At 51.2% G+C, this 101,914-nt stretch overlaps 7 protein-coding genes across 20 annotated transcripts; 2 read left to right on the plus strand and 5 right to left on the minus strand.

The window, feature by feature from the left end:
- Nucleotides 1-311: 311 nt before the first annotated feature.
- SLC7A3 (solute carrier family 7 member 3) lies at nucleotides 312-10,423 on the minus strand. 2 transcript variants are annotated; one of them, XM_048318924.1, is made up of 13 exons: nucleotides 10,065-10,423; nucleotides 9,516-9,638; nucleotides 7,619-8,027; nucleotides 7,300-7,458; nucleotides 7,039-7,213; nucleotides 6,825-6,937; nucleotides 5,755-5,977; nucleotides 5,438-5,577; nucleotides 5,256-5,358; nucleotides 4,761-4,972; nucleotides 3,943-4,109; nucleotides 3,561-3,669; nucleotides 312-3,454 (listed from the first exon to the last, which is right to left on the minus strand). In XM_048318924.1, the coding sequence occupies exons 1-13, from the start codon at nucleotides 10,266-10,268 to the stop codon at nucleotides 3,321-3,323; spliced, it is 2,271 nt and encodes a 756-aa protein (XP_048174881.1). In that variant the 5' UTR covers nucleotides 10,269-10,423; the 3' UTR covers nucleotides 312-3,320. The 2 variants fall into 2 exon arrangements, with proteins under 2 accessions (XP_048174881.1, XP_048174883.1); XM_048318926.1 differs by lacking the exons at nucleotides 9,516-9,638; nucleotides 10,065-10,423 and adding an exon at nucleotides 9,138-9,473.
- Nucleotides 10,424-12,150: 1,727 nt separating this feature from the next.
- LOC125333186 (translation initiation factor IF-2-like) lies at nucleotides 12,151-17,216 on the minus strand. 6 transcript variants are annotated; one of them, XM_048318929.1, is made up of 8 exons: nucleotides 16,557-17,216; nucleotides 16,361-16,479; nucleotides 15,841-15,972; nucleotides 14,140-14,241; nucleotides 13,516-13,616; nucleotides 12,806-12,878; nucleotides 12,517-12,588; nucleotides 12,151-12,336 (listed from the first exon to the last, which is right to left on the minus strand). In XM_048318929.1, exons 1-8 carry the CDS (start codon nucleotides 17,135-17,137, stop codon nucleotides 12,281-12,283), a joined length of 1,236 nt encoding a protein of 411 aa, XP_048174886.1. In that variant the 5' UTR covers nucleotides 17,138-17,216; the 3' UTR covers nucleotides 12,151-12,280. The 6 variants fall into 6 exon arrangements, 4 of the variants coding, with proteins under 4 accessions (XP_048174886.1, XP_048174885.1, XP_048174887.1 ...); XM_048318928.1 differs by having other exon boundaries at nucleotides 12,151-12,391; nucleotides 12,516-12,588; XM_048318930.1 differs by having other exon boundaries at nucleotides 12,293-12,588; nucleotides 14,188-14,241.
- Nucleotides 17,217-17,364: 148 nt separating this feature from the next.
- SNX12 (sorting nexin 12) lies at nucleotides 17,365-22,485 on the minus strand. Its single transcript, XM_048318556.1, has 4 exons — nucleotides 22,293-22,485; nucleotides 20,674-20,769; nucleotides 19,616-19,740; nucleotides 17,365-19,152 (listed from the first exon to the last, which is right to left on the minus strand). Exons 1-4 carry the CDS (start codon nucleotides 22,455-22,457, stop codon nucleotides 19,050-19,052), a joined length of 489 nt encoding a protein of 162 aa, XP_048174513.1. The 5' UTR covers nucleotides 22,458-22,485; the 3' UTR covers nucleotides 17,365-19,049.
- Nucleotides 22,486-23,426: 941 nt separating this feature from the next.
- Nucleotides 23,427-44,865, plus strand: FOXO4 (forkhead box O4). Its single transcript, XM_048318554.1, has 3 exons — nucleotides 23,427-23,930; nucleotides 34,164-35,396; nucleotides 39,556-44,865. Exons 1-2 carry the CDS (start codon nucleotides 23,547-23,549, stop codon nucleotides 35,376-35,378), a joined length of 1,599 nt encoding a protein of 532 aa, XP_048174511.1. The 5' UTR covers nucleotides 23,427-23,546; the 3' UTR covers nucleotides 35,379-35,396; nucleotides 39,556-44,865.
- A 3,182-nt stretch (nucleotides 44,866-48,047) lies between these two features.
- Nucleotides 48,048-55,504, minus strand: LOC125332990 (sestrin-3-like). 5 transcript variants are annotated; one of them, XM_048318397.1, is made up of 10 exons: nucleotides 55,304-55,504; nucleotides 52,893-53,080; nucleotides 52,346-52,549; nucleotides 51,960-52,142; nucleotides 51,602-51,838; nucleotides 51,405-51,516; nucleotides 51,062-51,198; nucleotides 50,496-50,686; nucleotides 50,041-50,185; nucleotides 48,048-49,486 (listed from the first exon to the last, which is right to left on the minus strand). In XM_048318397.1, exons 1-10 carry the CDS (start codon nucleotides 55,323-55,325, stop codon nucleotides 49,397-49,399), a joined length of 1,509 nt encoding a protein of 502 aa, XP_048174354.1. In that variant the 5' UTR covers nucleotides 55,326-55,504; the 3' UTR covers nucleotides 48,048-49,396. The 5 variants fall into 5 exon arrangements, with proteins under 5 accessions (XP_048174354.1, XP_048174357.1, XP_048174356.1 ...); XM_048318400.1 differs by lacking the exon at nucleotides 52,893-53,080 and having other exon boundaries at nucleotides 51,062-51,180; nucleotides 55,304-55,482; XM_048318399.1 differs by lacking the exon at nucleotides 52,893-53,080 and having other exon boundaries at nucleotides 55,304-55,482.
- A 1,312-nt stretch (nucleotides 55,505-56,816) lies between these two features.
- Nucleotides 56,817-60,799, minus strand: IL2RG (interleukin 2 receptor subunit gamma). Of its 2 annotated transcripts, none has more exons than XM_048318401.1 (8): nucleotides 60,394-60,799; nucleotides 59,461-59,551; nucleotides 59,003-59,220; nucleotides 58,765-58,907; nucleotides 58,497-58,659; nucleotides 57,955-58,063; nucleotides 57,799-57,883; nucleotides 56,817-57,697 (listed from the first exon to the last, which is right to left on the minus strand). In XM_048318401.1, the coding sequence occupies exons 1-8, from the start codon at nucleotides 60,479-60,481 to the stop codon at nucleotides 57,494-57,496; spliced, it is 1,101 nt and encodes a 366-aa protein (XP_048174358.1). In that variant the 5' UTR covers nucleotides 60,482-60,799; the 3' UTR covers nucleotides 56,817-57,493. The 2 variants fall into 2 exon arrangements, with proteins under 2 accessions (XP_048174358.1, XP_048174359.1); XM_048318402.1 differs by having other exon boundaries at nucleotides 59,036-59,220; nucleotides 60,394-60,795.
- Nucleotides 60,800-61,633: 834 nt separating this feature from the next.
- Nucleotides 61,634-97,849, plus strand: MED12 (mediator complex subunit 12). 3 transcript variants are annotated; one of them, XM_048318392.1, is made up of 44 exons: nucleotides 61,634-61,778; nucleotides 62,117-62,221; nucleotides 63,029-63,220; nucleotides 64,901-65,060; nucleotides 65,630-65,805; nucleotides 66,088-66,198; nucleotides 66,755-67,009; nucleotides 68,888-69,034; nucleotides 69,322-69,421; nucleotides 71,390-71,526; nucleotides 72,275-72,406; nucleotides 72,799-72,925; nucleotides 73,542-73,771; nucleotides 74,199-74,279; nucleotides 75,155-75,328; nucleotides 75,572-75,716; nucleotides 76,620-76,738; nucleotides 76,890-77,033; nucleotides 77,767-77,930; nucleotides 78,065-78,196; nucleotides 79,944-80,171; nucleotides 80,372-80,516; nucleotides 80,797-80,917; nucleotides 81,594-81,695; nucleotides 82,413-82,526; nucleotides 82,798-82,961; nucleotides 85,676-85,855; nucleotides 86,019-86,090; nucleotides 86,377-86,537; nucleotides 86,628-86,789; nucleotides 86,874-86,985; nucleotides 87,227-87,316; nucleotides 87,745-87,854; nucleotides 88,348-88,483; nucleotides 88,757-88,918; nucleotides 89,460-89,837; nucleotides 90,172-90,322; nucleotides 90,511-90,716; nucleotides 91,146-91,226; nucleotides 91,429-91,646; nucleotides 92,226-92,382; nucleotides 94,979-95,155; nucleotides 95,320-95,401; nucleotides 97,418-97,849. In XM_048318392.1, the coding sequence occupies exons 1-44, from the start codon at nucleotides 61,680-61,682 to the stop codon at nucleotides 97,459-97,461; spliced, it is 6,483 nt and encodes a 2,160-aa protein (XP_048174349.1). In that variant the 5' UTR covers nucleotides 61,634-61,679; the 3' UTR covers nucleotides 97,462-97,849. The 3 variants fall into 3 exon arrangements, with proteins under 3 accessions (XP_048174349.1, XP_048174350.1, XP_048174351.1); XM_048318393.1 differs by having other exon boundaries at nucleotides 94,982-95,155; XM_048318394.1 differs by having other exon boundaries at nucleotides 94,994-95,155.
- The last annotated feature ends 4,065 nt before the right edge of the window (nucleotides 97,850-101,914 follow it).

Consider the following 101,914-nt stretch of genomic DNA (forward strand, 5'->3'; position numbering starts at 1 on the left):
TCAGCACAGGGCCTGCAAGGCAGGACCATGACAGACTGCTTATCCTGGCCCCCAGGTATCAGCAGCACTGGCTGGAGCTGGTTTGAAGCACTGTGTCAGCTCCTGGCTCACAGGCTCACTGTCCCAGGGGACACATGAGGACTGGTGGCTCCATCTGGCACGTTTTGGGCAGGGATGTCACCCAGCACAGCTGGCTGGGACCAAGCAGTTCGGCACTGGCACCAGCCTGGCACCCAGCCCAGTGGCCTGTAGGGCCCTGCCCTGGGGCCCATGACCACAGGGCATTAACACAAGATGCAGCAAGACCAATAGAAAAAAGCACTTAAAAAACCCTTTAATTTAATAGATTTAAAAACTGGCTTTAAAATTATAGAAAGGCAGATGAGGTTGGACACAAGTATAGCAACACTGAGGACATCTCAGAGACACTTGAGCAAGATGTTTACACCAAACAGCATGGTCAGGGCAGCACCAGTCTGCTGGCAGTGCCACGAATACCAGAACAAGTCATACTGAGCCCTCCTGCAGAGCTCCAGCCATGGCTGCCATGTACCTGTCTGACACCTGGAAAGCAGGGAGGAGGTGGTGAACACAGCCACATGACAGATGGAAGGAGTACAGCTGCACCATCACTTGGGGCCTCCTGTGCACAGGAAAAGCAACTTTCATGGTGGGAGGGCTGTGCTGGTGTCACTGCACCTCTGCAGGACTGGAGGAGGGCAGAGATCAACCCTGGGCCACCAGTGCTCCCAGCCAGCCAGGGGACTTCCGTGTGAGGGGAAGGGAAGCCAGCTCTGTAGTCCCGTTTTGCCAGTGGGTAGGGTCAGAGACACAGACACCAACTTAAGGAACAGTGTAATACATACCCTATAATTTCCATACTGTTATAACTCCTCAGTTTCCTCTAACTGTACCCCCCAGTTCCCTGTCCACAGAGTTCCCAGTCATTTTCCCACATAATACACCCTGTGACTATAGTCACTCAAGCTTCACAATATCCGAACAGAGCTTGAGAATATTTCATGCTTTGGCACCACATGGATTGTCTACTATCAGTGGAGGTAGTTGGTAAGCTAATTGTTTCATAATCACCCACACCTTAACATACAATGCAATTATTAGAACAAAAATCAAAAGGATTAGCATCAATAAAATGACAACAGAGTGAAGCACTTGGTTGAGAATTCCAGTAGCTGTAGGCACCCATCCAGAGAGACTGTCCCACCATCAGTGTCCTCTGCCTTTCTTCGCCTGCTCCATCACACGATGTATTTCTGCCATGCCATGATGGACAATCAAAGTCTTTTGTCCATTCTCTTGTGCTTGTTTCAGCAAGTGCCTCAGGTCCGTGTGCTGTAACAGCTCCTTTACCAGTTCATAGCAATGGGAGTAGGCTGCAAGTCTTGAATCAGGGTAGAGTTAGATTCCAAAAATTGACAGGATATAACAGGAGGTAAAAAACTAAAAAACTTCATTTAAAAAATATAAACTAAAAATAAATAACTAAAATCCTGTTATTGTAATAAAGTTACAGGCACAAGTATTGGAGTGACTACTTACATTTTCAGTAACGTTATCTACAAATAAAAAAATCCCAAGAGGTTCTCATGCACCTCATTGTACACAATATTGCAAAGTTTACCTCTGACTTTCAGATCCTGGCCAATCCTTTTCTGTAGGGTATTTACTCTCGTGAATTTTATTCCGAAATGCATCCTGCACAAAAGAATCCAAGCTCAAAACTAAAAGCTGCTTAGAGCCCCCTGAGTCTAGGGTTATCCCTGATGCTCCCTGGTCATGCAAGCACACCATCCAAGAGGGGTTCCCCATATCTTTGCTTAAACTGTTCAAATATTTCATTTACTTCATGCTGAGTATAATCTTTTATGAGTATCCCTCCTGACCTGCTGACCATTAGCATCTAATTCCACCTTTCGTCTCCATGCTGGTCTCACATCTACAAATTCATCTGGGGAACCAATCTCATCAGAATCCACAGAATCCCAACTATCTCCATTCCATTTATTGGGATCCACCTGCCTCTGCAATCACTCCATGCATTTCCTTGTGATTTGCTTGCCCCCCTCCTTTCCTTATACTGAGCTACTCTAACTGCAGCCTTCACGGCTACAGTCTGGTAACTGTCCAACTTATCAGCAAGCGGCTTATTTTGGCGCTTTAGCATTACAATTTGATTCTGCAACTCACACATCTGTCACCATGTTAGTGCATTTCAACAACTGCTCCTTTTGTTGGTGTTTTGTTTGAAATACTGTTAACAAAATCCATCCTGGCCTTTCCAAACCCACAAGTTCTTTTCCTTTCTCAGTATGTGATTTTTGGATGCATTTCAATACATCCAGCAGTTCAGCTTCTTTTAATTGACTTCCCCATTGCTCACATGGTCCTCCAACCTTAGCCCACTTGAGGGCCAGTGAACTATAAGGAAGGCCTTCCCATCTGGGAATTTTGGACAGGACTGATTTCTTACATTTAGATTTAAAAAGCAACAGTTTGTTCTGACCCAGCTGATAATGCCAATTTTGTTTTGCTGGTGGCTAGGGTCAGAGACACAGACACCAACTTACGGAACAGTGGCATTTACTATGATGTAAAACTGCAAAGAATCACGAAAGGATAAGCTAAGCAATGCACCTAACCATTAGCAAAGAGTTACAAAGAGATAAGCTGAGCAATGCTAATCATTACTAGGAGAGAATGCCCACAGTGATTAAGAAAGATACATCACCACTTACCCCAATAAAATAAATCATCCAAGTGCGAGAGGCATCAGCTGTGGGGGGAAGCTGTCCCAGCCAAGGACTGGAGAACCATGCCCGGAACTGGGAACTCCTGCAGTGCCTCCCCCTTTGCAGCCACGAGGCTCCCCCACTTTGCTCTGACAGGGGCCCAGTTTTTACACTGCTCAACAAACAAGCTGACATAATTTCTAATTTCATTTTCCTGCTAGACTTCTCCCAAAGCCTGGCCAGGGCTCAAGGAAGATCCAAGGGAGTTGTCCTTGATCCTACACTCCCCTAATTAGGCCAGATGTGGCCTTATCCTGTTTCTAGATACGGAAAGGTGAACACATTTTGCCAATAAATAGACATATATAACAATACCTCGTTAACGAGTAGAAACATACATTTGGTCGCAATGTTCATCCTAGGTCAGCTTTGGCTCAGGGCCTGTTGTTCAGGCCTTAGTACTTCACTGTGGGACTCAGTCTCTACAGGAGAGGGGATGCATGTACTCTGTGGATCATGATCTTGAACAGAAGTGGCAAAGACGTCCATGGAGTGCTGGTGCTCAGCCCCTCAGACTGCAGCAGCCCCAGGGCTGAGGTCCAGTCCAGGCTGCTGCAGAGGCTTTTCTACTGCGGCACAGGCTCCTTCTGCGTTTTTCCCTTCCACACTGTTCCAAATCCCGTAGGTGAAGTAAATAACAAAACCTGCAGGACAGTTTCCATAATTAAATGTGCAATGGTGGGCTGTCAGCACTAACAGACCCCCAGGAGAGACCTGTGGGCACTGCACTCCCCACTGCAGGACACCTACCCCCAACCGTACAGACGGCAAACCGCGCCCAGGTGCCGGAACTCAGCTGTACCATCAGCAGGATGTTAATAAAGATGCTGAAGATTGGCAGGAGTGGTAGGAAAGGTACCTGCAAAGGACAAGAAGTGCTGTGTCAGCTGTGCCTTGAGGGACTAGGCTGGGCTCGAGGATGCTACCAGCCAGCGGAGGGACCACCTCCCTGCCACAGCCCAGAGCACCCGGGCACTTCCACACTGGGGATTGCACCTCAGAGAGACAGGTTGCAGGGCCCTGGGCTTTCCTGGTGACTGCCTGGCAGCAAGCCCTGGCACACCCTGCAATGCCCAGGTCCTGACGGAGTCCATGGGGGTGCAGACACCAAGATGCAGGGGGCTGCACTCACTTTGAAGTTTAACCGGGCGTTGCTCTGCGGCTGCCTCCAAATGATGACGGTGAGAATGAGCAGAGCCACGAGGAGCAGCACCAGAGCCACAACACAGCCCACGTTGGCATCCTTCAGCGCGGCCGTACTGAGGGTCAGGACCACGCAGATGACTGTGATCAGTGCGGCTGCAAGAGAGGGGGTAGTCAGGGGGCTGCACAGCACATGGCCTCCCTGGGGTCCTGAGCCTCACCAACAGCTGGGTTGAGGCACCCACTCCTCTTGGTCAGGTCCAGCACCCACTGTCTCTAACAGCCATCCCAAAGCCTCCACAAAGTGCTTTGCTGGAGGCACTTCCCAGACCAGCAAGCTACAGGGAGCCTGCACGTGGCTGGGTTTGGACCCAGCTCTGACACTTACCCAGACACCTGGCTGAGCCACCCCATTCTGGCTGTACAACAGAGCCACTGATAGACAGATCAAACCTCGCTGGCCAAGCCCAAGCACTCTCAAGGGGCTGGGGACTGCCCTTGCTGGTGGCCAGCATGTGTCAGGCTTATCACAGGGATCTCCCATGGCCACCTGCACATCCCTGGCTTAGCACCCAGGTCCTCCAACAACACCTATGCACCCCAAACCACAGCTGTACCCCACACCTGGCACCCTGTTCAGGATTCAGAGCCTGCTGGCACTGCCAACAGCGGCCGGCAACCTGTGCTGCCTGGCTCCTCTCCTCTGCCTGGCATTCTCTCCATCCTTTCCCAACTCTGCAGAGATGTGCCAAAACACTCCAGCCCCTGGCAGGAGTGGACCTCAGCCACCAGTTCCCTCTCACTCACCAATGACTGCCACACAGAAATAAACAATGCGCCCTGAGAGCACAGTGGGGGTGTCCCCAGGTGGGTTGAACAGCATCGCCAGGGAAAACGTCTCTTTGTGCTGGGCACTGGCAGCAGTGATGGTCGGGTTCATGATCACTCTCTCCTCCTCGTTCCCATTCAGCTCCAGCATTTCCATGGCCTGCGGGGAGTTCGGCTGTCTGGGCTGGTACCTGAGCAGGTAAGACAAGCTTGCAGCAGAGCCCAAGGAACTTCCTAGCCCAAGGGAACAGTGGGCAGCACCCTCATATCTCTGCTGCTCCAGCAGCGACCCCACGACAGCCACTCCAAAGATATGCCCAGAGACACACACAGGCTCTGGTCAGCAGCCTCCATCTTGAGGGCTTGACACTTCCCCAGGCTGCATGCCCCCGGAAAAAAACTGTGGCTACAAGCCCCCAGGACGACATAAGGAACATCCACCCTGGTCACCACCAAACACGAGGAGTCACCTACCGGAGGATGAGCACGCACACCGCCACCAGGGAGTAGGCCAGCAGTGTGCCGATCGACATGAGGTCCACCAGGTCCTTCAGGTCAAGCAGGAAGGCCAACACCGCTGCAATGAAGACACACAGCATGAGCACAGCTCCACACCACCATAGGGCTGGGTGTGAGGAAGTGGCCAGGAACTTTACCTGCAAAGAACCCTGAGATGATGGTGGCTATCAGAGGGGTCTTTGTGCGACCGTGGATCTGGGAGAGGAACCTGAAGAGCAGCCCGTCCTCTGCCATGGCATGGATCACTCGGGGCATGGGAAACATGGAGCCCAGCAAGCTGCCATGGAGAGAGATTAGGCAAGCTGTCCACATCTACCACCCAGAAGGGGAAGGGACCGGCTCTGTGCCAGGAGCAGGATAGCAGCTGGACAGAGCAAATCCCCAGCCCAGCCGGGATGAATGCTGCTGGTCCCTGTGCTGTGCCAAGCAGTGCCAGCAATAGAGCCAGTCCTACCTGGTGGAGAGGGCACAGAGTGACCCAACAGCAACGGCGTAGCGGGCAGGCTCCCAGCCTACCGCCTTGAAGGCCTCAGGCAGAGGGCTGTTCTTGTCCAGGAGGAAGTAGGGCACCATGAGAGTCAGGGATGCAGAGACCCCGCAATAAAACACAAAGCAGATGAAGAGGGACGCAATGATGCCAATGGGGATCGAGCGCTGTGGGTTCCTGGCTTCCTCCCCTGTGCAGACACAAGAAGCCACATGTGCCCCACTCCACCACACAGCATAGGGCAAGTACCCCCAGGGGATGAGCAAGAGTAGGGACTTTCCATGGCAGCACAGGACTGGGGAGCAGCAAACAGGGGCTGTTGGGAGTGGAGGGGTTCCTGGCCATGCTGCTGCACTGGCAGAAGGGATGAAGCTGCCTGGGCTTACAGCCCCTCTTGCCATGCCAGACCTTCCCCCCGACTGGCAGCTCCCTCTCCCTACAGAGCTTGTTGAATGGAGGTCCCCTGTGCACCTCAGCATTGCAAAGGTGTGCTGCACCACGCTCCCAGCAAGGGGCTTGGCAGCAGGAAAGGAGGAAGCTGCTGGGCAGCCCCTGGGGGCAGGGTGGCCAAAGCAGGGAGGTCAGGCAGAACAGCCTGTACCAGCCACCCACTAAGTAGATTTCTAGGGTAATGAGAGGAAATTAAGAGAACTGCCTGTGCTCCAGGAAGCAGCAGTTTTGCATGAACTCAGTCATTTAGAAAAAGACTGCTTGAGGCTGGGAAATAACTAGGAGGCACCAGCAATTCCCACTGTCACAGCCTCGACTCAGCAGCCAAAAGGCTCCCTGCTGCTCTGGGAGCTGCCTGCGCAGACAGGGTGCAGCCCTACTCCCACCATGTAGTATAATGAGCCACTTTTCCTGCAGCAGGGCAGGCTCTGAGCCCTTTTGTCTGGCCCAGCTGAAGACACAGACTCCACAGGGAAACCTCCCAGGAGAGGTGAGAACAGCTGTTTTCCCACACCACGGAGCATCCTCCCCATCAGCTCCCAGCTGTGCAGGGGAAATGCCCACACCACCCTCACCCAAGGCAGTACCTGTGGTGGCAATGCAGTCAAAGCCCACGAAGGCATAGAAACAGGTGGCAGCACCAGTCAGGGTCCCTTCCAGTCCAAAGGGGAAAAACCCACCAGAGCCAAAAGCTTTTTTCCTGGAAAAAAGGGAGGAGAGCAGTTGCCATGGGGTGCAGGGACAGCAGGGCCTATGCCTGCCCTCTGCCAGACCCTGGCCTGGCACAGTTGCTCTACTTACATGTCATCTGGTGAGTCTGACTGCGAGCAGTTGACACAGTTCTCTGAAAGCTGCCAGTTCTTGATGTCTCCCTTGATGAAGCCAGCAATGATGACAAAGCTCAGCACCAACAGGTTCACCGCCGTGAAGATTTTGTTCACGAGGGCAGATTCGCTGACACCAAAGGCCAGCAGTACTGTGGGGACAACACAGGTGAGTGGGGACCCATCAGGTTCCCATGGCATCACCCATGGTACCATAGAGCCCCTCCTGCACACTCACAAGTAAGCAGCAAAATCAGGATTACAGCAAAGAAGTCTGGACGCTCAGCCAGCACTCCTGGCAGGTGCATTGTGGTCTTGTTGGCGAAGAAGGTGGAGATGTGGTTGCCGATGATGTTGTCAAATGCTGCACTCCAGGCTCGAGCCACACTGGCCGTACCTGGTCGATGGCAGATCTGTGCATTAGTCCAAGCCCAGGGCAGACTGGCACCAGCCACCCGCACCTGAGCACCCACCTCCCTGCTGATCCCACGCCACACCCTGCCCCCACAGCACTGCACGCTGCCCCCAGAAACCCCCCATGCTGCCTGGCCTCGTACCTATGACATAGGAGAGAATGAGGTTCCAGCCGGCTATAAAAGCCCAGATCTCACCAACAGTAACGTAGCTGTAGAGGTAGGCAGAGCCGGCCTTGGGGACACGGGCCCCAAACTCTGCATAGCAGAGTCCAGCCAGTACCGATGAGAAAGCAGCCACCAGGAAGCAGAGGATGATTGAGGGACCAGCCATCTCCTTGGCTACCTCCCCGGCCAGCACATACACACCAGCCCCTAGCGTGCTGCCCACACCAAGGGATACAAGGTCCAATGTGGTGAGGCAGCGAGCAAAATGTGTGTCATTGGAGCTCAGGTCCACCATGCGCCGGCGGATCAGCTTCTTCCCAAAACTGGTCATTTTTTCCCCCAACATCTTGCCCTCTCCTTGGTGAAGCTCAGATGGCCAAAAGTCCTGCAAGAGAAGAGAAATGTGAAGCTCAGTGTCCTTCAGGCAGCAGGACTGACACTGCAAGGGGAAGCGCAGGCAATGACGCCCACAGGAGGCTGCTCCCAGCTCACCCATCGGCACCACATCCCTGCCACACCGGTTGGCCAGAGACCGCGGTTGTGGCATCCTCCAAGGCACTGTGGGGCTGCACATACCCTGCCCGCACAGCCTCTGCACCAGGACAGTGAGCCAGGGATGAACCCAGTTGGTCCATGGTGGGAAACGGTCATTGCTCAAGCCCTTTGTGGTCTCAACCATGGAGCCCAGAGCTTGCCCACTGTTTCCCAGGCTTGGCAATTTGGAACCCCTTCAGCCCAAACTTGACTGCTATGCACATCCCTCCAGCCTGACACATGGATATGCACAGCAGCACTGGGGCACAGGATTGCAGCAGGCTGACTCACTGGATGCAGAGTCCTGTTTTGCTTTCAGTATCTGCACCACCTTCTCTGTAGGGATGCATAACCAGACAAACACCACGGCATGGACCCCTGGTGCAAACCCTTTGCCTGCTAACAGTGCTTTCTGAGCAATCTGCAAGCTCTGCAGACTGTAATCACCCTGAACGTGTGACATCCCTAATCCTCTTGCTCACAGCAGCCACCCATCCCCAAAAAGCTCTGAAGATGAGGAACCTGTGAAGCAGGCATCTAGCACAGAGGAGCTCCAAGGAAAGGGGCTCCCAATGCCCATGGCGGTGGCTGGCACCTCTGCCCTGAAGCACCCACCCACCAGTGTCCTCTCCCTGCTGGCTTCTCCCTTCATTGGGAAAGGCAGCACACTCCATCCAGGTGCCCAGGACAGCACACCACACTACATGGATCAGCATAAATACACAAGGATAACTTTGTGACTCTTTTCCATAAAGCAGGATTATCAGGATCACAGTGGCAGCCACGAACCCGGCTGCTTTCCCATAACCAACAAACCATCCTGCTTCTTGATAAACCTCCTCCCGAGCTAGCACGTGTCACATTCGGCCTTGGCCCCAAGGAGTGGTCCCAGCCCAGGCAGCCTCTGGGCCAGGTTTCAAGGGAACAAGTCCCCAGCACTTGCACCCCCCTCAACGACTACCTGGACGAGCCTAGCTGCGCTACCAGACTCGGGCTCCCCAGCGGAATACCACAAGCAGCGTGCCTGGCGGCAGCTGGACTCTCCCGCTCCACGCCAGTGCCCACGGCAACCCGGCAGCCATCGGATCCCGCCGTGACCCGGGGCAGGCGCCGGACGCCGTTAGCTCGGGACCACCACCCCAGCCCCCGCGGGGGCATCTCCGGTCCCAAGGAGCGCCAGCCAGGCGCCGTCCCGCCGGGGAGTGCGGCGATGCCCTGGGTTATGGCACAAGCCGAGCGGGGAGTCGCGGCCACGTGTTGGCGAGAGGCAGCTGATGCAACCGCGCCACCGGTTGCGCCAAACCCTGCCGGTCCGGCGGCAGCGCCCACCACCACTCACCAGCAGTCTCGGTAGGGCTCGGCTGGCTCCGGTGATACCCCCTTCAGGTGAACTCAGTTCTGTTCGCCGCCGCCGCCGCCGCCGAGAGCGTGGAGAGGGACTCGCGTGGTGATGGAGTAGTGCCTGTAGGATCCGGAAATATACGTTCTCTCCATCCAGAACCGCCCCCGGCCAGGGGGCGGGAGAGCGGGAACAGGCGAGCGCGAATTGACGAGTAGGGAGCCCGCCCTCTCCCAGCCGCACCCATGCCGGGTTCCGCCGCTGTTTTTAGAAAACGTAAATTCGAGTAACCACTGGCACCGGGGCCAGCTGGCATTGCGGGTGCTGCGAGTGGCAGCTCCGAGACACGGCAAAACACCTTGCTCCCTCGGGAAAGGCCACGGAGGGGGCGGCTGAGGGTCCCCCGAGTCCAGATGCGCCATGGAGACAGAGCCTGTCCTGGCCTTGCCCCGCCCCGGCTGCGAGCGAGGCGAGGAGGTGAGGCCAGCCCTGCTGCGGGCGCTGCGAGCAGAGCTCAGACCGGGGCGTGTAGGGCGAGTCTATCCTCACCTGCGTGTGCTCCGCTACAGCCTCCTCAGTTCTGGGAGCAACAGGCAGCCCTAAGTCATGGGAAACGCCGGTCTTGAGAGAGCCGTTCGGCAGCCAGGAGAGAGGCGGGGGCCAGCACCCTCGTCTCCAGCACGCAGGCTGGCACCCGTGTCTGAGCAGGCCGAGCCTGATGCAATCCAGTGCTCGCGTGTCGTGAGGGCCCATTCAAAGTGGCAGCTCGCAGCGAGGTGAGCCAGCCCCTCGCCGGCATCACTGGCAACACCCTGCTCTGGCGCCACCATCGAGGCAAAAGGCTTTCGGGTTGCCTGCGGAGCGGAGGGGAAGCACAGCAGGCAGGAGCGCTAGGCAGCTACCCCCCCCCCCCGCCCCAGAGGGGGGCACACGCTGGGGAGATGCGGTGATGGAAACACCAACTCATGCTTCTAACAGGCAGTGACGAAGGCTCTGCCCCCGCTTCCCAGAATCGGTGAACTGCAGTTACGCAACGCCCCTTCTCTCCCTGACCCCACGAAGAAGTAAGGTCAGGATGCAAGCGGCAGGCAGCATGGCTGTTACTACTCAACTTCCCATTCCTTCCAGGGCTGTCAGCTGTAAGTAAGGCAAGGAACCAGCTGGGCAGCACCATTGCCAAGGGTGTTCTCGGACAGGGTAGGCAACACCACAGGCACAGCAGGGTCACCTGTCCCAGACAAGCAGATACAGGGTACCCAAAACCCCCATCTGAGGGGGCAGATGACATGATTTGCCTATTACCAGAAACCTCCTTGCAACATCAGGCGTTGGGAAGCAGTGTCCCAAAGAGAGCACCACCAGGACACCAGAACATGTCTCCAGCTCCCAGACCATATGTGTCTTCCCAGTGTCCCATCCTCACCTCCCAGTCTTAGTGCTCTCCACTCCCATCATTCAGGGCCCTGATCCAGCAGCACAGGCCAAGGGCTGGGAGCAGGCTGAGGCACGGAACGAGCCAAGTGCACGTCTCAACAAGAGCAGCAGGAAGGCAAACAGTGGCAAGGCACATGTAGCCAGCATCAAAGGAGGGTAGGAGATGGCTCCTGCCCATAAAGGGGGCCAGAAGCCCTGAAGAAACAGATCCACATCAGTCCTTAGATGCCCCCACCACCTTCCACAACTGAAGCACTACTTCACATTGGAAGGGACCCATAAAGACCATCGAGTCCAGCTTCACCCACGAGTGCCTCTCTGTTTACAAATAATAAATCTAGCAGGGCACCTTTTCTAGCCAGCTCCCTTAGTACCTGCACCAAGTAGTTACCTTCACCATGCATGTACAGGGAAGCCCTCACAGACCATGTTAGGGCTCTCTGCTGTGGATTGTGCTGGCACTGGAGCTGCCCCAGCAATCAAGTGCAAAGCAGGGCACAGAGCTTCCCTGTGCAGCCACCCCAGCACATAGTCTAGGGCAGCTGCCCCAGGAACGGGTGTGGGCTGTCTGTGAATGCGCATTCCAAGGCAGTCAGGAACACCAACCAGAAATAACAGCAGAGCAAAAACAGGCCAGCCTTCCCAGCCCAACCTCAGGGCACTGCCAGCACCAAACAGCGGGACTCTCCAGTGCCTCACCCAGACACAAGGCAGTGGAAGAAGGTGCCTGCATCAACCTACTGCAGAGAGAAGGCAGTGCAGCAGGGCTCCCAGCACCAGCATGCAGGAACAGTGAGGGACTGAGTCCCAAGTGCTGCTTCCCCACCCCCTGCCCCCAGTCACCGATAATAAAACAGTCATTAATAGCCAAAGATACAGAAGCCTGATGTGCCATCAGCCAGCATTGGCTTTTCCCGCATCCAGTGTGAAGGTGGTCTAAGGAAGAAACCTGTCTCTACAGCTGCCCACCACCACCACCTCACAGCCAAGCATCCCACTTGGAAGCACCAGAAATGCTTCCCCAGAGCCACACTGTTCCTCCATCCACCAGCATCCAGCTCCTCCTTGTAAGAGACCTCAAGTCTCTGGCTGAGCAAAACCAGCCACAGCCAAGAACAGACCTGCCCTGATTGCCCAGTACTTTGGAGATCAGTGGGCAGCACTGGGCACTACCTCTACTCAAGCAGACAGCAAGCACCACTGCAAAAGACACTTTTATTTTAAATACAAGGAGTTAGAAAATTAATTCACTCAAGAGCTCCACATATATCACTGGCCCAGAGGCTCATGCAGCTGGACAATGGCTGTTGTCTGTCCCCATGTCTCAGCTGTCAGTCTCTCCCCAGGTCACCACTATTGAACACTGCTCCATCTTTCAGACAGATTCCTGGGAAGAAACAGCAACATCAAAGCAGTAGTGCTTCTGGCACTCAGCACCTGACTCCTGGGAAAGGCCGTGAGCTGTATCCCTTCCACCTGGCAGCCCTCAGTTATAGCAGCAAGGGATCACTGGAGCCTCCCTGCAGCCTGCTCAGAGGTGAGGGCTCACCACAGTGAGGGAACATACCTGCTGCTCTGAGCTGAGCCTGCAAGGAGGAGATTGTCTGCTGATAGGCTTCACACTGGGCAGTCTTGTCAGCTGCAGATAGGAGGCAAGAAGGTGTGTGCTCAGCCCATCCTAAATACCTCACCCCCAGAGGTGAGGTATTAGCAGCTGAGATCCTGCTCTACCCCCTAAACAAGAAGCCAGCCCCATTCCCATGGAGCTGCAGGCCCTGGGCTCCAGGTACAAGCACAGGGAATGTCACCTGGATTGCAGGTGTCCTGCAGTCCTCAGAACAGCCAGCTCCACGTACCAAGCTCACCCTTCACTCGCTCCAGCTCTTTCTTCACATGCTCCAGTTCCCGGGACAGCTGATCACCTGCAGACTGGAAAGAGCAGGGTGTAAGTGTGATGCAGGGATTGGTCACCCCCACTGCAGCACAACCCATCCTCTGGAGGAGCACTGCAGCCCATCCAACACTCCAAGCCCAGCACCCTGGGGGCCACTGCCAGGGCACATCCATCACAGCAGCAGTGCTTGGTGAAGGAGCCACTGTAGCAAGCATCTGCCAGCACCCATGGGAAACAAGAATGCCTTTGGCTGGCTGCAGCCACAGAGTGAAGAGCCCGAAAACTGCACAAGTTTATTTTTCAGGTAGAAGATTTCCTAACTTGGAGCTTCATCTTGCTGCAGGCTCTGCTCACCCCATCCTGGGGCTATGTCCTACATGTCAGGACATATAAAAGTGACGACGCAAGCCACAGAAGGTTCGCATGTTTCAAAAGGCCCTTAGAAAATCTAACTGGACAGAAGCCTGCAGTCCCCTGAGCACGGAGAGGTGGTAAAGCCATGAAAAAAATGCACATGGTCTTGTGTAAACCCCAGGGAAAAGCTAAAACAGCTCAGGTGCCAGCCAGGAAACTGGCAGCTCCAGGTCTGATCATCTCCCACCTCTGGCATAGCTGGCCCAAGCCAGAGGCTGAACAGTTGCTCTATGGTGGCAGAAAACAGCTGGCCCTTACCTGCTCAGCAGGAACTGCATCTTCACACCCTGAAGTCAGGCCAGGGGCCAACTCACGGGACAAAGAGGACTCCGCACACACCCACGTCTGGTCAGTCTTACCTGTGAAGAGAGGTGTCAGCACTAGAAACCTGCCATCCTCGGCTGCTTTTCAACCTGGCCTCAGAGCTGCTCCAGACCAGGGAAGGGCAGAACCTGTCCAAGAGAGTCAGAAAGTCTCCCAGCACTTGCAGCCCAACAGCTGGTGCTGGCTTGGCCTGTATGGGTGCTTCGTGAAAGTGTTCCTGCGTGGCCTCACTCCCAGCAGCTCTGGCCTCCTGCTAGGAGTCTGCTCTCATAGGGAGGGCAGGCAGCTGCCCCGGGCAGGATAGGACAGGGCTGTCCCAGCAGAGTGGAGACAGCCTCTTCACTTCTCCTCCTTCTGTAGAGCTCAGGAGCGCAGGCTGCCCAGCTGCAGTTTCTGGGAAGGCAGCACCCCCTGCCTGCAGCACCGGCTGGAGCACCCTCAGCACTCCTGGTCAACCAGGGCTCAGCTGGGGAGTAGCGCTGCCCAACAAGCAGCTGCCCATGTTTCTCCACACTCCTCCCAACACAAGGCAAGAATCTACACCTCCATACCGCTCACCTGTTCCCAAGACAGTCCCTGCTGCAACCAACCCTTCTTTGCTCTCACCATTTTCCTTCAGCTCTTGGGTCCTATTGCACACCAGCTCCTGCATAGTTGATCCTAAGTGAGACCCAGGAAAGGAAAATAAAGAGCATCAACTCCTGCTAAGAGAGCTCCCTAACTGACCACGGCCACTCCCTCTCCTATGAATGAACTTGAGAACCAGATTTGTTCAGGCTCTTTGCTGGATGCCTCTCCAGCAAAAGAGGGAAGGCCTTCACCTCCCCTCCTCTGAACCCAAGCACATGCAGTCCCCCCTCAGTCCTTTTGCCAGGATCAGTTTTGACCCTGCAGCCAAGACCTGAACCGTTCTTCCCATGTGTGTTGGGTTGACCCTGAGTTGATGGACAGTCTTTAAGACCAATTACGCTTCTCACAATTTACATATTTAAACCGCACGGAAAGGCGGGACTTCTCTTTTTGGTCGGAGCTCGCCTGCTGGAAGGTGGGGGGGCTCCGAGCCTCCCGGCCCCGCTGGGCCGGGCCGGGGCCACTGCCCCTTTCCCCCTTTCCCATCGCTGCGGCACGGACCCTGGGTCACTGAGGGGGACTGTCCCAGAGCCGCAGGCAGCTAAAACCAGCCATGGACTGCTCACAGCTAAACCCATCCAGCGCGGCTTCTGGGGACAGGCGGGTCCCTCTCCTCTCCATGCGGAGCCGGCGGAGCCAGCGGGAGCCGGCAGAGCCTCCTGTCTGCAGCCAGCACACTCCGTGCTGAACTGAAGAGGACACCACGCAGCCAGCAGCACAGAGGGAGCGAGGCTTTCCCCACCGTAAAGCCTGAACAAGAACACTCTTCAACATGGCGGCTTCAGAGTCAGAGAGAAAGAGAAGTGAGTCCCGTGGGACGGAGCTGAGCATGGCGACAGGAGAAAAGAGGGCGGTGCCGCGATTCTGGCGCGCAGCTTAAAAGAAACCTTCTTGCATGCCGTGGTAAGAAGCTGTAATACCACAAACTGTTTGTCTCTTTAATCCATTTGAAGAACATGGGGGGGGGGGGGGGGGGGGGTGGAGAATCAACGTGTGCCTATGAAGTTTGTGAAGAGTGCCTATGCCAGGCTATACAGAAGTAGTAAGAGGCTGTTAGAGACTTGTGGCGAAGAAAAGCCTCTGTGTGCAGGCCAAAATAACTTATCCTTAAAAAGATGAATAACCCCATGTGATGGCCCATGTTCTGTAGTGTGAAAGAACTGTGAAATTCTTCATGGGAGAGATGTTCTACACACAGCAGACTGTTTGTTTCCGGGCGGGTCTGCTATTGGTGGCAGTTTGGGAACCACGTGCAACTGAAGGAAAACCCTTTTTTCCTTAAGCATAAGAGACTTTTCAAGAACTGCAACACTGACTAACAGCCCATGTTCTGTTATCCCTTGTGTGAGCTGGATAAAAGGAGAGAAGTGCTGGAAAGAGGGAGGGGGGGGAATTTACTTTAATTTAGTTTTGTTGTTTTCTCTTTACTTTTAATTCTGTTAGTAATAAAGCTCTTTCATTGTACTGCAACTGTTTAAGGTTTGTGCCTGCTTTGCTTTTCTCCTAATTCTTATCTCACAGAAGGAAAATAAGTAAATAATGAATATTTTGAATCAAAACCACTACACCATGGCAGCAGCTCCCCTCTCCCATGACTCTGCAGCCTCTGAGGCTTCTGCTAAGGCTCACCTTTACTGAGGCAAAAACGCTTGGACGAAACCACTTTTCCCGGAGGCCGCGGCAAGGAGCGGGAAGCCACGGTAGCAATTGCTGTAGAGAGCCTTGAAGACGGCTGTTTACGACTCCCAGCCTTGACAGCAGCTGTAGTGGACAGTGAGCACAGAGGCTGCTATTCCCAAGCAGTTCCATCGTACCCTCTTTAGGCAGCCCGGGGCTCAGCCAGGCTGCCTGCCCCAGGGCTACAGGCACCAGTACCCCGTGACCCCACAATGCCATGAAGTGAAGGCTCCAAAGCCAACAGGCTGCCAGCCTACACTGGGGGGAGGTCAGACAGTGTTAACACATCCCTTGGGGTATGAGAATACTTCCTAGGCTCCTACCTGTGCCGCTGCCATGGACTCGCCACTCCCTGTGTTCTCTCCCCAGCCCCGCTGCAGCTCAAGCCCTTCCCCTTCTCCCTTCTAGATGCAGCACCCTAACCCACGCGCTTCCCTGCTTCGCCTGAGGCAACTGGCAGGTGCAGAATTACTTTTCATCTCTCTGTCCCGGGGGGCGGGTGTGGGAAGCTTGGAAGGCTGTGCCTGCTGCGAAGCCCCGCTGGCATGCTGAAGCCTGGTCCTGGCAGGAGACGTCAGCTTCGGCCTGGTCCCTGGGGGAAGAGAGAGGGTTCTGCAGCGCCGGGTGGGCGGTGGCCGCGCCGGGCTCCCCGCAGTGGCCCCGCTTACCCTGGGGGCTGGAGGAGCCGCGTTTCCCAGGCGCCGCGCCCCGTGCCGGCCGCGGGGAGCTGCAGCCCCAGCGAGGCCCGTGCGCGGGGGAGAGCGAGCCGGGAGCGGCCGCGGCCCGGGGTGCGGCCAGGGCTGCCGGGGCGGCCGCCGAAGGCCTGCCCGGCACCGCGCCGCGCCCGCCGGGACTGGACGGGAGGGCGAGCGGGGCAGCCGCCGGGGCCACCAGTGGCCGTGGGCTGCGAGAGGCACCCGGGCTGCTTTCGGGCCGGGCCCGGGCTAGGAGCAGCAGCGGCCTCGCAGTCGCCCGCGCTCAAGTCCAGAACCCGCCCGTGGCTCGGGACGGACAGCGGCGTGGAGGTGACGGGTCCGGCGGGCTCGGGGTGCTGCGCGCTGACCTCCCTCGGGCCCGGCGAGGGCTCCGCGGCCGACCCGAGGCGCAGGCGGGCGGCGATGGCGCGACACTCCTCCTCGAAGAAGCTGAGGTAAAGCGGGGAGGGCGGCGAGCGCAACGCCTGGACGTGCTGCAGCAGGTCAGGGCAGCCCGGCGAGCCGGAGCCGGCCTGCGGCTCCGGCCGCCACATCGCGCCTCGGCACCGCCGGAGAGAACCAGGGAAAACCAGGGAGCCCCGCCTGCCTCCGCCCCGCCGGTGCCCGCTCTGTTCCGGCCGTTCTCTCGCCCCGCCCGTGTTCGTCCTCTCCCGGCCCCCGCCCCCGCCCCGCCGGTGCCCGCTCTCTCCCGGCAGCTCTCCCTCCCCCCTCTCTCCCGGCTGTTCCCCCGTGCCGGTAGCCCCCAGAACCAGGCAGACAATTGGCTTCACAGTGGTTTAATGCGAACGGCACCGAGACGTTACACTGGACAGGGTGCAGACAGCTGGATGGATGGCAGCCCCGCGCAAGGCAGAAGAAGGAACCGCCCCGAGCGCGGACTGGCGGCAGCAGGAGGCGGGGACCGAGCCCCTCCGAGGCCACGGCCGCCTCCACCGGCACCAGGCTCCACGCTGCCCCACGGCCCTTTCCGGGCTGAGCCAGCCCCCGGAGCAGTTCCCTCGCGCTTTCAGCGACTTCCCCCCCAAGAGCCACCTCTCGCCCAGCAGTGCCAGTTCCTCACCAGAAAACAGAGGAGACGTTGGGAAGGCCTCGGGGAACGTGCCTGGCAGGAACAGGAGGGCATCCACTGCAGGCCCGTGCTCCAAGAAAGGCTCGGCTGTGCCACAACAAAGTGACCACACTTACAAACCAGCCAGCCTTGATCCGAGGAGCCCCCAAACTGAGGCCCAACCTCACTCATCACAGCTGTGGCAGCTGCGGGAGCCTCCAAAGGACATTTCTGCTGCAGCAAGTCACAGCCTCATTGTCCCTTCAAGCTCTGAACACTTCCCTGACCAGTCGTGTGTTCTCACTTCAAGTGACTGCCCAGCTCACTGCAGAATAGGGAAGAACACACAAAGAGCCATTGCTACTTCTCCTGCTCTTTAAGCAAATGTCTAACCTAAGACTGACTGACCATTTTCTGCTGTCCTTTTCTGGAGCGGTGGCTTCAATCTGGGCCCCACTGCTGGACTCCTCCTGTGGCAGCCATCATGGATGCATCCTACAACTGCTCCCACCAGCTTTCTCTTGCTCCTCCTCAGCCAGACCGTCTGCTCCTCCCAGCAGCCAGGGCCCCAGATAAGGTCACCAGGCTCAGCCGAGCAGGGTGCTGCAGACAACACCAGCACACATGGCCCATGGCAGGGCAGGCTGTGGTGTTTCTTAAACTCTGGGCCAATGCATCCCAGCACACATGGCTACAGCCCAGACTACCCCATCTTCCACGTGCCAAATGGCCCACACAGAGCATCATGAGAGCACATGGGATGGAAACCCCTCGAGCTGCCAGCAGCACCTTAGAAAGGAGGGGGCACAAATACACCAAACAGGTCTGTAATGCAGGAGGCTGATAGCGGGGTTTGAGTAGGTGTTGGGTCTCAGCACTTCCAGACAGTGAAGAATGGGGGTTTCATGCAGGGTGAATGGGGTGGATGAGAGACTGACACACCCAGGCACCTACTCACTGGTTTGGATAAACCTTACTAAAACTCTAATACCTGATATAATCACTGACCAACATGACAACTGCTATTCTTCAAAGTCTCCTGCAGAGATGCTTGGGGCTGCACAGACAGGGGAGTGAAGGTCATCTCATACCTTCCTGTACAGGGAGAGAGGCAGCTCCTACACCAGAACACCATTAGCAAGTTCCTGCTCCACACCTATCCACATCTGCCCCTAGACGCGGGACAATGCACTCACTTGCATAAATCTTCACACCTTTAGGCCATGACCACAGCCCAGTAGAACAAACTGCTGCCAGTTAAAAAAGAGGAAAATACTGAACAAACTGGGAGGTTCAAGAGAGGAAAAGCTGGTTCAGAGAAGACAGATTTAGTGTAAAAATAAATGTCATTTTTGCAGGAGGGAGGGTGGAATGGAGGAAGACAGTGCCAGGTGCTCCTACTGGCGCACTTTCCCTGGGACGTAATTCCTATCAATAGTCTCCTCTTGCAGGAACATATGTAAGCAGCGCTCATTCTGTGCCAGTGGGTGTCCAGCAATTCTGGAAGAAAATCATACGTGGAGGTTAGCACAGCTGCCTCCAAGACCCCCACGCCTCTGATGTCTGTAGGAGGGAGTCAGGCAGCCAGCGCAGCACACCGCGCTCAGCCCAAGGTCATGCATCAGTCTGCAACAGGACCAGTAAGAGGTGCTTGAGCACAGGCTGTTCCCTTCCATGTCACGCTCTGAACCAACAGTGCTGTGTTGGTGAGTCCCTGTAGCACAGCTGTTCTGCTAATACTTACTACACTCTCAGGAGAGAGCACAAAGCACAACCCCCACTCACTCAGGGCAGGACTTGCTCCAGTTCCAGTTTCATTACGTGGCTGCAGCCACCACCCTCCAGCACTGGCACCTGCCAGCAGCAGGTCAAGATGCAGGACTGTCTCACAGTCAACCCACAGCCCAAGAACAGCTAAAGAAGCAGCACACAATAAACAGCAAAGCCAAGACATCAAGCTTACTTGTTAATAAACTGTTCTAGGCCCTGTCTCCGCTCCTCGATGAAAGACTCCTCAAAGATGCCTTCATCTCCCCGGAAGGGAAGCTGTCGTTTCAAAGCTTTTCCAGGCAGCGGTGGCACTACAATCTGAAAGCACAGAATCAGCCCGTGAGCAGAATGGCCACCTGCAAGCAGATATCCTTTGCTGTTTGATGCTCATCTCCAGTGCCATCACATGGACAGAGCCCCAGAAGGTGCCCACTGTCAGAGACTGGATAAGTTGCACGTCTCGAAACATTTTGGGATGCTTGGCAAATGCCTGTGTGTATTTCATGGGAGGGGCAGATCAGCTCTTGCAAAGGCGAGACAGTGAAATGCTCCACCCCCCAACCCAGAGCCAGCATCCCAACCCTGGCAGAGCTGTTCATCAATCACACACCCATGGGCGGTGCTAACCCAGCCCCTGAGTAGCCAAGTGACCAGAAGTAACACCGGGGGGGGGTGGGTCTAGAGGGCCACAAAGGCCCTGGGGCTTGAAAGCCCCCATAAGGGACCTACTTGTCTGGACCCTGCCTTCTCCAGGAGTTTTCATCTTGTCCACGCTGGAACCCGAGGAGTTGGTAGCTCTATGTGTGTTTTTCTGTATCTTTTCTGTCTTTCTCTCTCTTTCTTCTCCTTCTAATTCTCTTTTCATGGAACTTTTTGGGTAACATAGTATCTTAAGGTTTTAAAGGTTTCAAAGTTAAATGAGATAAGTTTATGCTAAGTTAATACTAAATTAATTCTAACTAATGTTATAGTAAGTGTTTTGTAAGTGTATTTACTCCCTGGCCAAAATTCCTTAATTTCCTTTATTTTTTCCAGTAAACTTTTGTGCATTTGTGACCTCTTGAGAATATCTGGTTGGGATTTCTCCTTGCACCAAACTAGAGTAAAGGAATCTCAATTTAACCCCTGGATTTAAGTGTCTGAGGTGCAACACCCACCATCACAGCCTCACTTCTGGGCATCTCAAGATTATTCCTGCAACTGTTCCCATGTCCTGGCTTAAGGAATAGGGAGGTCTGAGCCAGGCCTCACCTTACTGTCTCGTTCCAGCTCATTCTTCAGCCACTCAAAGTCGCTGTATCGTCTCCTCACACATGACTCCTTCAATTTGAAGATGGGGAGGTTTGTCTGTAAAAAAGCAAAGCAGTTAATTTGCAGGTTGCTCTGGAAGCCACACAGTATTTCAACATGTAACTGAAACCTGAAGCTGCAATGAGAAAATCAAACCCCCTGAGAAGGAGGCATGATGGGAACACTCAGCTTCCTTATCCAGGACAGCACAAACCCCAAAACCCTTCAGATCCAAGCAAGCCATTCTACTCAGTGTTAGCCATTCCCTCTCCCTTGAGTGACTACTTCAGGAACATGCCCCCTTCCCAGGGGCACACACTGGGAACCAGTGCTGACAATATGATTGTTAGGAGAATGATTCCCCGCCCTGCCCAAGTTTACTCCATTTTGAAGTGATCTACAAGAGAGCTTCGCAGCAGCCTGCAGAGCAAAAGAACATCTGACCTGACACTGGCATCTCCACTGAAGAACCACCAAAGGAAATCATGCCCCAACAACTGTTCAAGGCCAGACCTCATCTACAGTTTCTCCCAAAACAGATCACCTACCCCAACAGGCTTTTCATGCCCATCTTGTGTCACTGGAGAAACGTGCAGCAATTCCTCCCCTTTTTCCCCTGCCACTGGAGTCCAACAACTGACAGCTGCATTAACTTCACCTTTACCCCATCAACACAGCCTGAATCATTCCTGGAACTGAAGTAGCAAAACCTTCTGATGGGCAGCACTCATATATTACTGCAACACGATTAACTGTTTTCTTACATGAAGTAAACTGGTACGTGTTTTCTGTGAAATAAACCCAGCTGCTTTCAGAGCATCTCCGCTGGTTTCAGTGGGACTAAGAGGTTCCCATTGCCATCTGCAGGCTGATGGGAGCCAAGCACCGGAGCAGAAAAAAACAAACACCAATTCTTCTGAAACGCAGTGGACACTGAGCAGTTAAATCACGCTATAAGCAAGTCAAACCAGCATCACAACACATACTGAAGGGAGCTTGTTTTATGGGAAGCTTAATTTTACTTTCCCCATCTATCAGACACAGAGCTGTGAAGGGGTCCCCAGTTCAGCTCGTTTAAGGCCCAGGGAAGAGAACCCTGCTCAGCCTGCTATGCACACTCCTGGGTCATGGCCTCTTGGTAAAGCAGCCAGCCTGCAGTTTGAGCAGGTCCCAAGATACTGCTACCCAGCTCTCCCCTGCTCGAGATAACCAGCTACGTGCAGCCATGCCCTGCTCAGCAACCACCCAGCGGGGCTCTAGGGAGGGGACGGCCGCAGGAGCCTGCTGAGGCAGCACGTCCCTGTCCCTGTCCGCACCAGCCCCCGCTGGATGCCGAGCGCCCCGGCGAACCCATCAGCTCTGACCTTGAGCCCCGGAGCGCCGCAGGCGCGCTGCTCGCCCCAGCCCAGCGCTGCCCGGGGCTTCGCCTCCTCCGCTCCCCGCTGCTGAACAGCGGCACCACCGCGGCCCTACCCGTCCGCCTTCCCTCGGCCACCGCGTCCCGAGCGCTGCCGCCCCTCCCCGGGCCGCACACCCGCACACCGGGCAGCCCAGCCCCGCAGGCCCGACGGGGGCCGCACCCGCATGCGGAGCTCGTAGCTAGTGTATCTGGCGCGGCCCATGCCCACGGTCTGTGGGTTGAAGATGTCGATCTCGAGGAAGTTGCTGGGCGGCCCGTACGCGTCCGTGAGGTCCTGCGGCTTCGCGTTGAGGCGCCGGGTGTCCGCCACCGCCGCCTCCGACATGGTGGTGCCGCCGCCGCCCCGCCCGGCCCGCCCCGCCCGCTGCCGCAGCCCTCCCCTCCCGCGCATAGCCGCACGGCGCTCGCCCGCCGCCTACATAAACCGACAGTTATCCAGGGTTTGGGGCCCGTCAGCCGCCACCCCACCCGCGCACTGCAGCGCGGCGCCCGCGCAGCGTCTGCATAAAGCGGTAGTTATCCAGGGTTCGGGGCCGGTCAGCCACCTCTCTGACAGCGCCGCCGCGCGGCCGACTCCTGCATAAGCGCAGAGGGTATTCAGCCCGCGGGGCTCGCTTGGCCCGCCCCGGAACCTGCACGGCAGGCTTGTTCCCGGCGTTGCTCCGCGTCGCCTGAGCTGCCCCGGCCGGGCCCCCGCGGGACGGGGCAGAGCCCGAAGCTGAGGCGGTCGCACTGGGCGCTCGGCTGGAAACAGAGGCTCGGGGCCAAGAAACGCGCACAGGGAGTACACCAAACAGCGTCTGGGGTGTAGCCAGCCTCGGGCGCTGTACAGCGCGGGGAGTCTGAGGCCCCGGAACCTGGTTGCCGCGGCTTTGACAGACAGAACGGGACGCAGACCCATCATGCCTTACGCCAGGGCGTGTCCCGGAAATGGGCTCCCATCCGTGACGGGATGGCGGAGGGAGCGGCGCTCCCGGCCCGACCCGGAGTGCCGCGGCGCGCTCTGAGGCGGGTGGCTGAGCCGCAGAAGCCTCGGGGCTGCCACCACCATGCCGCCATCATCGCTCCGCCATCGCGGGGGCACTAGGCCCGCACCGGGCCCGGCGGGTTATGTAAGCGTAGCCGCCGCGGTGCCCGCTGGAAGCTGTAGTCACACCAACGCACCGCCTGCCACGCTCCCCCGTTGCGGGGCACGCCCCGCCTTCCGCCGCGGGGGGCGCTGGGTACCGTAGTCCGACGGCTGTGCCAGGCTGCTCGCTACCGGCCCGGCGGGACTACCTCTCCCGGCGTGCCCCGCGTGCGCAGGCGCGGGGAGTGGCGCTGCTCCGTGGTAAACAGAGCGGCGCGGCGGCGGGCCCGGGGCGCACAAAGGGGTGGCGGGCCCGGCACTCTCGGCGGGGCTGAGGCGGTGCCCATGGCGGAGCCGGGTGGGGCTGCGGCGTCGCCGGACATCGACCCTGACTTTGAGCCGCAGAGCCGCCCGCGCTCCTGCACCTGGCCGCTGCCGCGGCCCGAGGCGGAGACGGGCGGCGCGGCTGGCGCGGCGGAGGAGGGCGCAGGCGGCGCGGCGGCGGGGCCCGGCCGGGCCGAGGGGGCGCGGGCGGGCGGCGCGGCAGCGCGGAAGGGCGGCTCCCGGCGCAATGCCTGGGGCAACCAGTCCTACGCCGAGCTCATCAGCCAGGCTATCGAGAGCGCCCCCGAGAAGCGGCTCACGCTGGCGCAGATCTACGAGTGGATGGTGCGCTCCGTCCCCTACTTCAAGGACAAGGGTGACAGCAACAGCTCCGCTGGCTGGAAGGTGCGTGACTGGCCGGGGCGGGACGGACAGGCCTTGTGTGCCGGGGCTGGGCCGGGCCCGCTCCATCCTCACCTGCTGCTCGTCTGCAGGCACGGCGGCGGTGCCCACGCGTGGTGCCCACGCTGCGGAGCCTGGTCTTTAGCTCTGCTGAGAGCTCCTGGGTCTTCTCAGACCCAGCCCCAGCTTCGGCTGCGTGCAGCTAGAGCAGCTGCTGGGGATGGTTATGGCATGGCCCTGCGAGGCTGCTCTTTGCGTTTAGAAACTTTTCCAGGAGAGAAGGGAGAGTCATCTAACAGGCTATGTCCGAGTTGCCGTGCACGATAAAGCCTCGCTTGAAGGGTTTTTAATCTCAAGGCCGCAGTTCTTTGTCACGTGACTCTGCTAAGGCTCGGTATAAATAACTGTGTCACAGCAGGCGTGCTTGGCTTTCTAAAGGGTCCCGTGGAAAAGGGTGCTGTGTCCCAGGACAGTGCTGCGGGTACTCTGCTGGAGTTTGGAAAAGCTGTATTCTGCTCTAAAGGCTTAGCCGTGTCTTCTCCTCTCGCTCTAGAAAGAGGTGTGTGCAGAGCTCCGTTAAGAGAGCTCAAGACTGTTTCAGTCCTCTGCATGTGGAGACCTCGTGTTCCCTTATCTTTAGTCTAAAGAACCCCAGCAAAGAGAACGGGAAATGTGAGAGCTGGCTTGCAAAATAGCCCCTCAGCCTGTCCTAATGTATCAGGGTGGATGCCATGGAGACTGGATTCTAAGGAGTGTGATCTGTTGCTCTCACTACAGACTGGAATTACACTCTTTGTTTGCAGTATTTATTACCAGTTCATCCACGCTGCAGTTCTGCAGGAGGTTCAGCCAGCACGGTTTGGGGCTACTGTGACTACAGCCACGTGTTCTCTGCTTGTCTGACTGAGCAGTAGGTGAGGACAGAGAGTTAATTTCAGACAAATAAATAAATAAACGTCTGTTTCTGGTAGGTTGGCTTTCAGCTGGCTCAGCTCTCTGAAGTGGCACACCACGTGGTGGTGTGAGTGCAAACGTTTGCTCGAGAGGGTAGAGACATGGTGAGAGGGAAGCAGCTGTCACAGCTTAGGCTGGCACACATCAATACAAAACTTTTAACCTTTCCCATTTATCACTCACTGGCAGTTCCTAGAGAGTGCATTTAGTTTAACTAATATGGGTTATTTTCTGTTACTCCCATGTGTAGGTTGAATCCTGCTTATTAAGTTCAGATTTGGGACAGCACTTGGGTTTTGGTGTTCTTACTGGAAGGTAATTCTTGTTTCCTCAGGCTAGGGCTGCCCTCCTTGTCCTACTGCTCCTGCATACAGTCATGTTAATTTGACAGAACTGGTGTATTTTCTTGTCAGGAATATGTCTGTGTATCTGTCTGGTAGTAGTGCTTCAGATTAAAGTTCAGTGTGGCTTCCAAAATGTTCCCCCAATACCACGGTGAAGGTGGAATATAGTGAAGTGTCCTGCTGGACTAGATGCTGGAATAAGTACACTTCTGGCCTGATTCAGTACAGCTGTTCCTTAGTTATATCCATTCACGTGTAAAGGGACCATCAGTCTTCGGTTTTACTCTTTGTTTTAATCCTGTGTGACTTTTGGGACACGTGTAGGTAGATTTAAATTCCAGAAGTTCACTGTGAGAATTTGGGCACACACGCAAGTGAGAGATTCCTGCTCAGATGCTGTCATAGCTTTTCTGTGATTGACTTTTTAGTGTGAAGTTTGTTTCTGTTTTTTTTAGCCTGGGAACAGACTAATTCTGGCTTTAGACAGAGAAGAAAAAGAAACTTCTTGCCAAAAAAGATGAGGGCGGGCAGAACAACCGTGGTGGGAATCAGCCTGTCTTATGATTAGGGCACTTTAAAGCTTTTGACTTTAACCAACAAACAGAGAACCATGATAGAAATACAGTATGTTTTCTTTCCTGCTCACTCTCAAAATCCTGTTGGCAGAGCTTGGCAGGATGTGTGACCATGGAACTTACTTCTAGTCTTTCTTTCTATTAACACATAGTTACATAGGTTTGCAAGAGGTTTTGTTTGTTTTACTGACCTTAGCTGTTTGCATTCAGATGCCTTGGGTGAAGGGAGGTCAGACATTTACAGTTTTACAGATGTAGTCGGTCAAGTCAGTTCAAGTTGACTTTTGTGGACTTAAAGTAAAATTAATAGGTGCATATTTAAGACAAGCTGGATAAACAAAAGGCATGTCTTCACTTGAGGAGTGGACTTGTCTGGTTTTTTTGTTTTATTCTTCCTTCTTATTTTTAGAGCTATGAAGCTCTGCTTGCATGTTTTGGTTTTTTTTCTTTTTATTCTGTAAAATAAAAGAAAAACTTCTTGAGTTGTCTTAGCTTCAGTGATTTCTCAATTTTGAGGTGAATGATTCTGGATGAAGGAAATAAATGTGAAGCTGCTGTTAAAGGTAGTTGTAGCATTTTGATTCCTGTTAAGATGGTGGTACAACTCTAGAGTTCTGGCATTTGTGTCTCATTTAGATGAGCCAAACTGATAATACATTCTATTTGTATGTAGTGCAGTTTAATAGAGTATTTTGAATAAGTAATTAAAAGCAACGTGTCTTTAAAAACTCTTAATCTACTTTAGTTAATATAAACCCCATAAACTCATTGTTGTTTCATAATTAATTTAGAGCTGTCCTTCTCCACTGTACAATTGGGGGAAGTGCAGCTGTTACAGACTGCCAGGGTGTAACCTCCATGAATTCCGGAAGAAGCTGTGTTTTCGAGGAAGATGGTGTCTGCTGTTCTTGAAGTGCTTCAAGCACCTTGTAAAGGACAAATTTGCTGTGTGTGCAGTCTCTCCTTTCCCTGCAGGAATTCAACTGAAGTTAAGAATTAACCAGCCTGCAAGGCAGAAGTGTCCTTGCAGGGTTGTGTTGTGGGGCTTCTTCATAATCCTTCCCTTTGTGCTCTGCAGGATAGTCTGTGGATATCTATGGATAAGAGGATAATTCCTTTTGGTTTTGAGATTACTTGTGTTAAGGGTTTTGAGTAAAGAAGTGGATAAACCCTGCAGAAGCAGTTGGCACTGGTTGTTACATCCATGACTATGAGCAAATTCGGCACAGTGAGGAACAATATGAAGGACTCATCTTTCTTAGTGAAACAAACTGTGTATTCCCCCAAAGCTCTTGTCATTTCCTTTGTAGGAACAGAATAAACTCTAAAGCTGTCCTTTTCACCCTCCAAAAGTATGTCACTGAAACAAAAATCACGGGTCTCCTATGTATGCAACATAAAGAGCAAAAGATTCTGTGCTATTGCGTTAGTTATGGGAAACTGATGCCACACCTCTGCATCCTGGTACTCCCCATTCACTTCAAATGTTTGCATGGATATACACATACACAACATATGTACCCTCATACGTGTACATATGTCTGTATATATGTGCAACAGCTCAAGGAGCTGTATTGCAAATTAAGAACTACCAAGTGTTCCATTTGTCTAAAACAGAAGGTGTCATCCACCTGGAAACTTGTCTAGCTCTTAATCTTTGTTAGAGTGGGCAGCATTTTCCTGAAAAACCTTCAGTTCCAGCTGTGTTATGTGCGTATTGCATGTAGCTGATAATAACTGTTGACCAGATGGATCAGGAGCCCTGGCTGAGGGCTCAGTCACAGAGTCACTTCACTGGCTTTCAGTGCTTTAGTGCTGGCTCTGAAGGTCCCCAGCCTCTCGCAGAGCTGTGATATCTGATCTGGCAGAGCACGTGCAGAGCTCCCTCAGGTTGGAGCAGCTGCTCATCCTGTGGCACTCTGAAGCTCCTCCGTGAAAGAGAACAGGCCAGCAGACAAAAGCAAGCCTGTCCATCCTCTGGACTATTTCTGCTGTGCTGTGGCTGGTAGATTCTACCAGGCTGTCTTTATGCCTTGCAAATCAATTCCTGTTCAGTGGATACAAAATTATGTGAACACTCATTTTGGTAAAGTTGAGAAATGTATTGTTTATTTCTGTAATCAGATCTGCAAATAAGCAATGATAAGTTCCTAAAATAGGCACATTAGCTGTTTCTTTATAGCCGCTGGAGTGTCCCTGTATCCTTTAAGGGTTTTTTTTTTACTCAGATTGGTCAAAACCTTAGCTTCTTAACTTGTACAGGTAAGGGGCCAAATCACTATTAGGAGAACTTTCTCTAATTTCACTAAGAAACCCTTTACCTGGATGGGAACATTTGGTGGCAGTGCTGGGTTTACTTTGACTTTTGGTAATGATAATTTCAAGATACAGGATTACAGAATGGTTTGGGTTGGAAGAGACCTTAAAGATCATCTCATTCTACCTCCCTGCTGTGGGCAGGGATGCCTTGTAATAGACCAGGTTTGCTTCAAGCCACATCCAGCCTGGCCTTGAGCACTTCCAGAGTGGGGCAGCCACAGCTTCTCTGGGCAGCCTGTGCCAGGGTCTCACCACCCTCACAGGGAAGAATTTCTTAACATCCAATCTAAACCTACTCTCAGTTTGAAGCCCCCTTGTGCTATCACTCTGTGTGCTCTTGTAAACAGTTCCTCTCCTGATTCCTTGTAGGCCCCCTTTAGGTACTGAAAGGCTGCAGTGATTTGAAAAGATATTCAGAATATTTGCCTTCACTGAGGCAAAACTGAATGGATGCCATAAACCAAAAGGGAACATAAAACTTCAGCTCAGCATCTTGGCTCTGAGCAAAGCGTAATTCTGCCCAACCTTCAGCCTGGTGCAGGTTTGTGCATAGGTGAGGCACAGTGTGGAGTCGGGGGGTGTCTCTGCTGCACAGAGCCACTGACCTCAGTCTGTGAAGAAATGCTACTTTCTGTGACTGTGTTGAGAAAGCCTGTAGTGTTTTTTCCTAAGTTCACATGCCTGAAAGGATACGATTCCTCTTTAAATCTTCTGACATTAAAAATGAAGAAGTACATGTTCTAAACTGAATTGGAATAGTGATGTCATTGCTGTCATCGCTGGTACTTCATTTAAGTCCACTTACTCTTTAATGGTGTTGTAGGTGCTGCTCTCTGTTAGTTTTGGTTTATTTTGGTTTCTTGGAAGTTGCTGCCTTGCAAAGGGGAGGGAGGGTCGTTCTGGCTGTTTGAATCCAGTGTAGCTGAGGGTGGGTAGAAACTGCTGGACTCTTGCCATTACCTCATGTGGCCCAAATGCATTCATGTGGTGTTAGTGATGTGCTTAGTCCTGGCTGCAGGGAGATGTTCTCTGTCCCAGCTGCTGATAGCCTAACTGGGTTTCCTTAAAGCAGGGGGGAAATAATGAACAGAAGCTGAATGAGGGTTGCTCAGATGCTATACTGAGGAGTCCAACATGGAAACCTGGCAAACACAAGTGGATGTTGTCCATCATCTTTCTCTTAACAGAGTATTTTACCTTTTAATCCCATTAGTCCTTAAATGGTCCGGCCACAGCATGTAGTCTGGCCTAGGTGAGGAGGGAGGAAGGCAGCTGGGCATGGCAGGGTGTTGTGGATGGGAGAACGGCAGAGTGCTGGGTGTGGAAAATAAGGCTGGTGGCAGTGCATAGAAGTAGGACGGTAGTGCAAATGTGGGGTCACCAGGTGTCCTGTATTTTAGGTGGAAGAAAACTGATGAGTACTCAGCTCTGAAGAGGGCCCACCATCACGTTGGAGCAACATACACTCAGCCCTCCTTAAAGTGACACTAATAGGCCCTTCTTGTTGTAATGTCCTGAAAAAGTATGAAGTATGAGTTGTTTTGGTTTTTTTTCATTTGAAGCCTTGTTGAGCGTTGTTGTTCCCCTTAAAAGTCAGGGAAAGCTCGTCTTTTGGTGAACATTCATCTGCTTCATGCAATGCCAGTCAAATTACTTGAAGATTTTGCTGTCTTCCCTGCTCCCTGCCAGTTTTTTTCTGGAAAGCTGCTTCCAGGCAGTCCTCAGAGAAGGCTTTTCCTGGACTGCTGGTATTACTTGTTCCAACAAGTTTCTTTGCTCTATCTAATCCCGAACAGCTTTTGTTGTGTATGCCTGCCTGTCTTGTAAACCACCTCAGTCCCTGCTTTTTAGAGAGCTGTGATCATCTTCTTCTGGCCTCCCACTGAAAGATTACAGAAAGGAAAATGTTCTTCCTAAGATAGAGATCCCTGTCTGCTGAGCTTGACGTCTGTGCTCGTGTGTGCCTTCTGGAAGGGGATTGCAGGGGAAGTGTTTCACTCCCTGGCTCTGGAGCAGTTGTTTACTTGCTGGTGCAAAATCTCTACAAGGAAGACGTTTTCCTGAAGCCTTTGGAGCCAAGTGGCTGAGACAGGCACTGACAAATACAGCAGGCGGAGCGTTCTCTCCCCTTGCAACCTCCCAAGAATGCCATGGTAAATGATAATTCGGCACAATTATAGGCCTGGAACATGGGCCTGCACTGGGATGAGACCAAGTTCTTTGTATGCCTCCAAGGCAGTGAGAGTGTATTACAGGCAGCTGCAGTGATTGCATATATTTTCTTCTTCTTTTTTTTCTTTTTCTGTCACTCATCCTTTAGAGAGACTTTTTGTTAAGAAATCTGATGCCTCTGTGGTTTGTAGTTTAAGCTTGATGTTTCCTGGGAGAATGGCCAGGAAAGGAAAGAAGCCACTGTGTCTCCTGGAAGGATAGCTGCTGTGTCTTGTCTTTCTGAGCGTAGCTTGTGCTTGGCCCCAAGTGCTCTGCTAGGACAGGCCATGCACCACTGGTGCATGGATGAGCTCTGCTGGGCAGGGCACAAGAGCCTCCTTCTGCTCCTGTAAACCTCAGTTTTATGGTAGGTAACCTCAGCTGTACCTACAAAGCTATATAGGCCCCTGGAAAGGTTGTCACTGGCCTTCAGTCTTCTGTATTCACTTCACCTGAGCATTTTCCATGGTATCTGTGGCAGTTGCCCAGAAGGCTTGGTTGTGCTACCAGCTCCTGTGGCTAATTCCCTGACCTGAGACCAAAGCACTGTTTGGTGCTGGGCAGGATCCATAGCAGCACTAATGTAGGTGTAGGGGCAGGCCTGGTTTGATGGTGAGAAGTGTTGCTGTCCTTTAACTGTGGCTAGGAGATTTTATCAAAGAAGAAGACTTAATGTTCTGGTAACTAAGATTTAGAGAATAGTTTGCATAAGCTGCTAGCCACACTTCTGTGGCTAGTCCATATATCCTAGTTTGAACACACAGTGGTTGTGACCTAGGGAAGGGTCCACCCTTCAGCGTACAATAAATGTCTCTAGCCAAACTTGATTTTTTTTGCATACTATCTGTCCTTAATTTCAGACTGGTTTTGTCTGAATGTGGTTTGCAAGAATCATCTTTGATCTGTGACGGATTTACAGACACAGGCTGGCATTTTTTTATGGCAATGCTTAGCATGCAGCCATAAGTACCACTATAAGATACCTAAATAAATAGCAATAACCTCCCCTACCTAATGGTTGAAGATGTTCCTAAGGATTTGAAGGATTCCTGCCTGCACCTCTTCCTTCAGGTCATGCTTCTTTATGATCAAAGAGTTGCAGATTTTTGTGTCAAGATCTAAATCAAGATCTTGTGTGTTTTGCAGATGCTTAGACCAACTGGGAGCCTCCCACACTGCTGAAGTTGAGCATCTAAAAAGTTAATGTCATCTGTATGTTTCTGGTGTGGGTTGCTTAACATCGAGAAAGGAAATATGTCAGGGTTGCCCGGGTGACTGAACTCTGTCATTTCCTCTTCTGTCAGGTCTGTGATTATTTTAGCATAATTCATCTGTCCCTGGCTTTCTCAGTGAGATTTGAGGGTGCCCTCCATGTGTTAGGTGTATTGAACCACTCTAGCAGGTGCATTCTGGTGCTGTCCCACGGCACCCACGCTGGTGGGTGCGTGGGTTCAGTTGGAGCTTGGGACACCCTGGGCTCAAGCCTGCAGCTTGTGGCAAGCTTGGTCCTGCAGGTGAGTTAGGGCTCAGGGCACTGCGGTACAGTGGTGAGCTGCCTCCCACAGTCTGCAGGAGAGGTGTAAAAGCAATAGCTTAGGCATTGCAGTTTAGATAACAGTTAACCCTGTTGAAAGAACTATTCAGCTTTTTTTCCCTCTGCCTCCAACTACCCGTTCTGTTCTCTTGTTTAGTTTTCAGTGCTTGACCCCCACAGTGAGGTAGTTCAAAAAGCAGAGATAAAAGAGGCAGGAAAAGTAGTTTTCAAGGAAGGGTAAGGCTGCTTTTCAGTTTGGTTTGCTCTCTGAACTGGCTTATAGGGTCACAGATGCTTGTGTTACGGAAGGATGAGAGTTTGAAGATGAGGAAGGAAGGAGTGGTACAGCAATTATCTGTTTCTACAGCTTAGCCATTATGTCAGTTCAGCAGTAACATGTAAAATCACTTTGAGACTGTTTCATAAAAGGTACCAGGCTTCACTGTGCTCATGTGAATCCCAGTCTTATTCCAAGATGTCTTATTTCAAGCTGCTTTTCAGCCAAAACTTAGTTACTCAGATTGTCTCTTATGATACCTAGGATGCCATCATGAGTTCACAGGTTACTTTCAGGAGAATAAATAAAGAATTAGTGACAATCTAATGGTTTTATTGCTGAAGCAATGTGCATTCAAAGTTATGCACATTTACCTGGGAAAAGGGGTGGAATTATTTGGAAATAAAAGCAGCAGCCTTGCAGGAGACAGTGCACCAGTCTGAATTACTTGTTTCAACACGTGAAGGAAAGGAAAGCTTTGTTTAGGGAAGATGCCAGGCAGGAGTATTGTACAGCTATTACTGTGAACAGCTCAAATAATAAAACTGTGTAAGAGCCTTGACTGACACATATTCCATCAGGCTATGGCTCTGCAGTCATTCTCCAGTTAAGAACATGTGTATTCTTTGATGCCAGTTGCAGCAAGCAGCCAGTCTTCTCCAAATCCTCAACAGCCAAAGGTTAAAACAAGAGCTAAGCCAGGATGATTCTCAGATCTCCTTCTCTCTCCATGAAAACTTTCCACTTTGCCTGTATTGTTTATCTCTGTCTCCTTTTTTCTAGGATAGTACTTTTGGTGAGGTGGCCAAAATTAGCATGGTGAGGGCTTTTCCGAGAGGAAAAGGGTGGGGAGAGGGAAAGCAGCAGGCAGGAAAGAACTGTGTTGAGAGTTGGTGGAAAAAGATGATAAAAGCACAGTTAATTTGTTCAGAATTAAGAGAGTATGCATGAAAGCTGAAAGTTGTTATATAACTTCTAGGTTATATGAAAAAGATGTTGCTCATGGACCACTGTTGTGCTTCCAGCGCAGCACCTTTTAATGATCTGTAATTTAGCCATCTGAACAAATTAAGTGCAGATATCAAATAAATGCATAGGCCTCAAGGGGAGTTTATGGGGGATCTGTTCAAACAATGAGATGCTTGCTTCCTGATTCTAAAATACTGGCGAGTTTATCAGTTGCAGGATGAAAACTGAGTTTGATGATGGTGTACAAACATGTTAACCTGCAGTTTTCAGCAAAGCTAAACCAAAAGGAGGGAGCTGGGAGAGGCAAGGAACGTGTGTCTGACCCAGCAGAAAGATGGGAGAGGCTAAAACTGGCATGTGCTGTGTGGGAGTGCAGTATCCAGTGAACATCTTACCCTGTCAGGAACATGCACCAAGGAAAGCACACAGCCTCCTTGCAGAGGGAGCCTGGCAGTCTCCAGGATTCTAGGACTCTTGTTCCTCAGAGATGCGCCCTCATTTCTCCGGTTTTGGGGTGGAGATGTTAGTGGGTGCACTGAATAGAAGCGTTCTGCCATTTCTCTTCACGCAGTCTGTTGGCTTCACTGTTATGCTCTGCTTGAATCTAACTGAAAACTGGCCATATAAATATGAAAAAATCTAGCCAGGCTTATGCTGGTTAAAGAGGGTGACAAAAGGGTGGGAACAGCAATGGCTCAAATTCAGGTAGGCTTGTGTTGAAATTGCAGGTTGTATTTGAGAACTTGCTTACTTGCTCTGTGATGCGCCTAATGTTTTGCAGATTTTGTAGCATCTTTAAAGTTCTTTTGTGTTAGTATTTTGCTAGCTGAAAGCTGCTAGTTGTCATGGTAGTTTCACCCTTGATATTGCAGTGAAACATGGCACTGCTTGCTAGTGCTGCAAAGCATGTTCAGACAGAAATAGCACGTTTTTGTTATAACTTTCTTCTCTGGATACTGTCTGAATGCGTTTAAGCTTGTGAGGTTTCTAGGTGGGCGGTGTGTCAACTGTCAGGTCCTCACATTTTGTGGGTTTTATTTCTTTTTTTTCCAGAACTCTATTCGACATAACCTGTCCCTGCACAGCAAGTTTATTAAAGTCCATAATGAAGCCACAGGGAAGAGCTCTTGGTGGATGCTCAATCCTGAGGGTGGCAAAAGTGGAAAAGCACCAAGGAGAAGAGCTGCCTCCATGGACAACAGCAGCAAACTTGCAAAAGTCAGAGGTAAAGCATCCAGGAAGAAGCCTCCTCTCCAGTCTGCACCAGAATCCTCTGCTGACAGTCCTGGCTCCCAATTTCCTAAGTGGCCTGGGAGCCCGTCCTCAAGAAGCAATGAGGACTCTGATGTGTGGAACACCTTCCGGCCTCGAACCAGTTCCAATGCAAGCACCATTAGTGCCAGGCTTTCTCCGATCCTGACAGAGCAGGATGACCTCCATGATGAAGAGCTGCTTCCTTCTCTCGTGTACTCCAGTGCATCCAGCAATGTTCCACCAACTGTGACTGAGGAGCTTGAGCTCATCGATGGGTTAAATTTGATGTCTCCCAGCTCATCTGTGCTATCTACCCAGCAATCTGCCTCGAGTGGTCAGATCCAGAGAGATTCCAGCTTTTCCTTGCAGAGCCCAAATGCAGCTGGTCAGACTTTTGGCAACTCCCTGTTTAACCCTGTTGATATTTCACTGCAAAGTTCTGTCAGCCATTTCTCTGCCCCTCAGACCTTGGAAGCTCTTCTGACACCAGGCTCTCCGCCTCCAAGGGATGTTATGATGACTCAGGTGGATCCAGTTCTCCCACAGACTGGTAACAGGATGAGCAGCCGAACTCTCCTGCTTCTGGGTGGACAAGCTGCCCAGAGTAAGATGAGCTCAGGCAATCCACGAGGAAAGCCTGCAGAGCAGCAGGCAGAACCAGTCGGTGCCAGTGTTTTGCCATCAACGCTTCCCATAGTGACATCTCCTCAAAACACCGCCAGCATCACCAGTTTGAAGGCTCCAGTTTCTGCAACAACTGCCCAGTCAGTCCAGCTGGGCAGTCCAGTGCTCCTTTCATCTGCTAGCCCTGCTCCCTTGGGATTGAACCAGGACAGGCTGCCCACTGACCTGGACATTGACATGTATATGGAGAACCTTGAATGTGATATGGATTACATAATCAACAGTGAACTCATGGATGGAGGACTGGACTTCAATTTTGAACCTATTCTGCCTACTCCCAGCTATCCCAGCACCTCACAGGCCTCCAACCATACCTGGGTACCAAGTTAACTTCAGGAGCACAAAAAGGTAGGTGTAGTTACGTAAAATGCTACAGCTCAACAGAGGAAACAGCCCTGTCTGGGATGGTTCCTGTGTCCAACTCTGCAACAGTTAAAGGAACCTCTTTGAAAGGTTAGTAAAAAGCTTTTGGAAGAGTCATATTCCCTTTTAGAAGGAGAAAAAGTTGTGTAAAAGTCGGTGGATTTCACTTACCAGGTAGTCAACTCCTCTATGAAATATAACAGCAACTGGAATGAAAATCTTGCTGTCTCCTGTCACCCAAGATGACTCCATCACAGGACATCAGGCAGTGCCTACGGCTCTACAGCTGACATGAGAGCATGTGCTGATTCCATGAATAAAGACATCCACCAATACGTACAGAATGGTTGAACTGAGCCAAGCACATGCTGTGTTTCTATCCAGGTTATTACTATCCTTGCAGAATTCTCTAGTATGTGTAGTAGCAAAGCATGTCCATGTCATGACTGTCTGCTTTGGTCTGTGTGTAGCAGGTCACAGTCACTCTTATCACACCTTTCTGCCCTGCCCTTAACCTGGAATAGAGCTGAAAAGTCAGGTAAGCTGGTTCACCAGCATTAACTACTGAATTGCTTCCCATTATTGGAATGGGAAACAGGAATCTTCAGTGTGGATGGAGATGGAAGGAAGACAAGACTTAAAAATATCTTATTTTTTGAGGGTGTGACACCCTGATTTGAAATACTTAAACCAGAGGCAGTAGAAGAGTTAGGGAATTGGAGCTGAAGGCCTGCTTCACACTTGGAACTCAGATAGCTGATGGAAAATGGACAGACTGGAGCATAGGCTGGATATTGGTTGGAAAGTGGAAGCCTTGCCAAGAATATTGCCTTTTTAGGAGGTAGGTACGGTATTTGTTAGTGTTACAAATTTAACTGCTAATACTGTCCAGCTGTGCAGGCAGAAGTAAGGGCAAATTGCAGATACTGCTTCAGTTGTGGGAAGCCCTTGAGCTTCAAAATCATGGGGACAGAAATTATCATCTACTTGACCTCAATACTCTTTCCTAGGCACCTGAGTCACTTGGAGGTGGTTTGGACTAAGTGACCCCTGTCAGTGCAGCCATTCTTGACAAGTGTCTTGGGTGTAGACAGAGTAAAATGCTGTCTTGTGAGCTGGTGTTACTTAAACCGTGTGAACATATTGATGCACCACTATATATTGACATTTTAAACACAATTTAAGTCCCTCTTACTCCAAGTCACATCCCACTGCTTAGGATTTCAATTCTTGGTAGTGTTCTTCTGTCTGTACCTAACAGATCTCTTTATTGTAGGGAGAGGAGGATCATTCAAGCTTTTCTGTTTCCTTATGGGGCTTTTTATAGGGATGTGTGTTTGCTAACTGTGCATTTGCTGAATTACTGAGTGTCTTAAATTGAATATCTTCAGGTGAAATACAGAAACTCAGTCTTGATTTCAAAGACAAATTTGGTTGACAAAACAATGGTATCCTTCTGTGCTAGGACTTTGCAAGTTAGTGACAGAGGCTGTGGCTTCTTGAGCAGTGTTTCCACTGGATATTGTTCTGAGCTTTTGTGTTACGGGTTTTGTTTATTTATTAGGATTTGGTTTTTTTGTTTTTATGCCATGCTAGGGCAGGCCATTATATTTTTTTATTTTCAGGGATGAAATTTTTCATAGAAGTGTTTTCAAAACATGCACAAGCTGTCCTGCACTCCTGGCCAGGTAGTCAAGACCTCTGTTTACAGCATACCAGGTAGAGGTTATTTTTTTAAGAGTGTAAAGCAGAGAAACTGAGGAATTATTTATCAAAGGGTAGGGTCTTGTACTGTTGAAGATGTGGATATAATCAAGTGCTTAAGAGGGAGAACAGGAGTTCTTAAAAGCACAGTTATGTTCTTGTTCCATATTATATTCTGTGTGAATTGCTTAATCCAAGCAGAGCTACTGATGTTAAAACCCCTGGATTTGCTTTGTTCCACACATGAAGTTGTGGTGATACTTTCTGGGAAATGTGCTGGACATGAAGGAGTGAGATCTGGAACGAGTTCTGAGCCACTATTGTGTTTGAGTAGAAAGCGTAGGTCCCACGTGCCTCTCTGTGCTGTGGTCACAGCAGTGCTGCCCCGGGAGGAGAGGCCACACCCTGTCAGTGTGCTTTGCTTCAAGCCTTTTATTCTGTCCTTAGATTATGTTTGCCTTTTCTGAGTTTTACAAAGCTTTTCTGTTTTGCCTGTGTGCTGGAGTCCATGGAGTGGGATGAGGGGGAGCTTTTTCCCCAAAGGAGAGCAACTATTGTGCAAAAGGCTGCCAAGACAGAGAGGTGGATCAGGTTTCTAGCAAAGGGGGAGCAGGGCACTTGTGGAGAGAAATAGGAGTGTTCCTGGTAAAAGAAAGCAGAATGTTTTCTCAAATTAACGAGTTCCAAAACCAAGTGAGCTGCAGACATCAGTGTCTGTGAGGAGGTCAAGACTGTGGAGGTTCTCCCTTACTGCAGTGAGTTCCTAGGGTCCCTGTTTGGAAATCACTGTTCAGGGAAAGCTAAATATTGCTCTGGTGTGGCAGGCCTTTGTCCTTTCATTTCTTTTCTATTACTATGTTTTTCTCTATCTTAAATTCACATTGGCAAAAGCTACTCTTGAGTGATCACTAACGTAAAGTTGTCCTGAGTAGTTCCTGTGGGCTTAACTCATAGCCTTCTGGGTCAGTTATGGGTATAATGCTGAGCAAAAACTGTTTATCAGTTAATCACAGTGATCACAGTTTGATTTGAGCAGCCAGAACAAAATTGAACTGGGGAAATATTTGTCTTTGTAGGCAAGAGGAGATCTTCAGGAAAGAGTCCTTAGTCTTATCTGCAGCACTTAGGAAGATATGAGCTAGTTGGTGTTACTCATGGTGCTCAAAGCTCCCGTGATTTTGTGCTCTTCTTGCAAGTTAAGTGCCAAAGAGCTTGTCCACAGCTTCACCAGGAGTCTGTTTGAACCCTGCCTGTGTTTGTTTGCATGGAGATTAGAGATCATCCGTTGAAACAAACATGAAACTTTGTCTCTGCCCAGCAGCGATGCAGCACCCACAGACTGAGCTATTAGCCACAGAGGAAGACAGTCAGCATAGAAATAGAAATAGAATTGCACTTTTTTGTAAAGTGCTGTAGTTTGTGTCTCATCAGTGAGTGTAAAATTCATCCACTGTTTTGGTGGATATTAGTTAATTATTGTTAGTTGTTCAGTTAGACTCCCTATAGCTTAAGAGTCTGGAGAACTATTTATCCCTTGCCCAGTTTGGTCTGGATTCATGCTTTTCTTGCTCTATTTAATTCCCTTTGCTCCAAACATTGGATTTTTGTCTGACAGAACATAAATAAATACAACCCTCATAAACTTGTAATTTCCAAAAGCAGCCTATTGCTCTGGCTTCTGTTTTAACTTTCTGTCTTTTCTTGTTTGGGGCTGATTCCCTCTTGTGGTTTTTTTTTTTTCCTTTCCACAAGTCTGTTTCATGCTCACTGTTACTGAATGCAGCTGATGGGATGCCCTACATTTATCTCGCTATTTTGCCTTTAAAAGTGGATCATAGACCTACAGTGGTGGTTTTATGTCAGTGTCCTAAGTCTGCTTAGACTTATTCCAGGGCTTGTTTGAACGAGTTGTGACAGCTTTATTGAGGCGAGGCAGAAGACCTGAGATGAGATCTTTGGACTTCTGGGGGATTGAGATATCTAAAAATGTTTAATTAGTTGGAAGGTAGAGACAGGATTTCTTTAAGTGGGTGAACATAAACAGTTTGTGTGTGATCTCTACAAATCTCATTTTCAGTCTTTTCCCTAGCAATTGATACTTGTGGTTGTTTAAGATGAAGAGTAATTTTCCTTGCTGCTTACCTTCAGTGCCTCCGGTGTTAGCCAAGTCCTTCTTTAAACTTTCTTATCTTGCAGAGCCTTGTTGGTGCTGTCAGCTTACAGGAGGAATACTTACTTGTGACCTTTCTGTCTCAGTCATACTCTGAAGCTTGGAGCTGAGCAATTAATTGCGTCCTCCACTTGACTCTGTTGATTGAGGTGTCTTGTAGTCTGTTTGTTCTGTAGGGGCAGATTGGTAGTAATTAACTCCTTATCTATGCATCCAGGATTCCCACTGAAGCTGAGCTCTAACCAGTCACTCTATTTTTCTTCTTCCTAGTGTCCTTCAGGTTTTGAACATTGGGTTCTGACTTCACTTCCCACCCCAGCAGAGAAGAGAATGGAGCATGTTGGATTCAGTTTCCCTGCACATCATGCCTTGGGCAGAAGGGGCTGCCCATCTGGGAAGAAGGGGCAACCTGCATCTGGCTGCAACAGGAAGAGTTTAAAAATAATAATCCTGTTATGTGCCATGGCTCTTCCTACAAACCTGACCCTGCCTTGGACCATCTGGAGAAGCCCATGTCCAAAGAGGAGCCCTGGTAAAAACCTCGGCCAGAAGACTCTGTGCCAGGCAATAGTGTTTTCCCGTGTGATGAGTTGGGTTTGCTGGAGGAATCTCTCACTGGCTGTCCTCTCTCTGCTATGGCAGAAAGTCTCCCAGTGCCTCGGACTGGTGGAGGGCTGGCTCTGCTCTCGCTTGGCTTGCCTCATGGGGCAAAGTAGTTGGACTTTCTGATGAAGCCACCAGATGTGCACTTGGTATCCCACAGACTGGCAGAGGAATTGGAGGGAGTTTGTTGGTAGAAGCCCTGTGGGAGAAGGGTGTGCTGTTTCAGGGGTTGGTTTCAGTGTGCCCATCGCTGGAGCATCCATCATCGTTCTGCAGGGAAGGGTGGTTGTCGTGGTATAGAAGGCTTCCTGTTGTCCCCCTGGGTGGAACAGGAGGACACTGAGTTTTTCACTGTGCCAACTGAGCCCCATTGAATCAGAAGCATGTTTTGAGAAGTCCCTATGCTGTTCTCAGCACTTTCCTGATACACCAGGCTGCTGTAAAATAAGCACAGGTGCTAGTAGCTGCTTTCTGGGACATAAAAACATTGTTTTGGGTTTGTTTTTGATCTGTCTTGCTACAGCAGCAAAATGGAAAGCCTGGGTGTGGCCTTAACAGAGCCCTGGTTGCTTTTCAGAAGGGCATTTTCTATAGATGAAATATTTTTTTACTAATCTGGGAACTTTCTACAGTGAATATGAAGCCAATGTAATGTGCGTCCCTATTACGCCTCTCTCCGTCTGAGAAGGCAACAGTGACAGTCTCTTTTTCAGAGCTGTATTAGGAACAAACACATTTGATGTTTGATGATGTATATGATTGAGGGGAAGGAATTGGCAGGTCCCTGTGGTTTCAAACCACTGTGGGGAAGAGTTGTACATTATTGTAATCTATATGTAAAAGTAGGTGCAAATTACATAGAAGCTTTTCTAAACCTTTTTAAATATATATTATATATTTTAATTGAAAAATGAGATTATTGGATAAAAAGAAACAAAACACATTTGCTGCATCTGTCCCCTTCATACCAGATAACACTACAGTATGGGAGGGGGCAGGCCTAAGGCATTTTGGGCCAAGAAGATGAAAATGTTGTTGGAAAAGTGGGAAGGACGCTGCAGTGTAACTGGGGAATGGCTGCTCTCCCCAGAAGAGGCAGAGGGAAGGTGCCTGGCAGGGCATTCAGCCGCAGCTGCTCAGGCTGGGCATTCCTGCCAAGCCAAGAGCACAATGGAGGGAATGCTAATCATTAACAGCGCTGTTCTCAGCTAATCCCGTAAGTAGCTGGCCTGCAGCTGATCCACGGGACAGATTGCCTAGTCGTCGAAGGAGATGGTGTGGACTGGATCGTGCTAGATCTGCTGACACTCTGCGTAGCCCTTGTGGAGGGCATGATCAGTTGTATTTGGTAGCTCACTTTTTTGGTTTCTGAGGGTTTTTGTTTTCTTGCTGATGTTTCCGCTACTGCTGGGGAACTTGAAGCCTGTAGGCTCACCCTCAGAAGTCCACCTGGGATCCTGCTCTGTCTCTGTATTTTTGCAAGACAGAAATTAGGGGTCAGAAGATAAGTTCAGAGCATTAGTGGCATGTTCCTGTCACTGTTCTGGTGTTTGCAGTGGCAGGATCTGTGGGAGACATGGTGCTTTCATGGTATTCTGGTAAGCTTGGTCTGGCAGAAAGACTCTCCAGTCCTTTTTGAAGGTGGCTTCAGTTCAGAAAGTTTGTATCATGCAGTGCAATGAGCCATACTGTTCTACCAGCTTGTCTGCTCTGTTTTCATTTTCATTTGAGTGCAGATTGGAACAGGAGTGATTGCCTGGTTACCTCCAACAAGGAGTCTTCAAAAGTCTTATCTACAGCATGCTGTGCCATCAAAGCCTTTGCATAGTTTGATAACCTTTGCTTTGAAGGCTGCCTTCATGGCAGACCTCCCAGTAATGTTTCAGATTTACCCAGAATCTACATGTCTGGCCACACCTCATTGTAACAAACAAAAAGGTGGCTCCTACGATGGGATCCCAGGGTTTGCGGACTTGAGGCATGGATGAACATTCTCACTGGAGTTAGTTCATTACACAAGTGGATAGATACCCTTTCCACAAACACCTGATGGCACGTGCCACATGTAAGAATCAGCCATTCTGAGCTGCAGTGAACAGACTGGAAAGATTTATGTTATTTGGCACATAATATGCTACCTTGTTAGCTTGGGTCCTGAAGGGAACTTGATCCAATGATGTACAGAGCAAGTTGAATGGCTGCCCGTGATTCACAGCCATATATCAAAGGACAAGACACCGGTATGTGTGGTCATGTTAAATGTGAGTCTCTGGCTCATTTCCCATGAAAATGGAACCCAAAGCAATAGAAAAGACACTTCTAGTAACCAGTGCTTCAGACCAGAAATCCATGGTGAGCTGTTTCTGGCTGGGTTGGTCTGTGGGAAAGAAGTGCTGCCTTCAGGCTGTTACGAAGTGTCCCTCAACTGTGAGGGCACCGGGGAGCTGGCCTGATCTCTGTCTGCAGGGAGCCTGGCCCTGAACACTCAGGTAGCACCCCAGGGAGATCTGACACAATCTCAGCTGGTGCATGTCCTTGACCTGTTCCTGCTGAAGGAGGTGCAGCACCAGGGCTCATCATGGTTAGTGCCCTACAGTGTGAGCTCAGAAAAGACCCTGTCCTTTGAGTAAGGAGTACAGTGCATGCCTATTTTTTTTTTTTCCATATTCCCAGGCTGTACTTCTGGAGACAGCACTGGAGATAGGAGCACCTCTGGCTGGAGTCCTGCTGTACCAGGTTCCTGCCAGTGACATTTCTGCCTTGCAGTAGTCTGTGCAGGTGCTTTTTGTCTCCTCAACACAGCAGGAGCTGTCAGTGGTTGAAGAAGCTTGAGAGTGCACTCGTGCTGAGAATGGTGTTTGGAAGACTTGTGGAGTGCTCAATAAACGATGAATGTAATGTTGCAGGCTCAAGCAAGCAACTTACCTTCTTTTTTGTATGTTTAGCAGGATGGCTTGTATTGTGGGCACAGAGGGCAGGGATGCAGAGAATTTGGGAGTTCTACAGACACTTCATTATCATAAACCTTGACATTTTTTAGCCTGGGATATTTCCTCATAGGACACAGGAGACTCTGAAGTTCCTAAACTGCTGCTTGTGGAAAGGCTGTACCTGGCAGGGGGTTGCTCAATACTTGTCCATTTTTCTGTATTCTTGCCCAAAGCTTTTGCTACTTGCTGCTGCTGGAGCCCAGATAATGTCTTGGTGGCTCTTCATGCTGCATTAGCACCACGGGCCCCATACTTTGGGCTAGTTTTTGCTCTAATGAAGGATTGGGCTGGGATTTTGAGAGCAGCTGTGAGTGGGGTGAGACGGGAAGGGGCCAGTGACATGGGGAGTGATGCTCCTGGATAAGTGCCTGAGGGGAGTGGGCAGGGGACTCTTGGCATGAAGCATTACTTTATGCTGTGTTCCTTGTCCTCACTGAGCTCAGGCAACAAGTTTCTCCATCTTCAGAGGATCAAATGACATCTTACACAGTATTGAAGCCACCATGCAGTTCAGGGCCACAAAGGATTCAGGTAACTAGGCCCATGGATCTTGGTAGGAGGCAGACTTGTTGCTTTTATTTACACTTGGGTTTAGCAAATTGCTTGAACTTTCTTTATAATTTAAGCATATTTTACTTCCAAGCATATACTTCCAGCTTCATGTGCGAGCTTGGAAAATTGAAAGCTTCTTGGAGCCCTTAATTTTCCTTGCTGGTGTGTCTAAAACATGGTAGTCTCTGTGCTGCTTTAAAAACAGCAGTCAAATCATCCTGATGAGAGGAATGAAGCATTCCAGAGCTTGGGTGTATTCATAAACAAGAGTCATAATAGAAGCAAGTAGCACTAATCAGCTTTTCCAAAGGAAATGCCTAGAAAGCTTTTATTTAGATGATAATTTGTTAATTTTCTTGCTTAGTTGCTTATTTATAGCCACACTCAAATGCTCTGGGGCTAGGCTTGCTCCAGGATTGAGTAACCTGTGTCTGGTGCCATGGGTGGGAGTGCCTTGGGAGTGGTGTCCTGGACTGTCACCAAAATGTGAAAGTTTGGATCCATTATTAAAAAAAAAACAACAAACAAAAAAACCCAAAGAAAATCAATCAACTTTGGGACATGAGCATGAACAGGGAATAGCTTAGGGCTTGCCTCAGTTGCATGTCTAATGAAAAACGTGTTCTAATTAATGTGGGGAAAAGCAAGCAAGAGGTGACTTCTGAAGCCTGAAAGATCTGTCTGTGTGAAAGCTCGGAGTATGTGCTAACCCATCACCACACTTGCTCAGCCTGCAGGAAAGGGATCCCCTCTCTTCACTAGCCTTTATGTCTTTCCCTGCACCCTGACGTGTCTGTAGCTGATGGAAAGCAGTATCTGATGGAATCAAAATCACTCCTAATACTGTGGTGTAAAGCAGGGAGAAGAGGCAGCAGAAGCTGAAGGTGTTAAGAGCTGCCAGTGTTGCACTTAGGTTCTTTGGCTGAGGCAGTGTTACGGTGTGTGGTAGAAGGGGATGTTCTGGGACACAAAAACAGAGCCCTGGTTGCTTCTCAGAAGGGCAGTGTGGGACTGGTGGTGTGGGGTTCCCCAGGGTGTCTTGAGAGGTTTGGCTACATAGAAGATAGGTTACTTCTCCTGAAAGGAGCCGCCTTCCTATGGCAGTGGGGGTGGTTCTGTGAAATGGTGCTTCCAGCACAGTGGAGTCTTCACCTGGTGTGATCCCAGGAAAGGTTTCTGCATTGCTAGCACAGATGTCTGCTGCACACAGGGCAGGCACCACTACCTGACATAGTTTCCACCACATGCCCTATGCACTCTTCCACCCATTTCTCACAATAAATTTTTTTTAGAAAATAAACCTCTGCTTTTGTTTGCTCTCTGTAGCAGTGTAACTTCTGAACCATTACAGGCTTTGTTACCATCTGTGCTAGCAAGACTGTAGACTGTGCTAGACTAGGGGGAAATGTTTGAAAAATAAAAACCTGTAATCCTCTGCTCTGTGTCTCATCCAGTTTGTTCTGTTCTCATGGCAAGGGCCAGCTATTTTTCCTTGCCCTTGTCTTCTTTCCTCTGCCATCCTCACCTGTTGGGGCACCCCCCCAGTGGAATGCCCCTTAGGTGGCCAGAGGCAGAAGGGTTGCAGCGTGACCACCCACAAAGTCTCTGGTGTGCCCTGCAGTGTGTAGAGCCCCTTGCTACAACTTGCTGGCAGTGCATGGGGACCTATTGGGTGCCAAGCCCTAAAACTGACCCTGGGGAGTTTTAAATCCTGCAGGACTAGTCTGGAGTTGTTTTAGCCCCTTCATTCCTTACCTTTCTAGACCTGAGTGCCGAAGGTGACTCTGTTTTGTATAGCTACATTCAAATATCTTTTTGTGTCAGCAGCAGTGGTGGCAGGTAAGGAGAGCGGAGAAAAACAAGGGAAGGAGTGTAGAGTATGGATTCCACTGGCCTGGTTAGACACACAGAGGGCAAGTTGGGGATGTTCTAACACTGCTGGGGCTAAAGACTAATTTGTGAAATTACACAATATGTGTACAGCCAGGAAATATGCATTCAAAGCCTTGGATACTCAATATATTGTTTTTAAATTCTGTTCTTCACTACAGTTAATGTGAATAACTAAATAGCTCTCAGGGGGTCTTAAGGGTCCTGCTTCAAGATTTAATCCGATTTACAAAAATGGGGAATTAGGAGGACATCCTTAGGGGAGCTGTCTGCCTTTCATCTGTTCCTTGGGTACTTGGGGCTTCTTGCAGGCACATAATGATGGGTGCTGTTGGAGACATAAAATGCTGAAGATTTTGCAGTTGATTGGATCAAAGGGGATGTGTTCAAAACTTGCCACGCAGCGGGGACCATGCATTTGCCCAGTAGCCATTAACACTTCTTACACCTATTTGAGCATTGGCCTGTGCCATTTAAGCATTGCCAGGGAGAACAAAATGGGACCTGAATGCCTTGGCTCAGGGTTGCTTTTGATGGGTGTGACACTGTCTTCAGTAGTCACCAAGAGTTCTGCGGTGTTCTGTGAGTTCAGTGCACTGTGTTTGCACTTTTCTTTCAGTCTTGGAGACCTCATAGCTCTCCCAGGTTGTCACCATAAGTACTTTGGCTTATGGAGCAGTTGCCTGCAGAGCATCTGTACACGAAGCCAGTACAAAAACAGTTTTTCTGCTCAGCTGCGTTTCTGGCCACAGTCCTGCTTTGCCTCCAACCCCTGCTGGTTGATGAACACCTGCGTGCCACCAGTAATGGGCCCATGTGTGGAAGCGCAGTGGGGAAGGCTGCTGCCCTACTGCTTGTGTCCTTTGTGGTGGAGCTGGTGTGCGAGGAAGGAGGGCTGGGGCACAGGGAGATGGTGGGTGCACGCTGCCTTCTCCTGAGCTCTCCTCAGCTCCTGTGTGCTATTATTTCCCCTTCACAGCTGTGGTAGGAGCACCAGCCAGAGGCCTGACTTTGAATGGGTGGGTTGTAGGAGCTGTGGCAGTACAATTGCTGCAGTGTGACTTGATGTTGTCCATGGGCTAGGACACACCATTTCTCCCACCATGCAGCTTGGGAATGGCTCAGTTGTTACAAAAGCAGTCCTGGCTGCACCTGCCAGCACTTCTGCTACAGGCATTGCAAGAAACTCAGTTACTGCTCTGGGCGTGTGCCTGCATCCTCTCCTCGGTAATCCCCAGTACAGTCACAGTATTCCAGCTCCCACGTGCAGGATAGCCTGGAAGGTTCTTGCAAAGGTGAGGTACCCTGTGTTCTGTCAGTTCTTCCAGCCACAGAGCAATAGGGAAGAATATCCTGGCCCAAGCACATGAAGGATGCAAGGGGCACCAGGACAGGGACCCAGGCGTTGAAGTTGCCAGACTTGTTGCATGCGTGTGTGACTGCCTGCAGTCTCTCCTGGCCTTGCCAGCAGCTCTACTTGCTTCTAGTCAGGGTTGACAGAGCACGGAGCCCTTCATCTTACTGGTGTGGCTGGTGTTTGTCTGTGAGCTAGAGTGTGTGGCTGCTGCCCCAGTCCCTGCAAGGCCAGCCCTTAGTGCAGATGTAGAGATGAGGTAAAAGGGAGCCAGTGTCGCAGTGCAGATGTAGAGATGAGGTAAAAGGGAGCCAGTGTCGCATCACCTGGGACAGGCAGCCCCTCACCCCCAGCCCGAGCTGTGCTGTCACTGCCTTGTCCCTTTCCTGGCCAGCACTGGGTGGCAGTGGGAGGTGAGGATGCTGCTGCTGGCAGCAGGCTGTGGGAGCCAGCCCTGGGCTGCCCGGCGCTGCAGGCACGCTGCCGGTTTTGGGAGCAGTGAGCCCTGTGGGGAACTGGCTGCTGTGGCTCATCCCAGCCCTGCAGGGGACAGAGCTGCTGTTGCAGGGACAGCAGGGAGACTGGCAAGCTGGCTGGCACGCAGCGAGGCTGCTGTGGTTAACCAGTGCTAGCCCCTGACAGCGAGCAGTACACCCAGCTGCCTGATCCCTGCCCAGCCCTCGCTGGGACTAAATGATAGTGTAGCAGTGTCAGTCCCAGCACTGTCTAGCCAAGCCTGGTGGCAGCTGTCCCAGCACCAATCGTCCTTGCACTGGTGCCACTGTTCCAGCACCAGTACTGACTCAGCTGGTACTGCCCAGCACCAGCTGTCCTGGCATTTTACTGCCCAGGCACCAGCTTGGCCCAGTACAAGCTGGCCTAGCCCCAGCAGAGGGAAAGCAGCAGCAGCATGGATCAGGAAAGAGTTGGTCCTGGTTCCTGGATTTGCTCAATGAGCAGCTGTTTAGGAGTGTGAGCGAAATGCTTCTTCCTCAGCTGCAGAAGCAGCACCCACACCTTGGCCACCTGTGACCAGGTACTAACCTGCTCCTTCCTTTGGCACACTCCACTCCTCCTTACTGGAGCACCACAGCCCCTTGAAAAACTTCCCTCTTTTCCTATCAAACACAGTGCTGCAGCAGTTGCTCATCTGAGCAAGAGGAGGAGGACATAGCTGAGCTGAACAGGATAGGTGTAGCCAGCTGGCCATGGACCAGAGCTGTCAGTGCATGACCCCAACGTGGCTGAGAATGGGTTTCCTGGCACTTGGGCCATCTCAGAGCTGTGGTGTGCCAGACATTGCTGTCCTGTCTTCAGAGCAGCCACACAAGTTTGGATCCCACTCCCACCATCTGGCAGAAATAAAGCACACATCCATGTCAAACATAATATATTTATAGCAAAAATAGGCTTTTTCTGTAGCTTCCATACACAAGGTTTTCTCCCCGTACATTTACGCAGTAAACAGGTCGACTGAAGCAGTGTGTGCTGGCTGACTCGACAGCTGCCCTTGCTTCAGGCTCCCACTTACAATGGGTGGCTTCATTCCCCTTTTGTGGCTGCTCTCTGGAGCCTGTGCTGGTGCCCTTGTACCTCTCCAGCCAGGGGTTGTGGCACAGGCAGGGAGCAGCCCAGGGAGATGGGGGGAATGATGGTGCAGTTTCTGCCCCCCAGGCAGAGGGCACGGCTGGTGGACAGGCTGCCTCTGTTGAAATGGGGCAGTCCCAGCAGTGCCCCCAACCCACATTCAAGGAGAAGCTTCCTGTAGCTTACCTGTGCTGACCACAGGCTCCTCCACCATGCTGTTAAGCAAGTGACTGGGCACAGGACCTCAGCCCTCTCATGGTGGTAAGAAGATACAAACCACATTAACTCAAAACACATTAACAAGCCTCCCTTGTTCCTCCTGCCCCTCTGCTGATGGGAAGCAGAGGAGGGGCTTAGGACTGCCAAAGTCCCCTGCAGAAACCTCCAGTGCCTGCACACTGTCAAAGACCTTCTCACCCCGCTGTCGGAGAAAGCAAAGCATGAGGATGCTCTGCCAGCAAGAGCTTCACAGTTTGGAGTTCGCTGGGTCATCTCTTGTCCATCCCAGAAGGGTTTGGCACGTAGACCTAAAGGACATGACACGTAGGCAGCAAGTGCATCCCCTTGCTGTCCTGGACTGGGGAATGGCCCTTGCTAGGAGCCAGTGCTTCTTGCTGCCTAACCCTGCAACTGAGAACATTGCAACACACCCACAAGCTGCCTGCACTGTTCCCAAATGAGACACCACCCCGACGAGGACAGGTGCCCAAGGGTGGCTTTGCAAGCAGAGCAGCCACTGCAGCACAGGGAAGGAAGCCAGTTCTCCCCTCTGCCCTCCCTGCACCACTGAGACTCCCACAGCACCCAGGCAAGGAGCATCCCTCTAATCTGGCCCCAATCCCCTCCCACTTCCCTCTCCCCCCACGTTTTTGGCAGTCCTCCTTGGACATGTTCAAGTCTCCAGCATCTCAGCAGCACGGACTTGCCTCACAGTTTGGTAATTGCACGTAACAGGGCCACTCAGTGACCCCCACAAGGCGGGGGGGGGGGGGGAGGGGAACCAACAAAAAGGAACAAGACAGTCAAGTAAACTAAATCAAGAAATCCCTCGCTGTCGGTCCCAGCATGACAGGTCCCGCACGAGTTCAGGGAGAGAGGAGGCTGCCCGGCCCTGCCGCAGCGCAGCTCCCACCATCTAGGAGATCATGTACTGGGTGATGGCCTGCAACGCGTACAGCAGCTCTGCCTGCATCCGGGCTTCCAGGATCAGCAGGTTCACGTGCACCTGGGGGAACAACAAGAGAGGCTCAGGCAGCTGAAGTGTGCTGTGCTCAGCGGTGCAAGCAACTGTCCACCTGGGCAAGTGAGTCTTTTGTCATCAAAATGCCACCAATTTTTCCAGCTCAGGCAGCTCCCTTTTCCTTCTCCTCCCAGTCCTGTAGGCTGTGGCTGCTTCCCAGAGCTGCGTGCCAGGGAGTCCCCTGCATACTTGGCACCAGCATTCCAGGCTGGCAGCAGCAGAGTCCCTGACACCCACAGCAGCCGCTCCTGTGAGTTACAGCTCGACAGAGGGTTCACCAGAAAGCACTCACCACTGGGGTAATGACCTTGGAGATGCCTGTGCTGCTGGTGCCCCTTGGGCTCATCACAGTGGGCAGCCCCATGTCACACTAAGCCCAACTCCTTACAAAGAGCCAGTTTCCATTCCACTTCACCTGCCTCAGACTGGTTTGGTGGCTCAAAGATCTCCCATACACCCCCCAAAGCACCCCAGATTGCAGCCCCTGCCCACTCCCAGCTCCACCGCAGCCAGTCAGAGCCAGGGGCCAGCTATCCCACCTTTTCACTGTGCTTGAACTGCTTCCAGAACCTGTCAAACATTTCTGAGTTTGTCTTCTCTGGGTAGCAGGTTACAGTTTTAATGTAAACTTTGAGCATTCGCTCCAGGAGCTGATTCACTTCTGCATAGTCATAATCATCGTACCTGTGGGAAGCACAGGGGCGAGTCACAGCCAGCACCTTGCCTGTGGTCTGCCTGGGGCATGGCATAGCCACAGGGCAGGGGGACACATGGCAACAGCCACCAGGCACTGAAACCGTGTCCCCAAAGCTCCCCTGCCCTGGCCAGAGCAGCTCAGTATTTCTTCCCTGCCTGTCCCAACATCCAGGCAGGTGATTCACCTCTGTCCCTTCTCCATGCTCATCTGCATGACAGACCGAATGTCCCCCCTACCCTCCCTCCCACCTGGGTCAGCTCAGTTTTCTCCCCTGGACCATGAGGTTGGCTTCCCTACCTAATGCCAAACATGCAGTGGATGTAGTTCCAGATGCCCCGCTTGAAAACAGAGGGTTCACAGCCCTGCCGCTTGGCCATGGCACTGCTTTGCAGACCATCCACCATCCTAAACTTCTCATCCAGGAGATGCCCAATGTCAGAGTAGAGCCGGTTGACCAGTGAGAAGCCATGGTCTTCCCAGGAGTAATCCTGTTGAGCACAGGAAGAGGATTTTGCAATAGCAAAAAGGAGCTTGGAGCATGTTCCCAGGAAGAAGGGCTGGTGACTCAAGAAGCAGCAGAATTCAGTGAATATGCTCTGGGGGTGGCTTTGCCCAAACCACAGCATCCCTTATCAGGCAGCTTTTGAATGATTTTGACCCTTGCCTCCATGAGGGCCACGTGAAAAAAATCATCAACCCTTGGGGTAAGAAGTCACCTCCCTCTTCCCAACCCTAGTGGGGCAGGAACAGTCTGCATGGGCAATTCTGCAACTGTTTACTGCCCACGAGGAAGAGACAGGAGAGGAGTGGAGTGGAGAGGCAGCAGCTTGGGCCGCTGCCCACGAAGAGAGCCGGAGCCTTACCTGGACTCTGAATACCTGCGTCTGATCCTCGTCACGCCGGGCAAAGTCCTGGTAGCCAAAGTCAGGGTCCTGCATGTAGCATGCAAGGTTGGTAGCACCGGTGACTTCCCCATCAGTATCTGCAAAAGGGGAGAGCCCTGCAGACGGGTCAGAGCAGTGCTCAGCTGCCCTGTTCCCAGCCACATCAGGCATCAAAAGCCAGCCCTTGCTGTGCCCCAGCATGCATTCCATGAGGCCCTCTGAACCACACATCATGGAAAACGTAAGGCATGGAGGAGCAACAAACACCCAGGTGTGCCATATGAACTCCCACCCTGCAAACCCTCTGCTCTCTGCCCCTCACCTTCCTCTCGGTCCTGCTGCAGCAGCCTCATCTCGTCCCTGCCCTCAGTCTCCACATGGATCCGCTGCATGCGTTCCCGGAGGGAATCCAGCTCCATGCAGGAGTCCAGGGACTGCACAGACACAGGCTTGGGGGTGAGGGCAGTGGTCCCAGCGACACACCCCCATCCCCTGCAGACCCACCCTCGGGGGACTCACCCGCTTGCGGTTGATGCGCAGCAGCTCCTGGCTGCAGCTGTTACCAGCAGTGGCCTCACAGAAGCACTGGTTCCCAAGTGACAATGGCTTCAGCGAGCCTGGGCCGCCCAGCCCCTCATCCTGCTCACAGCCACAGCCGAAGACAAAGCTGGCGAGCGCATGGCAGTGTGCCAGGAGGACGACAGCATGCACCAGCTCCGCCAGCGACCAGCTCCACTCACTGATCTTCAGCAGCTTCTGCAGAACACGGACAGACCAGCAATGTGACACAGGCAGGTGGGCAGGGTGCTGGCAGCCCCTGTGGATGCTGCTGTCCCCACTGCCATCCTGGTCTCTGGCTGATAGCCTTTCCCAGTACCTCGATGTGCTCCTTGGTGATGAGCCATGGCCGGTGTGCCAGGATCTTGTTGATCTCGTTGAGGTTGCGGAGTTTGGGGGGGATGAATTCGAGGCCGCGCAGCCACTGGGGGTCACCCCCTGCCCGCAGGAACTGCAGCACATGCAGGTTCACCAGGTACCGGCACTGGTGCCGGGCGGCTGCCTGCAAGAGCAGCACATCAGCATCCATGCACTGCCCCAGAAGGACAGGCATCCACGCCCACCTCTCACTCAGCCTCCAGGACATCATGATTTTGGCCCCTGATGAGAAGCCTGGGGCATAGGCTGGCTGTTGGAGGTTGAGGAGAGCCTCACAGGGCTGAGCAGAGCCCCCTGTCCCCTCTGGCAGCTCCCAGCAGGGCTCACCATGATGGCGATGTAGTGCCGGCAGTCAAAGGGCAGTGGGCCATCCATGTGCATCAGGTAGTGCTGCGTCTTGAGGAAGCTGTCGAGGTACTGTGGGTGGTAGCCCATCTGCTGGGTCACCGCCTCCAGCCGCCCCCGGCTCGCCAGCACCTTCACAAAGAGGAACTGGGGGCAGTCAGGGTCGCTGCTGGACATCTTCACTACCTGCAAGACACACGCTCTGCTTAGCTCTCCCCGGAACAGCCCCCGCTGCAGCAGAACGCCCCAGCCAAGCCTGGGCTCTGCAAGGGGCAGAGATCCCCTCTTCCAGCGTGGTGCTGCTACAGGGGTAGTCTTGGCTATTAGGCAGAGCACTGCTAAGTGCCACAGGTAGCGGGAGGACAGGTAGCAAGACACACAGGTTGGTCTCTGTCTGGGAGAAGGCATTGTGTGGTGAGAGGAAGCAAAGGGCAAACTAGGAATGATGTTTCTTGTAGTGGTGCAAGGCCGGATCAGGAGAAGCACGACACAAAATACTTTCCAGAATGGAGCAGCCCATCTGCCTTACCACCAGCATGAAGCCCTCCTGCCCGGTACCAAGATGGGAGAGAGCTGTGGAGACAGCAGAGGGGCTCCCAGGCTCCTTTCCTGGCAAGCCAAGAGGCAAACCATGTCCTGGTACCTTCCTGGTACCTCCTGTGATCAGGAGCACACAGAAGAGCTCCCCACATGTTGCAGACAGCATGGGAGTCGGTCCTGCAGCACAGGGCACAGCTGTTACTGGGTGTACCCACCGGAGAAAACACAGATGGGCAACTCAGCAAGAGGGGCCCACACACCCCCAGCAATGCCCACCCCAGCCTTGCACCAGGGCCCCAGTCGAGCACAGCTCCAGCCCCTCCCAAGAGGGTGGTGGGAACAGAGGGCAGGGATGTTGGAAAGGTGCCCAGGCAGCTGCTGTGCTCCAACAACCGTGTTGCTACAATTCCCACCCAACAGCAGGGTCTGCACCTGCAGCTTGCCCACCCCAAGGTATGGGTAGAGCAGGTGCTAACCCTTGTCACACAGAAAGTCACAGCTCCTGCTCACATGTGGGAGCACAGGCAGCATCCTTGGGTACAAAGGATGCATCTCTTCTCCCAGGCTTGAACTGAAATCTCTCCTGGGAAATTCTGGCCCTGCTGACACCACTGTGTTGTTCCTTCCACCTGTCTCTCCAGTGCAGTCACCCAAAGGCTGGTGACTGGAGCATGGCAACAATGGTGGCATAGCAGAAAACCAGGAGCACTTCTGCAAACCACTAAAGCCACAGGATGCATGGCAGAACACCCCAGGGTGAGGGGGAGACAGAGCAGGGATGAGCTGTGTGGCAGCACAGAGCAGATTCACCCACACAGCCAGTGCAGGAAGCAGCTCTGGCTACTTTCCACAGTCCTGCACTTCTGGTGGAAACACCATCGCTCGGGTGTCAAGAGATTTACTCGATGACATTTGGAGTGTCCTCTTCACTTCCTCTGGTAAAAGAGGTCCACAAAACCCCAAAACTCAAATTAAAATGGAAAGAGATGAAAAGCACCAGCTTCTCTGTTCCACCGGAGAAGATGAAAGACAGAAGTGATCTGCAAAAGCCCCCTACAAAGTCCCTCTGCCTGGGGAAATGAGGTGCCCTGAGGACACCCAAAGGGCTACAGCCACTGGTATTCTCCTCCTGGTGGGCTGAGGTGGAGGAGCCAAGGGCCCTTCCGCTCCCTCCAGGGAAAGGTGGTCCCCAGTAAGGAGCTGTGCAACCAGCCCATGGCTCACCCTGGGGTGCTGCCAGCGCTCCTCACTCTGCTTGTCCAGGTGATGATGGAGCAAGCAACCAGGCAGAAACCAGGCAGGTATGTCTTGGAAGGAGAGGATTAAGGAAGGGGGGGGATGAAGGTGCAGAACAGCCACCTTCTTGGCTCTCAGCCCCTGGCCAGGCTATCCTGCCCACTCCCAAAAGCACCCGCTCAGCCCAGGATGTCTCCTACCGGCACCACCTGCCACATTCCCTCAGTTCTGCCTCCCCATCCTCTCGCATTGCCCCCAGTGCCACCTTCCTCACCCTCCTCGGCCACAGCCCTTCTCCTCCTCCCCTGCATCCACTCGGACTCCCGGGCTGTGGGAGCACCGCCTCCCTCCCCAGGGGAATTTTAGTGTGTCCGAGCCCCCTGATCTCTAACAGGCACCTCGACTGCGTACCCACCACCAACCTCGCCCCCTCCCCGCCCGGCGGAGCCGCCGGGAAAACGGTGCCCCGGTGCTCCCGGCCGGCAGCCGTGAGCACATAAAGAAAGCAGGAGGCTGAAGGAGCCCGAACAGCGCCGGGATGCGCGGGAGAGGGGCCGGCGGACCCCGCCGCGCTCCCCGCCCGGCCGGGGCTCCATCCCTTCGCCCGGCGAGACCGCTGCTCCGTCGGTACCGGTGGCTCCTCCGGTAACGCTCGCTGGAGACGGTGCCGCGGCGGCACCTCTCGCCCGGCCCCTGTGCCCGGCTTTTCGAGAGGAGGGGGGAAGTACGAGTGCCCGCGGCAGGGGCCCCTACGGCGGTGCCGGCGGCCGGTACCCGGGGCCGGTACCCGGGGCCCCATTGTGCGGGCGGCGGCGGCGGCAGCGCCCCCGGTGAGCGGCGCGGGCAGTGCAGGCGGAGAGAGAAAAACAAGTTTGATTGGCAGTGATGGAGCCACGGCGCCTCCCGCATCCCGCACAAAGGGGACGGGGACGGCGCCGCCGCACCGGCACCGGCACCAGCACCGGGAGCAGGACCAGGACCAAGACCAAGCCACCGGGCGCGGCATCGTCAGAGCGCAGCCTCGGCGGCCCCGCGCACCGCCAGCGGGCAGCGGGAATGTCCCGGCCTGCTGGTGCCGCAGCCGTGCCGGCCCGGTGGCGGCGAGCAGGGCGAAGCCCGGTGCTCCGATACGGGCTCCGGTGGTGGCGGCGGGGCGGGTCCTACCTGCCCCGGTAGCCGTTGGCATCGGCTTCCTCGGGGGTGCTCCACGCTCTGGGGACACACGATCATGGTGAGCCCGTGCCGTGCCGTGCCGTGCGAAGCCGAGCGCAGTCCCGGTGCCCGGTGCCGGTGCCCCCGCCCGGTGCGGCCGCCGGCAGCGCAGAGCCGGCACCGCGGCAGGCACGGGGGGCGGGCCCGCCTGCGCCAATCGCCGCCGCCAGGGGGCGGCCGCCGCCGTCCCACGTGGGCAGGGCTGGAACGTTACCGGTGTCAGGCAAGGAGGCCCCGCCCACCCCGGGCAGGGGCGGGGCCTGGCGTGCCCCCGCCGCTGGGGGGCGCTGCCGCCTCTCCCGGGTACCGCGGGACGCTGAGGGGAGCCGGGCCGGGGATCCGCGTCCTGAGCCCGGCTGTGCCTGCGCTCGGCCGTGCCAGGGCCCGGCTGTGCCAAGGCCAGGCTGTCTCAGGGCCTGGCTGTCCTAGGGCCCGGCTGTCCGAGGGCCCGACTGTCCGAGGGCCCGGCTGTCCGAGGGCCAGGCTGTCTCAGGATCTGGCTGTGCCAGGGCCCGACTGTGCCACGGCCCGGCTGTGCCAGGGCCCAGCTGTGCCAGGGCCAGGCTGTCTCAGGGTCTGGCTGTGCCAGCGCCCGGCTGTGCCAGCACCCGGCTGTCCGAGGGCCCAGCTTTCTCACGGTCCAGCTGTCCGAGGGCCAGGCTGTCTCAGGGCCCGGCTGAGGGTCCGACTCTTCTCCCAAGCAAGCAGCGATAGGATGGGAGGGTGTGGTCTTTTGTCCCTCTGCCAGGGGAGGTTGAGGTTGGACATGAGGAGGAATTTCTTCCTGGAAAGGGTGATTAGACATTGGATTAGACTGTCCAGGTAGGTGGTGGAGTCACTGTCCCTGGAGGTGTTTAAGGAAAGACTGGAGGTGTCACTCAGTGCCATGGTCTGTTTGACGTGGTGTTCAGACAGAGGTTGGACTCAATGATCTCCAATGTCTTCTGCAACATAATTGAATCTGGGATTCTGTAAGAGCAGCTGCAGAGTGCTGCAGTCAGTGTTGCCCAGAAAGGTCTGGTCATCTGCAGGGACAGCAGCAGTGGCTTGGGGCTGCAGATGGCTCTAGAAGTGGTTGAAGAGCCCAGAGCAGAGCCCACTGCCCAGCGAGGTCATAGCACATGGCCCCAGTGCACAGGGAGCCCTGTGAGACAGCCAGGAGGGGACTCATCCATGTGCTTGATGTTGATTGATGAACATGCTGCCTCTGTGAGCCTGGGACAGTGGGGCTGGCCCCTGCCTCACCATGTGTGAGAGGTCAGAGGTGTTCAGGAGCTGGGGCTCCACTGGTACTTTCCCCAGACCCTGCAGGACTAGCCTGGGCAAACCCCTGGTGGGCAGAGCTTTATTGCCACTGGGAACTGGGGACACAAAGCGAGGCTTTGGGGGAACTGCCAGGATGACACAGTGGCTTGCTGTCTGAGCCAGCACAGGCAGGACACAGGAACAACCACAAAACCATGGATGAAAGGCAAAGAGGAAATTTATTTTTATTACCTCACCAATTGGAGGATCCCCCAAGCAGCACCCAGGCAGAGGCACACAAGCAGGGATGCAGGCACTGTGGATCTTGTTCCACCCTAGAGGATCACCGAACCTGCTGTTTTTGCTTGTTTATCAAGGAATTGTGCAGTTGTGGTTTACCACTGTGATTTGATCTTTCCCACAGCAGGGCAGGAATTTCAAGCATGTTAAATAAGGTGCCACTAAGTCTATCACAGGCCTGTGTTATCTAAACACAGGAGTTCTACTTACTGAGCACACAAAACTAAACAACGATGAGTATGTTATATGTGTTTTTCTACATCAGCTGCAAGGCACTTGAGCATGTTTGCAATCTTCCTTGCCTATCTTCCATTATTTTTCCACACTTTGCCTCCCTGGGACTCCTTATCCCATCTGTCCCCATCAGTTGGCCAGTGGCCCCCGTCTGCTCAGCTGCAGCTGCCCATTCAGCAGGACACATCCCTGGGTGTGCTTGTGGACACCTTGGAGCAGGGAAGGGGACTTGGCAGGAAGCAAGACTGGCGATGCAGGGCCTTTGGCAGAGGCATGGCAGGAGCGGGGAGCAGGGCTTGTGGAGCGGTAAGGTTTGGGCAGCAAAGCTGTGGAGCAGGGCGGGTGCAGGGCTGCAGGAGTGTGTCACACTCTCCCATAGCTCTTCTGGTAGGGGCTGTGCTCGCTGGGGGCGGCTGGGGGCCCAGGCATTGGAGGTGGTGCGTGGTTGCTGCTGTCCCAGAGGGGCTCATGGCTGTCCTTGGGTGGCAGCTCAGTCACATAGCAGATGTTCTCACTGTAGTTGGGCTTGAAGCTCTCCACGACATCTTTGGGGACTCCAGCCCATTCCTCCAGGGAGCAGAGCAGGGTGAGAGGAGCTGCCACACAGCCCAGCCCCACCCCCACGCAGCAGGGGTGAACCCAGGGCAGGGCTGTTTGCACCACCTTACCTGGAAGTTGCCGTTGTGGGTGATGAACAGCTCATCAAAATTCTTGCTGGGGTTGGGAATTCGGGGCATCAGGATGACCCATACCCTGTGCAGGAGAGGTGTGTCAGAGGGGAAGAGTCCCAGTGCTGCTGCCCCCAATCAGCTCCCCACACTCACCTTTCTATGCGCATCAGGAGGATGACAAGGACCAGCAGGAGCAGGCAGGAGGCAATGGGGACCAAGATGGTGTGGATCTTGAACCAGTGCAGCTGTTCCTCCACTGTGCCTGGAAAAAGCCGGGGTGACACTGACCCCTAGACAGCACAGCCCCACAGCAGTGGGGTGGGCCTGCAGGCGGCCCTTCGTGGGTGGCCACGGCATTGCTCATGGCAGGGCTCAGCTGGGAACAGAGGATGGACAAGGGGCCTGTCCCCAACCCCTGCCATCCTATCACCGTAACTAGCTGGTGACCCTGTCCTGGCTCAGCCATGCCATCCAGTGCTAAGAAGCCCCTGGCAAAAGTCAGCAGGTCCCACTGGTGGGGTGTGTTTTGCTTCCAGAAGTACAAAGGATGCTGCTGCCTGCACCCCACATGCCCGGATGGGTCTTGCACCTGAGCTGCTGCCTCAGGCCATTCTCTACTTGCTTGGCCATCCCTCGCCTGCTGAGCCCTGCCATGCTCCAGTCCATCCTATCCCACTGCAGCCCTCAGAACATACCCTTGCTGGTGGACTTGCTGCCCCAGAAGACAGGAGCGCTCCACTCACTCCAGAACTGGGTGCTGCCACAGTATTTGTTGATCTTGCTGCGCACGTAGAAGGTGTAGTACTTCTCATAGTCCACACTGGGCAAGGAGAAGACATCTCCATTCACCGAGAGCTCCTGCAGAGACATGAGCCACATGCTGCTGGCTGGGACCACCTTGGAGGCTGGTGCACAGGTCACCCCCAGGCACAGCCACAAGAGTGCTGTGCCCAGGGCTCTCACCGTCCAGCTGGTGTCCTTGTTGCTCTTGTACTTGACAGCATGCTCCAGGCACCTGGCTTTGGGGTACGGGGTGGCCCAGGTCAGCTGCAGCTGATTGTTGCTCATGTTGCGGATGGTCAGGTTGACGGGCGCCTCTGGTTTCACTGCGAGGGACAGGTGACACCCAGTGAAGGCTGGCCCCATGCACCAGTGGCCCTGCCACCAGCTGGGAGCTGATAGGGCAGCTCTGAGGACGCACAGCTCTTCAGAGGAGAGGGGGTTCCCTCCGTACCCAGGTCCTGCAGCAACATGCGCTTGCTGGGGATCTCCAGGGTCTTGCCATCAATGCTGGCATTGATGAAAACATGGAAAGACTGGAACTGGATGAGCTCGTTCCGCTTGAAGTAGCAGCCGACCCTGACACCATGGTCCTGCAGGTAATGCTTGCACTCCACCTTGTCAGATGCGTTCTTGTACCTGTGTCACAGTAGGTTACCAGGACTCCCCAAAGCCTTGCATGCCCCAGCCCTCACTGGGACCCCTCTCCCCAGCACATCCCATCCTGCTTGCCCTGGAGACAGAGTCAGCCCCACCCTGGGCTCAGGGTGGAGGAGCAGCCTGATGCCAGGACCAGCAATGCTGGCAGTAGCTCCCCTGTGCAAGGACCCACCACTGGACATCCTCCTGTAGGACTGGCCATGGGGCAGAGGCACCTACCGGTAGTAGAGGGAGTAGTTGACGCTGAGTGTCTCTCTGGTCCCCCACTTGCAGGTCATGTACTCCTCGTTGAAGAGGACACACTCCACCCCTGCAAGCAACAGACACTGCTGGGCATTGTAGTGGTGGGTGGCTGTGCCAGGGCCCAGGGGTGCACCAGAGACACATGGCACACGCCAGGTCCCTGCATATCCCTATAAGCCTCCCTCCACAGGAACCAAACAAAGTCATCAGCCAGCACTGCAGGAGAAAGCCCCAGCCGAGCTTTCCCGGGTTGTAATGTAACACAACGGAGCAAAGGGCTGTTTCCACACATGGAGATGGAGGACACCTTCCAGCCAGCCCAGGAGGTCCAGGGATACAGAGGGGCTGCATTTCCACAGAAAGCTGTTGTTTTACTGACAGCCAGCCAAGGAGTGGGTTTTTTCTCAGAAAACAGATGCTGGAATGAGAGTGCCAGCTGGAAAGAGAAGCCTCTGTCTCCCATCCCCTTCCTGTGCGCAACAGTACCAAGGTGACCAGGAAGGAAAAGGCAGCTGGAGCAAATCCACTGACCATGCTGGCCAGCACCCACACAGAGCACGGACCAAGAGGATCTGCCAGTAGTGATGGGGCAGGACTGCTGCAGGACTAGTAGCCAGGGGGCTGGTGGGGTCAGAAATGCTCCAGCACTTCAGTGGCAGCAAGGACACCCCCCAGTAGGGCTCCCTGGTACAGTCTGACCCTCCTGGCAGCCCCACTGCGAGGGCCCATATAGGTGCCGCAGGTCCTGGGGCACATCGGGGGGTTGCAGGGTCCCTGGTGTGTGCCACAACAGTGCGCCAGCCCACGCAGCCTCACATCCTGTCCTCCTCGCCCGCCATCACTGGGGAGCTCCATCCCCCAGCCCCCACCCGCAGAAGGGGCCCGTGGCCTTCCCATGTGCCGTCTTACCTGGATGGCTTTGGGCAGCAGCAGGATAGGGACCTGGCCCACAGAGGAGAAGGAGGAGAGGCACGAGGAAGGTGCCAGGAACCGCCATGAGGGGGCCTGAGCAGGGACGCGTGTGAACAGCCTCACGCAGGGCTGCTGGCTTCCGCACCACACTGCTTCCTGCCCCACAGCACTGCCTGAACCAGGGGCCCACCCTATGTGCTGCCCCATGGGCCACCTTACGGGGACCACAGCTCACTCCAGTGGGGCCCCGTGGCTCATCCCAGTGAGGCCCCGTGGCTCATCCCACTGGGATCCCACAGCTCATCCCACTGGGACCCCATGGCTCATCCCAGTGGGATTCCATGGCTCATCCCACTGGGATCCCACAGCTAACCCACTGGGACCCCACAGCTCATCCCACTGGCACCCCATGGCTCATCCCACCGGGACTGCATCACCCTTCCTGCTCAGGTCCCACGCCTCACACCTTTTGGACCCCCCCCCCAGTTCATCCTGTCGTGTTCCCATGGCTCACACTGCCGTGCTGTAGGGATCACCGCCACTGGGCTGCCCCAGGAGCATGGCTGGGATGGGGATCCCAACGCCCAGCCCGCCTGGATCCCTGAGAGCACCACTGAGAGGCACTGAGGCAGTTGGAGGGAGCGGCTACAGGGAAAGAGTCGCAGCGGGGCTGTGTGTGTGTGACAGTACGGCCGGTGTCCGCGGGGAATGGTGTCGGTGCGGTGATCGCCGCACCGGGGGTGTTGGTGGCCGGGGTCCCGGGGGTGCCCCGGTGTCGGGGCCGGGGGGCCAGCCGGGGCTGGGGGCGACTGTAGTGGCGGGTGTGTCACGTGACCCTGACAGGACACGCCACTGGCGCGGTGCTTCCGCCGGGGGTCGCGCGCGCGCCCTTCGGGCTGCCCCGTCCCTCTTCGACACTTTCCGTCTTCGCTCGGCGTGGGCTCGGGCCCTCTCGGCACTGCTCGGGACTCTCCTGCGGCGCTCAGGTCTTTTTGTCCTCCCTCGTCCCTGCTTCGGGGACGCTCGGGTCTCTCCGTCCATTCTCGGCTATCTCCGGCTGCGCTCGGTGCTCTTCGTCTTTCCTCGGTCCAGCCTCAGCAGTGCTCGGGTATCTCCGTTAATTTTCGGCACTCTTCGGCAACACTCGGGCCTCTCCGGCAGCTCTCGGGACTCTCCGTTTTCCTTCGGACCGGCTTCGGCGGCGCCCAGCTGCCCCGGCGCAGCGCGCAGCGCGCAGGCGCGGGCGGCCCCGGCGGCCCTTGTTGTGGCCCGGCCGCCCCGCCATGGCGGCCTTCGGCGTCCTCAGCTACGAGCACCGCCCGCTCAAGCGCCCGCGCCTCGGCCCGCCCGACGTGTACCCGCAGGACCCCAAGCAGAAGGAGGTGCGGGGGCCGGGCGTGTTGGGGGGACCCGGGGTGCAAGACCGCCGTGCCGGGATCGGAGCTGAGGAAGCGCCGGGTTAGCGGCGCGGGGGTCGGGAGCTGGGCTAGGGAGCCCCGTCCCGCCGGGTCCCCCGAGGTTGAGGGGCGCTGGCCGGGCCGGGGGAGTCGCGGTCGCGGTGTCCCAGCGCTGCCCTGGGCGGTGCCTGGCAGTGGCGGCTGGGGGAGGTCGGGGGAGCAGCCGGGCCTCGCCTCCTTCAGCCCCCGCGGCGGGGACAGAGGCTGCGGCGGTGGGCGCGGAGGGGCCGTGCCGGGCCCTGCTGACCGTCCTTCCCCCGCAGGATGAGCTGACTGCGCTGAATGTCAAGCAAGGCTTCAATAACCAGCCGGCGGTCTCTGGGGACGAGCACGGCAGTGCCAAAAATGTCAATTTCAACCCGGCGAAGGTGAGAGGCGTCCCGACAGTCGAGGGGCAGGTTTGGCAGGGCAGGCTGCTGGATCCTGGACAGTCCTGGGTCTCGTTCTTTCCCTGTGTCGAGAACTAGATCTTTCCCTTTTTTATGGGTGTTTTTAAGACTTGACCCTCTGTTTCTGTAGAATCCAAGTTCTGCATTCGTTTAGAGCTGTGTCCCACCTCTGAGAGAGGAGGTTCTTCTCTTGCTGAGTGCGTTTTAGGGTCAGGTCTGTGTCTGCAGCCTTCGTTAAGCCAGCATCTAGGACTCCTTATATTCTGCAATTAAGGAAGAGGGCTATCATACTAGGAGAGGGAAGCTTCTTATTGGTTTGGTTACATGATGGCCATGGTAAAAGAAAAGTACGATTTCTTGAAACATCTGGAAGTTTTAAAATGGGTGTTATATAATAGGCTTCAACTCCATTTTTCCAGTGTCTGAAATCAAGATGTTGACTTCCTGACAAAACAACTAGTAATGACCTGGGTTGGAAGGCAATCAATAAGCACAGCATATTTGTTTTCTTTGGCTGACTTCTGTCTGAGGAGCCTTCTGTCTGGTTTGACAAGTATTTGTAAAGAGTTGCGTTCATCTCAGCTTGAGTCCCTGCTTGGTTATTGTATGAGTTATCTAAAAGCATTCATCTCTGCAAGTACAACAAGGAGTTATTGGCAGTGCTTTGTGTTTCAAAAGTTGATACTGGTGAGACTTCTAGTAGGAAAGGTAAATGAGACTTTAAGTACACTGAACAGGTCTTGACCTTTGAAATTTAATTAATCCTTTTTTTTTCTTCTCCTCTAGATCAGCTCAAATTTTAGCAGTATTATTGCAGAAAAGCTGCGGTGCAACACCCTGCCTGACACAGGGAGACGGAAACCCCAGGTCAATCAGAAGGATAACTTTTGGCTGGTGACAGCACGTTCTCAGAGTGCCATAAACAACTGGTTCACAGATCTGGCTGGAACTAAGCCCCTCACTCATCTTGCTAAGAAGGTATGTTACAGGAGAGGCAGCCTGGCAGGGCAGAGAGTTTAATCTGTGTTTGTTTCTGGAGGTTTTCTGAAGGTTTTTACTGTTTGGAGAAGTTTCTTGTCTATACATCTTGTGAAGCTTTCAGCTTGAAGAGTGGATGTAGGATTTGTAGTGCCCTGACTGTAGTCATCCACACTTAGAGAACTCGTCTCTTGTCTATTCTTTGGAGGTGTGTTCAGCTTTGCCTTCTGGCTTGTACGACATGACTGATTTATTTTAAAGTTCCTTTGTTTTTCAGAAGAGCTGCCACTGTTGCATTTGGTCTGTTGTTTAGATTAGGACATTTCTGTTGTGGAGGGTTTTTCAAGTCCTCAAAAGTCATAGTGAGAATTACTGAAAATAATCACCTAAATGACTTCCCAGACTTCTGTTTCAGTGAGGTGTTCCTGCTTTTTGGCAGAGGAGAGTATGTGTGCTAACACTTGGTCTTGGCCAGGCCTACAGTATTTTTATGCCCTGGAGTCTAGGGGTAGGTATTTTCCTTATAGCTGTGAATTCTGTAGGATATGAAAGAAGGGTCTTACTCTGGCATTTTATCAGGCCTGATAGCAAGGGAGATAACTCTCTCTCAGGGGAGGCCTACAAACAAGGTACTCGGGAATCTGGTGTGCATTGTGGAAAAACAACTTCCAGTTGCGAAATGGTCTGAGTCACTCCTGGGGGGGAAAATAAAGTAATCAGATTTTCCCAGAATCTGATTCTTTATAAACTTAGTCCTTCTTTGTGCTGTCAGTTTCCTGAGGTCATGGTGAAGGCTTGAACCTTTCAGGGTTTTCCCCTATTTTTTTGCAATGAGCTGCATCAATTTTCATGGACATAGATGTGAAAGAGCGACTGTCAGTAGCCAAGTGGTCTGACTTTGAGGCCACTTGGAAATTGGCCTCAATTGGGAAGAATGTAGGAAACATAACAGGTCAATGAACTGTCAGTAGTTCAGGGATTTGAAGATACCTGCCAAATGGGCCTGGTTTTGTGAATTTTTTTTCATTCCTCTGTGAAAACACACATACTTTTGCTCTCCAGAGTATTGTGTGGAAATGAGCCCCACAGCTGTACCTTTTCCTTCAATGTGTTATTGCTTCCTGGTTTATAGTCCTGCAGTCTGATGATTTCCTCCTATGTTGTTTCTTGAATTTTGAATCTTGGGCTAGTAAATTCCTTCCTACTATGGTACTCAGTTCTCTGTTTCTCACAGTCTTCTGTTAGGTATTCATGATATTCTGAGACTTCTGTAACCACTCGTTTTGTATACAAAATGAAACATCTTATCTTCACTTTTTATGTCAGATACTTCCTTACTGACTCAGTGCTTAGTCTGTATCTTTCATAGTTCTTTATGTGCTCTCTGGAGGATAACCTCCAAGATGTTTGCAGGATTCAGGGTGTGGATTTAGAGTGATGTAATTACATTTTCTGTCTTCTTTCACTTTGTTTTGTTTCTGTTTATACTGAAATGCAGCTCTGGTACTGTTGCTTTCTGACCACGGGTGAATTTTGGCAGCAGGTTCTTTGAAGTAGAGGTGCTGTGTTGCTCTGTTCACTTTTGACATTCTCCACGCCTACAGCAGGTATAGCTACTTTAGCTGCTTCAGTTCCTATTCTAAGTGCTTGGTTCAGTTCTCCCTCTCAATTCTGTTACAGGTGCCCATCTTTAGCAAGAAGGAAGAAGTCTTTGGTTATTTGGCAAAATACACTGTTCCAGTAATGAGAGCAGCGTGGCTTATCAAAATGACTTGTGCCTATTATGCTGCCATCACGGAAACGAAGGTGAAAAAGCGTCATGTCATTGATCCCTTCATTGGTAAGCACTTTGTGTGAAGCACTGGGTTTGTCCATCACAGATGTTTCCTTCTTAGCCTGCTCTTGATTAGTAAGAGGTAGCCTGGAAATCCATACAAACTTGTTTCCTGCTGATAAATCCTTGGGTTCTGACATGCGTAACTGTCTGAACAACAGGCCCACCTGTGAGAGTATACTGAAAATTAAATCTTAGTGGCCATAAATACTTTCTGGGAGCCTTACTTTTCTTTCTCCCTATTAAGTTCTACTGAGCTCTACTGCCTAACCTATTTTTTTCTTACCATACAAAGACTGTAAATTTTCAATTTAGCGATGACTGATTAGCTGCTTTCCAAGTGAGTGTGTATATTTCCCAGAGGATTTTGGTATGTTGCTCCCTGTCTGTGTTTCCAGTTTCATTAAGCATTACTAGATCCTACATCCTTTGCATCCTGGCCTGCTCCAGATTGCTGTGGTCTAGGAGAGTTCCCTGGCTGTGTTCTCATTTCTTTGGATTTCCACTTATGCACCATCCTGGTTCTTTCCTGCTCCTGGTTGCCACAGTGCTCACTGCTAACCTGTTTTCTCCAGAATGGACGCAGATCATCACCAAGTACCTGTCAGAGCAGCTGCAGAAAATTGCAGAGTTCTACAGACAGTTGCCAGGGCAAGGCTGTGGTTCACCATCAGGACCAATGCCCCAAGAGGTGGAACAGGCTTTGAAGCAGTGGGACTACAATGAGAAACTGGCTATGTTCATGTTCCAGGTGAGGGACTGGCAGAGACTGCTGAGTGGGTGCATAGCAGAGGAGGGTGAGAGGAGTGGATGCCAAAGGATTTATTTCTGCAAAATACCATCTTTCTGTGAATAGACCACTAGAACTATACGCAGTTTTGAACTCAGTAATGGGACAGGGGTAGCACAGAACTGTGAAAACTTCCAGAGTTGTTTCCACTGTTGGAAAGCAAGCTGCTGCTGCTGCTCTGCCTTATCTAAGTGGAGGTTACTTCAACGTCTGTCCATTTGGTCTGCTTTTATCTGTGTGCAGGATGGCATGCTGGACCGGCATGAATTCCTGACATGGGTCCTCGAGTGCTTTGAGAAGATACGGTCAGGAGAAGATGAATTTCTGAAAATGCTCCTTCCTTTGCTGCTGCGGGTGAGAAGAAAGGCACTCCGCTTGCTTTAGGAGAGTGCTTTGGCTGTCCCCTTCCTATTGCCTAAGTGATTAATGAGTTATTTTGTACCAATAACCCTAAGGAGTGTCCCTCTGAGCATCCTTCTTAGGTCTTGCAAGGATGTCCTTCTAGTCCTGCTCTCTTCTGGTTTTTATTCTCTACCCTTTTTTCCTGCACTGGACTTGATAATCCTTGCCCGTGTCACAGCTGTGATAGTTCTACTGATTGTGCACCAGTACCTGGAAACTGCTTTTTTCTTTCTTTCTGTTACAACAGATTCTAGGCACACCTTTGAAGCTCTGGGAAGGCTGGGTGTGGGTACATTTTTATATGTGAAGTCATTGCCAGAGAGCATTTCAAGGGTTCTTCTGATGCTTAGTAGCCAGGGGGTGATCCATGATGCTAAGGAGCTCTCTGTAAAAAGGGACTGCCTCTTCAAGGCAGTGTCACACACTGTAGTACTTTGAGAAGGTCGGGGTTTTTTTCTTGTGTTTCTTGTGACAAGGATGTTTTCCCCTCCTTCCATCTTCCCTGCAGTACTCTGGAGAGTTTGTGCAGTCTGCATACCTGTCCAGACGTCTGGCCTACTTCTGCACCCGCAGGCTTGCTATGCAGCTGGATGGTGCTGGTGGGCACCCACCACACATCCTATCTGCCCAGGCAGGGAATGCTCTTCCTTCAACTCCCACCCCTCAGCCAGCTGCAGGGAATCCTCCTCCCAGCCCTTTCAGCGACTTGTTACTGTGCCCCCAGCACCGGCCAGTGGTGTATGGGCTCAGCTGCATCCTTCAGGTAGGTTTAAGTGATGGTGATTCTGGGGTCAACAGGGACAATTTACACTGTGTGCCATCACCAAAAAATTGTTACAGTCTGAGTCAGCAGCTTCCTAAGTATCAAACCATCCTTGCTGATGTGTTACAGAGCTTGTGTCAGACATCAGTGCTGTTGCAGTGCCCTTGACTGACTTGCATAAGAAAAATGGGCTGGAATAGAGCATTTTGCTCTACTCACAGGTGCCTCGCATGGCTGGGAAAGCTTTACCAAAGAAGGGATGGGAAAGAAAGGGTTACTTCCCATTGTGTATGTCCATAGCAGGTTGTCATCCAGGAAAGGAAATTATGCCAGAAATGAAAGTGCTTTGTAATTTTGGCCACTCTTAAAAACAAACATTCCCGCATCAGGAAAAAAGTTCCCACAGAAAAAGAAAAAAACCCCCACAACTGAACAGCACACACAAGAAACAGCCCCTCCCACTTTATGGAAGAATTTAGTGGTTTAGGAATGGCAGCAGGCTTTGAAAACTACTCTAAACTCATATTCTTTATAGGTGGGATTGATTAAACCTTACATTGCAGTAAAAGGGCAAGTTTGCCAAAGCCTTATTGACAGATGTTATGTTTGAAGAACAGGTGCTGTTGTGACACTGGGATTCAGTCCTTACTGTCCTTGTGTCAGGAAAAGATAGGCAAGTTCTGTTCAGTGTGTGCATTCGTTCATGATTGTGTTTTTCTCCTTCAAGAGGAGAGTGACTAGTTCAGGCGGGTCCATGCAGAAGGAGTGGAGATAGTTCCTTCCAGGGAAGAAAAGACTTGTTAAAGCAGAGAAGGTTCCAGACAGGAAGGTTCCATCCAGTGCAGGATGGAGCAGGAGTTGGAGAGGAAGAGAGCACAAAGCTTGGGTACCTGCTGCTCAAGAGAGAAACTTGAGATGAAGGAGCCCTGACAGGATCAAGAAGCAGCCAGCCAGCTCTCAGGGAAAAAGAGATAAAGAAAATTCCTGTAGTACAGTTGGCTAGAAGTAAGGACCTTCTGCAAGGGTAAGAGAGCAATGTAGGGTTATAAATAACCCCTTTGCATTCTTACTAAGTCTTTGGCTTTGCTTGCTTTCTGTTGAAGTTTGAAGGGTTTTTATTTCTATTTTCTATGTGATAAAACATGTCTTTAATGTAAAAATTGTGTTTCGGAGAAACACAGTAAACTGTGTTTACTCTAGAGAAAACAGATGAGCATATACACCTCAGAGGTTTGGCTGATTTGGAGTTCGAGCACAACCTGCTTAAAAAGTTAACGTTGGTTAATGATGGTCTGATCTTTAGTATGTCTCAGTGGAAACAGCTGCATTTTCAAGAGTGCACATAATTAACCTTTGTTGAAATGTTCTCAAGATAAGCAGATTCCTTAGTTTGAGTGTCTAAAGCAGCTTTGTGAGCCAGAAGGTATAGGGGAATATTATAGGAATTGTTCAGTGATGCTTTGTCTGTGTTTATGTGAGTGTACAAGATCATAAAAGAATGAGAATGCATATAGCATGGTATTGTTACTATAATAATCACACTTGTGGTTGTCAAACAGTATGGTATAATTAGTTTGGGTCTGTTACCTGCTATTTCTTCTCAGACTTTACTCTTGATGAGAGTTGTAAGTCAATAATATAAACACTGGTTCTGGACCATGAGGGCTGGATTGTGCATTGGAGCATTGGACCGTGATCCAAAGGGTCTTTCAGAGCTTAGAACAAAGAAAACCCCATCCAAATAGTAAATATGTTGTATACAGGATAATGAATGCTTGGGCAATAGGATGAAGTAGTGGTTAGTTCTGTAGAAAGTCACGTAACTTAATGTTTTGGCCTTAATTTGCTCAGTGATACCGACTTTTCTATCTGTTGCAGAGTATAATTTTGTGTTGCCCGAGTGCCCTTGTGTGGCATTATTCCTTGACTGATAGCAGGATAAAGACTGGCTCTCCATTGGACCACCTGCCTATAGCCCCATCCAACTTGCCCATGCCAGGGGGGAATTCAGCCTTTACACAGCAGGTAAGCAGCCTTCAGAAAAGGGAGCTCTTGTCGTTTGGGATTACAGCTGTTAGCTCTTTCAGAATTTTCTTTTCATGTTGTGTGATAAGCAGATCTGGAGGTGCTGTCTCACTCCCAAGGAATTAAGTGCTCTCATTCTGCTATAAGCCAGACAGTCATGTCCTTGGAAGATGGGCAAAGTCTAACCTTAAGTAGAATTGCTGTCAATGTCTCTGTTTTCTAATAATTTTGTTCACAGGACTTCTAAGGCATCCTTTTGTATGTTTACACAAGTCTATTGTTTCTAGGTTCGGGCAAAGCTGCGTGAAATTGAGCAGCAGATTAAGGAACGTGGCCAGGCTGTGGAGGTTCGCTGGTCATTTGACAAGTGCCAAGAAACCACAGCAGGTAACTTGCTGTAGGCTGAAGTTTCTCTCCCCCTGATCCATGTGCTACTCTGACAAAATCCCTGTCTGGCTATTCTTTTTCATTTTTTCCTATTTACTACTGTTCATATTTACTGTCAGCAGTAAGACATGGCTCTATTTCTTTCCAGTGCAAAATCTTATAAGGATCCATTTCTCCAGTTATAGAGGGAGTTTCTGTTACTGGAAGCTGGAAATATGTACCAGGAAGCTATACTCTTGTCTATGTGCCATGCTCTGATGCTTTCCCCTAAAATCTGCTGTTTGCCACAGTGAAAGTCAGGATATTAAGATGGGTGGACCCTTGCCTGACTGGTACAGATTTCCTTGGGCAATGAGCCCAAGCAATGAGCTCACAGAAACTTCTCATAGAATCATAGATAGTTTGGGTTGGAAGGGACCTTAAAAATGAAGTAGTCTCAATTTCCCTGCTATGGGCAGGGACACCTTCCCCTAGATCTGGTTGCTGAGGGCCTATCCAGCCTGGCCTTGAACACTTCCAGGAATGGAGCATCCACAATTTCTCTGGGCAACCTGTCCCACTGCTTCACCACGCTCAGAGGGGAGGATTTCTTCCTAACATCCAGTCTCAGTCTATCCTCTTTCAATATTAAGCCATTCCCCTTTATCCTGCCCTTGTAAAAAGTTTCTCTCAAGCTTTCTTGTAAGCCCCCTTTAGTGTGAAAGGCAACAGTTACGTCATCACCTTAGAGCCTTTTCTTCAGGCTGAGCAATCCCAACTCTTCCAGCCTTTCCTCCTAGGAGAGGCATTGCATCCCTCTAATCCACTTGATGGCCTCCTCTGGACTCACTCCAACAGGTCCATGTCCTTCCTGTGCTGGGGACCCCAGAGCTGGAGGCAGCACTGCAGGTGGGGTCTCACCAGAGTGGAGCAGAGGGGCAGAATCCCCTCCCTCCCCTGCTGCCCACAGGGCTTTTGCTGCAGCCCAGGACACACTTGACTTTCTGGGCTGTGAGCTCATGTTGCCAGCTCGTGTCCAGCCTCTCCTCCACCAGCACCCCCAAGTCCTTCTCTGCAGGGCTGCTCTCCAGCTGTTCATCCCCCATCCTGGATTGGTACTGGGGTTGCCCTGCCCCAGGTGCAGCACCTTGTACTTGGCCTTGTTGAACCTCGTGAGATTCCCATGGGCCACTGCTCAAGCTTGTCCAGCTCCCTCTGGATGTCATCCATCCTTCAGGAGTATCAACCAAACCACTCAGCTTGGTGTCATCTACAGACTTGCTGAGGGTACACTTGATCTTTGTCTATGTCACCACTCATCACTGATGTCCTTTGGGACTCTGAGCCTTTGACCACTACCCTCTGGTTGTGACTGTCCAACCAGTTTCTCATACACTGAACAGTCCAGTGTGCCTGGTGCTGTGTAGGCCCTCCCATTGCCAGAAAACCTCAATATTTTTGCAGTGACACCAGCCATGGAGCCATGTGTTAATAGACTGGGCCCATCTGTTTCTTCCAATGTCATTGCCTGTAACTGGAAGGATAGAAGAGAAAGTAGCCTGTGTTCCAGAATCCCTTGCTGATGGTCGGTCCCAAGGTCCAGAAGTCCCTTTTGATTATCTCTGGACTACACTTGCAACTTCATCTCCTCCTGTGTGGGAGACCAGGAACTGGTACAGTCTGAGGGCTGTACCAGGCTAGGAAGTTTCATGATTTCAATGTCCATAACTTGGGCCCCAGGAATGCATCAGACTTTACCCTTAGAGAAGAGTGCATCTGGCGTTTGGATAAAGGGCCCAAACGCTCTGTTCCTCTTAGAAGAGAATCACCTACAGCTACAACCCATCTTTTTTTTCCTTGTGGAACTGGTCTTGATATGAGGTGTAGGCCTTTCTAACCTTGGCTGACCTTGACAACACATCTAGTGTTGCTCTAGAGTCTGTTGTACCAGGTGCCAAATACACATTTCTCTTCTCTGTTCTCTTCTAGGTTTCACTATTGGCCGTGTCTTGCATACCTTAGAAGTTCTGGACAGTCACAGCTTTGAAAGATCTGACTTCAGCAACTCTTTGGATTCCTTGTATAACAGGATATTTGGGCTGGGTCCGACCAAAGACAGTCATGAGGTGCTCTGGGACTTTGCTGCTGGGCCCTGGTCTTGGATGTGGCTGTGTTCTTGTTTATATCCCACTTGTTACTGTCCTGTGTCTGCAGAGACATGTCTCTTTGGCCAAGAGACATGATCTCCATTGAAAAGGATTTCATGCAGCCCTGTTAGGGAAATACTAAAATGAGAAGGGGGGTTCTGTGCTCTAGAAAGTCCAACAAATAAGCTTGAGAGAATTCACTGATGAAAGATATCAGTCTGCATACCAGATTGGTGCTGAGGACTTGTTGTGTCAGTACTAGCCTGGTCATATTTTGGGCTGGCTGCTTATTCTTGGGAGCTCACAGTTCAGGTTCCTCTTAGCCTGGGACGTGAGGTATTTATGATGTGTAGGGCCACAGTGCATCCACTGCTGCATTGGTTCCTGGCAGTGAGCTGCAGGACTGGCTGTTTGTATACTTCGCATGAGGGTGTCGAGAAGTTGTGTTGTACTTAGTGCTGTGATTAGCACTCTATAGATGTGCTGCTGGAAGAGAGATGATTTTCTGGAGCAGAGTCAGTCTGGAGATTTGTCAGGGGCTGTGGAACTCATGTTGCAAAATGGAGTCAAAGCAGGAGGGCTCTAGCTTGACATCTGTCCTCCCTGTTAGGAGGAGGGGAACGTAGTAGTCTTCAGGCTCTGTTCCATGGGGAGCAGACCCACTGTTATATCTGCTATCCTTTTCTGCTTGGCTCAGGTTCTCACTGCAGTGCTTATATCCCCCCAGATCTCCCCAGACGATGATGCAGTGGTGGCCTTGCTGTGTGAATGGGCTGTCAGCTACAAACGGTCTGGGCGCCACAGGGCCATGGTCGTGGCCAAACTCCTGGAAAAGCGTCAAGCAGAGATCGAGGCTGAGGTAGGTCCTTATTCCTGGAAGGCTGGGAGCACTAAAGGAGAGCAGAGGTTACCTAATTCAGATTACACCGACAGGCAAAGGCTGATCAGCACAGTGCCTCTTGTCACTGGTGCTGCTAATTATGGCATTTGCTCCATCTGACCCAATGTAGGTCATAAATGAGCCTGTGGGATGGTGCCTATCCCATTTCTTGGATACATTTGAGGACAGCTGATTGCAGTGCGGAAGCGCTGACATACTTGGAGACTGTGAAGTAGCTTACAGAAACCTGTGTGGTGGCTTGTTTATAAGAGCAAGATAAAAAAAGAAGTCTTCAAGAGAATTTTTCTGAGATTTACGGATAGGAAGGTTCTCCTCTGTGTCAGCAGTTGGTACTTTTTCTGTTTCTGCAGAGGTGTGGGGATTCTGAAGTCGTGGATGAGAAGGGCTCCATCTCCTCAGGCTCTCTCTCAGCAGCCAGCGCTCCTGTCTTTCAGGATGTCCTTATGCAATTCCTTGACACTCAAGCTCCTATGCTAAGTATGTAAATAAGAACTTGTGGTCTCCCAGTTTTTAGATTTCCCTCTCTTGCGAACTTGCAGTTCTCTTGTGTGTAGATACTGGTCTAAATTCTCTGTCTGGCTTCATTGCAATTCAGAGCTTACCTTGGAGAGGAAGGAAAAGCAGCTTGTAGGGCCAGATGACAGATTATGCAGAGGCACTTATGTTAACAGAGCATTGACCAAGGATAGATGAGTTTAGCTTAATCAGGAATTGCTTCAGGCTGAGAACTAGAGGGAGGTTTTTAACTGGTTACAGAGCTCTGGGTCTCAGTGGAAGTTCTGCAAACAGATTAAGGGTGATAGGGTAACAGGTCTGAATGATGCAGGCAGCTGTTTGTATACCCAGGAATAGCACTTCCAGGCTAAAGTCCAGTGCCTCTGGGCTGTGACACTGGAGAGCTTTTGACTTAATTGCTAATTTTTGAAACTGGACTTTCTGCTTTTAGTCCCTCCTGTAATCTCAGAACTGTGTGTCAGTCACTGTGTTGACATGTCAGGAAATGCGTTCTCTTGCCCTAGGTTAGGTGGCTGGTGTTGCTTACAGTGGTGCAGAACTGCTCTGATAGCCCTGACTGTCTGTGTTGTCCTTTCAGCTGATCCAGGGAAGGAAAATGAGAAGGTGGAGTTCTTTAATCTGGTGCTGCTGTTCTGTGAGCTAATCCGACATGATGTCTTCTCCCACAACATCTACATGTGCACGCTCATCTCCCGGGGTGATCTTGCCATGGATTCACATGGGCCTCGCCCTCCCTCACCCTTTGATGACCCTGCTGAGGAACATGACAGGAAGGAGACAGAGGGAAGCAGTGGCATCAAGCTGGAGGTGAGAGCATGAGCACCATGGCCCTCCTGTACATCTCTGTGTTGTGCTTGCCTGTTTTTACTAGCTTTGCAGCCTCCTTGCTATTACCTGCTGGAGGATGTACCCCGGTTTCCTGCTCTTCCTTCCCCCAACCTTTCCTTAGCATTTCAATTTAAGGTTGTGTTCTGAGTGACTGGAAAGGACCTGCAGATTGCAGAAGGGTAGATAGGAAAATCTTGCATGGCTTGAAACAGCAGCATATAATGAGGTGCTGTGTGAGGCCTGTCCGTGATATTTGAGGTGTATCAGGCTCCAGCTTGCCAGGTACTATGGGTGTGGTGGCATATTGCTGTCGCTGTCCAACATGGACATCAATGCTCTAGTCAACAAACATTTTCTTGTTCCCTGATGCATCACTGAGATGTAAAGCTGCTCTGTCTGTTCCCAGGACACAGGTCTTTCAGAGCCCATGGACATTGACCACAACCCCAGCATGCTCTTTGATGACATGGAAAAGACAGACTTTTCGGTACGTTCCAGCATCTCCTACCTGTTACTCAGTAAGTAGGGTCAGGGTGTTGTAGGGAGCCCAGGAGCAGCATGTGCCTTGCTTTTGTGTATCTGCTGGAAGTGGCTGGGTTGTAAGGCAGTTGACACTGTAAAAGGCCCTTATAACCTATTTATGTAGGTTGGTGTTCATTCAGAGTAGAGTGAGTCCCAGTCATTCCTGGGACCTCTTGTGCTCTGGCTACTGCCAGCCCAGTGTTTGGGCAGGGTAGGAAGTGGGCTGCTTGGAAGTGGATGGGAAATGAATGACCATGATGGCACCAGATAGGGAGTGACCAGTTGGAGAGGTTTTCTTGGTCCTGGGAGAAGACACTAGTCTGCTTTCATCCTACTGTGTGGCCTTCAGTACTTCTTCAGGTTTACAGTTCTTCATATCTGTGGCCATAGCTCATGGTAGCAGAACACTTTGAAGCACTTAGTAGTAAAATTAATTTGCGGTGCTTGAAAAATGCCTGAGTACCTACATCTATCCAGCCATTTCTGACCTTTCAAGGTACATGTCAGGCAAGTGTGATGCAAAGCTATATGCTTTCCCAGGATCCTCGCTCCTTCTGTGGAAGGGGTTGTTTCCAAAAATCTAAGCCATGAATTTATTACTCCTACTGTGTTATTTCCTTTTGTGTTTAACTTAATATACAACATGGACCAGAAGCAAAAGTAGGAATAGTCTCCTAGCACATTACCTTGATTATTGCCTTAAGAACTGGCTGTTTTTCCAACCCTTCCTGTTCCTGCTCCTTTTTAAGCCTGAGCAGATGTACTACATTCCTTCAGCAATCTTTACTGTTGCATGACCATGTTCCCTAACTACATTTTCTTGTTCTTATGTCTCCCCAGATGTTTTCTCCACCAATGCATTGTGAATCTAAAGCCAGCCCTTCCCCTGAAAAGCCAGATCCTGAAAAGGAAGCAAAGACTCTGCTGAAGGATAAGTCTGTGGAAGGAATGCTAGCATCCCTGTATGACCAGCCTCGGCACATCCAGTATGCAACACACTTCCCTATTCCTCAGGTAGGAGACTTGCTCCTAACTGCTCCCCTGTTGCTTGCCTTGTGCGCTGGTCATGAGGCTGCTGTCTCTCCCTGCTGTGGCTGAGTAAGGAGCAGTCCTGCTTTTCTGAATGGCTCCTTGCTTACTCCCAGCAAAGCTTCTGAGATGAAGGTTTTATTTTTCTTTCAGAGATCCAGATGTGAAGCAAGATTAAAGCATTCAGCCTTGTAGTTGCTAATGCAGTTGTCTCTTTTGGTTCCCCAGGAGGAGTCATGCAGTCATGAGTGTAACCAAAGGCTGGTAGTTCTTTTTGGGGTTGGAAAACAACGGGATGATGCTCGGCATACAATCAAGAAAATAACTAAAGACATTCTAAAAGTCTTAAACAGAAAGAGCACTGCAGAGACAGGTTAGTAGAGCTTGAGACACTCCTTTCTGAAGTTAGAGTATCTTTCCAGTTGGCTGACTCCCTTGTCTGGAGTCTCACAGTGAAAGGATTTTACACAATCTACAGTGTCTGGTAAGAGGTACTAGAGAATGAGTCTGGAGTGGTGCTCTGTTTTCAAACAAACCAGCAAGTAAGACAGTTGGTTTCCTGCTGGCAATGTCTGTTTAATTAACTTGTCTTCAGAAGAGAATTGAGTCATACAAGGCTGAGAGTGAGACCCTGGCCAAAACTTTGGCTTTTCAGATTTTATTTTATTTATTCTTGCATTTAGATCCTTGCACAAGAAGCAGAAAATACTTTGCCAATGCATGTTTGACAAAGACTTTGCTGAACATACACTGTTACACTTCAGGCACGTGCTAAATGCATAGGATAGGAAATTTGGATAGCTGGGTCAAAATCAGCGGAAAGCCTCTGATGTCCCACAGCTGAGAATCTGGCTACAATTTTTCTTTCTTTGTCTGATGCCTGAAAGGCAGCTTAAAATGTGGTAGAAAGATGATGCTTTAAGAGGTGGAGTACTCTGACAAAGAAACTTCTGTGGCTGAGCATCTCCAGTCCAGAATGCCTGTTCTCATCAGGGAATAGGTATATCTCTAAATCAAAACAGAAGGATATTCCAAGTAGTACTTTCATTTGGGATAAACTAGATGTCAGCCCTGCTGTCATTCTTAGGTTAGGAATGCCTTAATGTTTGGGGGTTTTTTTCAATTCAAGATAGTCCTTATCAACTTAAGGTCTAGGACTCAGGCCTTTTGCCTATGCTTCATGACAGGGGCTGATCTTGCTGGGGAACTGTCAGAAGCTGATGGCTGATGTTTAATCAAGCCTAATACTGTTTTCTGATATTTTCAACTTTGGTAGGTGGGGAGGAAGGCCAGAAGAGGAAAAAAAGCAAGCCAGAAGCCTTCCCAACAGCTGAAGATATCTTTGCAAAGTTCCAGCACCTTTCTCACTTTGATCAGCACCAAGTCACATCTCAGGTATGAAAATTTCAAAACTGCTGTCCTTCTTGGGCCCTGACTGTATCCCTTTGTGTTACTGAGAGCAGCTTCCTGGACAGAAAAAAGGAGGTGAGCCTGCTGAGGGACTTCTGAAAGGGGAGATAGACTGTGTGTTATCTTGCACTTGCAGGTATCTCGTAATGTCTTGGAACAGATCACCAGCTTTGCTTTGGGAATGTCATACCACCTGCCTCTGGTACAGCACGTGCAGTTCATATTTGACTTGATGGAGTATTCACTCAATATCAGTGGTCTTATCGACTTCGCCATCCAGGTAAGGGCAGTGTGCTCTGGTGCTTCCTGGGGAGGGATTTGTCCACCTGAGAGGCAGCAGATCTGTGCTGTGATAGTTGGCCTGCTCTGGTCATCACTGGTGACCCTCTGACCTGTGTCATGAAGGTGGTCAGATTATATGGTCATTGTGGTGCTTCTGGGCTGCAGCTGTTAGGAATAGGTTGTGTGTGGCAGATAGTCTTGCATGTTGTGTTCTCAGGATTATTCTTCCAAAGGATTTGGGCTTGTCTCCAAAGGACTTGCATTGCATATCTGTCCCTGGTTGCAGCAGGGCCTTGTTCTAAATGAGAAGGGGGTTGTCTGTCCCTGGCACCTTGCCTAACTTGCTCCCCTGGAAAGATCCTTGGCACATGGCAGCTCAAGCTGCCTTTGGATCCTGCTAAAATCCTGTTGCTGTTTCTTCAGCCTGTACCAGGTGTCTCTTGAAGCCTAGCCTGGAAAGGATATCAGAGTGAGATTTATGCAGGATAGAACTACCAAACAAGCTGCTTGATACTGCCTGTCCCAGTCACCCTCTGATACCAAGCCCTGACAGCCCCTTGTACTGCCTGAGACATTGTGCCAACTGTTCTGGGGTACATCCCTAAGTAGAAAGTGCCTGGCAGTGCCTTTCCTGGCAGGTCCTATAGGCTGTGGGTTTGGTGTGCCTCCTCCCTTTCTGACCATACCTTACCCCTGTGGCTGTTGAAGGGTTTTTCTGTCATTGGGTGCAGTTGCTGAATGAACTGAGCGTGGTGGAGGCAGAACTGCTGTTGAAATCCTCCGACCTTGTTGGCAGCTATACCACCAGCTTGTGCCTGTGCATCGTGGCTGTGCTGCGGCACTACCACTCCTGCCTTATCCTGAACCAGGACCAGATGGCTCAGGTCTTCGAAGGGTAAGGGCATCTCCCTCTCACAGGGTGTAAGGAAGCAGTGTGTGTTCTGGGGGTTCATAAGGGGCAGGGACATCTATATCCTACCCAAAAGGCAGCTACTCAGGGTTCAGCTCACTTCTTTTGTCTCTCTGCAGTCTGTGTGGGGTGGTGAAACATGGCATGAACCGCTCGGATGGCTCCTCAGCAGAGCGCTGTATCCTGGCCTATCTCTACGACCTGTATACCTCCTGCAGTCACCTCAAAAGTAAATTTGGGGAGCTATTTAGGTGAGTCTGATGCAGCTGAGATGCAATGGGTACTGCTCACTGTAGCACCTTGACTTAAACTTTGCTTTTGATCTTGTTTGATGGGATTGCTCAAGAGCCTCTCAATGATTCAGTGGATAATCTTGACTCTTAAATCATCATCTTTTGGTAAATTACCTCAGTAGTCCTCTGTACCTCCACAGGTCTGTACCTACCCCACTCCTGGAGGATAGATGTAGATAGTTTTGTTCCTGCTAAACTGATGACTGAGCAGTTCATCTTAAAGGTGGTTCTCTGCTCCCTAATACTCCTTGAGCTGTTTCTGAACCTGCTCTGCTTGGTTCTGGGTTTGTTCCTGTGCTACTTTGCACTCCTTTTTCTGCTCCTGTTGGCTGTTTGGGTTCTGCTGTGCTGATGTTGCCCCCAGGTTCTGTCCCATGGGATTAGTTTATGCTGCGACCTTCTTATCTTGGGAACTGTCCCTCCACTAGCTTCCATAGCCACCCAGAGATGGAGTCCACATATTTCCCAGGCTTTGTGCTTACCTGATCCTGTGAAGGGGTAATTCTCCTGACCAGCCCCGTTTTGCAGTACAATGCTTCACTTTGTCTTCTCTCTCAACCCCTGCTCCCTATTAGTGTTTCCAGTGCAGGTGTGTTGTGGGACCATCTGAGCCTTGGTGTTACCCCCCAGTGAGGGGCTGTGAGAATGGCTTTTGTCTTGATATCAGCTGGCCAAACTCCCAGCTACAGAGAGCATTGGAAGTCTCTCTGGACTGAATTGAGAGCAGGAGGGATTGCTGTTGTCATAGTTTGTCATAGTGGAGTTCTTTGAAGGAGTTGTCATACGTACAGAAATGAGAAACCTGATACTAGTCTGAATTCCCAAAAGCTGCTCAGCAAAACTTTAAAGTAAGTGGCCACAGATAAAAGGGAATAATCCCTAGCAGGCAAACAGTAAGTTAGAGATTGGAACAAGGAGTTCCAAAGCACTCTGCTAATTCTTGTGCTGTTTTATGCCTTAGAAGTGTGAGTGGTGATATCAAAACTTTTCATATAGCTGTTACTTAGCATATAATAGAAGTTGGCTGCAGGTTTTTGTAGTAATTGGTCACCATTGATGGTGACCAGGTGATAAACAGACAGATGAAATTCAGTGTTGTTAAACATAGAAAAATGCACATAGGATTGTCTTTGTTCCTTTCTAAATTCTATGTGGTGGTGGATATATTCTACTGGTTGAATAAAGGATCTTTGAGCTGTAACAGATACATAATTGAAAATGTCATTATAGGGTACAGTAGCAGTCAGAAAGCAAATTAAATATTAAATATTGTTTGGAAACTAATGGAGAACAGAACAAACAGCATCATTAGACCCCTGTTTATGTCATGGTACAACTGTGCCTTGTGGTTTGGGGCAGCAAACTCCAAAAAGCATGTAGTGGATTTAGGCCCAAAGGAGGGTGAGTGGATAAATTACTAGAGGTTTGGAATTACTTATGAGGAGCTGAATCTCCTCCCCATAGAAGAGGAGTACTGATAGAAATTTTGTAAAGTTCTGGTTGATGTGGAAATAAACTGAATGTTTAACATGTCTTAGAATGCAAGCACAGAAAGGAATAAATAGAAAAAACCAAATGTCTTTATTGGTACACAGTGATCTTGAGTTTCAACATGTTCTTGCCCAGAGAGGGTTTGTCTTTGCTCACCAGAGTTCAGTGACCACTTAGGGTTTTGTATTCCTAATCTCTTTTCTGTCCTGTTTAGTGACTTCTGCTCCAAGGTGAAGAACACAATCTATTGCAATGTTGAGCCATCTGACTCCAACATGCTGTGGGAACCAGAGTTCATGATTGACACTATTGAAAATCCATCTGCACATAACTTTACGTACACCAACCTGGGCAAGAGCCTCAATGAGAACCCAGCCAACCGCTACAGTTTCGTCTGTAATGCACTAATGCACGTGTGTGTGGGACACCACGATCCAGACAGGTGAGAGACAGAGCTTTCATGGTTCTACTGAGAAAGTAAATTCTTTAGGTGAGGGTAAGGAAGCCAGTAGCCGTATCTTGGCTGTCTTGGGGTATGAAGAAGGAAGAGCCAAGGCTGGGGTCCCTTAGAAAATCGCTGACCTGATGGCATGCATGAGTAGCAAAGCTGACCCTCTGCTTTTTTCATTATTTATTTAACAGGGTGAACGACATTGCTATCCTGTGTGCTGAGCTAACTGGCTACTGCAAGTCTCTAAGTGCCGAGTGGCTGGGTGTGCTCAAAGCTTTGTGCTGTTCCTCCAATAATGGGACCTGTGGCTTCAATGATCTCCTCTGCAATGTTGATGCAAGTGCAAACATTCAAAAGGGGAAAAGGAATTGAAGCAGGAGTGGAGGGATCCCTTGGGGGAAGGCAAAAGTGAACAAGGGATGGAGGCTTTGTCTTCTGAGGGCAGGGAAAAGGCTTTGAACACCAGGGGCTGCCACTGGTGTTTGTTGCAGCCTGGGCAGACCATGGACGTTGAACAGGGGTTATGGGCCCTTCCGCCCCCCAGCTCGTAGGAATTGCTGACAGAGGGAATGAGGTAGAGGCTGTTTGGATCACTGGCTGATCTCCTCTCTTTCAGGTCAGTGACTTATCTTTCCATGATTCCTTGGCCACCTTTGTTGCCATTCTCATTGCCCGGCAGTGCTTGCTGCTGGAGGACCTGATTCGCTGTGCTGCTATCCCCTCACTCCTCAATGCTGGTAAGTGCATCCCTGCACAAACCTGTCTGACTCAGTTCTGACCCAAAGGCCCGTGCTTAATGGGTACTTGGTGAACCCCATAGCTGTGAAACATGCCTCCAATACTTCTTTTATACTTAATAACTGAATATGATGCTTTAGAGAAATTCTGGCCTTTTGATTTCTGCCAAAAACTGGTTGTGCTAAGGTTTTTCACTGCCCTGCTCTCTCGAGTTTATGTGCAAGCTGAAATAAGCATGGAGAGGTGTTACCGGCCTCACTGTGTGACCACTGTACTCAGCTCTGAACTCCAGCAGTATGCCTCCCACTGATAATACTGTTCAGCTTAGCGTTTTGGCTAGAGCAGCCAGCTGGGCTTACAGCACCTGTGCCACTGCCTTACTCTGCCACCAGCCTTCCTATCTCTGCTCTGGGGATTACAACATCCAGACTCTTGACAGGTTGAAGTTGGAAAGATGGAGCAAGCAGAATGCAGTGAATGTCGCTGGGGATAATACTGATGGATTTGCTCGCTTGCATGTTAATTGCTGCACATGCTCCATATTTGTAAATACAATAAGGCTGCTGCAGCTTCTTGGTTGGCTGCTCCAGGGCAGTGCACTGTGAATAGCTTTTGGATTGAGAGTCAGCTGTCCTGGTGCTTAAGAAATCTCAGTTGTCTGTTTTCTTTACATAGCCTGCAGTGAACAGGACTCAGAACCAGGAGCACGTCTGACCTGCCGGATTTTACTCCATCTGTTTAAGACTCCACAGCTGAACCCATGCCAGCAAGACGGCAGTAAGTGAATGAACCTAGAGCTTTTCTTTATTGTGAAAGTACTGAGGCTCCTGCACCTCAAGAAGAGAGATACAAGACCTTTTGGATAGAGATCATAACCTGCTTGCTTTGAATAAAGCAGGCAAAGCCTGATGCACTGCTTTCTTCATAGGACAAAGAACAGTATCCTTCCATTTATGTCACTCCATGGTAGCTAGGCATTGGGGAGAAGGTTCTTGGAGGCAGGAAACCAGCCAGTAGAGGTGGCCTTGCTGTCACTAAACCATTAGAGTAATGATCACTTCTTCTTTTATGTCTTGAGCTTTGTATAGCCTCTTAACTTGGTGCCAGAAGCTGCTGTTTTACAGCACTCCTTTTCTGTGTGATGATGGAAACATTCCAGGAAGCTCTGTTCTTGGCTTCTCACCAGTATCCTGATAGCTCAGATTTCTAAATCCAGTCTGTATTCTAGGTCTAGGGTACTGTTGGAGCTTGGAGTTCATGACACAAGCTCTGCACCCCATTTGGATTTCATGGTTCAGTTGTCACAACGTGATTGACATTATGCTTCTTGAAACTTAATTAAATGGACGCCATGTTAGAGTTAGGAAAGGAACTGGCCTCGGGATTCTCTGAGCTGAATTTTATGGTACTTGCTGGCACATAATTCAGGCAGCTCTGGAGCCCGTGCCTTTCTCTCTTACTGAGTATTGCCTTTCCCCTTTGTCCTCTTTGCAGACAAACCTACTGTGGGAATTCGCTCTTCCTGTGACCGTCACTTACTGGCAGCTTCCCAGAATCGCATTGTGGATGGAGCAGTCTTTGCAGTGCTGAAGGCTGTCTTTGTTCTGGGTGTGTACCTGTGTTAGCCTGAGCCCATAAGCATGTTTTTCATGGGAGTGGGAGAAAGGCACTATATTGTATGTGTTGGCTGTACAGAAGGCCAGAGGAGATGTGTTCTGGTGAATATGTGGCTTGTGTGTAGCTGTAAACATTCTTTGAGTCTCTTTTCTGCAGAGAGATTACTGATCCCAGGGAGAGCTTACAGAATCTCAAGAAGTTTTTTGAGTCAGGCTTTGTGGTTAGAGTTGTTGATTACGTGACACTTGTGCTTTCCTTTTAGGAGATGCAGAACTGAAAGGTTCTGGCTTTTCCCACCCTGGAGGTGTTGATGATCTCATGGATGATGAGCTGGGCACCAGGAAGGCTGGTGGTCGGGTAGTAACTGTAGAAACAGCTAGCTTGGATATTTATGCCAAATATGTACTGAGGAGTATATGTCAACAGGTGAGTCTGTCCCATCTTTAAGTTTGTCCTTATCCCTTCTGCAGACATATATATCCCATATGCCTTTCTTCAGGTTGGGTTTGGCAGGTATTTCTTTGAAAGATCAGTGAAGAACCTGCAGTGTTTCTGTCATGTGACAATACAGAGGATTGCTCACTGTTAGCAAAACACAGAGACAAGCAGTACTCAAGAATTAGGTGTTGCAGTATGCAGGGACTGCCTTCCCTTTGCTTTGGCAGTAGTGCAGGGCTCCTGTCCAAGGAGGGGGAGTGCTGGGAGTGGTATCCTGAGATGTGTGCTGAAGGCAGAGAAGATCAGCACGATAAAGACAGTTTATTGAAATGATAAATGGTGTCTTTCAGAATGCAGCTTAAGTGTTTCTTGCAGCTAAGGCTGTTAATGTATCCCTGGGCTTTGCATTGCTCTGTTTAGTTAATTAAAACAATGACAACAAAAGCCTTTTGCTTAGCCTAATCTGACAGCACTGGTATTTCTTTTCCTTTGAGGAAAGTTGACACTGACCTGGCTAACAAGGTTGCAGAGTGGAGTGGATGTAACCATGCTGTATGAAAATGGATGTTGAAGGGTATCCTTAGCCTTGGTTATAAGTTTATTCTCTCAGCAGGAAAGATGTAGTGTTACAATCTGAAACCTGTATTTTACATTACTAATGTGTAAACCGACCATCAGTGCTGTGTGTTGTCCTCATGCTATTGTTTATTAATTGGCTCATTGCATAGCAATGTTACCAGCTTACCAAAAAAGAATTGGAACCACCTGTTTTTAAGTATAAATTCAACATTCTTGATGTCACTGAAACCTGACTGTAGCATTTACAGAAGTAGATTTTCCCTTGCTGATCAAAGTCTATATAGGCAGGACTCGAAGTAAGTAAAAGTGTTTGTGCACAGCAGGGAGTAGCAGTGCCAGGTATCACAGCTCATACCAGTTGTTGGCAGCATTGGTTATGTAGGAGTGAGCATTCCAGTAGATACCCATGAGTTACCACCAGACTGGCTTCCTGCAGCTGTAAAGGGCTGATAAAATTCTGTATTTAATATTAGCACCTCCACTGTGAGCAGTCAGCTTGCACTATCAATGCCTTAAATTGTAGGTTGTGATTTCTCAATCTCAGCTTCAGGTATATATTTTATAATAGATTTCATTGTGAAGGGATGGGGAAAAGGAGCAGATTATAATTAATGTAAATGTTTCTTCATAGACTCAGAATGGTTTGGGTTGGAATGGACCTTAAAGGGTTAAAGGCCTTAAAGGTCATGGGCAGGACCATGTTCACTATACCAGGTTGCTCAGGGCCCCATCCAACTTGGTCTTAAACACTCCCAGGAATGGGGCATCCACAGGTTCTCTGGGCAACCTGTTCCAGTGCCCACCTCTTAAACCTGTTCAGGTCCCTCTGGATGGCATTCCTTCTCTCCAGCACGTCTTTCTTTCTTGTTTATACCAATAAAGTGGATTGGAAACGATGTCTGAGTTCTTGTAAGAAGCTGAGCAAGTGATAAAAAGTCTTTCCAAGGATATGTGTATTACCTAGGCAGGAAAGAGATTATAATCAAGAGATGATGATGATGTAGCAACACTGAAGAGGGGAAATGTAATAGGCATTGGAGAGGTCACTAAATCTCATGTATTGGCAAAGTGTAAACTTCATCTGGAATGAAGGTAATGATCTAGGCTGTGATTTCACGAGGATTTCAAACCAGAGTTTTGACCTTTGCAGTCTTTGTGCTTCAGTGCTTAGAGTGCTGCCCACTGCTGAAGGGCTTTTCCAGCTTTCTAGGCTTAGCATCAGCACCTGTGCATAATGAACTGGATCCTCATCTCTTCTTTTGTTGTCACTTCTCAGTGGAACAATTCTCTGATCAGGCTTGCTCTGCAGATGCAGAAGTGCTTATATAGCAGTCCTCTGTTGATTTTAATTTAATGAATTTGCCTAATTTTAAATATGAAAAATTTCTGCACTAACAAATGCTGCCAGTTAACTGTAAATGGAGTGAAGTACCTACCTCATGTTTGGAAGCTGCTGCCCTTATTATTATCATACATTTAGGGAGCATCAACTGAAATTGAGAGGCTGACAGTAATAGTTTTCTGTCTGCCTTCTCATGACATGTGGCTTGTATCCAGTCAGTTATTTTCCTTTCCAGAGTTTGAGATGTAAAGTAATTGGTTTTTACTAAGTATGGCAGTGTGTTTTCCATGACTATATGAGAATTAAGGGGTGTGCTTTTCCCCAAGACATGTTCTGGTTTTGTGCTAGCTGCAACCCTGAGTTACCTAATTTAGGAGAGCTCCAGAGCTTTGTTGTGCTGGAAATAGACCAAACAATTTTAAGTGATCCCTTCTGATCTTCTGAGCCCAAGTGGCAGTGTTGATGGAGCCTGGACATGGTAGTGACTGTGTACTGTTAAATCACACCAATATTTTCTCAAAAGAAAGAGCAACTACTGTGTTTCATTACTGCTGACTTGTCAAAGTTTGTTTCCTCTGTTCCGATTGCTGTGCTGTGCCTGATGCCTGCTGAATCAGGATAGTACAGTTCATGAAGAGAAATGATTATCAGGCATAACTGCATACTAATAAGGCTTTTATGATTTTGATGTGTTCCATGCATCTCTCTGAAACTGAAGCAGGGGCGTTGGCTTGGAATCAGACATCAGTTTGACTGTGCTGACTCTGCCTTCGTCTTGCAGGAGTGGGTAGGAGAACGATGTCTGAAGTCCCTCTGTGAAGACAGCAATGACTTGCAGGATCCTGTCCTGAGCAGCACACAGGCCCAGAGGCTGATGCAGCTGATTTGTTATCCACACCGGCTCCTGGACAATGAAGAGGGAGAAAATCCTCAGCGACAGAGAATTAAACGCATCTTGCAGGTGCAGGCTCCTGGCAGAATCGGAGTGTCCTAGTAGTTGCCTCATGTAAATGCACCCCTCTGAGGAGTGTGTCACTCGTTATGGTGGGACCTGAGGATGTGGGTTGGTGTAGTCTGAACTGAGATAAGGAATTACATGAAGTATGTGTGTGTGTGCATTACAGAATTTGGACCAGTGGACCATGAGGCAGTCCTCGCTGGAGCTGCAGCTCATGATTAAACAGACAGCAAGCAATGTGAGTTTCTGCTCAGAGGGGATCATACAAGGGAGAGTGAAGTGGCTGTTTGTGAGTTGTGGCTGTTGTGGAGAGGTGGCCTGGCAGAAGGGGGGATAGGGAGGAAGTAAACAATGAGGGAGTCAGGCCTGTGAAAGCCAAGCATGAGAAAAAAGCAATGATTCTGAGACCCCAAGAGCAGCAGCCATGGGGAAGCTGGCAAACTGGCTTTGTACTGAGTTGAAATCTGCAAGCAGTAAGTGCTCTCAGAGAAGGATTTGACTGTCTTTTTCTTCCCTACCTACAGGAGATGAACTCCTTGTTAGAAAATATAGCCAAGGCCACCATTGAGGTATTTCAGCAGTCAGCAGAGACCAGCTCTGCTAGCTGTACTGGTAATGGAGTCAACAGTATCAGTAGCTCAACAAGTGCTGCACCTGCCAGCAACAAATCCAAACCCATCCTCAGGTAGGTGTAGAGCCAGCGTGCAGCTCCCTTGTAGACAAGTCTAAATCTTAAATTGCATTGTAAACATTTTCTTCTCCTGTGTTGCCACAGCTCCCTGGAGAGATCCGGAGTGTGGCTGGTGGCCCCTCTGATTGCCAAGCTTCCAACATCAGTGCAGGGCCATGTGCTGAAAGCTGCTGGAGAAGAACTGGAGAAAGGACAACATTTAGGGTCATCATCCCGCAAGGAGCGGGACCGCCAGAAGCAGAAGAGGTGAGTCCAGGGGGAAGGGCAGGCAGTGCTTGCTGTGCTGATCCCCCAGCCTGGCAGTATAATTCCTTCTCTGTTCTCTCACAGTATGTCCCTCCTGAGCCAGCAGCCGTTTCTGTCACTGGTGCTGACATGCTTGAAAGGACAGGATGAGCAGCGGGAAGGCCTCCTCACCTCTCTGTACAGTCAGGTCCAGCAGGTAGGGGTCTTGTTTCTCCCCTGTAGGTGTCTTGCTTCTCCCCTCACTTTCCTCAGGGACTCGCCCCTCCAGCAGACAGGCTCTTGCGCACGGCCTCAGGATGTTGCCTGTCGTACCCTGTTTGGCATAGGGAGCTTGAGCTGACCATTTCTGAGTCACCAGACAGTGAGTGGTACAAGCTGCTCTCTCCAAGCTTCAGCATACAGCTGGTGAGGTCTGTCCTTTCTTCTGTATTTCTTAGATTGTTACAAATTGGCGAGAAGATCAGTACCAAGATGACTGCAAAGCCAAGCAGCTGATGCATGAGGCCTTGAAACTGCGGCTGAATTTGGTGAGCAGTTGCAGAAAAAGAGCTTAACCATCTGGGCTGAGGAGTTGTCTGCCTTTTTTTTCCTTTGGAACAAGCACACACTAGAGGGTCTATATATGTCCTGAGGCAAGGAAGTAGGAGAGACACTTGTGCTGCTTCTAGGTCTTGAGCCCTGAGTGGGACAGGGTGCATAAATAAACTCCCTTGCTCTGTTTCACCAGGATGAAATCCAAAGACTTGGTCTCTTTTTTGTAGATATGCCTTCCCCTTTGAATGATTTTGCAGCCCACAGCACTACTATTTGCATCTGAGGTTTGGCTGCTGACAGCAGTCTCCTTCAGCTCTCAGTAGGAGATAAGCTCCTTCAAGCTCTGGTTTAAGCTCCTTTCTCACTTCAAAATCTCAGTGTTTCTTGGTGTCCTTGTGACTAAACTCCCTTTCTCTGCCAGGTGGGGGGAATGTTCGACACAGTCCAACGCAGCACACAACAGACAACTGAATGGGCCGTGCTTCTCCTGGACATTATCAGCAGTGGCACTGTGGACATGCAGTCAAACAAGTAACTTTTTGGCTGACTTCTGGTGTATACACTTCTCAAGGGAGGCAGTTGTTAGCATGGCCCTGTTTCTCATGTGAGCTGGCTGTTTCTCTAGATGATCTGTCAGAAGTGACAGCTGAAAGAGACTTCGGAGTAATAGCAGGCTACAACTTAGGTCCTGATAGCCAAGTGCACTCTGCCATATTCAGAACAAACTTGGCTTTGCAGATGCAGAGAGAGATGCAGGGGAGAGCTGAGTCTGCTTTTTAGAGGTGCTGAATGGGTACAGAGGAGTCCAGTCTTAATCTGTAATACTGCACCTAACTCAAGTGGGAGTAAAACTCAAGTGTGGTGTATAAGGAAAAGGAGGATTAGTGTGGGAGGTTATTCTGAAGACTGACACTTCTAAATGTGGGCGGAAGTCTTGACAATCTAATAGTGTTTGGTGTTGCAATGATGGCAGAGGCTTTTTATCAGCTTTTCAGGTGACTGACCTTTCTGCTCTGACCAACAGTGAGCTCTTTACCACCGTGCTGGACATGCTGAGTGTTCTCATCAACGGCACCCTGGCTGCTGATATGTCCAGCATCTCTCAGGGCAGCATGGAGGAGAACAAGCGGGCGTATATGAATCTTGTCAAGAAACTCAGGGTGAGGGACACCAGGCTCTGTCTGGGGACCCAGAGTGTGCTGTGTTGTGGTTGTCCAGCTATGCAGATTTACCTGTGTCTCATGAACAGTACCTGTCCTGTTGCTGCTGTTTAGATGAAGTAGTGAGGGTGGCCCCTATGACTCTGTAGGACTGAAGGGTGCAAAGGTGAGAGGTAATGCAGGGATGGAGGCCAATACCAGAAGAGGCATAGGTGGGCTTTGGATGGTTTTTCCTGAAAAATTCTTCAAGTCCTCTCTGTTGCACTTGTGCAGAAAGAGCTGGGGGACCGTCAGTCTGACAGCCTGGAGAAGGTGCGACAGCTACTGCCACTTCCCAAGCAGACCCGAGATGTCATCACCTGCGAACCTCAGGGATCCCTCATTGACACTAAAGGCAATAAAATAGCTGGTTTTGATTCCATCTTCAAGAAGGAGGTAAGTGAAGCATTTTTGTCTGTATCACAGCTCCTGAGTGCAGGTGTCACCTTGTCCTCTGATGCCTTAAGTCTGCACAGCTTGGGAGGCATCTGTATGCAGTGCCTCATTCCCTGATGAGCTTTAAGTGGCTGGCTGCACGCAGACAAGCTGGCACATAACCATGTCCAGAAAGGGCAACGCTGGGGTGTTAATGCTTGGTGATAGCATGCTGCTGTGACCTGAGATGTTAACTAAATTTGGGGGTTGTATTTATGGTTATATGAAGTGTAAGAGAAACACATAATCCCTGTCACATAAGTTACTGGGCAGAGCCAGTGTGAGGAGACTGGCAGAGATGGGATGAAAGAGACTAGACAGTTGTTGATGAAGGCCTTTAGAAATGGCTGCTTTGCCACCTGGAAGAGTAAGGACCATTAGCAAGGGCTCAGTCTGTTTACTGAGACATCTGGAGTAGAGCCTGAAGAAAGCACAGAGCTTCCTGTGCCCTCATAGGAGCAACAACAGGGACTTGAAGGTTCTTATCTCTTTTGCTTTAAAGGGTTTGCAAGTCTCTACAAAGCAGAAGATTTCCCCTTGGGATCTTTTTGAGGGTTTAAAGCACTCAGCCCCTCTCTCCTGGGGATGGTTTGGGACAGTCCGGGTGGATCGCAAGGTGTCCAGGTTTGAGGAGCAGCAGAGGCTTCTTCTGTATCACACACACCTGAAACCCAAGCCCCGCAGTTACTACCTGGAGCCCTTGCCACTGCCCCCTGAAGAGGAAGAGCCTCCTACACCTGTGGCTTTAGAGCCAGAGAAGAAAACTGCAGAACCAGCCAAGGCTGATAAAACAAGCTCCAATCCTGCTGCCTCCACTGAAGAACGCAAGAAGAAACAGAGCAAAACTAAGAAACGCAACCAATCTGCCAGCAAAACTGAGGTAATGGAGTGTCCAGCAGCTGTGGGTGTCCCATGTCCTCCACTCTTAGTCACAGAACACTCCCTAGAGTCTTCCTGAGGAGCCTGAGAGTGGTGTTCTGGTGAAGATGTGATGTGTTTCCTCTCAGCTGGGAGTACTGGAGCTTTATCCTGCTCTTTCTTTCAGCTTGGGGCAAGGCAAACATTTTCTTAATCCCTGATGGGAGGAAAGGAGTCTGCCCAGCTCAGATAACATCCTTGGCTTTCTCCTGTGGACTTTTCAACCCTTTAATACTCTTCCTCCATTCATGAATTCCCAGAGCACGTTGATCTTTCTTATCGCTTTGTCTTCACAGGACTTTGTGTTGGGCCCTAGCCGAGGGGTTTCATATGGAGTTGGTATGCCTACAGATCTCTTGCACCACCAGTCAGGAAGCACCATGTCGAGGCTGGCATATGGACAGTCACCAGTGGGTCTCTATGCCCAGAATCAGCCTCTTCCAGCAGGTAGGTGCACAGGAGAGCCAACATGTTACAGCTCTTTGGGAACCTTTTCTGTGAGATGGCCCTGTGCAGGTCCCTACACTTTCTCCTTTTGCCTGTCATGTCTAGGTACAGTGATGAGCAGTCATTCTGGAGCTATGAGGTGCAGCAGTAGCCTGTGACTGGTCTGCCTGTTCCTCTTCCTCTTGCAGGTGGCCCTCGCCTGGATACATCCTACAGACCGGTACGCATGCCACTGGGAAAACTGGTTCAGAGTCGCCCTCCCTATAGTGGTGTGCTGCCTCCAGGGATGGGGAGCATGATGGGCATTGACCCCTCCTACAAGCCAGCAGTGTACAGGCAGCAGCCTCCAGTGTCCCAGGGACAGATACTGAGGCAGCAGCTGCAAGCAAAGTTGGTAAGTCAGAGCTGTGCTCTTGCTGTTGCTGACTCCACAGTATAGCATGGCCAGGCTGTTCAGCGCTGTCCCTTTTAGCCAGAGCTGCCCAGCTCTGTATCTGCTCCAGAAAGATGCTGTTTCTTGTGTCTGTTCCTGTGGTGCCACCTGCTTTGTGGGCCCATGTCACTAACAGGAGGAGGCTGTCATGGGGTGGCCGCTGGGGAATGAGAGGGGCATGTTCTGGCTGGCAGTGGCAGGTTTTTTAGTGACCTGTTTGTCCCAGGTCAGGGTGAGGCAGAAGTCATGAGCATGTGCCTGCTGTGCAGCAACATCGTAGGTTAAGCAGTGAAGCCACTTGTCTGATTTAGTGGGAGCTGCTGAGAAGAGAGCAGCAGTGTTCCTGCCCTTTGGAGATGTTGGAAAAAGCATTTCTCTCTTGCCTTCCAGCAGGGCCAGGGCATAATGGGCCAGCAGCCCGTGCGCCAAATGGCCCCAACCCCGTCTTATGGAGCACTGCAGCCCTCCCAGGTAAGTGGCAGTGACTGCAGGTAGGGCTAGAATCTGGCTCCAGCACAGGGCTGCAGCTTTGTTCTTGCTGCTAAGCCCTGAAAGCTCTTGGCTCTTCTCCCTGATGAGCTTCCCTGTGACGGTATTTACAGGAGGCTGATGTCCTGTGTTCTGTGTTCCTTTTCACCCCGTGACTAAAAAAGACCTTTTTGTTTCATTTCAGGGTTACACTCCTTACGTCTCCCACATAGGCCTTCAGCAGCACCCGTCCCAGTCAGGCACAATGGTACCTCCTACCTATTCTGGTCAGCCCTATCAGAATTCCCACCCCAGCTCTAATCCTGCTCTAGTGGATCCTGTTAGACAGATGCAGCAGAGACCAAGTGGCTACGTGCACCAGCAGGCCCCTGGCTATGGGCACACCTTGGGCAACACACAGAGGTACCTCCTGCCCTATGGGATGTTAATAAGCTGTATTTTATTAAGGGTTTCCCTGCTCTGCTCACACAGTTCTAACAGCAAACTGTGAAAACCCCATTCTCCATGCTGTCCTTTGCTTCCTCAGAGGAACATCTTTATCCAGCTTTCAGTCCATGGAAGAAACAGAGAGATAGGACGAAATTTGGAAATGCTAGTTGTAGGCAGGAAACTATGTTACCAACCGGAGAAAGATGGCATAGAAAAGCATGAGGAAAAATTACCTGGGAAAGTCATAGTTCTGGTTTTAAATCTAGCCAGCAGATCACCATCAAAGGGCTAAATCTGAGATTTCCATTGTTCCTGAGCAGGCATAAATCCAGCAGGAAAGCCATGCAGAGCAGTGGGATGATGACTTACTTAGGGCTTCTAGAAAAACAGGTTGTATTAAACCCTTGAGATGCCCTTGTGTCCCTCACCTTTCTGCAGACACAGCATGGATTGCAGGGAGCTCTCTCATTGGTGGCAGAAGTTGTGTTTGGATTAAAGAAGCTGTTTGCCTGTGAATCCTTTACTCCATGAGCTTGTCCTTTTCTCTTGCAGGTTTCCTCATCAGTCAATACAGCAGACCCCCATGATGAGTGGAATGAACCATTTGGGTCCACAGGGAGTCCCCTCAGGAATTCGACCCAGCCAGATACTTCCTGACCAACAGCAGCAGCAGTACCTGAGGCAGCAGCAGCAGCAACAGATGCTGAGGGTAAGTGGTTGCTGACAGGAGGAAGGCTGCTGCAGCTGGAGGAGGCTTGCCCGGTGCTGCTTACCTGTGCCCCTCTGTGTCAGGAAGGATGTCACTCTGTTGGAGGCTGTCTCTGGTACTTTGCTAGGCAGTTCTCCCTTCCTTAGAGCTGGCCACTCCTATAATGGAGATTCCTGCTGCACTGCCTTGTGCCAGTCACCCAGCATGAGCTAAAAATCTGTTCAGTTCTCTGGCCTGTGTCCCACCTCTTCCTGCTCCAGCTGAGCCAGTAAATTGTGCAGAAGGTTAGCTGTTGTACAGGTGTGCCAGGAGCTAGAAACAAAGTGAAAAGCCCCATCCTCAAAAGAGCATGAAAGTTGTTCAAGGTCATCTTGAGGGGCTTATCTGCATTTCTCAAGATCAAGATAAGTATTGGTTGCAGTTTCCAATGGCAAAAAATCTGGCATGAATCAGTCCACGTACTCCATTTCTTGCAGCAGATGGTGAAAAACGGATCCAAAGGCAACTGTTAGACCCAGCTCTATAGGTTCAAAGAAGATCACAAGACATAAGTAACAGACATGAGCATTCCATGGATTTGCATTATGATCTTATGAATATTAAATAATTACGTGAAATACAGATACATTTCTAGGAATTACAGAAATGTATTGAATTGACAGAGAAACACAGGTAGTTTAATTGGTGAATCCAATACCTTACGACAAGGCCTAGGAAACCTGTGGAATATGGGGAGACTTTACATGGCACAGAGTGCTGAGTCTTTGTGTTCAGAGAGTGGCCTGAGCGAGACAGTGGTTCCTGCAGAGAGCTGCAGTCAGCAGTATCTGAGAATTGCTGCCTTGCACTGAACAAGAGAACTGCCTCTGGCATGGTCAGCAGCTTTTAGTCCTTTTGATAAGTAGCACCCCCTGACTATTCACTTTAAGTTTCTTTTAGCATTCTCCATCGCTCATATTTAGAAGAACATGCCTCAGACAAATTGCTAACACTTCTCCTAGCTCAGTAACTTCATGTACACCTTCAGCTTTTAGCTGACTTTGCTTGGTTGCTTAAAAAACCCACAAAGGTGGAGTGCCCCAGATACCCCATTAGTGTGACTCCTGCTGTGTTACCAGAGGCATGCCAGGTGCCTGGTGCTAGAGCTGACTTTCATGATGCAGTGGCTTGTGGAAAGGATGGGTGGCCTTTTGGTTTGTTTTATGTGGGTTGGTAGACAGCTGCTGCAAGAAAGTAGGACATGAAATTGGTATCCTGGCTCATCTAGTCAGTCATCTGTTTTCTTGTGTACCTGGGTCGTAGCATCCATGTCAGGAACCTGTGACCAAACTGGTTTAAGTTGGAAGGCTGTTCTAGAAACTCACTTCCTTTGGCTTGAATCCTTGATCCAAGCTTCAATGTGTTCATGACTGGTTCTTGTATGAATTATTATTGTCCACTGTGTCCTGTTTACTGGCTGTTCTTTCTCACTGTTATTTGCCCAATGTACATTCCCAGGGAGCACTTGCAGCTTCCAAAGGTCAGGTTTTTCTAACCTTCTTTCATAAGATACTGTTCCTTCTCCTGATTGTATTTTTGTTTGTTTTCTGAGTCTGTTCAAGGTTTGAACCTTGTCCTTTTGAGCCAGTGATTGGAACTGTACCTATCATCACCATGTTGGGTTTGTTATGGTAGCATTAGTATTTTTTTATTTCTGTTAGGAATTCTTTTTTTTTTTTGATCTAGAGAGTTAAAAACTGCATTGACAGATGGGAGAATTGTCTGAAAATTAGGAGAAGTGAAAAAAACTTGAGATTCCTGGGTATGTTCTGACTCCAACACACTGAATATTCTTTTCAGCATAACTAATTCTGTAAACATTTGGTTTTGAGCACTGAATCCAGTTTTATCCACATCCTTTTATTGAAGTATAACACCAGCTGTCATGAGTGGCAGGGAAGGACAGCAAGATAGATTGAAGAGTTGGGGGACATGAATGAGAAGGAAAGTCTGAAATAGCTGGGTGTGTTGCATTAGAGAGACAAAGACAACAGGAGAGATAAGTCTCCAAATTTTTTATCTTAAAAAGAAAGCAAAAAACCCCCTTATCTCTTATCCCTAGGCTGTAGGACCAGAAATGGCCTTAAAACACAACATGTGAGATTCAGGGTAGAGATTAGGGAAAACTCCAGTAGTAGGAGTAGCTGACCTGAAGTGGATTGTGTAAGGAGATTATAGGAGCTCTGTTGCTACCTCTGAAAAGAATCTGAGGATGACTCAGGCAAATACTCATTATTCATTATTGCTGATCTTAACTAGGAGGCAGGAGATGAACCAGCCAACCTTTTCTCCAGTAGACTCAGAGTTCTCTTCCTGTCATCTGTCAATACCTCATCTTGCAGAAAACTTTGTTGCTGTCCCTGTATTTCTTGCCATTTCTCAGCCTGGGGTGGAATCCTGGTGAAATTTGAGTGATTTAGGTACCTGTAAGGAAAATGGCATACGAGGGTGTTTTACTGCATGGAACATCATTCCTCCTTAAGCCCTTGCCCTGCCCCGGTGCTGTGTGCGTTGTCCTGACAGTTCCTTGATGGTCCCTTCTCTTTTGTCTTCGCAGCAGCAGCAGCAACAGCAGCAGCAGCAGCAACAGCAGCAGCAACAGCAGCAGCAGCAGCCCCAGCCACCTCAGCCCCAGCCCCAGCAGCAGCCCCAGGTGTCCACAGTGCCTCAGCCACAGGCGCAGGGCCAGCCCCCGGGGCTGGGGATGCAGGCTCTTCCCCCCCAGCAGCCCATTGTGAGTGTTCCCTCGGAGGCACGGGGATGTGATAGCCCAGCACAAATCCAGCAGTGCTCCACCTGCATTCCCCCTTTCTCCCTGCCTGAGCTTCCCAGGACCTGTGTGAATGCTGAGGCTGCCAGGCAGGCGGTGTGGTTGTAACTGTGTTTCTCTCTTTACAGTTCCAGCGCCAGGGCCTTCAGCAGACACAGCAGCAGCAGCAAACAGCTGCTCTGGTTCGACAGCTTCAACAGCAGCTTTCCAGTAAGCCTGAGTGTTCTTGATCCTGTTTCTAGTCTCCTCCCTGCTGTTTTCTATTGCAGGTACTCTGGTGTAGAGAAGCAAGGCCAAGCCAGATTGTCTGTCTGAGGACATAAATTATGCTGGCAGGGAGGTGGCATCAGGACTTAGAGCTACCAGCCCAAGGGGGCACAGCAGCAGGGAGGGCAGTGCTTGCCAGCTTGTGAGCAACCTTCCAGACCTTCCTCCTGCTGCCTGCAGAGGGACAAGGGAGCTGAGCCTTTGTAGGGACTGCCACACAGCTTTCCTGAAAGGATCCAGTGTGCAGCTTTAAAATCATCTGGGGGTGTTTTCTATGCTCCAGGTGACCTCTGAGGGGCACAGGAAGGCAGTAATCCTGGAGCAATCACTTGGTGGATGACCCAGAGACACTGTGGTTGTGTTGTGAGGCAGACAAGACTTCTTGGAGGCAGGAGGGGTACTCTGAGAAGTGTAGCTGCACACTTGCTCTGTGTGTAGTGGTCTGTGGGCTTCCATCACAGACGGGGTAACAGCATAGATTTTGTTCAGTCTGGCACTGTATTCCTATAATCTGTATTGAATTACTGGCTGGAGGGTCACAATACAGAATGCAGAGTCTATGCTGTTCCCTTCTGAATTGCCTGCTGTCATTGTCTTCTGTCACCTTACTGGCTTTTCTGCTGTAAAAATGGCAGAAATGCTATGGAAATGCTCAGAAATGGACAGCACAGTTGATATGGGTTTTTTTTTGGTTTGCACTGAGTGTGAGACTGTGCCAGATGTGGTAATGTGTGGAGTGGGGGACTTGGAAACTGTGCTTTTACTTGTTCCCTGATGGAAAATTCTTAGTCTTTGTGACCAAAAACCTCCCCAAACCAGGTTTTAATGTGCTAAGCTTCCCACTAGCCTGATTCACAAATGATGAGTCTGTGCCAAAGAATCTCAGCTGGGACATTCGAGTATAGGAAGACCTTGTAAAAGAATCTGAATATAGTAGAACAGCCATATTTTTATAGCCTTTCTGTACAGCAAATGGAGCTGTTGTATCTGGAATAGATGTGTGGATCCAGTGCAGCCTTGTGTCAGCATTCAGCTTCCATGCTGCCTCCTTGGGTTTGCATCAGCTTTCCCTGGAAGCATCTGGAGTTCTTATTTGTAGTGTCAGGGATGAAGTGGAAAGCAGGAATTAAACCAAGACCAGCCTGCAGGAGGGGGACAAGGGTGTTTTGGGCCCAGGATAGGTTGCCTTAGGAGGCTTCAGAGTGTCCCTGAATGTCCAGAAGAGTTGAGAAGGCAGCAGGCCAGCCAGGTTACGCTCATCTCTGTTTACTTAGTGGCTTAGGGTCACACATGCTGATGTTGTTTCAGGAAAAATCCTACAGAATTTTATGTATCAGACAGTACTCAAATATACTGCGAGCATTGTAAATCACAAAACATCAGTCCCAGCAGTTTGGAAGTTCATGAGGTTCTTGAATGTAACTTTACCACGTTTCCTGCCTTTGTGCCATCTGGAAGTCCTTTGGGCCGGTACGGAGATACTGACAGGAAGCCAGGGAAATTTTCTCTGAAACCTTCGGTTTCTGGAAGTGCCTTAGGATGAGCGACACTAGCTAGCTCAGCAGCTTGCATGGCTGCAGGAGTTGTGCTGTTTTATAGGGCTGATTTTCTTTCAAAATCAGAAATAATTAATTCATAAACTCATCCTCCCAGCTACTTGCCGCCTTTCAGGGCTTTGTTACGGTTCTCCAATTCCACCATGAGGGATGGAGAGATTTTCCCTGGAAATTTCAGGATCAGGACTGGCACCTATCTCTCTCTTCCTAAAAGAGTATGGGATCCTGGCTGTGCTGCTGCCCAAAGGCTCAGGGAGATCTGCAGCACAGGGAGTACCATAATGGTTTTATTTTCCTTCTCATGGCCTGTGACACTCCTCATACTGCACTGGTGACATGGGGAAGGGAATCTCTTTTCTGAACTAGACCTTGTGACTGTGTAACTCTGTCTTGACCTCAACAGATACACAGACACAGCAGAACAACAACCCATTTGGACGCTACTGACCTGTGGCACTTCAGCCTGATTGAGGAGGGAGACATCACTGTGGATGGATACAGCCTCTTCAGCCTGACCCATGCTCTGGGGCAGCCCCCAGCCTCTGTCCTTGTGCCCCCAGTGCTGCTGCTGTCTGTCTCACAGGGAGATGCCAGGAGGAGCATTTTATTGTACAGAGAAAGTGTTTTTACTATCCAATTTCTACAAATGTTTATGGAGATCCCTTGTGGCTGATAGTCTCCCTTCCCACTTTGTTTTCAGTTTTTACTCAGTTTTTAGTATTTTTGTTAAAATAATGATTAAGACATTGTAAAATTTTGTACTTTATTTATACCAGATGAACTCCATACTGCAGACATTCTCGGATGAATACAGAGAGCTTACTTTGCAAACTGAGTGTGTATTCAGAGCCTGCCTTTCCTCCTCAGCACTCCTCCCAGTACAGCCCAGCAGCACCCTCCACACATGGTCTTCATCTCTTCCTCAATAGAACTAATGTCTGCATTTTCGGCTTTTGTGAAGGCTAAACAATTTTGTTTGGGAAGGAGAGCTCTTCTTCCCTGTTTATTTCATAAGCTGGTGTTCACATACTTGCAAAGGTTTGTGCAAGCTTTGTAGGATTTATATGTTGATTAAGAGCTTTACTGGTAGTCCTGTTGTACGTTCCACCAGGACACCAGTATAAGACAGAGGCACTTCTGTTGCAGGGTAACTCTGAGCTCTAACAAACCCAGCTTTCCCCACCACAGCAGTTACAGAGATGCTCAAGCTCCTTCCCTCTGCAGTCTAGGAGGAGCTGCAGACTGAGTGCACTCACAGTGCTGCTTCTTGCTTCTCATCACAGCACAGTTTGGCTGATAAGCACCAAAGCTCCTCTGTTAGCTCCTTCCTGATGGCCATGGTGCTTTCTCTGCATGGGTAATGTACATTCTGAACTCCTGCCCTGGTTAGTGCAGCCTGCTGGCATGAGGTGTGGTCTTGGTGCTTGCTGCTCCTGCTGTCTGTTCGGCCTGGAAGCCACCAGCACCTTGGGTTTTTCCTCAGGAGTTCGACCTGTGGTCCCTGTGGTAGCTTTTCTTGACCAGTGTCTTCCTTTCTGTCCCATCTGTGTGGGATAGGGTGGGGCCACAAGGACTCAGCAATGAGCTGCACCTGATCTTCATCTGAGGGCAAATCAACAGTTCTGGAGGGTGGGCCACAGCATGAAGGCACGCTCAGGGAGCTTGTGAGGGATGGCAGTGCCCCAACGCCGTGCCCCTTGTCCTGGTTCATGGGCCTGTGTCTGCTGTCCCAAGAGCTGGAGCTGAGCCCTTTCCTCCTTGGGAGCACAGGTGGAGCTGCTCTCTGAGGAGGCTGCGGGGCTTGCTGGCACTACACCGTCCTCTACCCTCATTGTCCCCAGACACCTGGCACCTGTGCCAGGCTCTTGCCATGTGCTGCTGGCCAGGCCTGAGACAGGGGACTCAGTTGTTCGTGAGGACGGATCTCTGCAGATGGCTGATTCCTCTGTGCATCCCTCCTTGTCCCCTTCCATGAGGATCAGGCTGGGGCACAGCCCTGAGCTGGCTGTTGCATTCCCCATCTCCTGCCCCCACGGTGCTCTGTGCCAGGGGCTGTGCTTGCCGGCAGCCCGTGCTCGGTGACCCCACAGGTGGAAGCCCTGCTCCTAGCCAGGGCTGTGTCCGGCGGCCCCTGCTCAAAGAAGGGACTCGTGGCTGCGGCAGGAGGACTCCGTTCCCCTCCTCCTGCCGGGGGTGCGGACAGGGAGGGGCCACTGCCCCGCGACACTGGGCACTGTCTGTGCCCACACCATGCCCCTCTTCCTGGTGTGTACGGTCATGGCCGACAGCCCCCTCCTCTGCGGGCCCTGGGAGGCAGCTGAGCCTGCGCCAAGCGGCATCGTGGATGCTCCTTGTGCATCGCTGCCGCGCCGGAGGTGGGAGGGGGGCGGCTCTGCAGCAGCCGGAGCGGCGTGGCCGGAGGCGGCAGAGCCGTGGTGGCCGGTGGGGTGTCCCTGGCACGGCAGCTGTGGCGAGACGGGAGCGCTGCAGTGCGAGAACACCGAGCCGGGTGCCGGCATCCAACTGTGTGCGCTGATGGGGGATCTGGTGAAAGCACCCCAGGAGCCACCCTGCCTTCCTGGGAGAAAGGGGATGACTTGTCACCTCCTGTGGCCGGGTGCCTGCTGCCACGGGACCTTTTATTGCATGGCCCAGCAACAGGGCCCTGCTCTTCCTCTGGCAAAAGGCTTCCCCCAGCTGTGTCAGCTGCTTGGCAGGCCCGGTCTGTGTGGGATGAGCAGCACTCCACAGCTCTGTTGTGGTGACAGACGCAAGGCTGCCACTGTGTTCAAGATCCCACACAGCCCTCGGTGTCTGTCCAGAGGTTTCTAGTGGCTGCGGGAGGTTTTTGGGGGAACGTGGGGACCAGTGCAAGACCTGGTTCACAGCACAGGGCTGTCTGGGGAGCTGTGCTCTGCCTGGCCTGGCTGCGTGCCTTGCAGCTGCTGTGCTGCACATTAGCGCTGAGCCGCGGCCGTTCTAAGCAGGTCTGACAGCTTCCAGCCCTTCTGCTCCTTCTCCGAGCCGTGGCTAAACCCTGCTTATGACAGAGCCAGAGGCAACCGGGGGCATTTTAATACACACTGCCCATTGACTAATGCACACAGCTGCCCTACTGCGGCCACCAGTTCAGGCCGGGAGTGGTGTGGGAGCGTGCCTGTTTGATGCTGGGCTCCCTGAAGGCAATGCCAAATGGGCTGTGCCCAGTATCTGAGGAGAAGCCCGAGGTTGCAACAAATCTTGATGCCTTGGGGTGGATGGACGGGCTGAAGCAGCCTCTGCCCTACACACCCACCGCACCCAGCAGCCTGGCCTAGAGGGTCCCCATGAACCATACCCCGGGCAAAGGTGGCTTGTCAGGCCCTGTCAGAGCTGATGTTGTGCAAGAAAATCGATCACTGCTCAGTCAAGCAGCTGAAGCTGGGCGTGGAGCAGCTGTGTGAGTACCCAACTCTCCTGCGGTGCTCGTGGTGGGGAGTGGGCCACAAGGCACCACTGCAGCCGTGCATCATGACCCCATCCTGGACTGGTTTTGTTGGGCAGTGGGACCCAGGGAGCTATGCCTGAAGCCCTGCCTGCCTCAGGGCAGCACAGCATCAGTCCAGGGCCCACTTTGAGATGCTTCTTGGAGCCAGTGAACTCTGCTGGGCACAGGGCAGGGTTGTGCATCCATCTCAGGCAGTGCTGGACCGTGTTGCCTGCTCAACCGCATAGTGGGTGGCATCTTGCAGCTCACCCTATATATATTTTATATATATATCTCTATATATAAAAATAGGGTGAGCTATATTGGTATACCCTATATACACCCTGTGTATAACAGGCTAGCAACAAAATCAGTCCAGCTTCTGACCACCCATAAGCAGTCCCTGGGAGAGGTAGCAGGGCAGGAGAAGCAGGAAAGCTCTGACCTGCTCTGCAGCAGCAGCTGGAAGGCACTGGAGCAGGTGAAGCACAACCCACACTGGGGTGCAGGGATCTCCCTGCCACTGAGCATTCACAGATTCAGTGCAGGTGCCAGGGGTGTGTGGAAGACTCGAAATAAATTGCTGCCCTTCAGATGCTGCCATGCAAACATCTTAAACAGGAAACGGTGCCTGCTCTGTGGACGCATAGCAGCTGATGCTACCTTGGCAATGGCAGAGGGAGGCAGCAATCAGATATATCCATCAAGACCCAAATCCATTCCCTGTTTCAAATGATTTCTGTAATCCCATCAGTCAAGACTGAAACATTGCTATGGGCAGTGGCAGACTGTAGGAGAGGCGGCTCTTGCCAGGAGGCCATGAATGGGAGGGGAAACTACCCCCATGCTGGGAAGAGAAATGACAGAGGTGCTGGGTCTGCTGCACGGTGCTGCTGGGAGCCTACGGGGCTGTGGCTGCTGAGCCTGCAGCCCGGTGCGTGCAGGGCTGGGCTGGGCCGGGCGCCAAGGCTGAGGCTGGGACGGGGCACCCCATACTGAGTACCTGCTGAATCCTCCCTAGACCTGCTGGGCACTGCGGAGCAGTACGAGGGGCGGGGACTGCTCCCCCGGCCGTGGGGAGATGTGCCGGGGCTGAAGGGTTCTCCAGCTGCTGTGGGGTGTGCCGGGGCAGCACGGCCCGAGCTATGCGAAGGTGGAAATGGACCCATGCAAAGTCACCGGGGCAGACACGGGCTGCAGTGGGGCAGGATTCTGTATGCACAGGACAGCGCAGGATGCCCGGGGCCGTGCCAGAATGCCCCCACAGATGAGGTCGTTTACTGGGGTGGTGCGGGGTGCCCCAGGCTGTGCAGATGTCCCGGTCGGGAAGGTGGGGGTGACCCCCTCCGCCCAGGGCCGATAGCAGGGCAGTGCCGGCGCCCTGAGCAGGGCAGGCTTGGAGGTCCTGGGGGATACCGGGGCGCAGGTGCGGCC

The sequence above is a fragment of the Corvus hawaiiensis genome, chromosome 14 (genome assembly GCF_020740725.1).
Source record: "Corvus hawaiiensis isolate bCorHaw1 chromosome 14, bCorHaw1.pri.cur, whole genome shotgun sequence".
Classification (NCBI taxonomy): Eukaryota; Metazoa; Chordata; class Aves; order Passeriformes; family Corvidae; genus Corvus; species Corvus hawaiiensis.

What these genes read in the sequence shown, in the direction of transcription:
- SLC7A3 (XM_048318924.1), bottom strand. Translation starts at nt 10,268, where the DNA reads ATGGGCCCTCACGACACGCGAGCACTGGATTGCATCAGGCTCGGCCTG. An exon ending in CTCTGTGCCCTCTCCACCAG is followed by an intron (nt 5,578 to 5,754) that starts GTAGGACTGGCT and finishes TCTCCATGGCAG; the next exon opens with CTTGCTGGGCTCCATGTTTC. An exon ending in ACGCCCGGTTAAACTTCAAA is followed by an intron (nt 3,670 to 3,942) that starts GTGAGTGCAGCC and finishes TGTCCTTTGCAG; the next exon opens with GTACCTTTCCTACCACTCCT.
- LOC125333186 (XM_048318927.1), bottom strand. Translation starts at nt 17,137, where the DNA reads ATGTGGCGGCCGGAGCCGCAGGCCGGCTCCGGCTCGCCGGGCTGCCCT. An exon ending in CCGGGACAGAGAGATGAAAA is followed by an intron (nt 15,973 to 16,360) that starts GTAATTCTGCAC and finishes TGTCCACTACAG; the next exon opens with CTGCTGTCAAGGCTGGGAGT. An exon ending in GCGTTTTTGCCTCAGTAAAG is followed by an intron (nt 14,242 to 15,840) that starts GTGAGCCTTAGC and finishes GGTCTCACTTAG; the next exon opens with GATCAACTATGCAGGAGCTG.
- SNX12 (XM_048318556.1), bottom strand. Translation starts at nt 22,457, where the DNA reads ATGTCGGAGGCGGCGGTGGCGGACACCCGGCGCCTCAACGCGAAGCCG. An exon ending in AGCTGGAACGAGACAGTAAG is followed by an intron (nt 19,741 to 20,673) that starts GTGAGGCCTGGC and finishes CTGTGCTTTCAG; the next exon opens with ATTGTAGTGCCACCGCTGCC. An exon ending in CTAGAACAGTTTATTAACAA is followed by an intron (nt 19,153 to 19,615) that starts GTAAGCTTGATG and finishes ATTTTCTTCCAG; the next exon opens with AATTGCTGGACACCCACTGG.
- FOXO4 (XM_048318554.1), top strand. Translation starts at nt 23,547, where the DNA reads ATGGCGGAGCCGGGTGGGGCTGCGGCGTCGCCGGACATCGACCCTGAC. An exon ending in ACAGCTCCGCTGGCTGGAAG is followed by an intron (nt 23,931 to 34,163) that starts GTGCGTGACTGG and finishes TTTTTTTTCCAG; the next exon opens with AACTCTATTCGACATAACCT.
- LOC125332990 (XM_048318396.1), bottom strand. Translation starts at nt 52,771, where the DNA reads ATGCCTTCTCCCAGACAGAGACCAACCTGTGTGTCTTGCTACCTGTCC. An exon ending in GCAGCAGGACCGAGAGGAAG is followed by an intron (nt 51,199 to 51,404) that starts GTGAGGGGCAGA and finishes ACCCGTCTGCAG; the next exon opens with GGCTCTCCCCTTTTGCAGAT. An exon ending in CGCAGGTATTCAGAGTCCAG is followed by an intron (nt 50,687 to 51,061) that starts GTAAGGCTCCGG and finishes TGTGCTCAACAG; the next exon opens with GATTACTCCTGGGAAGACCA.
- IL2RG (XM_048318401.1), bottom strand. Translation starts at nt 60,481, where the DNA reads ATGGCGGTTCCTGGCACCTTCCTCGTGCCTCTCCTCCTTCTCCTCTGT. An exon ending in CAGCAAGTCCACCAGCAAGG is followed by an intron (nt 58,064 to 58,496) that starts GTATGTTCTGAG and finishes GGCTTTTTCCAG; the next exon opens with GCACAGTGGAGGAACAGCTG. An exon ending in CCCACAACGGCAACTTCCAG is followed by an intron (nt 57,698 to 57,798) that starts GTAAGGTGGTGC and finishes TGCTCCCTGGAG; the next exon opens with GAATGGGCTGGAGTCCCCAA.
- MED12 (XM_048318392.1), top strand. Translation starts at nt 61,680, where the DNA reads ATGGCGGCCTTCGGCGTCCTCAGCTACGAGCACCGCCCGCTCAAGCGC. An exon ending in GTGGACATGCAGTCAAACAA is followed by an intron (nt 87,855 to 88,347) that starts GTAACTTTTTGG and finishes TCTGACCAACAG; the next exon opens with TGAGCTCTTTACCACCGTGC. An exon ending in AGCAGCTGCAAGCAAAGTTG is followed by an intron (nt 90,717 to 91,145) that starts GTAAGTCAGAGC and finishes CTTGCCTTCCAG; the next exon opens with CAGGGCCAGGGCATAATGGG.